General features: G+C 40.6%; 2 protein-coding genes and 2 pseudogenes across 2 annotated transcripts; 2 read left to right on the top strand and 2 right to left on the bottom strand.

The window, feature by feature from the left end:
* Positions 1 to 30,636: 30,636 nt before the first annotated feature.
* On the top strand, positions 30,637 to 31,333 carry LOC147449215 (uncharacterized; annotated as a pseudogene).
* Positions 31,334 to 72,709: 41,376 nt separating this feature from the next.
* Positions 72,710 to 85,843, top strand: LOC147449214 (laccase-4-like). The gene is made up of 8 exons (XM_086521755.1): positions 72,710 to 72,833; positions 73,290 to 73,438; positions 75,218 to 75,369; positions 80,718 to 80,962; positions 81,571 to 81,699; positions 82,464 to 83,065; positions 84,159 to 84,522; positions 85,421 to 85,843. Exons 2-8 carry the CDS (start codon positions 73,313 to 73,315, stop codon positions 85,549 to 85,551), a joined length of 1,749 nt encoding a protein of 582 aa, XP_086377881.1. The 5' UTR covers positions 72,710 to 72,833; positions 73,290 to 73,312; the 3' UTR covers positions 85,552 to 85,843.
* Positions 85,844 to 88,290: 2,447 nt separating this feature from the next.
* On the bottom strand, positions 88,291 to 96,307 carry LOC147449213 (Ssu72-like family protein). Its single transcript, XM_086521753.1, has 4 exons — positions 95,870 to 96,307; positions 89,037 to 89,182; positions 88,834 to 88,952; positions 88,291 to 88,740 (listed from the first exon to the last, which is right to left on the bottom strand). Exons 1-4 carry the CDS (start codon positions 96,094 to 96,096, stop codon positions 88,639 to 88,641), a joined length of 594 nt encoding a protein of 197 aa, XP_086377879.1. The 5' UTR covers positions 96,097 to 96,307; the 3' UTR covers positions 88,291 to 88,638.
* Positions 96,308 to 101,017: 4,710 nt separating this feature from the next.
* LOC147449212 (large ribosomal subunit protein P2-like) lies at positions 101,018 to 142,610 on the bottom strand (annotated as a pseudogene).
* Between the last annotated feature and the right edge of the window lie 1,569 nt (positions 142,611 to 144,179).

Below are 144,179 nucleotides of genomic sequence, written 5' to 3'. Positions count from 1 at the left end.
AGAATAGGACTTGGGAGGGAAATTCTCTTCTCTTTCTTCTCTCATATCTATAGTGTTCACATACTAGAGTTAACTTAGATCATAATCCACATGATGGGAATTTCTATCGCTTCCACTCTGTGAGATCCGTAAAATACACTTTCAACAATGTATAGTGTTTCTCTTTGGCATAGAAAGGCTCAATGAAATACTTCTTTCATCGGATCCCATCATACTACCTCTTATAGACTATAACTTTTCTTTTGATGTAAGTGTAGTTATCTTGCTATGAACCAAGAGGATTTGTACACACAATTAATCTCAATCAGTAGACAAAACATATATATTATGGTAAGCACAAAACTACAATTCCAAAGAACAATTCGTAGCTTGTTTGGTCGGCAAAGATTGAACGCCATTAACTCATCTATTAACCCTTTCATATTACCCATGATATGATATGGCCATAGACTTGATGTTTTCATCTATGTGTTGTTTTGATATTCTCTCTTGTGTTCTTTGTTTGTGTGTGTCAGTGCAAGAGAAAAAGAGTAGGCTTCTTTGATTGCACTTCCTTCCAAACCCTATACTTCATGGCATCTATGGTTTAACTCATCTATTAACCCTTTCATATTACTCATGATACGATATGACCATAGCCTTGATGTTTTCATCTATGTGTTGTTTTGATATTCTCTCTTGTGTTCTTTCTTTGTGTTTGTGAGTGCAAGAGAAAAAGAGTGGGCTTCTTTGATTGCACTTCCTTCCAAACCCTATACTTCATGGCATCTATGGTTTAACTCCTTCATATAGTTTTTTGGAGTTCTCTCACAAACTCTCACAGCCAAAAGCCTGGTGCTTTCCTGGCAAGACTGAAAATTGCTCGACAAATTTTTGGTGAACCCGATCCGAAGCTGCCAGGGTGAGAGTTTTTGGGTAAACATGGGTGATCATGTTGAGAAAAAGGGTATGCATTTTGACCCAGCAAAAGTGAAAATGTTTCAAGCATTTGCAATATTCATGCAACAACAACATGCCACTGAAAGAAGGGAGATTTCAGCAACCAAGTCCATACAAGCTGTTGTCAACAAAATGGATCAGTTCAATGGAAAAGATGTAACCAAGTATGTGAAGGAGATGGAGCTACATTGCATTTCAGAAGGTGAGATGATTCAAAGATTTGAGCTAGTTGTTGCTCCAAAAATTAGGGAACATGTTAGGGGAATTAAAGATGGGCTTGGGAGTAATTGGGAAGAACTCAAAGTAGCTTTAAAAGAGGAATATTTCATGGAGGAATCTGAGAGAGAAACCAAAAGGACATCTTAAAATGGGTAGTCAAGCCAAAGCAAGGACTATCAATAACATAGCTACTTACGGAATTTGAGCGGCGCTATGCACAACTCACCAGGACAAAAAGGGCCACACTAGATGCATAGAAGACAAATCTATTCTTACAAGCTGCAGGTAAAGAGTTTCAAGAAAATTTGGATCTTCTTCTTGAAGATAAAGATGCTAAGCAAGGACTAAAGAACGACTGGAATGAAGTTGAAGGTGCTGTCTCATTGCTTGCCAAATGACAAAGAAGAAGGGACAAAATGGTAGTTAACACTACAAATCCTTCCACCTCGACTTCTGACAAAATGGTAAAGCCTACGTTTATAGCTCCTAAGTTTGATGAGTCTATGCTAGATGAACTTGTGAAGGGAATGCGTGACTTGAAGGTGAAGCTTGCAAAGCTTGGAGAAAAAGGCCAACCATCAGAGCCACTTCATAGGCAAAGACAAAAGCCCAAAGAAGGGTTTGTTAATAGATGTATTTAGTGTGATAGTACATACCATGTAAGAAGGGATTGTGATGATTTTAGTGATGCTTTGACAAAAGATGTTGTCTTTTTTAAGGATGGTAAAATCCACTTAAGAGAGACAGGTCAACCCTTGAGAACTAACTTTGGGAAGGGGGGAATGCAAACCTTAGTTGAAGATATGGCAACTAACCATGCCACCTCTTCAATTGAGGCAGCTACTTATGGAGTAAAAATTGAGCATCTTAGTGATGAAGAGGTGAATGACCATCATGGTTAACTTTGGCCAAATGTCATGCAATTAGCTAAAAAGGGAAAGCTTACAAATGAGATTCTACATGAAGCAGGTGAATGTATACGTCTAGAAACATGATGGAATGATCCAGTGGACTCATTGTCAGTGCATGCCTACATTACAAAATGCCAACAAAATGTATTGTAGAGGAGAAGTGCAAACGTGAGAATGCTGATGAAGGACCATCAAAACGAGCTTCTAAAAGTGGGGGAAGAAGCGACTCAATACCTTCTCAAACACCCCCGACACAAGGAGCATCTCCACGTGAAGTACTCATGGAGGAGTCTACTAGAATAGGAAAGAAGAAAGAGCCAACAAAAGGTAGGAAAAAAGGCCCAACTTATAAACTACAATCTGATACTGAGGTTTCTACAGATTTGAAGAAATTCTTGGAGGATAGGAATTTGATAGCAAGATTGAGTTTACTCTGGGAGAAGTTCTTGGCATTGCAAAGTGTGAATTCCATGAGGAGATTATTGACATCATCAAGAGAAAGAGGCAAGTTTCTCGTCCATAGGTTGAAGGAGAAACCTTGAAGGCACAAGGAATGCAGTTGCGAGATAAGGAAGAAGATGGAGGTGTGGTAGGATGCTACCAATCTAGTGGGAGAGTGAAGCAAGTGCATTTCTCAAATGATGATGACACAGTCGAAGCTATTCCTAGGAGGTACTATTCACAAAGTCACTGGGCAAGGGCTACTACAAAAACTATGGTCAAGGTAGGTGATCTTGAAGAGCCATTCATTGCCTTGATTGACCATGGTTTGGAAATAAACATAATGTCAAAGAGTCTCTACAACAAGTGCAAATGGCGATGGACACAGATCATGGTTGGTGGCAAACAATTCATCCGATGAATTGTATGCAGCATGTCCAGGTGTGAAGGTGACAATAGGTGATGTAAAAATTGACCAAAACTTCTTTCTACATGATACATCTTTATATCATCTCATCCTTGGATAGCCCTACACTGTGGGAGTTTGAATGGAAACAAAGGTAATGGACGATGGTTCAGCATATGCTAGGATACAAAGCAAAGATAGTAAACATACTGTTCAATTTCTCACAGTTTGTGTAAACCATGAAAGAAATCGTGACAACCTCAGAGATCATCCTCTACCAAAGGTGAGCAAAGAGTTTCATGACCATAGGAAAATGATGGGTTTTGGCCAAGTACCATTGTAAAGCGGGATTGCAGTGGTACAGAAAGAAAAAGGGTCTCACCTGATTCAAAAATAGGTGAAACTTTCTCAACGGGATCTTTGGTAACAAGGAATAGATCAATATGTTTTACAAAACTTGAAGATTTGAAGAGATGTGAGAGGAAATATATACATAATGTACAAATAGGCATGAAAGAGAGTGGGTTGCTAGAGTCCAATGAAAATGTTTTGGGTTTGTGTGAGCAAGTTTCTTTTGTAGATACTATGGGTGAGCTTGATGCTATAATGGAGTCTAGTTTGTATCTTGAAAATAGTGTTGTGGAAGTATGCTCTATGAAAATGTATCAAGTCATAGAAGCCTTCAAAGAAGATCAAAAACTTGGCCCAAAAGTCCATGTTGAAACTAAATACAAGAGTATAGCAAAAAATGTGAAACTAGTAGCTTCACCCTTACCACCCAACAATAGGGAAAAGATTGAGCAGGCTTCTTTGCAACCAAGTTTGAGGAATCCTAAAAAGATTGGGCATATCTTCACAAAGGAGTCTTTTCAAGAGTTGAAAATTGGTTGCGAGGAGTTTCTAACACAGGAGGAGACAAAGTGCTTCCAAGAAATGATTTCAAAGCATGGTAAGGCTTTTGCATTTGAGCCACATGAGATAGGATGTGTTTGATCCTTCTATTGTAGCTCCTATGGTAATTTTCACAATACCTCATGTGCCTTGGGATCTGCGGCCTATTCCGGTTTCAAAGGCACATTTGCCAAAGTTAGTAGAGCTACTGAATGAGAAAATCAAAATGGGAATCTTGTAGCCTTCTTGTGCTTCATACTCAAACAGGTGGTTCACATTTCCAAAGAAGAATGGTTCTCTACGCTTCATCCAAGATATGCAACCAGTGAACAAGGTGACAATTAGAAATGTAGTTACATGTCCAATTATGGATGAGTTTGCAGAGGCGTTTGCAGGGAGAACATCCTACTCAATGGGGGATCTCTACTCAGGGTATGATCAATTTCAGCTTGCAATTGAAAGCAGAGACTTGACAACCATGAGAACTCCTTTGGGTTTGGTAAGGATGTGTACCTTGCCACAGGGAGCAACCAACTATGTTGCACATATGATGAATGGAATGAATAAGGTCTTTCGTGACTTTATTTCTCAAATCACAATGCCTTTCATTGATGATTTTCCTATCAAAGGATGTGAAGAAAGTGAGAAAGATGAAGCTTTGGATCTCAAGGGATGTCGCAGGTTTGTGATAAATCACGGAAATGATTGTGATAAAATTTTGCCTAGCTTGGAAGAAGTGAATTTTACATTGTCAGGGAAAAAGTCTATGTTTGGTGTCAATGAAGTGCTCATTGTGGGGCACATGTGCGGGCCATATGGTAGGAAACAATGTCTGCATGACTAATCTACTTGAATTCTTCTTGAAAGAGATTTTATGGAGGTGATTGGCTTCTAATTGGAAGCTATTTGAGTACTCTAGCAGAATAAGATGATTGGTCTAAACAAGAATTCAGGAGGATACGCAGGAAAGCATATGGGTACTTTTTAAGGGATGATTACTTGTGGAAGCATCCCAAACAAAAGGGTGCTACACCACAATGGGTTATGTAAAAAAGAGACTCAAGTAAAGCTCATGCAAGAGTTTCATGAGAGTCTATGGGCTGCACATGGGGGTGTGTGGGCAACCTTCTCCAAGTTGAAAGAAAAATATTGGTGGAAGGGTATGTATAAAGATGTATCTCAATTTGCAAATGTCTGACATCGTGATGGATTGCATCCTACATATCCACTAGCCATGCACTATAAATGGGTTGTGGATCTAGTCACAATGCCTTTAGGACTCTGGCAGATGAGATACTTAGTTCTTGCACGAGAGGACCTAACTAACCAGGTTGAAGGAAGAGCACTAAGAGATAAAACCACAGAATCTATGTGCAAATTCCTTCTTGATCAGGTAATTTGCCACTATGGTTGTGTGCGAAAGATCATTGGAGACAGAGGTGAATTGGATGCCGAAGAAGCAAGGGAGTTCTTTTCTAGATTAGGAGTCAATCTTTCTCATACTACAATTTACAACCCTGAAGGCAATGGAAACAGTGAAAGAGGGCATCCTCCTATCATCAAAGCTTTGGCCAAGGCTTGGGAAGGAAGAGTTGGTGAGTGGCCAAAACTATTACCATATGCTTTATGGGATGATCGTACAATACATAGCTCAGTAAATGGCTACATGCTTGCAGAGCTAATGTATGGTCAAAAGTCAGTGATGCCGAATGAAGATAAAATTCCCACATGGAATGTACTACCTTGGCAAGAGGGGCTTAGCAAGGAAGGTCTCCTTGCATTGCACATAAGGCAACTAGAGAGAAGACCTGGAGACATTAAGGCAACAAAAGAACGACTCAAAAATGCAAGGTTGAAAAACAAGGACTACTTTGATAAGGGACATCGGCTTAGGAGCAAAGCAATTGACAAAGGTGACTGGGTTTTAGTGTATGATAGTAGCCTTGATAACCAGCGCACAGTCATGCGTAAGTTCTCAAAAAGATGGTTTGGACCATATGTGTAAAGCATGTGCATGAAAATGCTACTTATAGCTTGTCTGAACTAGATGACACAGAAGTAAAGATTTACATTGCAGAAAGAAGGATCAAAATGTTTAAGAGAAGAGGAGACAATGATCCAGAAGATGTTGATTAGGAGGAAGAGCAAAACATAGGCGAAGATCAAAGTGAAGATGAAGATTTCGAATCATCCAGTGAAGAAGAAGGCAAGGAAGATGTACAAGACGAATGATCTTACAAAGAGAGAATGTGGCACATACCAGAGGATGTGCAAGTTTAGAGGGGGTGGATGTCGTGTTGTGACACGTACATAATGGGAACGCATGCGACAAGATCTATCTTGCAACTTTTTAGATACATAATTATATTACATATAATGTACATTTGCATATCTAAGTATAATAATAATAATCTTTCTATCTCATCCTATTATTTATTTCAAGGGTAACATATTCTTACTTTACCGTAAAAAAGTACTATGGAAAAAGCGTCAATACCTCCGCCTCTTTAACTTGGGGCAAAAAACATTGATTCTTTCTTTCTACTATCTCATTATTATCTCACACCCTAGCTAGATCCTATATCTAGGGTAACTTTCAATATATAAGTATTCTATGTATTTTTTATATTTTTCTTAGATTTCTTTTAAATAGCTACTAGGAAGGAATCAAATCCTAGTGGGACACTAGGTGGCTGGGACACTAGGTGGCATGATTTCCAAAGATACACCTATTTTAATGCATTATTGCAAGTATGATTACAAAACTTTGTCAAGGAGAAATTTCACACTTTCATATTGCATGAGGTGTCTATTGGAATCAAATGAAATTCTAGGCTAAGGGGACCACAAGAAGACTTTTGCTGCCAAAACTGTATCCTATTTTGATGATTTTTTAACACAAGGTTCCAATCTGAATTGGAAAAAATATATAAAACGGAAGTCGTAGCTTATAAGCTAATTTTTTTTGTCCAAATTTTTACTTTTTTATTTGGAGCCACGGTTCAGGAGATATGATCAAAATACTGGACCCCAGTCTGTCCACATCATGCAGGGACAGCTCATTTCAAACTTTTCGAGTTTCTGCTCACACTGGCTCTTCTCTTCTTGTGTAAACCCTTGGAGGTTACTTTCACCTATAAAAGGGGACCTCTTCTTCCTTGAAAACCATTAAAGTCATTCATGAGATGAATTTGTGAGGGAGTGAGACTAGTAATGCCTAATTGTACTTAGCCATAAACATAAGCCTAAGCCTACACTTACTCCTAGAGGAAGACTAGCCAATCTTGTAATCTGGAATATAAGCTCTAATCAAAGAAGGACTTGAACTTGGTGCATCAATCAAGGCTTGAAGTCTTCCCTCTTCTTCTCTCTCCATCATAATGGTGAACAACTCCCGAAGTGTTTGTCAAGTAAGATGTGTTTTACTTTGATATTTTGTTGATTTCTTATTGTTTTCTTTTTCATCTCCAATCCAACATATATCTCTAATCCAACATGTATCTCTAATTTCATCTCCATTCTCTAACCAAACTTATCTTTCCCACTCTTAGATATTCATTCTCTCTCAAAGTTCTAGGTTCTCCTTGTTACAGGTACATCTCTCCCCACAGTATCCTTATTGCTTACGGACAAGAATAGGGCTTGGGAGGGAAATTCTCTTCTCTTCTCTTCTCTCATATCTATATTTTTCACATACTAGAGTTAACCTAGATGATAATCCACATGATGATAATTCTATCGCTTCCACTTTGTGCGATCCATTAGAATTAACGTATGGATTAGCCGTAAAATACACTTTCAACAACGTATAGTGTTTCGCTTTTGGCACAGAAAGGGTCAATGAAATACTTCTTTCATCGGATCCCATCATACTACCTCTTATAGACTATAACTTTTCTTTTGATGTAAGTGTAGTTATCTTGCTATGAACCAAGAGGATTTGTACACACAATTAATCCCAATCAATAGACAAAACATATATATTATGGTAAGCACAAAAGTACAATTTGTAGCTTGTTTGGTCAGCAAAGATTGAACGCCATTAAATAATCTATTAACCCTTTCATATTACCCATGATACTATATGACCATAGCCTTGATGTTTTCATCTATGTGTTGTTTTGATATTCTCTCTTGTCTTCTTTCGTTGCGTGTGTGAGTGCAAGAGAAAAAGAGTGGGGCTTCTTTGATTGCACTTCCTTCCAAACCCTATACTTCATGGCATCTATGGTTTAACTCCTTCATATAGTTTTTTGGAGTTCTCTCACAAAATCTCACAGGTAAAAGCCCGGTGCTTTCTTGGCAAGACCGCAAATTTCTTGACAACGTGTGTCATGATCTATTACACACACTACATGTCACTCTACATGTGTGCAATAGATGTGTATCCAATTCAACTTTTTACCTCACTATATTTCTATTTTAGCATACTAAGATATATATATGGCTATGAGTGTCTCTTATTGGGATTACTATTTCAGAATAGTATGAGTGCACATCTTTAAGTTAGCTTTGATCATATCTAGGATCATGTTTGGCTACTCAAATTATAAGAAACATGCAACCATAAGTGCACAAAGTTTTAAGCAAAGGGATTTAGATTTAGCTCTTGTGCAACCATGTCTGGGCACACTGTAACATCCATAAGAGAGTGGACTGAGAAGTTGAGTAATCTTGTTAAGTTAAGCAAAGAAACTCCGTAAACGGATCTTATTTTCTTACAAAGAAAAACACCAATTTTGGTATTTAGTCTACACGTGGAGAGTAAATGTACCCGTGGATTTGGGCAGAGGGTGTCAAACTTTTTTCATGTACACACGAGTCCAAATGCTTATCACTCGCTTTTGAATGATCTACATAATTCATGCATGTCGGTAGTAAGCTTGCCAATGTATCTATACTTGCATATCACATAAGCAAGAATTTGCACACTGCACCCTTAGCTTTGGTCCTCAAAGCCCTCCCCTCACCTTGGTTAGTTAAATCCTACCTTGCAATCACATGTGTCTCATCTACCATAAACCTATAGACATGGTTGCTAAATCCACAACCCACTTGAAATGCATGGCTAAAGGGTAAGTAGGATGAAATACATCCCGATGTTTGATGTTCAAATGGATTTGACATGTTGCTCAAGCCTTGACAAATTGTACCACATACTTATAGATATCCTTCCACTAATATGGGTCCTTGATTTTTGTAAAATTAGGCCATACATTTCTATGCCTTGCCCATAATGACTTGTGGGACTCCTTAACAACTTGTAGTTGAGTCAACTTATCACAAACCCCTCATTGAGGTGTTTCTCTTCTTTGCTCTGGAGGCGTTCATAAAAGTTCATCCTTCAAGAAATATCCATAAAATTTCTTCCAAATCCATTTGAATTCACATTAACTTCATCCTACTTGATTTGTCAATGTTGTGAAATAACAACCAATTAAGAACCATTCATTCTCGCACATATCTTCAAGAAATGTTTGAAGTGCTTAAACCATTCTCCCACATTTTGCATACAAGTGCAAGGAATTAAAGAACTTCAAACCTACATCCTCATTTTTTGAAACCATCTCCTCTTCATCTTCAAACTTGGCCCCCTGGATAACACTTCAACGACTAGATTTTCTTATTTAGGATTCAAAGATATAATGTAATCAATCAAGTGGAAGTAAAGAAATTTAGGATTCAAAGATACAATGTAATCAATCTAGTGGAAGTAAAGAACGTCAAACCTACATCCTCATGTTTTGAAATCATCTCCTCTTTATATTCAAACCTGGCCCTGGATAACATGTCAACGACTAGATTTTCTTTTCCTACAATATGGTGAAATTTAGGATTCAAAGATATAATGTAATCAATCGAGTGTAGAATAATAATATAACGAGTAGAAAAATTGGTTATCATCTCAAGCAAAGGTAAGCAATCCATCTTGCCTACAAAAGTAGCACCTATAAAGCACACTTTATCACAGTTTAGGGTGGTTGCAACACCTCAAAGCACTTTCTTTACCTATGGATATTCTCTTTACCAAGCACTTAACACCTTTACACCAAAATTTATTGCATGCCTCCTCCATACTTGCCCCACGCTCATCACAATGTCCAATTGCCCACCCAATACCTGTAAGGTTTCTATTAATAATCACAATGATTGGCCTCCCACACTTGTAATCTGCTTTCATCAATGTACCTGCCCTATGTAGAATCTTCTTTAACTTTTGTAAAGCTTTTGTATGCTCTTCCCTCCACACAAACTTCCACCCTTTCCACAAAAAATTAATACAAAATCTTTTCAACATGGAAAAAATGAGGTAATCAAATCAAATACAAAACACATGCACCTAAGAACCTTCAAAGTTTTGTAACCAAAGTGCGTGACTCTTTCATATGTTAAATAGCATGGGTTTTAATTTGGATTGTTCTTCTACTCATTGGTCCATACAAGTGGCCCACAATCAAAATTTCTTTCACCTCAAGCATATTTTCCCTAAAAGAGTAAGGTTGACCTCTTCAAGTCTGAATAATATTTTGTCACACTCAACAATATGATCAACAAAAAAATTTCTACACTCCCTCTTATACATTGCCATATCCTTTTCTCCCTCTTCACACCTTTTAATTGGCATGTTGTCAATAAATGGCATGGTCATTTGAGGAACATAATCCATAGCACCTTGCTCATACCATTCACATCACGTGAGCAACCAAGTTGGTTGCACCTTGCGGTAAAGGACACAATCTTACCAAACCCAACTAAGTATGTATATTAGTCAAATCCCTAATCCCCATATAGAACTGGAATGAATAATAACTTGAATATAGATCTCCCATATAATAGATGGCTTTACCCAAAGAGCTTTTGCAAACTCATCAATAATTAGACCTTTACCCACATGTCTAATGGCTACCTTATTCTCTAGCTACATATTCTATATGAACCTCAATGTCCCATTCTTTTTAAGGACTGTAAGCCACCCGTTGGAATATGTAGCACATGAAGGTTCCAAAATACCAATATTAATCTCTTCATTAAGTAAGTCAATTGATTTAGGAAGATGAGCCTTTGAATAACCGTGGAGCCACAACATTTTGATCAACACAACTGATCTTTGTTAGCTCAAAATAAAACACTTTTCCATGTCTCTGCAACATTTCTTGAGAGCAACCATCTCTTCTTGATTCAGGAAACCTCCATCACCAATCCTACTTGGATCTTTGAAGTAGGCTATTGCAAAACCTTCTCCATAATCACATCACTTTCCTTTGGCAAAGGTAGATCTACAGGTCTCACCTTCTTTGCTACCACCTTGTACTTTGTCTGACTTACACCTACACCTACACCTCCTCCGCATCCAATTCTTCTTTAAAGTCCATATTAAGAAATTCATAAATATCTATCAAATTTACCTTCACAAAATTAATTTTAGCTTGAGCATTGGATTGTACTTTGTCTGACTTACACCTACACCTCCTCCGCATCCAATTCTTCTTTAAAGTCCATGTTAAGAAATTCATAAATATCTATCAGATTTACCTTCACAAAATTAATTTTAGCTTGAGCATTGGATTGAATAACCGCATCCAATTCTTCCACCGTATCCACAAAAGGAAACTCTTCAAAACCCACGAAACAACTTTATCTAGATCTGGCACTTCACATCCCCAAAAAGCTTCTTGAGCATTGCAAACATATTCATTTTCTCTAAATAATTACTATGATACTAAATCCTTTGAAGTCAATCCCTAGAATCTTCAAGAAAAACCTGTCATCAACAATTAGCAAGAGGTTTTCCTTCTATGCACCAGTTGATAGTCTCGCTTTATAAAGGCACTCAAAAAATATTAAATATCCCTATATTCCTTCAACAAATTCATCAATTATGGAAAAGGATGATCTAGAAACTATCCCTATCTCTTGCATGATCCACCTTATCGGTTAAAAATTGTACATCTTTCTTACCATTTGTGCTTTGAATCTGGACATAAGCTAATCCAATATTCAAAACTTTAGTTTCCATTTTCACAACATTATTGAAAGGTTGACCCAATATAAGAGGTTAAGTAGAATACTCTTAAACAAAGAAGTTATGCTCATCATTCACATCCCCTATGGTAACCTTGATGTTTGGGCATGCTCCATAAAGATCTCTTGGTAGAGCATTGGCATCCATCCATGATCAGTTTCCCTCTTAGATACAAACTCTTTGATATGAAGTTTATCTCTGAACCATGATCAACTAAAGCAATAAAGGGCTCATCAAAATTCCCTACCTTGACAAAAGTCTCCATATTAGCCGTAGCCCAATGATTCCTTATGAAGTGACTCCTCCATACGGTATCCGTATGATCTTCTCCATGATATCTTGCACCCTTTACATGTAGAGGATAATGAATATTGTCTAGAATGCTTCTCAACTCTTCATCTCTAAATTTTTTCTCATTATATCATTCAACATGGCTTCAATCCAATGTTGAATGGCCCATAGGGTATCTATTGCTTCCTCTTAATTTTGCAAATATCTCACCATGAAACTCTTGCTTTGCAATACCCAAAATCTCACCCAAAGTGCACTCCACCTTATAGTGAAGAATTTTATCCTCCAACAATTTCCTGAAGTATGTAGTCAACTCAATATTAGACTCTAATTTGTATGATGAACCTCGTGGCTTACCTTGCCTTTCCTCTTTTTGACCTCCCCTGTTGGTCTCTTCGACAAAACTAGAGGCACACTCCTTTCGTTTGATTTCTCGACTCATTGCTTTTTTGAAAGCACTCACAACATTCTCTTTTGCTTCTCTTGAAAAAGTCCCATTTTCCTACCATGGAGGTCATTGGTTTAGCCATGCCGTGAATCTCTTCTCATTAAACCTAACAGGTTTTAAATTGAGGTTCGTTCTTGTATGGCCTCGATAAGTTCATCTGAAGTTGGTTCATCCACTTTTAGTCCTTTATCTTTTGGTCTCATAGATACATCTTCATCATCTGCATCAACTCTGGTACTAGCCACAATTAATTTATTAACTCTTCATTGAAGCTACTAATATGAGTGGCCTACTTATGATAATTTTCCAACGTAGTTTTTTGATTAAAATTGAAGTTTCATGAATTATTTGGTAGCTTTAATGAAATTTATAGGCATTTTTGAGTCTGTAGGTGGATTTCGTAACCTATATCTATTCTTCCTGGAGTTCTAGGGCACATAATACCACATATAACTAACAATACAATGATGGGAAAGTTTTTTAATTCAACTTGGATTAGAGTCATTTTGAGTCAGCAACAATAGTCCCGTCGACATTGCTAATTTGATAGGAAAAATATGTAACATTGGAGCATAAATTATTATCTAATCATACCTTTCAAATCTACTACATATGAATATTGTTCCAAGGGAGTAAAAGTTATAATGTGGAACCCAATTTTCTCATGTTTTCTATTCGTGTATTTCTTTATTGTGCAATATATTATCATAAGAGGGAGATTTTTCATGCTTTTGATATGTATGATGGCTATCTATATGTCTCTAAGTCCGAATTGAAATAAAATTAAAAATAGTAAGTGATAGTGATGAACATGGTTAGGTGAGTCAAATGAAGACTTTTTTGAACCTAATTCTCTATTTAAGAAACAAAAAATGGGGCTGAGAGAACCATACCATGTGATCAAAAACCCATTGAATTGAATGAATAAAAAAATAAGTTTTATGATCCAAAATTTTCCTAGCACTTTTACCATGTGATTGATCCCAAGAAGTAGCTAAGCACTACAAGAGGTTGTGTGTTCTTGTGACGCTGTTAGCGACGGAAATACACTGGGTTTTTATAACCCCCGGCATCGCTAAAACCGTCGCTAAGAGCGTCGCTACGAGAGCGTCGCTATAACCGTCGCTATAGGCGTCGCTATATGCGTCGCTATATAGCGACGCTCATAGAGACGCTCATAGCGACGATTATAGCGACGTTTACACAGAAGACTATAGCGACGCTCATAGCGACGCTTATAGCGACGCCCGAGAGAATTTTTTTTTGGTGGCAGGGCATTTCAATGCCCTGCCAATCATCAACCATATTGTACTTGATTCACTTTTTAAAAAAAGTGCAAAGGTAGATAATAGACCCAAAATAGTCACCCACAAGACGCATTGTTTGCAAAATTGACAAATGTACACATCCTAGGCAAAATGAATTGATTGGCAAATGTAATAATGACAATTGTACAACATCATAGGCATAAAGAATTGATTGGCAAAAGGAACTGCGGTGACAAATGTAATAATATACATGGTTCAAAAAGACGTATAAAATCCATCTCATGATACATAAGCTATGAGAAACCCTAAACTAATGCTATCTAGCTACGGCTAAACTGACGTCGTCTAGTTAGACGTCTCATCGCGTCCAAGCGGCGTATCTGTCGGATTCTGCAAAAAAAGACAATAAGACAGCTTTCAGTAAGTATAAACATTAACGACATTTATAAAACAATACAAAAAATAAAAAAGAGTAAACCCTAATACTAACCATGCCGCCGCGAGAACTGAGAATGTCCATCAGGGCGTTTAAGCCCTTCCTGCCTGCGTACTCGCGCTCGTACAGTGTGGAATCACGTCCTGTCATCGACCACTGTCAAAACATACAAAGATTTCATTATGTTAGAATTAAAAACTCATAAACCCTAAACTATCGAACATAAAGAGCAATGTGAAAACACTTACAAAATCGGCCTCAAATGATGCCCATCCACCGCTCCCCAAGTGGTGCGAGCTCCCTGCCTCTACTCGCGCTCTGGCTGCATCCTTTTGTTGCTTCCACTTGTGAGGATTCTCGCGCGCTGCTTTCTTCACATTCTTCCAATCTTCTTTGGCCAGCCAATCTGGCCTGTTCCACCCATTCTTGATTGCTTTTTGCACTTCGGAACGCTTGTGTTTGCAGTATTCGCGCATTCGAATCTTCATCAGGTCTTCATTGAAGCGCTGATCCCGTGTTGGAACGGGAAACTCATCATGAAGTATGCTGATGACTCTGTTTTTTAAATCACTTGGTACTTCACTCCATTTGTTTAGTATGTAGTGTCTAAACAGCTGAGAGCAAAGACCACGCATGCGCGAGATCACCTTCTTGCCGTCATCATCCATGATGATGCCGCCACTGATGTCGACAGAGTAAGGCAAGCCCTCTGGCCGGTGACGCGTGAACCTGGGTGTCCCGGCAGGGGTCTCTAGCGGCGTGTCGATGGGGGTACGGATGTCAGGTGTCTCCACCGGCGTCTGGGCCCCGAAGCGAGGAGTGTCGAGTGGGGTGGCTCCTAGCGGAGTAGGTAGAGGTGTGTAGCTTCTAGGAACAGTCAGCCGTGCAAAACCTGGCGTAGATGGCGATGCTGTGGCTGGTGTGGGGGCGGGAAAAGAAGGGGAGGGTAAAGAGCCTCGTCGAACACGAGGCGGTGTGGAGGCATCGGTGGCGGAATCCCCACAACAACCGCCACCGCCACCACTAGAGCGCCGGTGTCTAGACGAGTGTGAAGCTCGTCTCGTCGACGCCGAAGCTTCAGAGCGCGCCGAATGCTCCGAAAGAGAGGGAGATGCGGATGGAGTAGGAATGCGCGATGATGCGCCAGAGCGATGACGCTCCACGTACCACTGTCTCTCCTGCGGTGACAAAGAAGAAAGAAACTCCTCATCATCCATACCTGCATTAAACACACGAATATTTAAACTTAATATTGAATGAATAGAGTAGACAATGACGCAAAGACCATTAAATACAATGACGTAATGACGTATATAAATACAATGACGCAATGAATTGAGTGATAGAAGAGGCAAGTCGAAAACTCAGAATTTTCAATCAAAAGATGTGAGCGCGAGTAGAAAAGAGCGTTATACACCATGGAAGGTACTTAGAGAGCCAGAGCTTTTACAACACGGAGCAAAATTGTTCAAATACAATATTTGTGGCTTTAAGAGATCTCTCTCTCATCCTCGCATAACTCAGCATAACTTCCTATATCTATATAGAGCTCTCCGTTTAAACACATATCCTCTGTTTCATTTTGTAGCTCCTCTACATGCACCCCATATAGAGTAGTAGCATCTTGATGCTCGTCTGGCACCACCGCAGCGGCTTCTGATTGAGCATCTTCTCTGATCTCCTCCATTGACGTCGTTGTGATTGGCACATGGTAGCCTTCATACGTCCTTGCACTACGAGGGGCTACCTTTATGACGTACCACTAGTTTGATGTAGACTTTGTAGGATGAAATATTACCTGCCAGAGCCACATAACTTACATGAGAGCTTTCAAGCACATAACTTGTAAAAGGGGGATGTTAACTATTTACATACTTACTTGGTCACAATGCTCGGGTAGTACGAAAGTGTCTCTTAGGTCAGTCCATTTCTTAGTAGAATCCACCTCAAGAAAACCAGACTCTCCTCTACGCACAGTAGCGTTGCGACCCTCCATGATTATCTTGAACCATTGCACGTCGAACAAGTCGACAAAAAATCCTCTGTAATCGATCCTCAAAATCTCTTGCAGCGTGCCGAAGTAAGTGAGTTCCGCCACCACAGGATCTGCATCAGAGGAACGTCGTCGACTAAACTGTTCAAATTTTGCCATGATTCCACAATCTTGAGTAAAACGCTTTTTGTCGATTCGTTCCACCCTAAAATGTCGACCTTTACACCATGCTGCTGTGTATGACTTATACTACAACGAACAAAGATTATGAGTGGCCGTTCAAACGTTTATAAATAAAGTCACTTGCTAGTCGTACATTGCAAACTTACCTTGGTCGCGCAACCCCGAGAGTACTCCCACTCTTCTTCAGTCACTTCGTCACCGCATTGTTGTGCGCTTTTCAATTGGTTGTGCAACCATCTTAAGCTCATGAAGGTTGGTAGGCTCTCCAGAACCGCTGGATAGTGCATCGGTGGTCGTCTTCCCCGTCTCCACTCGATTCGTGCCCTTTGTCGCTCTTGCTTTGCATCCTCATATTGTGAAATCCACTTTTGCATCACTGGATTGTGAAGCATGCAAAATCGGTTGATTTTAGCCTCTAGATCTTCCGTCATCTTCTTCTCAACACCGAGATTGCACATGACAATCCCAGATATGCACTCATCATCTATGGTTCGCCATAGCGTGTCCCGGGATTTATGAAATCCGTCTAGCCACTCTCCAATGTACACTAGGGACTCTGATACCAACCAACCTTCTGCCATGCTACCCTCCGGACGTGCCTTTTGACGCACATATCCCTTAAGCGTTTTCATGAAACGCTCTAAGAAGAACATCCATCTGGAATGAACTGTGCCAGCTATTTCCACCTCATCAACTATGTGAACAAGAAGATGCACCTGAATGGTTAGCATTGTAGTAGGAAAATGTTTCTCAAACATGCACACAAGCTCCGCAGCATTTAGTTTGGCAAATGGTATGGAGGCTACGTTGATCTCCTTTTGTGAGATCCATTGCACCAGCTTTGCAAGTTTGTAGATTGTGTTACGGATGTCGAGAGACAAACATCCCTCAATGGCAACCGGTAAAATAAACTGTAAAGTATGTGCAGCAATGATATTAAAGTCCACATTTTATGCAATGATATTAAAGTCCACTATGAACGTACTTGACACATTTTATGCCAATCGTGTGACTTCAAACCGGTAAGCTTTCCTTCTTTAGTAAAACACGTTCGGAGCGAGTGCATTACGCCAGTGGGGGTTCGCAAAGATCGAATGGTCTCTTTTACTTTGCGTTCTTGGGCTCCTGTGAAAATCCATGGTGCTTTAGGGAGTTTTATCGATCCATCAGACGCTGTTTGCGGCCAATATTGCTCCATACGATCCACATTTCTAAGGTCAACTCTGGCTCCCAAAGTATCTTTCTTGCCGGTCAGATGGTCCCATAGTAGATTACCCACATTCTTGAATATGTGCATTGGATCGAGCAAGTGATTGATCATGAGTCGGGGCCAGTATGGTAACTCGTACCATAGAGATAGTCTCTTCATCCCTGGAGGCAATCCGTCATCGCACATCTCCTTCTGCTCTAACCATGCTTGTGCAGACATCCTTGGTGGCTCTCTTCCCAAAAAGCCGTCGCGTAACACATGATTCTCTGGAAGATACGCTTGATGACCTTCGTAGATTTGCTTCTTCAGTGAGGGTGCCCTACGTGCATTCATTCTAGGTCCACATGTGACACATGCTCTGTATCCGCTTGTTTGAAGCCCTGCATGTATACACATGATAATAGATCAACTATGGGAAAAAACAAGATTTACAGTGTCTGAGTGAGGAGTGTCAATAGATCACCTGAGCATTCTGTTAGCCCGGGATAGTCATGCATGGTCCACATTAGAATGCCTCTGATCAAAGCATTCCGTCGTCCTGTGTGTCGGCTCATATCCACCACCTCTATGCCAATCCACAATTGTTGTAGCTCTTCCAATAGTGGACGAAGATACACATCCATATTCCCCACTTTATATCGCCCTGGCACAATCAAGCTTAGCCATAGGTGCCCTTCTTCGTAGTCAACCACGGGGGAATGTTGTAGTTGACGATGACAACGGGCCATACACTGTAAGATGTTGATCTTTGACCAAATGGATTTACGCCATCCATAGCCAGGCCTAAGCGCAAATTTCGAGCTTCCCTGGCAAAATCCGACCATGTTCCATCTATATGTTTCCACGCTATGCAATCTGCAGGAATTCGTAGCACACCATCCGAAGATTTATTCTGCTCATGCCATGATGCTAGGGCGGCCATGGACTTACATTCGAAGAAATGCTTGATGCGAGGAAGTAGAGGGAAATGTCGCAAAACCTTTTGTGGAATTTTTGTCCCGTGGAGATCTACTCGATATCTTTCGGAATCACATTTCGGACACTTCTCCATGTCTATGTATTCCCCTCTGAAAAGAATGCAGTCATTAGGACAAGCGTGGATAGAATTGTAATCCATCCCCAAGTTTCGCAAAATCTTTCTTGCTTCATCTTGGGAATCTGGCATCACATTGTCAGCTGGTAGTATGTGCTCTTTCAGCAATCTACACAACATAAAAATATGATACAGTCGTGTAAAAATCTATCAGATCATTATACATTTAGAGTTTTATTAAAGTAAACTAATTGTAATAGATCACCTGAAAAGCGCTGTGACGCTAGTGTCACTCCATCCAAACTTTGCCTGCATGTTGAGAAGAACCAGGAGTGCTTTCAATCTAGACATACGTGCTCCATTATACAATGGCGTATCGGCTTCACTTTTCATATCATCATAGATAAGCCTTTCTGAATCCATGATCGTCTCGATCATTTCATCAATCTCGGGCTCAAACATTGCCTCGTTGGGAATGTGCTCTGCATGATCATCCCCCGAGCTGTCAGAGGCTACATCTTGTGGCCTCACATATGCTGCTTGACCAAAGCGCCTGCGAACACGTCTATTGGGCTGCAAGATTGCTGCTTGTTGGCCAGCGTCAGAGTCCGACGAGTTATAATTGGCAACAACTCGATCTATAATAGATGGATCGAACTCGCCAAATTCACGAACGTGCTGCAAAGAAACACGTCTTGTCCGTCGCACAGCATGCTTGCATTGATTACAAGGACATAAGACCCTTGTTGAGAGATAGGTGTTTCGGTTGGACGGTCCCACATCCTCGTCGCTACTCATAATGAGGATAAAAAACTTATAACCCGGACAAAAAATTTAATATTCTATTGGCATTCTTCGTCTTATCTCTCTCTCTCTCTCTCTCTCTCTCTCTCTCTCTCTCTCTCTCTCTCTTTACCTCACATTCTCTAGTCATGTCCAATCCCCGCACACCTCGGTCTAGAGGTGCACGGAGATCAGAACCACCGGGTTATAATCTCGTCTTTATTGGTCAATACCTATATTTGTGGGTACAAGAAATCTACACACCCACGTCTACATGATACTGCATGTAGTGGACAAAACCCCTTTGCCTCTTCTCTAGCTGTAGCACTTCACAGCATCTTAACATCTTTTCACAGTAGATCTTTTCACTGTTCGTCTAACTCTAAACCCTAACCGTAAGTAATTCTTGCGTGGACTCGATCTAACGTAAATAAGCGTAAATCTAAATAAACGTAAAACTAACTAAAAATAAACCTAAATCTAATTTAACGTAAGTCTACATCTAACCTAATCTTTAATGTCTTTTGGGATAGTTTCCTACGACGTTAAAACTCTCTTCTTGTGTGTGTGTGTGTGTGTGTGTGTGTGTGGGTAAACCTAAATAAACCTAAGTCTAATCTAATATAACATAAATCTAAATCTAACGTAAATTATGTTATATTAAAAACAAAGAACTAAACTAACAGAGATTATAAGAACCTTAAAACTGATTTAACACATAATTTTTCACATAACTCGGCAAGAGTTGGCATTCTCATCACTAAAGATGTGAGAGTTAACTTCCGGCGGTGACGCTGCCTCATCTCCATCCACATCTGACGACAGCAATTGGCCCTTTAGACCGTTCTTGCTCTTGTTACTAACTTTGAAGTTGCTGTTGAATGACTAGAGGTTGTCTAGATGGTCATTGTGTCGGGGATGTAGTGACTCTTGCCGCCCTGAAGATCCACCTTCTTCCCTATCTTCTGAAGACATTTCACCAGTACTTTTGGATCGACGGAGCCCACCATGAGTGAAGGCAGCAATACCCTATATTCCATTGAGGGCTTTCTTCACCCGCTTCATGCAGGCATCGCAGTCTATGGAGACCTAAATCTAATCTAATATAACGTAAATCTAAATCTAGCGTAAATAAACGTAAATCTAGTTAAAAATAAACCTAAATCTAATTTAATGTAAGTCTACATATAACCTAATCTTTAACGTCTTTTAAGATAGTTTCCTACGACGTTATAACTCTCTTCTTCTTGTGTGTGTGCGCATGTGTGGATGTGTGTGCCAATAAAAAGAGATAAATGGTATAACCTTTCTATCACCCATGCCAAGTATGATAGATTGATTATGCCATTTCCCTCTTGAATAATAGGTCTTGAGTTCAACTCCTCGTCGGCTAGATCTTTAGTTCTTTTAATTTTAATTAGTTTCCTACGACGTTAAATTAGTTTCTTTCTCTTTCTCTCTCAATGTGTGTGCGTTTTTTTGGATCGTATGCATGTTTTCTCTCTCTTTTCCTCTCTCAATGTGTTCGTTTTTTGTTTATGCATGTTCTCTCTCTCTTTTCCTCTCTCAATGCGTGCGTTTTTTGTTTATGCATGCTCTCTCTCTCTTTTTCTCTCTCAATGTGTGTGTGCATTCTTTGTTTATGTATGTGTGTGTGCGTTTTTGTTTTTGTTTGTACTCTCTCTCTCTCTCTCTCTCTCTCTCTCAAAAACACTATGTGTGTGTGTATGTGTGTGTGTGTGAGAGAGAGAGAGGGAGAGAGAAAGAGGGGAAGGGAACATGAGAATGAGGAGAGGGAAGGAGCATACCTGGCTCTCCTTCCTCTCCTCGTGTGTGTGTGTGTGTGTGTGGAGAAGAAAAAGAGAGAGAGGGAGAGAGAAAGAGGGGAAGGGAACATGAGAATGAGAAGAGGGAAGGAGCATACCTGGCTCTCCTTCCTCTCCTCGTGTGTGTGTGTGTGTGTGTGTGTGTGTGGAGAAGAAAAAGAGAGAGAGAGAGAGAGAGAGAGAGAGAGAGAGAGTGAGGGAGAGCATTACCTGCTCCTTGCTTGAGGGCGCCGAAAAACTCAGATCTGAGATCTGAGTTTTTGGGCGCGCTCGGTTATTTTTTTAGCCCAGCCGACGTCGCTATGAGCGTCGCAAATGTCTTTGTAAATTTGTAGCGACGCCGGGAATTTTTTTTTTGAGCGTTGCTGTGTGAGCGTCGCTAATATGAATAGCCTCTTGTAGTGAAGCATTACATCACTGTTGGAGACTCACCATGACCAAATGGTGAGGAGTTTTGAAGATTAATCATTTTTTCCATAGGTGGTGGTCTCTTGCCTTAAAAAAATAAAAGGTATTTCTAATGGCTTAAAAACAATAAAAGATATTCGTAATTCAAATATTCCCTTAAAAACAACGAAAATGATGTGCTAGTCTATAGCATGTAGCAATGGGCACTAACGAAGCACATAGATTTGCAATAGTATTAGCTGGGAAGGACTGGTACAACATTGAGAGAGAGAGAGAGAGAGAGAGAGAGAGAGAGAGAGAGGATAATTTGAAGAGAAGAAAAAGATAAAGGGAAAATCAAGGAGAAGAGAAACACCTCTTTATATGGACCAAAAAAAGTCTTTTGACTTTCCACATTTATATGTCTTTTGACTTTTCACTTTCATATGTCTTTTCATTTCCTAAACTCACCCTTCACTTATGTACTTAATATGTTTTGAAAGAACTTTTGTTTTTCTGAGATTGGGGAGACCTAACTCACCCTTCACTTATGCAGTTAATATGTTTTGAATTTTTTGTTTTGTTTTTTTGAGATTGGGGAGACGTAAATGACTTCAAGCTCAATAAAAGATTTTAGAAGAAGAGCATGTCTACTAGAAGAATTCTAGTTTTTTTTCAAAACCCTGAGAGCACTTTTATGTTCTATTAGCTTACCAACCTAGTATTAAAGTAGTGATATTTTTCAATTGTGGACAATTGATCAAACCTCTTCAAATTCCCTTGGCAATTCTAGTGTAGAAAGACTCTTCTTCTATCATTGAACCCATTTCATCATTTCATATATATATATATATATATATATATATATATATATATTTGTAACCCGCTCCTTATTGTCAAAACAATACTCCTCTTTTGGACTATTTGAAATCCATCCAATTATTTCCATGTGCGGCTCGAATTTCATCGCCATAGTTCTGGCACCAAGATCAAGGAAAAATCCCTGACTACCATTTTGTTCTTCTATTCCTTTATTCTTCATGGCCTTCTCACAAACTTTAAAAAGTTTACAGACATCTCGCCCTTCAAATAAACATAATATATTTGTTACCACTTGTCGTGCATGCTTTTCCAATCTTTGTCTCCATCTCGCACACTAATTCGATGATGGTGCATACGTTAAAAATGTCAAATTGTAGTAAATTGCTACATAATCTACTACAATTCATTATACTAGCCGCTAGTCATCATATCAAATTTTTCTCACTCCAATCTATTTTGTGTGGGGTTTACCAAAAAATGTCAGAGAAGCTTGTTCTCCAGGAGAGACCAGGAAGGTGTTGGGTCTCTAGTTGTGAGTAGTGTTTAGCTTACGATTAAATAGAGTATATAGATTGAGGACTTAGTTACTTAATCACTAATTATAGATGAAAACATAGCTTTAAGATAGATTTGAAAGATATAGAAAAGATTTTGGGTCAACAATAAATAATTAAATCCAATTGATGAATTCCATATATCCAATTGACACAAATCAACCATATACTTGGTAAATCCAATTGATAAATTCCATACATCCAATCAACACAAATCAATCACATACATGGTAATGGTTGGTATACACCCTAATTGTGCAATCTCAATCATAAACCACCAATGAGTCAATTGGTTAGCTCCAAATCCAAACCAAAATCACTCCAACATGACCCTATTTTGCTTGCATAGTAAGATGTTCAAATTCTTGCTTTCAGCAATAGCAAAAGCTTCTCCGTTTGGTGTAAACAGGAGAAAGTGCCAGAGAGAGAGAGAGAGAGAGAGAGAGAGAGAGAGAGAGAGAGAGAGAGAGAGAGAGAGAGAAGAAGAAGAAGAAGAAGAAGAAGAAGAAGAAGAAGATGATGATGAAGAAGAAGAGATAGAATTTGGCTTCTCTTTCTTCTCTTCATCTTCCTCAAGCTCCTGGTCTTTTCCATCTTCTTTTGTTGCCCAAAAATGCTTCAAAAAGCTCAAAAATGCCAAATTCTTCCCTTTCCACTTCTTTTTGCTATTTGCCAAAAGAGTCCAAAAGTTGTTTTCTTTTTCTAGTTTTGGAGAACTTCCTTCTTGGCATCACATGAATCCCCTTATCTTGCCTCAAAGGAATAGTCATGCCGTCTGTCACCAAAATGGACATCCATAGCATAACCTTCTGGTTCTAATATACTCTTGTCAATACTCAAGGAAGTGACTCGGATGGGGCACGAAGACTCCCTGAGGGTGTCAATCTTAAGAAGTGAACCTAATAAGCAAGGATGTCAAGTCTCTATAAGCTAATCAACAACTCAAACACCAAAAAATCTATCTATGTCCTATCTCATTGGCCTCGGTCAGCACGCTATTTCAATGACTAAAAGGATTGGGATAGCCATGAAACTTTAGGAGAAGCTATAATAGGTCTAAGGGGACAACTCTACAACATCTGGCAGCATTTTGACGAGGTGCAAAAGTCACAATCCATCATGAAGTAGGTCATCAAAATTACAACGGATGTATCCAAACAGGTTGCTCTAAGGTCCTAATAACAATCTCCTATAGTCAAAATGACATAAAACAAAGTATATATTTAAGCACTAAAAACTAAAGATTTGACTCAGAAACACTTAGTCACAAACCACCACAACACTTGAAAGAAAGAGCAAGAGAAGAGAAACAAAATGCATGTTTTAGAATTTGAAATATATTAACCAAGCAAGAGTTATGCTGATTACAAAGTAGAGGTGAGAAATAGTTTGACAATACCTACAACAAAAGCGCTTTTGTTATCCCAACAAACTATCCTTTCAAACTAGAGCTATTGTCTTATATACCTAGGGCTTTGAAGAATAGCCAGAGGCCGTCCACTTTGGCCCTACATACATAATAAGACATTTACAATTCAGGAATCTATAGCTCTAGAATCAAAATTAGATAAGCTCATGTACATGGCTCTTGGAAAAAGTAAAGTACAATGTATCAAAATGTGGCTGTAAAATCTATGTCCGGCTAGGAGGATGCCCATAAGCTATAATAGCCAAACACTTGCCCCTTCCTAGCCAATGCACGTTCTCATGCATGCTAATCTATTTGTATAATTTTTGAAGTTCTGCTTCGCAAGGGACTTTAATAATTTATTGAATTTGTTGCAATATATCCACCTTATAGGAGAGCTCTCAAAGACCATTTGAGTTAGCGAGGCTAGGCATTTGTCAGTCAAGGAGTATTCAACCCACTACGGAGTTTGGTGGTCATACAATGTGAATAGGGTACTTTGATACGCCACATGTCTTGCTTGAAGCTCCTTTGTCAATGGATTAAATACGTTTAAATCCATTTTAAAGAACCTTGTCATAAAAACCTCTAAAAAGTTTTCATGTAGTGCGATGGAAAAAACATTTTGCGGGCATACATGCCATACTAATATTTTTGGAAGGAGCCTCCTAGAGCTCCTAGCTGATGTTGTTTGTGCCCTCAAAAAAAATCCTCCCAAGGGTGCTTCACCTTGTCGATGTTTTCAAAAGCCTCTATACATGTGATAATCATCTTTGCTATCTCACATGTCATTTGACATGTAAGATATGGAACATCTCTCAATAATGCTACTATTGCCCGGAGGGCGTGGAGCATGTAGGCAAGGAATGGATAGTATAACACCATGTTCATTCTGCTTCTCCACGCTACAAAGCTATTCTAGGATTGCATTCTAGGAATAGGGCAGTAGGTCGGGTCAATCCTTAGGTGTTGTGGTGCATTCCTATATATTGTTTCATCGTGAGGCTGCTTTTTTCAAACCATTTCTTTCTCCACAGTTGGTTCTCAAGGATGAGTAAAACCTGTTTCTTTGTTACTGCCACTCCCTCATATTCTCCATGGACATTTGGCTCTAAAGAAGGAAGTAGTTTTTGTTTCCACAAGACAAATTCATGCTTCATTAGTGGCAATGGTAGCATGTCGTGGCCAAAATTCTTGGTATGCTCATCTGGTTGGATAATCAGTAATGCCACAGACTCTAAAACTTTGAGCTCAAACTTCATATTTTCCTTGGCCATGATGTCTAGTATTTCTACTATCCACTACTTTAGCTCTTCTTGAGCATTTGCATCTCGTCTATCCTCATCCAAGTTCTGAATACCCCCCACAATTGATGTACTGGGTAGGTCTATTAGTGGCATTGACTCAACACCTCAAACTCAATATGTGTGGCTTAGGCTATCAACATAGGTTCAAGTATTTGAGAGGTGCTACCCAAGTAGATAGCTTTTGCTTTCAGCTCCCAAGCATGCATCTCTACTTGTGCTCTACCAAATCTACTATCACCCTTGCAAGGTGTTCTTACAGATCTTTAACCTATTGCTCATGGTGGGCATTTGTAGTGAGAATCAGTTGTCCCTGCAACTTCTCTTGTTCTAGCTCTACTTTGAGTGCTTTGATCTCATTTGAATTTGTAGTAGAAGGAGTAGTAGAGGCAAGAGGAGACAGTGCCGGTGGTGCACCCACTGTTGGAGCCACATCCTGGTTTGCAAGTAGAGTGGAGAGAGTATGCTTTAAAGCATCATATGAATTACATAATTTTGAGTATTTCTCCCTTTCCTTTTCTAGACTCTCTTCCAAATTGTCAGGTGCTCCATTTGAAAATGAACATTGGCATCTATCTCCTTTTCAAGATCTGGTATAGGTGTCTTTGACATTCTTTTTTGCTTTCTCGAGCTTTGTCTAAAACTCTTGATATTCCTTTTGTAGCCATTGCACCAATTGCTTGAGCTCTACTACTTCATCATTGGCTTTAGCTATGGCTACCTTGGCCACTTTTGTCTCTCTAATCTGAGACCTAGTCATGATTTTATGACATTTGAATTGAAGTTCAAGCACATCAAGGGTCTCTTGAAAATCAAACTTCTCAACTATTCTCATTGCTACTTTTTCATCTTTGGGCTGCAATGGAGGGATATCCCTCTTCCATATGTCGTCATTATTGTGTGATGGATCAGCATGCCAATCATGATGTGGAGGTGACAGTGGTATGTTAGTAGCTGCTTGTTCTGTGTGATCGATGTGTTGCTCTTCAGTATGTGGTGGTTCCACAATTGGTTAGACATAACTTCTTCATGTTATTTAATTGGCTTGTGGTTCCAAAATTTTCTTGTCTGGCATAATCTCTTGTGTAGCATAAATGGTATTTGTAGTAGCTTCAGGAAGAGGCAATGATGAAGTCTCTACTCCTTCATTTACAATAGTAGGCAGTGGAGAAGGTGGCATGAGAGGTGTGGTCTCCATAGGTCCCTTTGAAATGGATGCAGTAGCAACAATATTTGGAGTAGCATCCTCATGAGGTGCAACTAGCCTAGGAGGAGAATCCAAGGTAGAGTCAAGCTTGATAGTCCTTTGCCTTTTGGACTCTACCTCTCTCTGTTTAACTTATGCAATAGCCCCTTTTTGATTCATTGTCTTTGTTCTTCAGCAAGCTTGAGACAGTCTCTATCTTTTTTTCATCTTTCCTCCTTGAGCTTTTGCAATCTTGCATCCAATCTTGAATCATCTGTATCCAAGGAAGACAAAACTTGCTAGGCCTCAACAACCTTTTTTTTGTTATTCAGTCCTCTTGGCTAATTTTTTGTCTCTAAGCCTTTGAGCCTCTTCCTGATGAGGGGTACTTCAATCTCTTCCTCTTCCTCAATCATTTGATACTTTGATCATCTTTTTAGATCTTGCCTTGGGGCTCCATATCTGATTCTATGGCTTCACTATCCATGGTAGGTGCCTTGGACCTTGAGCCTTGTGCCTTTCTTTTGGTGGGAGTCATTAAAGCACTCCTTATAGCTTGTATTTTGGTTTGGACACTAGTGGAGTGAAGACTCCTCATGAAAGAGATTACTCAAAAAATGAATTGGTGATGACCAATATGGTTTATGCTTGTAGACGATTCATACATCACTTGTTGCAAAAGTTGTTCACTTTTCTTACCAATTATTCATTGCTTCTGCAGCTGTTTAATAATTTGAATATATAAAAAATAGTGATGAAATGGGTTATTGAACTTCAGGAGTTTCAGTTCACTTTTTTGGTAGAAAAGAGTCCTCGGGCTACCCTGGCACATTTACTGACTTATAAAGAAACTCCTGTTTTGGTTAAGGAAGAGGTGGTGTGAAGGAAGAAAGTCGAGACTCTTCCCATATCTGATGCTTCACTGTTATATTTTGATGGCTCTTTTTGAAGAAGTCATGATGCTGCTTTGGGAGGCACTCTTAAGCTAGTGAAAAAATTGATTTGCACCAAATGTTTCAAAACTTGCGTAATGTGCCCTAGAATCTTTCCCTGTCTTACCATGAAGACATATTTCTCTGGATTTAAGCAAATATGATATGTTATACACTTTTCAAAGATTTTTTTCAAGTGTTCTATATGCTCATTTTTCAATAGAGAATGCACATATAAGTCATCCATGAAAATATATAAGAATAGTCTTATTGATACTCCTTAATTAGCCTTTGGAATGTGGCAGGTACATTTGTTAAGCCAAATGGCATTACTCTGTAAGCAAATATGTCCCATTCTATAACAAAACTTATTTTATGCTCATCTTCTGGCTTTATGGCAAGTTGGTTATAGCTTGAAAAGCTGTCAAGAAAGCTATAAGCTTCCTTTCCTTCAACTCGTTCTATCACATGATCTATAAAAGGCAGGGGATAAGTGTCTCTTATCATGAATGCGTTTACTTGCTTGAGATTCACACATACTTGTAACTTCCTATTTTTCTTGGCTACTACCACAATTGGTGAAACCCAATCTGCGTGCTCAATCTCATAGATGAACTGGTTCTTTAATATTGTCTATCTCCTCCTTGATCTTCTTTGCAAAAATTTCATTATACGTTGATAGGAGTTTTTTGGTTGAAGTTTACCAGCCCATGTATATATATGGTGTGCTCGGCTTTTCCATTTTTGAGTGTGCTATGCTTGCTTGTACAGTGCTGGGCACTGCCAATTTTTGATGTGTGCTCTTGGCTATGGTCTACAGCTCGCCATTTGACCAAATTTGCAAAGAATTGATGCACTTTAACCTTGGCAAGGGCCTTTAGTCTCTATAGAAGGCATCAATGGAGGATGTTTACCTCAATGTCATTATCCGTTGTTGTGTCCGGATAGAGGTGATTGAGAGTCGAGCGTCATTTAGGTTATGCTAAATGGGAGCTACGTCAGCACGCTTCATCGGCATTGTCAATGCGTTCGGTGGGGCTAATAAAGTGAACTTGATGAGATTGTTAAGTTAGGGCCAAGGTTGGTGAGATCAAAGCTCAATGGCTATGATGTACGGGAAACTCGGGTGTCGGATGGGTTGATAGCAATGTTTTGATGGGAGGGGAGTCCTCACCTTTAAGTGCCACGGGGGTCCTCACCTTTAGTGCCCCTGTTTGGAAAATCAAAGGAAATGAAAATGTTTTTTTTTGAGCCTTTTGCAATCATGGCGAGCATGGGTGTGCTCGTGAAGCCGCCGCCATTGAGAAGGGGCACCAGATGAGAGAAGAAAAGGGGAGCATATGCCGTCCTGTCGGGGAAAAGTCTCGAGGCCACACAGGGCAAGAAGGAGAAGGGGAGAACGCGGGGCTGGGGATCATGCAATTGCAGAGGAGAGCACCGTTAAGAGCGCTACAGAAGTCAAGGGAGAACCTGCAGGGGAGGGAGTTGGGCAGGGAGCTCTGAAACATAAAAGGGAAGGGGAAAAGTTTGTACTTGGCACACAAGGGGAGGCTCTCATCTCGGGCTGCAGGGGCCGACTAAGAGATGGAGGGCGCCGTCCATAACAGGGTTGCAGGGTGCCCCATGAGCGGATAGGGCTGGCCAGTAGCTTGTGAGGAGGATGCCATTCAGCAGGGTCTTTTGAGAGCACTGCACCGCTCAGAGCCTAGAGAAGAGGAGTGTCATACGGAAAAAGGAAGATAGAGAAGGATCCCGGGCTACAGGCAAGGCTGACGAGGGGATGCAGCTAGAGAAGAACGCTGAAGGGCAGCCCATCTGAAGGGAGATCGAGGGAAGCACGTATCCCCATGCCGGTGGCTATCCAGAGACTGAGGTCGAAGCCAAATTAAGGTGCCATTCAAAAGGGGGGCGCCACCCAGAGAAGCCGAGGAGAGGGGAGGGAGACAGAGAGCATCCAGAAAGCCCCAGTAGCTGAAAGAAAGAGAGAGCTCGTTATGGGCATCAAGCAGGAGCCATGCTCAAGGGCGCCTGCAGAGTCGAGAGCTACACAAGGGTGCGACAAGAGGGCAGCAATTCGACCTGAGGGGTGCTGATTCGAGGGGAGGGTGAGGAGCACCATTTCATTAAGATAGCCAAGAAGCCACCAGCTCGCCATATTGAGAAGGAGACGAAGCTCAAAGAAATGCCGATCAGTTCTCTACAGGTGGGGTTGAACTTGGAGAGAGAGGCCGAGCTGTATGAAAGAAGGCGGGGTAATTAGCTGCACGACATCGAGAAAGAGAGGAAGCGAGGGTGGCCATACTAAGCAGGGGCTGCTGCTCGTCATCCTTGTCACCCGGTTATCAAGGCCGTCTGAGGCATCCAATATAATACTGGCAAGGAAGAGAAGAAGTAGAGTAAGAGGAAGGGCCAGTCGAGTGCTGGGCTTAGGGTGTCTTTGTCCTTGCATGCAGGTTGCAGGTGATTTGGTACTTAGGGGGTTATGTTTCCTTGTTGAGCTTGAGGTTGGCGTCTGCTGTAAATTCCTCATGGCGGAGGGTAATCATTGATATTTTGGAAGGAGTCTGCAAGTAACAAGTGCAGGTGTTTAGAGACATAGATTTAGTTTTCTCAAACTGCAAGGGAGGCATAGCTATAGAGGTGTTTTGTCTTAGCTTCACTTTGTCAGTTTTTGGTGCCCACCACTGAGGGACAAACTCAAGACGTTCAGTTCACAATGGTCTTATGTACAGGTGATCCAATATGGATATGGCTACAAGCAGGTTCTTCACAGGTGCCCAACATGAAGATATTGTGGCATGGTTTTGCGGTGTGGAGTATGAGTTTGCTCAATTGGAGCTTTATGATGATGAGTTGCAAGCCGATTATGCATGGCAAGGGCTTCTTTATGGTGCATGCTACCTTTATTCCATGTTGTCCAAGGAAGAACAATGGAGTTTGCAAATCATGAAAAGGGCTCTTTTTCTAGCTTTTTATGATCCTCCAAAGTTGTTTTGTACCATCGAGAATGTTACCATTGAGAATGGTTCTCAACTCATCGAGTCCTGGAGATGACTTCAAGCATGGTATTGGGAGAGCTTGGAGACCGTGGCATCTCAGATATGCTTGCTCCATGATGGGTTTGGTTTTGATATGCATAGTGGAATGGTTATACTTGACAGCGAGGGTTATGAGAGCAACGAAGAAACATCTTCATGTAGTGATGGTGGGGAGAGCTTTGATGACGAGTTAAGGTCTTTTGTCCTTGCCGAGCTTAAAGACAAGGAGGCAATTCATCAACGTTTAAGAGCCCTAGAAGTCAAAGCCGAGTTTGAAGTGAGTGACAATGAGCACTTGTGATTTATCATCAGGTGGAAATGACATGGAAGTTATGCATAAGGAGGCAAATGGTTTAACTGCTTCAGAAAATATGTCTCATGTGCTCAAATGTCATTTCTGACACTTGAAAAAAATCAAGCATAAGATAAACAACCTATTTTAGGTCAGTTGGTTCTAGCGTTCGACGCAGTCTGTGGCTTCCTTTGGACATGCTCTATCTATTCCTACAGTCAAAAACCAAATTTGGCACGTGTACTGTGCATAGGGAGTGAAAACAATTTGTATACGGGCACGACTAAAAACACATTTCCATCGCAAGAAACTTACGTTAAATGGAAGCGCTTTCACCTGTGAACATGTTGGTATGCTTGAAATTGCAACGTAGCAACGTACAAGAGAGAGACAAAAATTGAAGAAAATAGTAGGCTCACAGTAAGCTTTTGCAACATACGACCACTTTCATTATCCAAAAACTTAGGTTCAAAATTTCAAAAAGTTGGATTTTATACCTTAGCTAATGTTTAAAGAATGGATTCTAGCTATTTGGGCTCAATGAGAAGGCTTAAGAACTGCATAAAGTTATAAATTTGGAAGCCCTTGGTCCCTTTACACTCACTGGAAATCAATAATATTACAATGGCTTTCGATATTGTGGGATTCTCATTAATACAAAGGGTTTTAATACAATCCAATGGGATAAAAAATGAGAGTGGTGTCCCCTTGATGCTCTTTTTCTGGCTTTGTTAGCTGAGCATCTAACATCATGGTAGATACGAATCTTAAGAAAGAAATCATCTTAGGAGTTTCATGGCAGTAACAGATTAGCAGGATGACACTCTAAAGTACAACCTCAAGGGTACATCATATGTTACATCCTTGGCATAAACATATTGCATTTGGAATGTACAACAAAAATTTGAACAATGGGAGCAAGAAGAGCAAAAGTCAGCTATCCAATCAAAAAAATTGACAAGTATAATTGGAAGAAAGATTAAGCAAGTTTGGTCAAAGTCAAACATGGAAACCAAACCGTAGCAAATATGGATACCCAAGGCCATGGTTTGCAATCCATCTTTAAACTTGATCGTGTCAAAGAAGTCAAACATGAAAACCAAACCGTAGCAAATATGGAGACCCAAGGCCACGATTTCCAATCCATCTTTAAACTCGATTGAACCAAGCTTCCAAGTCATGCCAGCACCCCTCAACATAAGCCACAAAGGTGGAGCAAATCCAAAAAGAAACTCAGTGCTTCATCAAGGTCAACCAAATACAAATGGATTCCCAAATTCCAATTGGAAAAGTTCACAACCACCAAAAAACCGACATGGCAAAGAGTCCAAAACAATCAAACGACCCACCATCTCCAAAGTCTCCAAACCAATCTTCAAGTGGATACCTAAAGCTAGGCCAAGCCCAATAAAAAATCAGCCCATTGTACTCACCGAATCAACCATGCATAAAAGAACGGGCGATTTTCCTTCAACAGTTTTTGTTTGGAAAACGCACTACAAATGAAACCTTGCTAGCAGAAACCATTGAAAAATTTGTTTAGTACCCACATCTTGCACAACATCATGCTACCCAATGCTTATCTTTCATACCCATAATAGGGCCACATTCCACGGCCTTGCATAGACACATTGTTTGTGCCATGCACATTGCACAAACCTTCGGCCGGGATGATTCAGAATGGGAAGGGGGGAGTAATCATAGCCAGAGTAGTATGTTGCAACATCTTAAGCTACAAGATGATGAGATGTTATGTCTACAATGTATAAAGTGTGTTTTGACGCTTTCATTTTTGCTTTTTATCGACCTTTTAGTAGAGTATTGCTCTTATCAGGCATAGTATTGACCCATATTGATAAATTTTGTTGAGAGAGATGCCTAAAGTGAGGGTATGTACATATGAGCATGAGGAATGATTTTGCTAAAACTTTTGACCAATTAATAATAATTTTTAATAATTTTCTTTCCTATTTATCCTTATAATGATAAAAAATTAATAATAGAGCCAAGCAATTTGGATTCAAGTTTTGAAAGCAAAGGCCAAACCTACAAAGCAAGAGCTTCAAGCATGTCAAATCGGGAAGGATTTGGCACATGCCAAAATTTGGGCCAACTTACCGCGGTCCAAAACTATAAAATCAAGCGAAATTAATGAGTAGATATCCAATTGATGAGCCCACTGAGCCACAGGTGGTATGACATGAGAAATGTGGGCAAGTAAGGTAAGAATGTATAGTGCACTTGGGACAATCCAGACACATATAAGCAAATAGGGCAGGGTAAACCTCATTTGAAGTTAGTCACACTCTCACACACACACACACACACACTCTCTCTCTCTCTCTCTCTCTCTCTCTCACACACACACACACACACACACACACACAGAGAGAGAGAGAGAGAGAGAGAGAGAGAGCTTTTGACCTAGATCTCCCATGTAGATTTTTACTTGCTACAGCCACACCAGACACCCATACAATCACAACAATAGAATCAAATAGGCACAAAAACAATCACAACAATAAAATCAATCAAATCCGGGATGAGATTTTTAGGAATTGTCAGAGTACATTTAGGAGGGCTAACAAAGTCCAAATTCAAAAACAAGTCCATAGGAATGCTCCAAATTTCTAGCAGAATTAGGCCATGCCAATACAGTTTGGGAATAGGGTGGTACATGGATCGTGATCCATGACCCCCCACCTCAATTTGCAAAAGTAGGTGGTGCAGAATGATGTTGGAGAAAGCACCTCTACACTACTACAATCACATATAAAAATTGATGCAAAACATGGATTGCGATCCATGACCCCCAACATGTCAAGAAAAGATTATTGGGTCCAGTTAGTTTGTACATGCCTTGGGGAGTGTCCCTTGCAAATTTGGTGTAAAATGGACAGTGGAACCACCAAAAACTAAGTAATGGTCACTTTGACCCACATATAGAAAATTTTCTATATGTGGGTCACTTTGACCCACATATAGAAAATTTGACCCGAATCCAAGAAAAAATAAACCAATAGCTTAGGGGACATGCTTGGAAGCTACCCCAAATGTTTTGTCAAATTTGGTTCAGAACATGGATCACGATCCATGACCCCTAGATGTAGATTTGTCAAAAATTGGATGCAAAGTGTTTGTAAGAATTAATGATTATACATGGTGGCAAAACTTCAATCTTTGGTCACATAAATTGCTTCATTTGTCAAAGTTTAGCATTGTCAAAGTGTTAGTAACTTGAATTGTGCTTTTGGTCAAAATGGAAAGTCTAGAGAAGTAGTGAATTTGTATTAACTCAAGGCATGCCAGAAAATGCCTAGAAAGTGGACCAAGCTTGCTAGGGAGACTAAAGGGCTCAAAGAGACTCCAATTGGGACAAAAATCAATAGACAGGTGGGAATTGGACACTTCTTCAATCCCAAATCATCAGGATGGAAAAATAACAAACAGATGGATGACCATCAAAGATCAAAGGTGCCAACCAAGACCAAAGATAGCAAAGTTGGACCAAATTGGGCCATAACTAGGGAAATGGCATAAAATTGAGAAAAATGGTGTCTAAATTTGAAAATATCTTCACCGGTGTGTTAGGATATGCTATAGGAATAGGCACCCCAAGTTTCACCCAAAAAGGATGCAAAACATGGATCGTGATCCATGACCTCCTGTGAGCTTTCCTGACCTAAGTCATGCCATCACGTCCCAAATGCCAAGAATAGCATGACCTTAGAGTTTCTAGTCATTTGAACTTCAAAACCCTAATCAAATTTCTAGAGTTCTCTAAGTCTGAGAAAATATCTAAAAAGTGGCTTAAATTGTCAACTAGTGATCCAAATTTAGAAAGAAGTGAAGCATAGCATCCCCAAAGCATGCTTTATCAGATGGTACCACCCATATTCTCAAATTTGTTCCAACATGGATTGTGATCCATGACCCCCTAAGCCAAATTTGACTTGCAACCATATGAGCTAGAGCTTGTAGTTGTCTTAGATGCACTGGTAAAGTTTGGTTAAGTTTGGACTAGTTTTGATCAAGTTATGCTCATTTTTCATTTTATGGTCAAGTTTACATTTTTTTTGACTTTCTCGACAAATTTTTGGCCAACTTCAAGAGCTGATTGAATGACTTTCTGATGCTAGAATGCCTCGCCGAAGACCAAGAAAGTAGTGGGAGGCTCCCCCCTACCTAGTAGTGGAAATGGCATCAATAGAGAAGGCTCATATTTCAAAAGAGGCCAAGATTCCAACCATCAGTTTTTTTGGAATATTTCAAGTGGATGATGGCACAAAAGTCAAGACAACCATATTTCCCAAGGAGCTATGGACTTTGCATCAACAACAACAAGTCCTCAAGGGATCTAGGTGCTTACAAATGGACACCTTTTTAAAACTGCCACCATGGGGCACACACTTCTAGAGAGCCCAAGAGGTGATGAGCTCTAACTAGTACGATGAGCAAGATTACTCTGGTAGATAAAAACAAATCAATGGTGAAGGTAAGGATCACCATGGATCTTATGAACGAGTCCCTGCACCTACTTGGTGGCAAACATAACCTACTATTCAAAACAAAAGCAATTGACAACAATAAAGCATTCGTCAAGCATCAGGGGCACAAGTTCACTTATAAATACATGGTGTATTCAGAGACAGAGATGCCATTACGGCTAATTTCTCAACACCTCAAAGTACAAAAGTTGCCAAGATATACAAAACCCAGCTTGCACATTGCGGTTATCATGGCAATGGGGCTTTCTAAGCAAAGGGTAGTCCGCTGCAATTTAGGCAGCTACATACTTGAAAATTCGGTCAAAGCAAAGCTCAAAAGCAATGAAAGAACCAAGACATATGTGAATGCAGGCCCCTGCATTTGAGCTCAAATCGACCTACTGCACAAGTCTAAGCATGCGGTACGGGCGGTAGGAGGCCCTTCATTGGCACCTGGCTCAAGAAAGACAAGAGCAAAAGGATCTAAGAAGAAAGCATTAGACAGCGAGGAAACAGAAACAGGCAAACACGAAGTGCAAATAAAGCCCAAAAACAATGATCAACCAACTACCACCGATCAATTCTCAAATTGACCTATTGCACAAGTCTAAGCATGTGGTCCGAGCGGTAGGAGGCCCTTCCTTGGCACCTCGTTCAAGAAACACAAGAGGAAAAGGATCTAAGAAGAAAGCATCAGACAGTGAGGAAACAAAAACAGACAAAAATGTAGTGGCAAAATAAAGCTAAAAAACAATGAGACACCATTTGAGTTCAGATTTCACGTTAATTATCACCATAGAACAAAATGATTAGGGTTAGCTAATGTAAATCCCTCAAGCTCGGTTGTCAAGCATCATTAGAAACCATATTTCCAAAAAAGCCATAATGGAATTCCTCCAAGGCTCAACATGTTTGATCAAAACTGTGAAGCCAAAAGATGATTGCAAGCCAGCATAGGAAAACATTTTACTGTGTGTCAAGAGCTAGCATAAGCATGAGTTAGGACCCTTACACATGAAGCAAGCAAGTTTCAAATAAATTCAACTACATAAAGGAAAGTATTATATCTAGCTGGTGTAAGCATCTATAAAGAATTCACCTAATTCAACTAAATAAGGGAAAAAATTGTATCCAACTAGTGTATGCATCAATAAATAATTTCCCTTAGAATCCAAGTAAGAGCTAAAATATTCTCCATAGAGAAAGTAGGCCCCAATCTAGTGAGCCATTCTGCTTAGACCAGCTTAGTGAAATGGGAAAATGAGACAACAAATTCTACTTAGTACAATAATACAGAGAGGACATTATTTTACCCTCATCGAGTGGGTAATGAAGCCAGCAAGCCTAAGCAAGCTTGGATAATTCTATGAAGAAATCAGACCAGACCAGAAAACAAAGGCTATGCATGACCAAATGTCCCAACTAAACAGATCACACCTGAATCATCTACCATTACTCAGGCACGGTCTAGAAATTTGAGAAAAAGCCAAAGTTAAACCAATCAAGGGAGCCATTGTTAGGACGTATTAAACTCATGAAGTCATTTAATACAAAAAAGAAGAAGAAATATGAACCTGTATATATAAAAGATTAAGCCAAAGAGCTGATTGTGGTGTAAAAAGCCAGGCCAGTATAATAGTGACCAAAACCAGCAAATTATTAGCAAAATCATCACACCCATAGTGAAAGATTCAGTGCCAGCATGACAGTGAAAGAAGCTAGGATCATTGAGTATTATCACTAGTGAAAACCCAAGTCCATTTCAAAAGTACCAGAATAAGCACTTCCATATAGTAGTTCTATCTTGCCAAAATTCTTCAATAAAGAAATGAATAAACTCATTCCTTAAAAGTCAAGAACCAGCTTAATCTCCTTTATCCGGGTATATAGTCTTCTCATTTATACCCTTGTATGGATGTTCAACAATCATCAAGAGACCAACAAGTGTAACTCAATCTTATTTGTGATAGAGATTTAGACCAGTACATCAATAGCCCAATTCTCCCAAAAAGTTTTAAGCTCAGTAAAGTGAAGAGGCCACGTGTTTAGTAACAAATAGCATCCTTATTAGTCAAAAGACCAACAATAACCTGAGAACAATCTTATCCAATTTTGTGTCCTTAGTTATAAAAATGAATAAGGAATAAGTGTTAGTGTAGCTAGATGCTTTGATTATAATTAGATTAAGCTAATCAAGTGTGTGTGTAAATCTTGATGAAGCAACCTAAGTCAAATGCAGTGACCAAGTGTGTGTGTGTGTGTAGCTGTTTTACCATAAATAATATGACATAATTGAACTTTTAAATTCAAAAGACAGCTGGCTTTGGAAGAAATGAAATGATAAGTACAAAAACAATTCAGTCTTAGAATTATTTTGTACAGTGTTTGTAAGAATGAAACCTCATTCCAGTTATATAAAGTGCTAGAAGAACTTCCCAAGCAGTAAGAAAAAGTGTAATCCAGTGTAGGACAGCTTGCCAAAGCTAAAAAAACCTTCCAAAATAAGATAGAGTCCTTACTTGCATCCATCCAAACAAGACAACAATTTAGTTAGCCTTGGATGTGTATTATAGGTATCAATGGACCATACCAGTTGTTATCCATGTCCATCTTACAAGATTTTTTTAAAACCTTACCAAGCTAAGTCCAAAAAATGTTAATTTCTATCCCCCATTTAAAAAAAACCAGAAATTTTTATTAAAAATATCATTTTGATTAAAAGGTAATCACCCCTGCAAAGTGTCTGATTTCACTATCATATTGAAGTAATATAGTTCCTAAAAACCTAATCAAGTGTAATATAAATGAGAAGTTTTTCTCAATTTTATTCCAAGTTCTCAAACTTTAGTAGTGAAGAAAATTGGTCAGTAGTCCATTAAGGTAGAATGATCTCTAAAAGAAACCAAAACCATATCACCATCTTCTCTTATTCATTTGAAAAATACACCCCATATGTAATTCACCATGTCTATACTTACCTTGGTACTTAAAGTTTATGAGATGAGCATCATTAACCTAAGTATATATAGTCCTTAGTGCGGCCAAGGTAAAATTCCATTTATAGTTTTTCAAAGCATCAAGCTTGTTTTAGTATTAGATCCGATACAGTTTAAGCTCATCATGGTACATGGCCTCAAATCATCCCTCAATATGTATATCACTTACCTTATGTCTCTCTTTAGCAAATTAAGTGGGAATATATGAGCCATTAGCAAACCTCGAGTCCAACCAAAGTTATTTAAAGGAAAAAACCCTTGCACTTTAGGTTTCCAATTTCATCTATCATAAGTGGATGTAAACAAATTACAGTGATATCTTAACAAGAAGACCAGTAATATACCAAATACATGTAAGTAATCGGGCCAGACAACACCATCTAATAACCGTATGTAGAAGCGCCAAGCCCCCATTTACCAAAAGCCAAAAACCACATTTGCCTAGCGATTTGTAACAACTCATGCCAAAATTCTAGGTATTGAACCAGTAACGTAATGATAAACAGTCGGGGCAAGCTTCCCAGTAATTGTACACAACAAGTCCACCCCATTACTTTCACATAGCAACCCCAAGCGGTGGGCTTTTTCCATACAATATACCATGCTTAAGTGCTAATAACAAGTCAATATCCAAAGCTACAAAAAGGAACTACAACCGCCAGTGAGAATGCAGACAAAGTACTGCATAACCCTATCCTAATCAATATAGACATGAACAAGTATAGCAACAGTGTGCAGCCGGGCCCAACATCCCTATGAGCCTCCCCCCTTTTTAAGAAACAATTGATATCAGTGCACAGAAGGTTAGAGAGCCCCACCCACCTTCTTTATATTCCAATATCCAACCAATACACAGGGCCTAACCACACTTCAATATCAATAACCAATGAAAAAAACGACAATACTAAGCAAATCTCAAAGTTTTAATGGTATCTCCATTTACTCTAGTGACAGAAAAAGACAGTTCTTATGACCCGTAGCAAAAAAACAGTGATAGTTTTGATTAATTCATGCAGTATATTGATGCCTATTTAGTCCATTATGGTATGCTCAATACCCCATAACCAAGTGAAGTCAGGTTCAGTAGAGCCGCAAAAAAGAGCCCCCATAAAAAACAGCTAGAATAACTTCATGTATTAGGACGTCAGTAAACACCTTTATCATTAGCAGTGCCCGCAACCTACCATAGTCACCATGTCATTGCATGATTAGCCATATATGCTTCTTATCAAGGAGTATCACAACCTGGTATTAGAGCAAGAGCAACATGCTTTAAAAAACCCAAACCACCCTCAACAGTAGTTACTTCAATATAATGCTCCCTTTTTCATTTTGTAAAAAACCTGCAACAAAAAATATATGGCCAAGGAAGGAGACCTGGGTGTTAGAAGCGGTGAGCTCCATGCCAAAACACAACGCAGACTTTCTAGGCACGACAACAACCAAACAAAGCTAAGTGAGGGCAAGAGAAGTGCCCTCACCTCTTTATATAGAGGAACGAGGAAGGCGGCCCGCCAGATCGTAGTCATGAGTAGAATCACCATGAGTGTATCAATTGCATTACACGATAGTGAGGCCATCTATGGTTGCAAAGAGAAAGCCCTTGCGGTGCCTTCACAGCAAGTAATGGTAATAGGGTAGTAAACCACTAAGTAAAAACCTCCTTGCAGGTATTATATATACGACACCAGTCCCATGGTGAGGAGGTGAAGTTAAAAAGCCAAAAACTATATTTAAGTACCACATTGTGTGTGTGTGTGTGTGTGTGTGTACTCGCCCTATCCCAGGCGCTATACACAATTGGTTGGCAGTAGTCCCATTGTTCATGGGTCTACTACCTTATCAAGTAGATGAGAGTGACAAAGGTGAGTATGAAGCTTTAGTAGAGATTTGCTACGTCAAAGTGTCCCTGAAGAGAGTAAAGTCAGTCCTATCAACACAATATCTGATAATGTCTTCAAGGAAGATAGTACTCCTATAGGAGTTTTAATGCTTTGAAAACCAGTTTGGAAAAAGTATGGTTGTCATTCATAGTCTTCAAATGATATATTTCATGCTTTTTCTCTTGATCATAGAAAAACCTCATACGTGCAGTTTGTTTAAAAGTAACATGTTCCTAAAATCATCAGAATAAAGTTCATTAACCATAGGTGAGTAGATTTGGATTAACTCGCATCCTAAAACCGGATGAGCCAAAAGACTACATCAGCCGTGAGCAGGAATCCAGTCTATAGTGAAGGAGAGACCACCTAACACCTATCAACCTGCTATGATTTATAGATAGTGGGTCAATCAAAGCCTATAGACAAGGGACTAATAAAAAGCCAGCATCTTGGTCCACCCACTTGTCTGGGAGGGCCTAGTGTTTTAGGACATGTGTGTTGTAGTATTAAATTAAATACATACACCAAAGAAAATGACGTTCAGAAGATGGCTGGCTTTAGATGACTAGGCAAGGATTTGCACACAAATGACCCAGTCTTTGATCCATTACTGTAAAACATAATAAGAATGAGGTATCATTGTAAAGCCCATGGTGGGACTGCCTGAAATGAGTCTCCCAACCTCCCATTAAATAGTCTTACCCCAAATTGTACTCATATAGGCACTCTTAGTGCTAATAGGAGCTCCACCAAAATTGGACACCCAAAAATCCATAATCGTGTTTTTTGTGAATAGCCGTGCTATCAAAATGGTGGCTTCATCCATACACCTTGGTAGAGATAAGCCCTTACGAGTTTAAGACAGAAAAAAACTCAACTGGACTGTCACACGTAAAGTGTGTAGTGCTAAAATAATGCCCAAAAAATCTGTAATGGCAAGACCCTTGCTTGTCCATTATAAGTGATGGGTACTCTATTCAATAGAGTTGGTCGACCTAGAAAGCAATCACTGATGGATTGAAAAAAGATGGCTCTTAGCCATTCCAAAATAAGTTTCAATAAATTGCGCTTAGCCCTTACTGTTATTGTATTGACATAAAAAGATTTTAACAAAATCATGCCTAGTTTCACTTTTCCTAGAGAGAGAGAGAGAGAGAGAGAGAGAGGGAGGGAGAGAGCATGCTGGGTTGAGGAATATTCCTTAAGTTACTAAAGTGTGTACCCAATCTGTGTGCTCTTACACATCTTATGCCTGACTTGCTGCTTATCCTATAAGCAGTTCACAGTTTTTTGGTATGATTCTCTCTCATCGAGAGAGGTAACAAAAAAACACAAAACACATCCTGACCCACCTACTGTGCAGGGGTCGTGATTGTATGAGGATGATTTAGCATTGGCACTTTGCCTATGAGTCAAGTCTGAGTTTTAGGTTCTTTTTAGTGTTGTTGTGCGCTAACAACAACCAAAAATCATGTTAAACCATCCACAACATATTGGGTCCTTGATTGAGTGTCTGGTGCTATAGCGGAAGCATATTTCATGAGGCGGTAGAATTGAATCCACCTAGCTAGCATGCCTTGCATGGAGAATTGTAAGCCCTTGTCGAGAGTGATGGCCTCCAACGTGAGAGCCAAAACAAAATTTCCTTCTACAGTAGCCTGTACTGCTAGGGAGACATCCTAACTTGATGTTGCCACACATGAAATGGGAGCAGATATCCATATTTTACCAGTTCCATAAACGTGTATATCAATGCCCTTGATTTGAAGTCAGTGGACTGTATTGATGTACACGATAGAAGCCTTGCTTCATGTGAAACTATAAAAGCACTTTGCTTTGCATAATATACAATATTTTCCAAAATAAAGGAGAAAACAAACAAAACTTAGAAGTGTCTATCTTGGGCATCCTGCTGTAACCAGTTATCATGAAATTTCGGAGGACAACTTGTTGGAAGATGGCTCATAGCCATAGCTTCTGCGCGAGAGAGAGTTTTTGCGTATATCATAGACACCCTCTTTGCATGTAATGAAATAACATGCATACAAAAAATCTCAATGCAAGATGCCGAACTGGAAGCCTTGCTTCCCTTAACAGCTTATGGAGGTCCTGAGAGTTCATAGCTAAAGCATATTTATGCTAACGAAAGGATGGCATAGCAAAAGAAAGTCAATAGTGTCGATCATTCACAATAAATAGACATTGTCTACTTGTAGATCTACTGCACAAACAGAATTATATGTGCAAAGTATGTGCATCTCGTACATACTTGAGACTATGAATGATATCCATGATCAACCGTAGACGCCCATTGCAGACCATAGTTATCAAGCATAGGTGCAATAAACAAATATCAACTACGTACCTCATTAAGTACACCTGCTGATGAAGCTTGCCGCCATTGTTGAGAATCAAATGAGTTGCCAACAAGAAGAAAATCAAGAAATGATTTTGTAGATATTGATGTTTGCTTCAAAAGACATGGCCAACAGTGGATTAAACTTCACCATTTCAGATTGCCTGCTTCTTAGAATTCAATTGATGATCGATCTTGCCAATCACCATTGCCTTATTAGGCACATGCCATGCTTGAGATGCCTCTACTACTAGACAACCATGCCTTGCAAAAACCCGTGCAGAGGTTATCTCTATCGGAGCCATGCTCCTTAGTCCAAATCATGGTAATGACTACCAAAATTGGACATAATATGTTGACCTTGGTCATACTACCCGTAGGTAATCTCTCAAGGCACCATGGCCAAGATTAAAATAATTACACGCTCGTGCAATACAATTATATACATAAAGCTATGAAAATTAGAAGAACATGAAAGCGCAAACCTTATAATCCACCCTGGTTTCTGTCGCGGTTGGAAAAGATCGCACATTTGTGAGAAAAATCTATCTTTGCAATGCCGGCATGCATCCGGTTTTCCTTGAAAGGTTGGCCATGCCAAAGCTTTTCACCTTTTGTGTTTGTTTACATGCCAAAGCTTTTAACCTTTTGTGTTTGTTTACATGCCGATTAAGGCATCCCTTGCAACACTCTTCCTGCTTGCAGCTTGCACACTTCGCATGGCCCATATATGCTGGATGTACTTCTCCCCGTGTGCTCTTTGATTTCATATCCAAGGTTGGGATCGGCTTAGGGGGAATTGCCCGTAGGCACCTTTCCTGAAACCCTTTGTGAATAAAACACCCTATAACTGGCTATGGCGTGCTCGGCACCTGTTCTGCAGGGAGCACGAGAGAGAGAATGCTAACTGCGTTGCCTTGGCGCCCATGGGCAAGTGACGAGTGTTCCTCAGCGTCTCAGGGCGATTCCACGGAGCTCAACGCCATGCGTTTTGGAGGAAGTAGTCCCCCAAACACCCTCCCCTTATTAGGGTTGATGCCCGCGGCCCCTGCACCCCTCGTTAGGGTTGATGCCCGCCCGTTCACCTTCACGGCTTTGACATCCTTGCCTCTCCGGATAAGGGTTCTTGCCCGCGCCCTCTGATTGGATGGTCCCTTCTCCTCGAACCAAGAGGGTATGCCCGCCATGGGAACGAGAGAGAGAGAGAGAGAGAGAGAGAGAGAGAGAGAGAGAGAGAGAGAGAGAGAGAGAGAGAGAGAGAGAGAGAGAGAGAGAGAGAGAGAGAGAGAGAGAGAGAGAGAGAGAGAGAGAGAGAGAGAGAGAGAGAGAGAGAGAGAGAGAGAGAGAGAGAGAGAGAGAGAGAGAGATCACACACGCAACAACTTGCATCGAACATGCAATACCTTCCCCCTTCCTCCATAGCTCCCTCCTCCACCGAGCTCTGATACCAATATTATGATGGTAGACAATAATGGCCAATGTTAGAGCTTTCTGTAAGACTTGTGATATTTTCCAGAGGATGGGAAGGCTAACAATAGTTGATATGACACCATTAGCTCTAGTAAACCACTAGGAATATTTATGAAATGGGGTTTAGATTCCATGGGGCCATTTAAGAAAGTCACCGCTCGAAAGAACAAATACATTGGTATAGCCACATGTTATCTCAGCAAGTGGGTTGAAGCCAAGGCCTTACCAGACAACACTGCCAAATCCACAGCCACATTTTTGTATTATATGCAGATATGGATGCCCATTCAAGATTGTCTCAAATCAAGGAACTCATTTCATCAATGAAAACATTTAGATACTACTAAAATTTTATCAATAAAGCACCAAAACTTAACTCCTTACTATCCTAAGTGCAATGGCCAGACTGAAAGCAATAATGAAACTATCAAGAAAATTCTCACAAAGATAGTTCAGAAGGAACCACACCAATGAGATTCCAAACTCCAGACAACATTATGGGTCTACAGAACTTCCTATAATGTTACAACTAGAATGACACCTTTTGAGAATTGTGTATGGCACAGAGGTAGTAGTACCAATAGAGTTTGTTGTTCCCAGTCTCACACTAGCAATAGAACATGGCATGGATTTCAGCCAGAAGTAGAAAGCAGGTTAGATGAGTTACTGAAGCTGGATGAGGCCAGAAAAATAGCAATGTTGGAACAAGAAGTTGTTTAGTAGAGGAGAACACATTGGCATGATAGCAAGATCAAGGTGAGAGAGTTCAAGAAGGGTGATTTGGTACTACTTTACCGGTCTAAGTCGGGACCAAAGAAACCAAATTTGAAGATAGGTTTGTCAGGACCCTAGAGCTAGATTGGGTGTTCTCCAATGGTATGGTGAGACTCATAGATTTTTCAATATTTTTATTATCAAGAGTATACACTAGGGCCAAGATCAAGTTATACTATGCCAAGATAGAAGAAATCCTAGTAGAAGCACTAGATGTACACCCTAAATCAAAAGATGACCCTCTCGACCTATTTTTCATCAGACTAGTAGGACCATATCCAGTTATCCTTGAGACAAATTTGGGCCAAATTTAGTAACTAACAGCACCAGCATAGTATTATTTGTCCAATACTTATAGACAATGCTCTTCTCAGGTTTAGCCATGCCACAAACGAGTTAGACGAGATCAGATCCAGTGGGCAATATCAATACCATCAGTTCCCTATAACGGTCATCAAAAGGAAATAAATGCACAATCATAAAAAGGATCTTGTCAGTAATAACAAAATTTTACAACAGACCACTACATGAGTGACACATCACAAATGGTGTGCATAGTTTTGAGACAACCAAAGAGTGGTGCATTCATGGTGCATATGTGTATAACTATACAAAGGGTGCACCCATCCTCAGTTTACTTGCATCCTTCTATGTCGCTTGCATTGCAACTTGAAAAATCTCCTCGAGCTTGCAACGAAAAGCTTCTTTGTTACACACACACACACACACACTACTCCTTTGACAGTTATAAAATCTCTACCCCAAACCCCTCGGTGCTCTCTTGACAAGTCCTTTACTATTACAAGTGAGTATTCTTCTTCTACACAAATTGGCTCACCTTAGTCATGTATGGACAGAGAGAAAACGTGGAAAGAATGCAAGAGACACTGAATACTGTGTCTGCACAAATAGAGATTTTGAAGGTTTCAGTAGCTGAAGCACTTGGAGTGGTTCAATATAGCAAGATATCTAAGTATGTATTTCAAGAGAGGGAACAAGCTTTGTTACAACTGTGGTGATTAGAAGTTGTGGTGGAAGCAACCATGATACCTTTTGATGCAGGTATCATACATCAGGTACTAACTACATACTAAGAAATAAAGGAAAGGTAGTGATTAATGGAAGACCATTGGAATTAACATTTGGTGAATTGGCCTACAATCTTAAGATCCTAGATACAACAAAACCCACACCTACCATTGTTGAGCAGGTCAATAAATTTCTAAAGGAAGATGAGCAAGCCAAAAAGCAGTGTAAGGATGGATCCTAGGGCATTCCAATAGCAACACTAGAATGTACCATGGCATGTAGGTTCATTGTGGAAACCATCAAGTTAAAGAACAATGGACTTATTTATGTGAGAATTTGTTTGCCATGCTACTGGCAAAAATTCAAGACCCGAAGGCCAATATTGATATCAACCAACTCTTGTATGCTAGTGTAGTACAAAAAACAACCAAGGCTAAATCCAAAATTCTCTTTAAAGTAGTGCAAAAAACAACCAAGGCTAAATGCAAAAGTCTCTTTAAAGCACATACATTTGGCTTAGGAGTGCATAGCTTAAAAGAAGAGATTCAAGTGACTAAAGATGAGTTAGAAAGGATCAGGAAAGGATAAGATGAGTGGACATAACAAGTTTTACACTGACAATTGTAACAACCATAACACAATAGATAAGTGGACATTATTCAAAAGAAGACTAAAAAACTAACCAATGTAAACACTATTATGGATGAAGAGAAAGGATTGCTTACCAAGCATCTAAATGCATGGAGAAGGAGAAAGGAGTTTCTCAAAAAACAGCTGAACGATTCAAATCAATGTTGAACGCAAAATGGGTAGATTATAAGAAGCACCACCAAAAGTATCATGTAATGAAAGAAGCCATCCTGGAGAAATATATTTATCATTCTTTAGTACAGATAATGGACAAGGATGGCAATTTGACAATGAATCTGAGTGATTTGGAAAATGTGATTGAATCCATCCAGTTTGATTTACAAGACAAGGCTATTGAGTTCATCATAGCACTGGTCAATGAAGATCTAATAGAGTATTTGGATAATCAAAACATAAGGATGATGATGATCGTGAAAAGGATGACCAGGATGAGGAACCAAGGAACCAACATCCACCCACAAGTGACGGCAATGATGATGACGATGATGACACCCGAGGGTGAGCTGGAGGTGGGTCAGCACCACCTACTAGGATGCATGTTCTAGATTAGGCCAAGGATGGGAATCATGATGATCAAGCACCAAAGCTGAAGAATCTCAACATAAAAACTTTCCAACTGACCAAAAAACCAAGCAATAGGCAAACCAGAGTCAGCAAAAGATTAGTAAGGGTAAGACCATCACAATTGAATTGACTTTGAGTCTGATCACAACCATTCCACTGCATTGCTCATGCTCAATAAGTCCCTAGAAGAGCAAAAGCATCTCTAGATTTACAAGTATTTAGATGATGAGACATTTTACTTGGATCTAAAGAGATTTAAATGCTATATGCTGGGGCCAAACGGGTGGTGTTGGACTGGAAAGCTATCAATTATCACAATCAAACAATCTACAAACTACCTCCACATTCAACTTGTGTACAAGTGCTATAGATGGTCCTAGAATGGTGTCTAACCACTAATGACAAAGCAGTAAAGCCAGCTATAAAGGGTCAAGTAGAGAGGTTAATTATTGGACACAAAACCGACCTACTAGTGTATGAAAGACATCCACATTCAAATCAAACACGTGCTGATTTAGATGTAGAGTTCCAAAGGAAATCTGGACCATAGAGTCAAATATTACTGGAAAATAATGTGACTAGTAGTTGAGGACCAAAGATTCAAATGACTTTCAAGGAGTAAGAGCTCAATCTCAAGAGTCTATTTCATCTAGTTTGTCTTACAAGGAAGATGATGCAACAAGAGAACTAGATGATTAAATTTTTTCGAAATTTGTTCTAGATTCCTCAGCACTGCTCTATGCCATTTTTGCAAAAGAAGTGAATCTGCCTTGCTTCTTTCTAGTGCTCTATCCCCCACACACTGAGCCAACAAATCAGCAACACTATATCCATATAGTGGATGAGCTCAGAGAATGGTATGAGGAAGCCACTACTGAATGGATGGCATGCAACCAAGTCCTACAAGAAGATGCTCTGAAGAAGAACCATGTCAATTAGCTAATCGAAGACCTTCAAAACTTTTAGCTAAGGATGGGTTAGTGGAAGGTACAACTCAGGCACCTCATCAAAATAACAAATAAACTCCTTCAACTTACAGAAGAAGCCTCAAAGATTCCTAAGAAGGACCTGGCTAACAAAGCATCCTTTGAACCTCAGTTTAGAAAGATGGTTGAAATATTGTTTGAAGTCAGCATTAAGTGCAATCAGCCATTTCCTCATGGGTGGATACATACTGCATCATATTCCCATAAGCTAGCAAGGGCAAGGCTTACCTGAGGCAAACACACATTGTATGACCCCGATACCAAAACTTGGACTTTACTAACACCATACAAAGTGGAGATGAAGACGTCCAAGAAAGAACAACTGGAGAAAGAAGCCATATATAGGATAATTCAAAAGGATAATGCCAGTTCCAGTGCTCTAGAGTCGTTCAATGTACTGCACAAACCTCCTAAGAAGAAGGCACCAAATAGCAAGAAGGTCAGATGGGGATAAAATCAACTAACTTCTAGAGATTTTGGTTATATACCAAATTTCAAGAAAGGGGAGGATAGTTACCATGGTAACTAATACAGTGCATAGCCATTCAAGACCTAGTCAAGAAGACTATAAATAGGACCCATTACTTCATTTTGAGGGTCTGTTATATTCTATTCCATTTATAATGTATCATTTTGGAGCCCAACTCTTGTACTCAAAGCTGTTATACTTTCATAATTCAACTCTCACTGAGTTTACTCTCATTGTACTAGTTTATTGTTCTTAATATACAATTCCAATTCCAGTCTCTAAGTTCAGTATCCAATTTTAGTTTTAGTATCTTTTCTAGTTCCAATCTTGTTTCCAATCCCAATCGTGTCTATGTCTAATCTAGTCTAAAGTCTACTGTGTGATGTGAACTAATTCTAATCGCCAACCCAAAATAGCTAATTAAGAGTGACCAACTCTTTCCATTGGCAAACCTAAACCTACTATGCAAAGAGAAAGGGGGAAAGTTAGGGTATCATATTCTAATGAGCCAGCAAGCAAGGGAGGGTATCATATTCTCATGTGCCAACAAGCAATGGATATAAGAGGGGTTGTTGATAAGGGTTGTGGATTAGTGTCGTGATCCTGTAACTGATATATCAATAGCCTTAAGTACTTGGTTGTGCCAATGTTATGTATAGAGCTCTAGCCAATTGAGGGTAAGAATATAATGTCTCTTGTCTAGATAAGTGCATGTGTGTGTGTGTGTGTGTGTGTGTGTGTGTGTGTGTGTATGTGTGTGTGTGAAGACTGCTTCTTTAGTTGCCCTTGCTTAATACTCCAAGCTCCTCACACACCACCAAGCTTGAATACCAGTTGCCCTTGCTTGCTACTCCAAGCTCCTCACACACCACCAAGCTTGAATACCATGTTGATAGATAGTTAAGAAGAGAGCTTGAGCTCTTGCAAGCGCGTGTGTGCGCGCGCGCACACACACACACACAGAGGTACCTATACATTAGTTTGATTATATATATAGAACAGAAAAAAATATAGTTTTTTCATACACAGATCACTTGTGGAAATATGTTTTCAATCTGAAAAAGAAGTAAGCTAGTGTGGTTTTTTTTTTTTAATGGAGGGTTACCCTCCTCCTCCCAAACACCCCATGGGAACCCACCCCTTGGGGGATTTTTTGAGGTAGTTTCTTTCATTACCTTAAACCTCACGCCAATTGGCTTTGTCTGTCTCACTTAACGACACTGTAATGCGTCTGATACCCCCTACACGGGGTCTCTCTCCCTCTCAACTCCCCGTATATAAGCAGGAGTGGCCATAGAGGCGGCTTGGGAGGCAATAGCTACTGAGTACTTGATCATGGGCGTCTTCACCTTGAACATGCCAGGAGTCTCTATATAAGGTGAGGGTGCTCTGGCCCCTCACTTAGTTTATGGGTTTATTTTCCTCTGCATGTGTATTTCAAGGAGAGGTGTGAGGGATTTTTTGATACTAAGCAGCTATGCAAGTTGTTGAGCTACCATCTTAGGTCGATACTAAACTTGATACCTTGATGACATACATTAATGGTTTTTCCTGCTAAAACGTGTAGTTACCAACTGATAGTACCTGGTTTTTTTCTTTGATTTTTTTTTCTATGACTACATAATTAGGCAATTGAAGATGGGTTGTAGTACATAATTTTTCAATGATCATATTGATTACTCTTGGGGTTTTTTTGGCTATTTTAGGGTAATTAGTTTCTGGTTTTTTAGCTTATACAGCGCCTAAAAAATCATTTTTGATAAAGGTATTTTGATAACCAATACACAAACAAGGAAGTGGTGCTTGATGTGGCAATATTCAAACAGAAAAATGGGGGATCTTATATGTGATATTGTCGTTTGTCTCTCACCTAGTGTTAGGGCTATTTTACACTATATCAAACGCATGTAATTATCTACATACTACTGTATAGTGTAAAGGGGTTCAGTTTCTTGTGAACAAAAGGGTGGTTTTTTTTAGCTTGTACAACGCTTGTAATACATTTTGGATGTTTTGGTAACCAATGCACAACCAATATAGTGGTGCTTAAATGTGGCAATACTCGGACAATGAAAAATGGGAAACCTTATATTTGATACTGTCTTTTTTTTTGCCTATACAAAGTCGGGGCTATTGGGACTCTGTATCAAACGCATGGAAATATCCGCATACTATTGCATAGTGTTAAGGGGTTTTATCCTCCCTTATGCCACTTTTAGATTGTTGCATTTACAAAGGATCACGCGTATTAGGTTATATTGCATGACGTTGACAGAACTGGTAACATATATGGGTTTTTTCTCTTTATTAATCTTCTTAACTTGGGCTCTTTTAGTGTTTCTTCTCATTAAACTTACAAACTCTAGTAGGTTGATATTCGTAAGCCCAAATGAATATGAGATTGTTGATTTGGCTTGACAAAAGACAAGAGTTTTTTTCAAAAAAATGGAAGGTGTCTATTGTTGGTATTGAGGACACTTTATGGCTCTTGGTACTTAGTAAAGCTAGTGAAGACGGAGCTTGACAAAATTAACAAAGTTGTTCTGGTATTGGTTCATATCTCAAGCTGATAATTAGGTTACTTTATGCTTTATGGTACTTAGAAATTTGGGCTGACAAATTGGCAAAACAATATCTGAAAAACTAACCTATGGGTTAAAATAGGACACTTGGATCAAAAGGGGTAATGGAATTTTGATCAAATTGATATTTAAAGGTATTTCAAAACATTGGGCTATAAAAAAAACCATACAATTACTAAAATTAAATGAGATAAATACATTGTTTTTTCACTAAAAAGAACTAAAAGACATGAACATTTTGGATAGTGGTTTTAAGTTAAAAAGGGTTGTAAGTTGGACATGGATAATAACTATTATAGTCCATCGACATTTGTAATACACATCCAAGGCTAATGAATTTGTTGTCTTGTTTGGATGAATGCAGGTCAGGACTCTATCCATTCTTGGAAATTTTTTGGGCATAAAGCTATTGTCTATCAGATCGTATACGTCCTCTTACCACTTGGGAAGTAATTCTTTATTTGATCCCTATCATTGTATACTAGAATGAAGCTTCATTCTCATATGCCATGTACAAAGATAATTTTAAGAATGAGTTGTTTTTGTACTAATTTTTGACTTCTCTCTGAAGCCAGCTGTCTTTTGAATGTAAAAGTTAAAACAGCTACCCACACGTCCTATACATAAGGTTTTTTCATTTTTTGAAAAAATCAAGACGCTGGCTTTAGAGACTATCTTGAATCTTGGTTCTATGCTTGGACCCCTTTAATTTCTTGATTGGTTGGCTAGTATTAGGTGGTCCTACGTAGGCTAAGATTCTAGTTTCCTGCTCATGCGGCTATCATGGTCTCTGACCTTGCTGGTTTAAGGATTGCAGTCCCAAACTACTAGACTAATCTTATATACACTTTCTTTCGAGATCACAAACATTTTAAGTTGATAGCTCGCATGAGGGTAAACCACAACCCGAAGAAACATACAAGGAATTTAGAACAAATTAGATTTTACCTAAAGGACCAGACTCCTTAAAATTGTAAGACCTAGGGTAACTAAACATAGGATCCTCCTCCCTACCGCCCCTTATATATGCCTAGCTCCTAGCTCTTGCCCCAAGCGGATCCTCAGTCCGCACTGGTCCAGTCCAGGCCCTTGGTCTAGGTCCCTGACCCCCTAGGTTGGGCCTTGCCCCGTAGGACCCTTGTCCTGACATTATTCCGCCCTTAAGGAAGAGTTTTCGTCTCGAAAACACAAGTAATAATATCTTCTTAAGAATACCGATGTTTTCTTTATTGACATTCCATACGTGAGCCAGTTGTCTGTATGATCGATAATTGGTCCAGTGAGGAGGTTCAATGAAACCAAGAGCAACATCTTGATTTTCAACATTGTTGTCCTTTTGCAACCACTTGGGTCTAAATGGTAACTCCATTTATAACTCACTTGAGTACTGTAAAGGAGGAAATATAAATAAGAGTTGTCCAAAGGCATAACCAGTGTTCAGATCTTCTGAAGGTACTGGAATAATGCAAGAAAATCTTGGCACAATTGTCCATGAAGTTGAGAGCCAGATTTCCAACTCGCGTGAGTATCTTAAAAAGCTTCATAGCTACGAAGAAGTATAGTAGGGTGTGTCCTTATGTCAGACTTTTGACATATTGGAACACATAGAACTACAGGTTCATCCCTAATGAAGGCTACTTGCCAACATACTTTGTCAGCACACCTGGTAAGTCCTTGACGTATGAAACTATTGAACAATCTCCAACCCCACCACAACAGATGTTCAAAGTTGAAAACCGTACGTAAGCAAATTCTAGAATAGGGAGAAAATCATCTATTCAGAAATGCGTTGTGCTAACGTATGCTCTTAGCAGATCCTTTAGCAAAAGAAATATTTGTAAGTTGCCCATCCAACATGAGATGAATAGCGGCAGTAAGAGTGAGGTGTTGTTTCCCAACCACTTACAGACAGTCTTCCCTGACTGTTGATAAACTAGGACTCAATCATTGAGTATCCAACCATATATTTTATATGGAGTGAAGACAACCAAGTAGGTTGAAAGCGGGTGGACTGGAGTAATCTCCTAGAGTTTAGACCATCCAACTGTAGACACCCATCCTGAGCCAGTGCCTTGTATGGCAGGGTGTAAACTCATAATAAATCTGCAGGAGAGATTGCACATGCAGTGCAAAAAGGTGCATGAATTTGCATACCTCTCCAAATAAATTAGTGTTAAACACTAGGGCCCATAACACCTAGTGTGCATGCATTTAACACAAACTTATCCAAACCACAATTCCATGACGAGACTTTCCACGGTACGTACATGAAAGCCTTTCAACAAGAGTTGGACCATAACAGAATGTGAAAGCTTAGTCACACCTAGGTACCAACCATGAGACATTCTCAATACCTTAGCATACTTGTCTATATGTAGAAACGAACCTCCATTAAGGTGGTTTCACAGCACTTGTCCATCGCAACAAATCTGTATTGAGTACCCGCCAATTTCTAGCCACTGAAATTGTTCATGATACGGTGTGTTCCAAATGGTCTAATTAACGGATGCGACCAGCACGTAGGGACTTAGTCGCGACACATCATTAAGAATTAGGAGCCAGTGTCAGTCCCAGAGACTCATATTCACCACATGTGGAATATGTCTCAAATAAGGATGGCCAAAAAAGCGACATCCATCAAGTACAAGATGTACTTGTGTGTGGAGGAACTGCAAAAACACTCCACGATTAGAGTGAGAGGGACCCTCATTATTTTGCTCCACACTGGCTAAACCAAACTCCTTGAGTTCCTAGACCATGTTGTATCCCATGTGACAACATGTGCCAAAATGAACCCTACAAGTAGGTTCGTAACAGCATAAGACAGAAAGATAGATTGGACACTTGGCCAAAAATACTTTGTGCCGACATGCCCATGGCATGACTCTGTAACATTCAAGCGTACTTAGACGTCTTGAAAAACCAAGCAAAGCAAACTAAAAATGTAATAACACCAAATCAATAGATGCGTACCTGGAGATTTGAACGTAATGTACTCTTACCTATATTCAAATGGAGAGGAGCACGTCCCCTACCTGAAAAAAAAAGCATCATTGAACTGGGAACCCTGGTTGTTGCCTTTGCAATCAAAGCCCTTGGATTAGAATCTACGTAGTCAAACCCCTTGGTAAAACTCTTTGTAGAAACTGCTCAACTAGCAGATAACGGTAACCAACATAGTCAACCGTGTACAAAATGATTGGAATCAACTTGAAAAGTGTCTCCGTCTGCTACCGCGTGTGGTAGATTGCGGAATTATTTCCTTGAAAGTATAACTAGGAGAGATCAACTGTGATCCTCAATGCAGATCAAACTGTGATCCTTAATGCCTATGGGGTGAGGTAGCAATCACCCGCCGGGTCTTACCCCAAAACAGTATTTCCATAGACACGCCGTAGTGCTATAGAGAGAGCAAGAAATCCACAAAAGTGAACTGCCGAGCTCTTATGGACAGCCATGCTATCGCAACTGATTGTTGCATCGATACTGCCTTGTAGAGCTCACTTGTTCTGAGTTGAAGAGTATAAAAACTCAACTGGGGTGTCTCACTAAAAACATGTAGTGAAAAAATGACACCCTAGACATCCGTAATGACCAGACTCTTGCTTGTCCAGTAATGTCGATGTGTACTTCCCTAGGTAGATCTGGTTGATCTTGAAAAGAATTATCTGAAGAATGCCAATAGTTAGGTCTTTGCTTGTCCTAACAATGGCTCTTAGCCGGTGTGGCTCATAGCCATTATGCAAATTAGTGTTCAACGAACGAACCGATGAAGACTAATTTGAGTAGCATTTTAGCCACGTGTTAGTTGAGAGTTAGAGCACCTTGGCTCAGGCTGACTTTCGAGCAAAACATGTATCAAAAGATTCTGAAAAAGTTTTCATTTTTCTTGAGAGAAATAAGAAAAAGAAAGAGAAGAAGAGCATATGTTCCTTAAATTTCTAGAGTGTGCACCCACAATGTGTGCTCTTAGGCATCGTATGGCTGATTTGCAGCATATCCTATAAGCATGCAACAATCTGACTGTATGATGCTCGCCTTGCGAGAGATAACACAAGTCACATCTTGACCATCTACCGTGTATGGCTTGTGATTGTATGGGGATGACTTGAATAGGGCACCTTGTCATTGAATCCAATAGAAATTTTAGGTTCTTTTTAGTGGTGTATGCCTTGATAGCAACCATAAATAAAATTATAGGAAACAATTCATAACTAATATTGTCCTTGACAAGGTGACTGTGTGAAAGCGTACTTTATACCAGCTGGATAGCATGCCTTGCATACAAAAATGGAAGCCCATGGCTACCGTGACAATCGTAAAAGTCCACACCATAAGTGCCTTGCACTGGCTAGACTGGTAGGGATTCGATGAGATGATATCCTTATTAATGTAGGTGCCCCAAACTTGGCTGCCAACTGATCTTGACACCGAGTTAATCGGAGTACGAATTAGAAGCCTTGTTTGATGTGAAATGGGCCAAGCATTTGGCTTTGCACAACAAACAATACTGTCCAAAGTAAATGCGAAACGTAAAATTGTAGGACACGTGTAGTATCATATACAACCCAATGCAGTGATCTTGCATGCATCTCATAATGTTTTCGGCGGATCGTATAAGCCGAGATGATGTGACTGGTCGTACAAAAATGACTATATCAAAAAAGCAATTGGGGCATAACAGTACCCAATTCCAAAAACTTACAATACGTTGAAAATCCATATTCAAGTATGAGAAAATGGCTAAGCATAACATGTTCAAAAGCCATATAACTATTGTGTCGTGCACCAAAACTGGAGTTTATGTTGAAGCACGAACTCATGCATCATGCTTATGTTGTCGGACATGTGAACCTGCTTTTTTGATGCGTTCCTAAGAAATAAAAGCATATTTTTTTATGCTTTGCCCGTTGAAAGTCTGATTGTGAGAGTCGCTTCCTGACCACGTTCATCACGACCAAATCTGTATCGACAACCGATTTCTCTTGTACCTGCTGGACCTCTTTGGTCATAACTGTTGGGCAGACAACCCCTTGGGTTGCTGGCGAGTGAGAAGCTGATTCTGGTAACATATGGTAAATTAATCATGTGAGGTTGTCCACTTGCATAGCCAATATTTGGACCCGTACAGCTAGCTTGCGAAATCGTGTCTCAAAAGTTTGGCAGTCCTGTCGAGTGATGAACTCCCTGGCCTCCGGCAAGTTACTATCATCCTCCAGAATGTCAAACACGCTCCGAGGAGGAGGTGTAGATACTCTCGGAGAGAAAGATATACTGCCTAGGTATGCATCATCCATCCTGGTTGCCACGTGGGTACCCATCGTGAGAGTATCAGGCCACACGATATCCACAGGTGAAGCAGACGCCAAGTATTCGAAGTCAAACATGTGTTGATCATCAATTTCCGCACTCATGGCAAATCTTTGTTGTGTGAACAAAAGAGAAAACAGTACCTTGGAGTGCAAAAAAGTTCGTAGTCGTATCAAACACAGAGGCCGGCGGTGAGCCGTGCTAACTTCGTCGGCGGTCGTAAAGAAGGTGAATTTCAAGCCACGGGAGAAGTCGTGAAGAGTTGAAATCGCCGAGGAATTTCAAATTGCCAATGACATTGAAGGTGTCTCAAAAGTCGAGCTTTCATATAAACTCCCTGGCATCGGATGCAGTCCTGCAAGTTGCAAGTCACCGTATGCGGACTTGATGAAGGATCTTGCAAATGTTGGTTGCCAAATTTTGGTCCACAATTTCCGGTCTTCAGGACCCGTGGAGCGTCGAAAAAATAGCAGAAGAACAAGCGTCCAAATGCTGTAGATGATTGTAAATTCTACAATTCTAGAAACTTTGCCGAAAATAGAGGCCTTGCCGCCGACAAAATTTTCGGACCTTGTCGGTATGCCGAGCCTTGCCCGAGCTTCACAAGAGGGAGGGGGGGGGGGGGTACCACGCTGTGGGTACCGTCCCTTGGATGGTAAAACATTTGTGGCCCCTGAGCCCAAATAAGTTGGGTGCCCATGGGGTGTGAAAAAAAAACTTCACACATGCGATGGCAGCCCGCAGAGTGGCGTGAGAAGGAAGCGGAGGTGAGGGAGAGCGCTACGATGCGAACGGGGCGCCGCCCCTGTGTTGAAACTTGCTCAGAAACCTGGGGCGCTCGTGTTGAGCCGGCCCGCAGTCGATATGCAGCAGCTTCACTCGGCGGCTCTCCTTGCCAAGGGCGCTTGCCCACGCAGTCCCGCCTTCTTCGTCCCCTTCACAGGAGATGGTCTCCATGGCCTCAGTGACCCCGACATGCAAAAAGCATGCAAGACCACGACTGTGCCTTCCCAAATTTAGAAACCCTTGCTCTGATACCAATGTAAGACCTAGGGTAACTGAACACATAGGATCCTCCTCCTTACCGCCCTTTATATAGGTCTAGTTCCTAGCTCTTGCCCTAAGCGGATCCCCAGTCCGCACTGGTCCAGTCCAGGCGCTTGGCCTAGGTCCCTGACCCCCTAGGTTGGGCCTTGCCCCGTAGGACCCTTGTCCTGACAAAAATGCCCTAGCACTTAGAACTAGACCATTTTTTTTGCTAGACGGGCCAAACTTTGTATTAAGTACTACCATAAGTAGTCCATGACTTACTAACTAATTTTGTCTATTGCAGACCCTTGCTCTCTTGAAAGGCTTGGAACTATCCTTTGAACCCCTTTCTGTAGCTACCTCTCTTGTCCTCATATTTATTGGTAGTCAGGATGCTTCTCAATTAATATATGATTCGGCTCTATCTTCTGCCAAAAAGTTGTCTATTTTACACATGATGTCCTTTAATGATTGAGTTAAAATTCTAGCTAACTTGGACAAGGACTCCAAAGATGGGGTGAATATGATTTCTCAGCACATAGCCTAATTGCCTATTCTTTCTTTACAGTTCAGCAAGAGCTTGCCTTATTTTCTTCTTCTGGAGCAGATCTATCTAACTTTTTGAAAAAATTATGTGGGCTCAATCCATATTTTATTAGTGCCCCTTCTATTCCTCAAATCGGTGGAATATTTTGTAGAGATAGCGCAACACTTGAGGTTGTCAAGGAATTCCAAAACAATCTTTGCTCCCTAAGTAGCTCTAACCTTTTGGAAAGGATCATCAGCTTTGGGTTCTTCCTAACAAAGCATTTTTGGCACCTATTCTTAGCAAAACTTGGGTATATCTGGCTATCCTTCCAACTGCCACTATTAAGTACTGTAGACTCAAAATTTTGAAAGGAGGCCAGTTCTTAGACAAAGAAGAACTCATAAAAGCCCCCTTCAACCTCAACCTGATAGACCACTCCAAGTGCTCATCTAATACAGGTCTACACATACGGACAAAAGGGAACATGGAGTTTGCTAAAAGTAATCCTAATTTCTACACAAAATCCATTTGGAATATCTTTTGACCTTATATTAAACGTGCTTTGTAAATTTTTAGATCCTAAAGCCCCATGTGAATGCAACATTATGTGGTTTGACCATGCTATCTAGTTTATCTTCAATCATTTGGACCAGATCTTTCTCGAAAAATCGGTGGACTTTCATTTGTCTCTCATCTGCTCTTGGCTAGATGGCCAGGCCAAATAATTGGCTATTGCTCAAATTTCTTTCAACATTTTTTATGGGCTTATGCTTGATATCCTCAAAGAATTGAAAGTTGATGAACCTGGGACCTGTCTAACTACCTATGCAAATTACAAGGGTGTTAAGATTATCACCAGTCTTCTTAAACCTTGCACTGATGATGATGATTCCCCCTCACTGAAGAGACCCAACTCTCTTGCCACTCCCAATTCTTTCACTTCATTCCTGACTCTCAACTCCTCATCTAATTTTTCTAGAGGAAAATCTCGTAGCTTCACTAGGGGAAGAGGAAGGAATACCCCCATCAGGCACCTTCTTGACTTATGATCGATCACTTATGATTGTGCAGGTTGTTGTTGGCCCTTGTGAAAGTTTATCCCTCACCAAAAAGGCGTCTAACAAAAAGTTTATCTACGAACATTGTCTTTTTCAAAATGTACTTCTGGATTAGGTACACCCTAAAACACTTTTTTGTGAATGTTTTGACTGATTATTTTGAAACTATGAGATACTTGATAACTTTCTTATTGGTTGGAGGTATCAACAACCCATTAAGAAAGTGGTCTATAGTAATGATTTCTTAAGACACAACACTATGCATGTTTGTGATTGTGATAAATTTATCTCATAGTGCAAAGATTTTGACACTTATGGCTTACATGTCTGCACTTGTAATCTGGATTTCATTGAAAATACTGCAATCAGGAAAATCCTTGCTAAAGGACTTAATCACATACCCACTTTTCCTAAAAACCCATATCTTGCTCTAACAGCTTTAGTTAGGTGTTTAATTGACCTTGTCAGTACTCTCCAACTTGAGAAGATAGTCCTACTAGACCTCATAAATTAACTGGTTGAAAAATGCCTCCTTTCAAAAGATCTCACATATACCTTTTTGATGGCTATCTACTAACAGCTCTTGGATCACACCACAACTAGTTGAGGATTTTCAAAGACTTTCACATAACTGGTTTATTGTTGGACTTGATAAACGCTCCAATTGTCCCACTCTTATATGCAAAAACACGGCCTGAAATGCAGTACACTCTAGGATTTTTGGGAAGGAATTCACACCACTTAAAGCTTCCCCCTATGAAGGCACTTGTGATATTTCAAAACATTATGAAGAGAAGGGAGTCTAGGAGGGCCTCTTTATTTGGCAATTTAAGGGAGTCAAACCTTTAGTATTAAGAAAACAATCAAAGGACGGGTTTTTAATTAAAAAATAGGCACAATAGCTACTTTATTTGAATTAAAAATTTCCCCCCAAAATAAAATGTAAAATCTAGTGGGCAAAAGTATATCATGTAACATATCTATGGAAAGAGCTCGTCGTGTAGATGCTTACTAAAGCCATTGAGTGGCTGCTTTCCCGTGGACGTAGCCCACATTGGGTGAACCACGTATATCGTGTGTACTCTCTCTCTCTCTCTACTCTATAATCTCGTGTATATAAATCTGTCTCTCTCCATTAAGTAATCTACTCAATTATCTATTTAGCTACGTCTTATTTTCTAACAACTGGTATCAGAGCAAGGTTTGCTCGTAGCTAAATTATCTCAAGGAAAGGATTCCTTGAATTGAGTGGGAGTTATGGCGGAGGAAGGGAAGCTCAAGATTGAGAAGTTCAACGGCAAAAACTACCAACATTGGAAGATGCAGATTGAAGACTATCTCTACCAGAAGGACCTCTATTTGCCACTAGGCGGTCTTGCGAAGAAGCCCGCAACAATGGCAGATGAAGCATGGATTGTCCTTGATCGAAAGGCACTGAGAACAATCCGGTTAAGCTTGGCGTCAACGGTGGCCTTCAATGTTTCGGAGATGAAGACCACGGAGGACTTGATGAAGTCACTTGACGACTTCTACGAGAAACCATCGGCATCCAATAAGGTATTTCTTATGAAGCGCTTGTTCAATCTAAAGATGGCAGAGAATGGTTCAGTTGCAGAACACCTAAATGACTTTAACACAAACATAAGTCAACTTCGATCAGTGAAAATCAATTTCGATGACGAAGTGCGAGCTCTCCTTATACTATCATCTCTACCGGATAGTTGGGACAGCCTTGTGATGGCTGTAAGTAATTCTATCTCTGGCACAAGTACTCTTAAGTTTGATGATGTTGTGGGTGTTCTCCTAAGCGAGGAAATGTGAAGGAGAAGCACAGGAGAATCATCAAGTGCTGCACTATCAGTGGAAACAAGAGGAAGGCCTAAGGAGAGGTTCAAAAACCAAAAGGGTCGTGATCGCTCAAGGCGGAGCAAGTCACGCACAAAGTCAGTTCTTGAATGTTGGAACTGCGGCAAGAAGGGCCACGTCAAGAAGGATTGCTGGTCCAAGAAGAAGAAGGAGACAGATTCTCAAGACAACAAGCCAACATCGGAGGCCAATGTGGCAGGTAAAGTAGAGCAAGATGCTCTAATTCTCTCATTAGACAATGTGTCTAATTCCTGGATAGTAGATTCCGGGGCTTCATTCCATGCGACACCACACAAGCAACATTTCCAAGACTACACCAAAGGTAATTTTGGGTATGTATACTTGGGAGATGATGAAGTTTGTGAGATTGTCGGCAAAGGTATAGTTTCTGTCAAAATTGCTAACGGAAATGAATGGAAGCTTAAAGATGTTAGACATGTTCCTTCTCTTCGCAAAAATTTGATCTCTACAGGACAATTGGACGATGAAGGTCACAACATTGCATTCGGAAACAAACGGTGGAAGATCTCAAAGGGATCTTTGGTGGTTGCCAAGGGTGAGAAAGTCGGTACACTTTACTTGTGTACTGTTAGCATGCAACCTTCAGCTTGTACAACAACTACAGAAGTTGACAGTGCGGTGTGGCACTACCGACTTGGGCATATGAGTGCCAAAGGAATGAAAATCCTTCAAACAAAGAAGCTTCTACCAGGTTTGAAAGAAGTGGACTTAGAGTTCTGTGAAGATTGTGTTTATGGTAAACAAAAGAGGGTAAAATTTCAAAAATCAGGAAATGAAAGAAAAAATAAAAAACTTGAGTTGGTTCATTCTGATGTTTGGGGTCCTGCAAGTACACCATCACTTGGTGGCTCATTGTACTATGTAACATTCATAGACGATGCGACTAGAAAAACATGGGTTTATGTCATGAAGAATAAATCCGATGTATTTTCCATATTTCAAAGGTGGAAAGCCTTTGTGGAGAATGAAACAGGTACCAAGCTTAAATGCCTCAGATCCGGCAATGGAGGCGAATATTGCAGCCAAGCTTTTGAAAGCTTTTGTGCTAGCAATGGCATTCGGAGGCAAAGGACAACCCCAAGGACACCTCAACAAAATGGGATTTCGGAAAGGATGAACAGGACAATCATGGAACGAGCACAAAGCATGCGGCTACATGCAGGCCTACCGCTTGAGCTTTGGGCGGAAGCTATAAGTACGTTTGTGTACTTAACCAATCGTTCACCCTCAACGGCATTGGATGGGGGAGTTCCAGAAGAGGCATGGACAGGTAAACCGGTGAATTATGCATTTCTCAAAGTGTTTGGGTGTGAGGCTTTCATGCACATAGATAGAAGCCTAAGATCAAAGCTAGATGCAAAGTCCAAAAAGTGTTTCTTCATTGGCTATGGAGAAGGAGACTTTGGGTATCGCCTATGGAATCCTGAAGATGGTAAAATCTTAAGGAGTAGGGATGTAATTTTTAACGAACAAAATATGTATAAAGATTACTTGGAAAGAAAACAAACAAAAGAAACAGGTGATGAGTACATGGAGCTTGAGGACGGTAAGGACTCAAGGACTGCAAACGGTGACAATGTGCAACAACGTCAACCAAATGAGGAGCCTCAACCTATTCCCCGAAGATCTACAAGAGCAAGTAGACCTCCAGAAAGGTTTGTTCCTTCCTTCAACCATCTCTTGATCTCAGATTCTAGAGATCCAGAATCATATGAAGAAGCTATGCAACATGAATCCAAAGAAGAATGGACGAAGAGCATGCAAGTGGAGATGGACTCACTACATCGCAACCAAACATGGGAGTTGGTTGAGTTGCCTAAAGGTAAGCTAGTGGGCACTTCAAAACAAATGGGTGTACAAGCTAAAGGAAGAAGAAGGTGGGAAGAAAAGGTACAAGTCTAGGCTTGTGGTAAAAGGTTTTTCTCAAAAGAAAGGTATTGACTTCAATGAAATATTTTCTCCTGTTGTAAAAATGAACTCAATTAGGCTTGTCTTAAGCCTTGTGGCTGCTCATGATCTAAATCTCGAGCAAATGGATGTAAATACGGCATTCCCTCACGGTGACTTAGAGGAGGAAATCTACATGCTTCAACCAAAGGGGTATGAAGTAAAAGGTAAGGAGAAAATGGTTTGCAGATTAAAGAAGAGCTTGTATGGTTTAAAGCAAGCATCAAGACAATGGTACTTGAAGTTTGATCGATGGATGTTGGATCATGGATTTACAAGATGCAACTTGGATCACTGCGTCTACACGGAGAATTTGGGAGATGGGAAATTTGAATTCATCATCCTAATGTTGTATGTTGATGACATGTTGATTGCAAGTGCTAACATGCTGGACATCAAAGACCTAAAAGAAGAGCTATCCAAATCTTTTTCAATGAAAGATTTAGGTGCTGCAAAGAGGATACTTGGTATGAAAATATCAAGGGACAGGACGAAGAAGACAATAAAGCTATCTCAAGAAGATTACATCAAGAAGGTACTAGAAAGGCTTGCAATGCAAAATGCAAAACCAGTTTCTACACCTTTGGCTGGTCATTTTAAACTAACGAAGGATATGTGTCCAAAGACACAAGAGGAGATAGCCTATATGTCTAAAGTTCCATATGCTGCAGTGGTAGGTTCTCTAATGTATGCTATGGTCTGGACAAGGCCAGACATTGCACATGCAGTGGGAGTTGTGAGTAGGTTCATAGACAACCCAGGTAAAGAGCATTGGCAAGCTGTGAAGTGGATACTTAGGTATCTAAAAGGGACAACAACAAATGCTTTGTATTTTGGAGGAACTGATATTTTTCTAGAAGGGTATGCTGATGCAGATATGGTAGGTGACAAAGATACTCGAAGGAGCACTACTGGCTATGTGTTCACGGTTGGAGGCACAGCAGTAAGCTGGGCTTCAAAGCTGCAGAAAGTGGTTTCACTTTCTACCACGGAAGCAGAGTATGTAGCAATGACAGAGGCAAGCAAAGAAATTCTGTGGCTTCACAGATTCTTAGAAGAGCTTGGATTCAAACAAGACAATTGTGTCTTGTACAATGATAGCCAAAGCGCTATCCATCTTGCGAAGAACTCAGCCTTTCATTCAAGGACAAAGCACATTGAAGTGAGATATCACTTCATACGCACTCTTTTGGAAGAGGGACAACTAAAGCTAGGAAAGGTGCATACAAGTGAAAATCCTGCAGACATGTTTACAAAGGTGGTCAACAAGGAGAAGTTGAGCTTTTTCTCATCTTCAATCGGCATTCAAGGATAAGAAGCCAGAATGGAAAGCAGTCACAGGTTTGGTTTGGAGATCAGTCTCCAAGTGGGAGATTGTTAAGTATGGAGCCTGATTTACCCTTGTAATTTTCTGTGGTAAAAGCGCACATTTGTAAGGCCCCCATTATGAGGAGAAGCCATCATGCGTGAAGGAAAATCACTCACCGGAAACCAAAATTTTCACGGACAAGAATCAGGGGCAACTTTAAAGGCCTCGGGGGCGGAGGCCCCTGAGACTTTTTTTTTTGCCGGAATATTATGGCCGGACGGCGGCCGGAAAGTGGTCGGAAAACAACCGGTCGGTTGGCCGGTGGCCGGTAGTCAATGCCCGATGGCCGGTGGTCGGAAGTCAATGGCCGGTGGCCGATGGTCGAAAGTCAATGGCCGGTGGCCGGTGGCCGAATTCAATGGCCGGTGGCCGAAATCAAAAGCGGACTTGTCTTCTCAAGGGCGGCCACACATGGGCGGATTGGAGGGTCCGATTTGGACTTATTCGCACAAGGGCGGCTACACATGGCTGCCTCTCATAAGAGAGGGCAGCCCTTTTGGCCTATAAAAGGAGGCCATTTCTGCACACATTTCATAGTGTGAAGTTGATGCAACAAGGTGAGTGTGAGGTGGTGAGAGTGAAGCAAGGCGGGAGCTCCATTAAGGGTATAATCCCTTTGTAAACTACTTCTTGTTTTGAAGTACTAAAGCCATTGAGTGGCTGCTTTCCCGTGGACGTAGCCCACATTGGGTGAACCACGTATATCGTGTGTACTCTCTCTCTCTCTCTCTCTCTCTCTACTCTATAATCTCGTGTATATAAATCTGTCTCTCTCCATTAAGTAATCTACTCAATTATCTATTTAGCTGCGTCTTATTTTCTAACATAACCCTCCTCCTCCCAAACACCCCATGGGAACCCACCCCTTGGGGGATTTTTTCGGGTAGTTGCTTTCATTGCCTTAAACCTCACGTCCGTTGGCTCTGTCTCTCTCAGTTAACTACACTGCAATGTGTATGATACCCCCTACACGGGTCTCTCTCCCTCTCAACTCCCCATATGTAAGCAGGAGTGGCCATAGAGACGGCTTGGGAGGCAATAGCTACTGAGTACTTGATCATAGGTGTCTTCACCTTGAACATGCCAGGAGGCACTATATAAGGTGAGGGTGCTCTGGCCCCTCACTTAGTCTATGGGTTTATTTTCCTCTACGTGTGTATTTCAAGGAGAGGTGTGAGGGCTTTTACAATACCCAATTGCTAGATAGATTCATTCGGGGATTACAACATGAGGGTATGTACAATGGCCTAGTCATTAGAGGTATCACTACTTGGGAAGTAGTAACCACCAATGCCATCCAATTGAAGGATAATTTAATGATTCAAGGAGAAAGAGTGTCTGTTGAGCCTAAATCTATTAGCTCGCAAGCATCAGGGCATCAGCCAATGACCCTAAAGCCTATTGCTAAAGAGCCAAATATATCTGAGATGACTTTAGCAGATTTCACCAAGGCTATTCAAGAGAGTCTTAGAGACAATCGTGCTCCGCAAAACAATCATATGTATCCAAGAAGGGAGCAGCAATGGTGCCTAGTATGCTATGGACCGCATAGTACCAGTGAATACCCTACTTTTAGAGTAAAATGCAATGGGAACTGCAATGCCTGTGGAAGGTATGGTCATCAAGCTAAGGATTGCATAGTATTTAAGCGCACGATGGCCAATAGACCAACCTTATCATGGACAGACACACCTCGAGTGCCCCACCTCTTGAACAAACAGCACAACACATGGTCCCTAGGGCCCAAAATGTTGTCCAAACAACACCCTTACCACCTCCAGTGCTAGGACCGCAACCACCACATCCGAGAATCACTTCTATGAATAAGTGGGTTGTGAGTCATCTATTGCTTGTTTGGAAGGCTGTGAGGAAGATATAGATCCTAATATTGCCTATGCGATGGATGTGCTTGAAGAAAGTCCACAATACTACATGGAGGACTATTGGGGACAAGTCAAACCTGTATATCAAGTAGCTGCTCTTGCGAGAGGCCAAAATATCAATTACACTGCTAAGAGACCACCTCTTCAATGTTATGAGTGTGGAGGTCCACATCGTGTAGCCGAGTGTCCTATTAGGCTACAAAAGAATGCCACACTAATGCAAACCAATCAAGCGAGCACGTCTACAATGCCGATACTCATGTGTAATCGATGTGGCATAGATCATTTGATTGCCCAATGTCCAAATAATCCACATGCACCGAAGATCACGCCATTAAATTTGATTGAAGTTACCGAGGAGCCATCACAAAGTACACTTGTGGTACCAGTAAACGTACTCACACGATCAATGCTCCAAAAACAAAATTATATTCTTGAGGAAAGAGACACGGCATCAATTGTCCAATCTCAAAAAAAGAAGAAAACACGAAGAAAGAGATCGTAAAAAGTTGCGAAGTCAGACCCCAGTTCAAAGACCAACATAGGGACTGGCGACGACCCCGTATATATGAACGACGCTGAAGAAGATTCTGATTCAGGTGAAACCATGGAGACCAAAATAACCACTAAGATAGAAACCAACAAGGAAGATCTTCATGAGCCACAATGGCAGGGATCCAAGAAGAAGATAGGAACTTATCCAAACCCTACAGAGGAGATTGAAAATCAAGCAGTTCGACTAAGCTAGTTTGGCCAAGCTAGGTGTTAGAGATCTTCTCTTAATACCATGGGGAATGCCTTCCTAATAATTAATGGTTACTTAGGTTCTTAATCCGATTTAGGCAGCATTGTGTGAAATGTACTAGGGCTTTATAGTGGGCTTAGTCCCTATTACCTTTAGCTTAAGTATTATAAAGGGAGTTTACTAGTGTGATGAGCCTGGGGAGGTGTAACAGAGTTATATGACCCCCCAAAGTTACAAAATTAAAATGCTGAAAACGAACAAACAAGAAATCAAAGTGCCACACTGTAAAATCTTAAGCTGGAAGAGAAATCTCATCTTGATTGGGTACTTCACTCACATGTATCGCCTATGGTACTAGAGCCCTAGATGTTTTCAGTGTGGGCGCTTTTCCTTGAAAAGCAAAAAACCCAAGGCATACAAAATAAGCACACATATCAAAATTGAATCACTATGAAAAGACTTTGGGGGGTCAAAGAAAAGGTAATCAGTTAGGCAATGATTTCATGAGAAATTCCTTTTATCGTAGCTTAACTACAAGGTCTTCTAGGTATAGCCTCTAGTCAGCCCTCGAACATGAAATACTTGGCTCTCGCAATTAAACAACTTAATTGACCAGAGAAAATTAAGAAGCTTACCCATGGTATTAATAGTCGATCTTTAGTGCCTTTCGACCGTTGAATTAGCGACCCCGAACTTGTTTAGTTTTTTACCTTCCCAACTGTTTATGCGTTTGATTATATTGCAATTTAATGTTTATTGCTAAAAAATGGTTTAGATTTATGCTACCAATCAATTTGTCTCCCTACAACTGCATATGCTTTTTAAGTGTATATGAGAATGCAATTATTGTGCCAATGTTGTTTGATTTTGTAGTGACTGAAGAAGGCTAAGGACATTCATCTCAAATGCTCTTCCACCTCGATGAACGAGCTTCAACTCAATAGCTTCTGAGGACGGAATCTACATCAGGAAGGTGGACATGTTAACCCTCACGGCTCACGGACACCCTATCACCTACGACGAACTCTGTATTATTTAGAGTCACGTACCGGGCTTGTCGGTCCAATAGGAAAAGGGTAAGAGTGATTGCCGATGAGAGGCGCAATCTAACTAGAACATTCAAGGGATTAGTTGGCTAAGCAGGGGCGCCCAAGTGTGAATGGGGCGAGCTCATATAAAAGTCAACTAAACCTAAAATTCACTCATTCTCTCATTTGTGCAATTGAAGAGTACTCTTGCTCCATCTCCATCTTCTTCTTCTTCATCTCCTTGTGTGTGTGTGAATGCGTGAGAGAGAGAGAGAGAGAGAGAGAGAGAGAGAGAGAGAGAGAGAGAGAGAGAGAGAGAGTGCGATCGAGCATTGCGGCAGCACGACGGCGGCGAAGCGGTTGAGCACAGCGTAGCGCGTCTCCCTCTTCTTCGCGGCGAGGAATCCTCCACAAAAGCAAGCGTAGAGCGGTGAGTGACACACCATCACCATCTTTGAGCTTACTAGTTTAAGCTTGTTGTGTGCTTGGAGCCATTTGTGGCTCGCACACAGTGTATTAGCAAGTTCCTTGCATTGACACGTGCGACATACGCGCACAGGAGCTTAATATACCTAAGGTTCGGCTCCATTAAAACTTCCATAGGCTAAAGTTCCAAAAACTAATTAAAAAGTCCAATGGCCAAAGGTGGGGGGAAATTGGACGGTTATGGGAAGACTAAAAAGCCTTCCCACATCCCTAGGAAAGAGGGGGTGAGCCCTAATGATAGGGAATGAGAGAGAAACACACACACACACACACACTCCCAAGCTCTCCCCAAAGGGAAGAATGGACACATGGTAGGCTCCTAGCCCAGTTGTCTATGCCAAACTAGCATATCTATTTCTCTCTCTTTTCAAGTATTGTCTATGCCAAACTAGCTAGGTGTAAATTGCTACGTTGCTTCCTCCAATGAAGTACTCTTTCTATGTTCATTAGGAACTTATTCTTAATGGAATGCTCACTATGTTATCATTTTCCGCTACACACAAGTTACTAGTGCATTAAATGTTACTCTCTCTCTCTCTCTCACTCTATATATATATATATATATATATATTTATTTATTTATATTTATATTTGTTACTTTGCAACGGTTCTTTCTTGTTGAGAGACGTGGAGGATGCATATGTATGTGAGGGAGAGGAGGCCAGGTGGCAAGTGGGATTGCGCGGGGATCATCTGCATCCTCGCTACATTATTGGGATTGATCAATGCGGGGCATGATCAGGAGCTCTTAAGACCGAAAACATGTGTGTGCGGTTATATGTGTGCATTGTGCATGCGTATGCAAGATGTAATTAATCAAGAGAGACCATTTGAACAAAGAGAATGATTATGTGTATCTGTAGAGAGAGAGAGAGAGAGAGAATATACAGATCGTGACCACTACAAAGATAAAGAGAGAAATAGCAATGGGATGTATACACGCAAGATGAGAGAGAGAGAGAGAGAGAGAGAGAGATTGAAATTCTATGTATATTGTAATCAGGGAAGAGGGCCAAAAAGAGAGTGTGATAAGTAGCTAGTCGTAGCCTGCAAAGATAGACATCAAAAAAGCAGATGCATTAAGCACAAGAAGTTTTGGATAAATTCTCACAATAATTCCCACATTGTGACTTACGTCAACATCATGAGCTTCTATGAGGGAGGCACCGTATACCTAGCTAGGTACGATTGGGGGCAAGGGACCGCTGGCCCGGTGGGGGGGTCGGCGGTCCCTTGCCCCCAATTGTACCTAGCTAGGTATGCGGTGCCTCTCGAGCAGAAGCTCAAGATGTTATGCATTGTATGAAAAACACTGAAAAAGACTATTTTCCTACATGAGAAAATTTCTAAATCTTCTTGTGAAGCTATAGCAGGTTTGTAAGCTGCATTTAGGACATGCCTGCATCCTTTGTTACTTTACGAGTTCAGATTGGAAAGTTAATGCATTCAGATCATTGAGCAACTAAAGATGTCCACCTTCCATACTTAGCTAACAAAATCAAAGTGATTATACTCTACTATGGCCGATGATACTAGCATTTTCTAGCTCTTTTTGCAATCAAGAACTGAAGGGTGTCACATGTTAATGCGGTGGTTGATGGTAGGGCGGCATGCACAAGCTACAGACTAGAGCTTTGCATCAAAGGGTTTTGATGTGCTCTACTTCATTGGTGGTGTCACTAAGCACATCACATCAAGCATGTATGTTTATTTCTCTGTATTGGCTCCTACAAAATGCAAAAAAGAAGTCCCTACATGATAGTTAACTTGTTAGATAGTATCACATCCTCCACAAAAAAATTTCCCTTCTCTATAGGTACCATGGGTAATTATAGTCATCAAAATTGTATCTTAGCAAAGCAACTAAGGTGATTGTGATTTTGTGAAAATACCAAATCATCGACCCTACCAATTTGCTTACATATACATTTGTAAAGCATAGCACCCATGTTCAAACAAAGAGCAAGTTAATTTGTGAGGATGTTGAAAATCCTTATTTTACACATTATCTACATATAAAAGCGTGCAAAATAAGCACCCATTCAGAAGGTCAAATAAAAGAAGATGTGTCTATTTCATCAAAACTACAGATAATGAGTTTGTAAAAGAGGCTCTACGTACAATTAAATGGCCAATTTACAAGTAATAAACCACCCAATGTATTACAATTAAATAGCCAATTTACAAGTAATAAACCACTCAATGCTTAATTTTGATGCATTATTTGCTTTTATCAATCAAGACATGTACTCCACTCTTCCCCCTTGTTGGCTTGATCCTACAAGGACTCATTGGTACTTGAACTCTCAACCTTGAGGACACTATCCAAGCACCTTACAACTAAGTTCTCACACAATGCGGTATGTCCAAGTGTTCTACAAAAGTAGCATTAAAAATATAATGTGTATGGTGCCTTGGTGTAGGGAGTAGAGGGACTTTAGCCCTTAGAAAAAGTTGATGACTACACGGACAAGTGGGAGTGATCTACTTTTGCCAAAAAAAGGATATTGAAAAAGAAAGTTTTTTTCCATGTGGCACTAATCAGTAAACTTTATCCAATGGTCCGCAATTGCACCAAAAAACCAATGCTTTACTAAGGACTCCTTATGTAGTCCAACAAATGATTATAGAGATTATAGACAAAAGCGTATGCCTTCGATTTCTTGGTGCCTAGTCCTGGTCGTTCTTCTTTTATACTTTTTTGGTGTATGAGGGGAGCGGCCGAGCGTGCCCTACTCGACTTCGAAAACAAAATTATAGAGATTTAGTGGCATCAATTTGGGTTTGTTCACACTCTTTTGGATGCTTTGCAACTTCATTAAAAGTTATGGTGATTTGAAATTATAAATTTTGATATCCCATAGGCAATCCAAAGGTATGTTATCATGTTCTTGACCCACGACCCCACTAACAACCTAAGCTTGAAGTGTGTTTTCTTACTCACCAATTATGCCACACGGGAGTATTCTTTGGTAGATTAGATATCTTTTCACACACACCTAGTTCCTCCATATGCCTTTTTGAGTCCCTTGTTTTGTTGGCCTCCTTGGCAATGACCACTTATTCCTCATTGTGGGGCCAATTTTGTCTGAAAACACCACGTGCAAATCAAGCCATAAGATTAGTATCAAGTTAGTGTAAAGCCTTATCTTTTGCCACTTCTTCGGTTATTACTTTTGTGAGGGCGTTCCCATGTAGCTCTTTGCAAAATATGGGATAATATTAAATGTGCGTGCATGGGAGCAGAGAGGTGTAGTGTTCAAGTCCAGCTTTGATCCCCTTGACACCTCAAATTTACTATAGTGACTAGTTCTATATCTCCCTCGACTTTTGATGTACAAAAATTATAGAGCTCCCATGTTGATATGCTAAGACACTTGCATGATCGTAATAATCACCATCGACAACTTAGACGTTTATGATCTAGACGATGAGACCCTCATTCGAAAAGATGCATAACATTTAAAGCGATAAAGACCATGAAACTTGCAAGCTTGTACAACATAACAAAGGCGTTATTGATACCTTGGGGGATTCACTACTAATAATCAGGGAACATCCCCAGTGTGTGCCAAATATCCCCTTTTTACTTATATATGTGGGATCATTCTTCGTGAAACGATTTTTTTCTCCCTTGTATAAACCAGGTCGCGCTCACGATACAATAACTCTTAGTGAGTCCCATCTGATTGTAATAAAAACACATTTTTGCCAGGATGATAGTAGGGGGATGACTTTTAGGAATGGAAGTAGTAATGAGCTCCTAAGTTGTAGACATAAGATGGATTGGCAATATTAAATAGCCTTCATGTTGCAATCATAATGGGGTTTAGAGTGTTGTGGTGGATGAGGATGGGAGGGAGGGAGAGGTGTCATTGACTAGTTAAAGTTGCCATAAAGCAAATGGTACACTTGTTAAAATTGTGCAAAGCGAAAGGAGAACTCATTTTTACTACTTGTCTTTAAGGGCACTAGGGAATCAAAGTGTGATGATTGGCTACTATGCATACATTAGTGTAAAAGAGAAGAAAAAGGGGAGAGTAGAGGAGAGGTGGCTAGGCTTTTCACCATTTGAATTGTAGGATGACTTGGTAAGCAAGAAGCACATTCCTTGTGTGTATCAATAAAGTCATGTAGCCTATGTAGATAGACTTCCATTCAAGTGCTTTTTATGTTGATAGTCCAAACCATTGACACATTGGACATTTTGTGGTTGAATGTTGTGCAATGTTTTGCACTGTTGTTGTCTGTAATCATATTGACCACTTTGTGGGTGTTTGCGCATAGCAACATCGCAGTGTCGTAACTCGATTTTCATCTACTATAGTAATAAGTATATGATTATGTTAGCCACAAATATATTACAATTCCTTGTTATTAAAAGGATGCAATTAGCTTAAATAGCTTGACAACCTTTGACTATACCTAGTTTTTAGCTTGATATTCATGGAATACGCAAGTTTTGCTTAGTTGATGAGCTTGATTACAAAGGGACAAGTGCGGCAATTGTAGATGGTTTGATTCTTGGGTGCCTCTATTGTGGGCAGAGAAAGCTAGTAATTGAAAGGGAATGGTCGCGATCATGAGGACGCAGTCTGCAAGACAAGGGCGGGCTGTGATAAGCCAAGCGCTGCTGATTTGGATGGCGCTGCAGTTCTCTGCAACGATGGCAGACCATCAACGCGTCAATTTTGTTGTAAGGGCCCTCTCTACTTCTTGCTGTCGCTTGTTCTCATTATTATGAAGTCTGAAGAAGGCCCATTAGTACGATCATTTGCAGCTGCATTAGGGTGCAAGTAAAGCAGAGCACGTTGCCTTCTTTGAGTGTGTGTGTGTGTGTGTGTGTGTGTGTGTGTGTGAGAGAGAGAGAGAGAGAGAGAGAGAGAGAGAGAGAGAGAGAGAGAGAGAGACGCCCTTTGTACCCGGTAGAATGCTTGAGCAGGGTGTGTGTGTGTGTGTGTGTGTGTGTGTGTGTGTGTGTGAGAGAGAGAGAGAGAGAGAGAGAGAGAGACGCCCTTTGTATCCGGTAGAATGCTTGAGTAGGTGTGTATAGGCCCAGGCCCATGTGGGTGCTTCTAGGCCAACCAGGCTCTATTTCAAGCATTAGTCTAGCTTGATATCAACACTGCACAACGGTGCTGGAAGAGAAGAAGAGAGAAGACAACTTTTTACTGTTGTAGGAACAACCCCAAGCCTGACATCAAAGATCTATCCCACCAGTCTTGACCTGTGAATTATAACCATTTGCGTGGGTCATAGACTCAAGCTCGATTTCTACATACTTGGTTTGATATTAGATGGACATACAATCTACAACAAGTTCTCCATAAGAACACAATGAAGTAGTCCTTTTGCACCAACCACTATCTCGATCATTATGTATCGTCAACATGCACATCCTCACCATACAAAATCGTCACCATTGGCAATTGATATCGCAATCACACTACCCCTATCATACCTTGGGGATTCACTAGTAGTACTAGGGAGATGTTACCTGTGCACCTTATTTACCTCTATATGCTGGTCTCCACTATATAAAATCTATCCATTTTGCCTAGCAAAACCCCCATATTGTACATTCACAAGGTAACCCTTAGTGAATACCTCGGGCTATCATATTGTCTATGCAACAATCAACGGCACTTCAATCACAAAACTAGCAATATCGCACTACCTCTATCACATTGCTTCTTCAACAAGAGGTGGCACCATTATCCATGTATATTCCTAGCACATTGTCTCTTGAGCAACATGCCACCACCATCACTTAGTCTATGTCATTCCATCACATCACCGCCTTATCTTGCCATGCTCACTATCTAGAGGGTCTCACAAGCTGCAAATAGACTTTTTGACTACAAACAAAGATCATGTGCTTAGATTTTCCCATGACTGAGGTTGAAATCTAGGCATCACAAATTGAGTTGAGTATCTCAAAGAGGCTCCCCGCAGCAGAGGACTGAATAAACAGAGGGACGAGAACACCAACAACCTAATCTGGAAGCTTGCCAAAAAGCATGAAAAATATCCTCTCATTATCTGTTGGACTCTTAAACACACAATGTCACCACCTGATTATGGATAAAGAATATTTGCATCTTAAGTTTTGATAGCTTGTTCAATTTTTGTTCTTCATTACAGGTCTTGGGTAAGAGAGAGAGAGAGAGAGAGAGAGAGAGAGAGAGAGAGAGAGAGAGAGAGAAGGGTGCATACACTAGTTACATTTACAATATTTTCATTTTTGTTAAAGATTTGGGAATAGATTTGGTTTTCTACTATTTGAATAGAGTCTTCTCTTTCTATGTCTCTAGAGCTATGTCTCTATATCACAAATATTAAACATATATGCTATATTTCCATGTAGTAATTATATATAGACTTTTTAGTAATATGTAAAACATTCACACTAGATGAAAAAATGTGTCCTTTATTTGCTAAACTCTAAATAATGTGCTTGCTTTGTTTGCATCAGATCGACTACCTAAATGTGTCACGCCTTTGCCACAACAAATCATTAATAGCAGTAAATGGCATGTTTCCCGGCCCAACCGTGCGAGTGAGAGAAGGAGACCACCTCATTGTGAATATTACCAACCTAGTATCTCACAATGTGACAATCCATTGGTAATTACTAACTAAGCTGCCATTTTCTTAGGATTCTATTGCTAAATTTATCTTCATCTAAAGAGTAAAAATTAAGGTTCTATGTTCATGTTTTATCCATGAAGACCTATTGTCATGCTACATCTTCTTTTAATTGAGCATACTATTTGCGTACTAGCCTCAAAGAATGTAATGGAATTGGCGTATTAACTTGAAGACCTATTGCCATGCTACATCTTGTTTTAATTGAGCATACTATTTGCGTACTAGCCTCAAAGAATGTAATGGAATTGGTGTATTAACTTGAGAGTAGCGAAAATTAATGAGAGTACTTTTGAGAAATTACTTTGTGAGCATAGCGGGTGAACATAATTGAAGATAACAACGTAGGCATAGCAATTAGTTAACTTGGCATGAACAATACTTTTGCAAGAGAGAGAATTTAGAGAACATGACAACAATTGACCGGATTTATGTGGAGCCAGTCCCCCCTCCCATAGGCATTTGTATTATGATTTCTCCCATTAATGGAGACTTGTTACAATACAATCTTTGTGTTCCTTGTGACCTAGGTGATGCAATGAAGATGGAAAGCTTCATGCATCACAAACATAACATAAACTTTGAAGAAAGATTTAACTATCCCAAGCCTCGGTTCAAAGACCTCAAACACCTTCGAAGGTAGAGAGAGCTAGCGGAGAATGAGGGTAGGGACGAGGAAGAAGAAACATTTCATAGGAGAAAGAATTAGTTCCTCACTTATCATAACTCTTCTTGCTAGCATACATAATAGCATAGTAATGAAGAAGGAGAAGATGGCAAGCTTAAGCATTGCAGCATTGCTCTTGGTTGGATTTGCACTCCATAGCCAAGAGTGTTGGTGTAGGCTCTCAACCTCTACTTACTTGGAGAACGAGAGGGAGCTCTTGCACTTTGCACATTGCATAATGAGAGTGTGTGTGAATGTGTGTGGGAGTGTATACCCCCTAAGAAACCCCCTAGCTTGCTTTGGTCGACCCCCCCCTTGTAGCTCATGCTTGAAGCTCATTGGACCCCTCCAGGCCTAGCCAATCACAAGGAGGCATTACAAGCAACAAGGGTAGCCTTGGGGACAAGTGTCCCCCTTTCCCTTTTGAGAGAGAGGACTTGATAAATGCAAAGACAATTAATTACTCCTAAGCTATCATTGGACCCTTGGGTGGCCAACCAATAGGCTTCAGGCACACCATGAGGGCAACATGAGGAGGAACTTGACAAGTGTCCCCTTTGCTTTCTTTGTACCAAGTAGGCCTTGTGTGAGTGTGTGGGTGTTCTCTCTCATCCCCCCTCATGTAGGGCTCGCCCCCTCCTTGTAGGGATTAGATCTTTAATTTTTAACACCTCAAGCCCCTCAAACTTAGGTCTAGTTCCCACCACAAGCTTGGCCCTTAAGCACTTCAAGCTTGAGCCGGGTTCTCACCTCAAGTACATCCCTAACATCTCAAGCATGTCAAGCACCTCAATCATCAAGCACCTCAAGAACCTTAGTCATCAAGCATGACAAGTACCTCAAGCACCTTAAGCTTGGGCCGGGTTCCCACTTCAAGCACAACCCTAGCTTACCTAAGGTCAAAGGACTTTTACACTCATTATTGGAATTCTTCAATAAAGTTAACCCTAAGGTCTTATGCTCCATTGGCTAGCCTTGCTCTTTGATAGACCATCTCTTATTTGAGCCCCTTTACCATTGGCCCCGTGTTGAGATAGATCTATAAGCACATGTCTATATCTTAACCCTTGTTTCCATTTATTCTCCCACATTAAATGATCAGTTTAATATGAGAAAATCATTTGGGTTGTTTAGATATTAGATTTTATGACAAAGAATACCGATAAGCTCAATGTGGTACATAATAGTGCTCGCCATCTAAACAATAGTGTGAGGTTCCTGATGATTTCTAAATGTTGAGCTTGCCCTTGACTCCAACAATGGGTAGCACCAAGTCCTTGAATGGACATTATTAGACTCCACAAATTCTATTGTAACACCATTGCTTGATCATGATATCTTCTCTATATTCATTTATTGAGAGGGTTACTTTGGACATATCTGCTTCGGCTTGGTGTCCATGATGGATTTCTTTACCCAAACCTGTCGTACTTGCTTTTATTATTCTAACTCATCAATTCTTAGTGTCTACTATGTCCACTCAACGAGCAATGCTACCCTACCGAACCAACTCCCCGCCCACCCCTCCAAACCCCCCCACATAATTTCCTTAATAGGCCATCTCAAAGAAGAGAGAGGTAAGCATTGGGGTAAGCCCAACTCGTGACCTATAAGCAGTGCGTAACTATAAAGGATTTCATAGATTGGCTATATCTGGTGTTTCAAACGTGGGAAATTTCTCCCCCATGTAACTTCAATTGGTATCCAACCATGGTGTTGTTATTGTTTTCCTACATGCTATGGGAATACTTTCTAGAGATGATGCCATGAAGAAAAGAGGCTTACTACCTTGTGTACGTTCTTTGTAAAGGGGAGGATCCCTTCTCAATGGGAGTATGGTTCTGAATTCTTTCAGAGACCGCTAGACCTTAGGAGGAGGATAATAAAAACAAAAGATAGCAGAAGTCTCAAGTTTGGATCAAGGTAGTGGTTGATAGATCAAGCCCAACCTTTGACCTATGCGGTGGAGGGGCCAATACTATGGCATGATACTGAAAGCGATCGGATCCTTTTCCAACGGGCCAAGCTGTATGCGTTTCCACCTTTGCTCCTATGTGATAAACCACCCACAAAATGATCTCCTCTTACCTTTGCTGCGAGTGCACACCTGTTGTGCAAAAGTAGAACAATAAAATAGTGTGGCACGCGAGGCTAGTGGAAACACATTTTTGAACTCACGATCAAGTGGCGTACCAATTGGCCTACTATAACCGCACGATATTGTTCTGGAATGTGTTATTATTAGGGGTGATACGCACTACAGTTGGGAGCCGCTCTAATATTGGCCCCCTTACCTTATGTGGTGTCTATCTATTAAGGATTGCATAAATTGGCTAGGTCCTAACAACTTAGGTTTTGGGGTCCCCATCATGCACATGCATAAGAACAATAAGGGGATGAAACTACAAGTGCTTCTAATTTGTACACAAATTGTCATATTTTTTTATTTCAAGCAAATTTGGAAGACTTGATCCTTGGCAGTAGGGGAATGAAAAGCCAAGTGTTGCCGATTTGTACACAAATTGTCAAATTCTCATATTTCAAGCAAATTTTGGAAGGCTAGGAATGGTCGGGTCTTTGAGAACTATCTCTCTTGTGCCTGCTTCTTGGAGATCATGCAAGAAAGTAAAGAACTGGTCGCTTCATTTGGTAAAAGCAAGGGCCCGGGTGAATGAAATTGGGTCGTCAATGTGATGTCAGTAAGCAAGGGATAGCTTAGGTCCTTTGTGTGAATTTTGGAACCCCCCTCCCCCCTCGTATCCTCCTGATCCTATGGATGCCCTGGCTCGGATTGTGAGCAGAGCCAATCTTGTAATTGTTTGAGTTACTTAATATAGCATCACTCACTCATGTGAGTCTCTCTCTCTCTCTCACTCACACACACACACACAAAACAATAAAGGTATGGGTGACCTCCCAAGAAGTTGCACCTCCATTTAAGTTCATTATAGACGGGAAACAGGGATGGCAATTATGTGTTAAACCCCCTCCCATCCCTTGGAAAAAAATTGTGGAGAAGTAAATTGACGTGAATTTGATTATTGTCTTTAATATGTAGTGGGCTTGCAAAGGCACGAAAAGCATTGAAAGATTCCTTTGTTTTAAGACGCACTTGATTCCTCACCTTTCAGGGATAAGTTCAACTTGCTATAGCCTTCTACCCTACATTATACCCTAGCCTTGAACAAGAAAGGAGAGAATAGATAAAGTTAATTAGAAATTTGAATGGCCTACCATTTATGTTATTTAAAATGCATCTAAAGAAATAGGGTTATAAATATATATGCAAATTGAAAATCAGTGTATAAAGCAAATAACCTCTCTCTCTCTCTCTCTCTCTCTCTCTCTCTCTCTCTCTCTCTCTCTCACACACACACACACACACACACACACACTCTCTCTCTCTCTCTCTCTCTCTCTCTCTCTCCACACAAGAGGTCTCATAAGATTACAGAGAACTAATATGGCCGGCTCTCTCTCTCTCTCTCTCTCTCTCTCTCTCTCTCTCTCTTGCAGTGCTCAATGTCGTCATGGCCACAGGGCACACTGGCCATAGCAAGCAACGAGCGAAAATGACTGATGAGAGAAAATTGATACAAACTTGGTGGAGCTTAACCGTCTTCAAAAGGCCAAAACGGCCGATGAGGATACAATCTTAGTGGATCTAATACAATGTCTGGTTACAAAATAAACTAAAGTAAATTGGCCTTGGGTAGATCAGGTGTTTGCCAATTCATTTTCACTTTACAACAATTATATGGTATTATGGTACCTTCGCATCAACTCTCTCTATCGACATATGGCGATTGAACTTCTGTAGGCACCAATTGTGCGGGGGCGGACTGTATGTAGCTGCAGAGTTATATAATTAGGTTTATAATTTCATTTACCTTAATTTTTCGAGTCAAAATATCAACATCATAGTTATATACCCCAATACATAGCCTCAACTTTTTTGTAAATCCCAACTGGGCAATTAGGTTGCTTGGAAAATAAATGGTAAAAAAGGGTTTTTTTATAGCAATGCAGGTTTCTTTGAGCTATCATCTTCGACATTAAAAATTAGAAGACATGCATAACACTTGAGATGAAGAAGATCTATTAACTTGCCTCACCATTCTCAATCTAGGATATTCAGCCCAAGAAAATGGCAATCGTATTGAAGAGCGAGATCCACTTCAAGCCCATGAAGAATGCCACTCGAACAATGTATATGATACACAATTAATATCTATGGTTGAAGCTGAGGGAAAAAGAATTATAACCATATTTGTGGCTGAAGTTGAGGGAAAAATCCCGGGCAATTACAACCATACCTGTAGCTAGAGCCGAGGGAAAGACACTGGCTTCCGCCGCCCACTGTGAACCCGGCCTAAATAACTTCTCTTCACATGCATATTTTCATGAAATAAATGGCTCTTCTTCTTTTAAAACCTGCAGATTTTTTTTCAAATGTGATTTTTAAAATAACTCCTACTGATGTAAACCTATAACTTTCTTGAAATTAAAAAACTCACTTAATGAATTCACGTGCTACAATTACATATTTTAATGTGGATCCCCACAGGTTTGATCACTTCATAAGATTGATTAGCAAATTGATCATCTCTTGTTAAAGCATGGCCTAATTTTGACTTTTGTTACATTCTGTTTATTGAAGGCATGGTGTTCGCCAAGTTCTAAGTGCTTGGGCAGATGGAGTGGCCCAGATAACACAGTGCCCCATTCAAACCGGTCAATCTTTCATCTCTGAATTTCAAATTGTGGATCAAAGAGGAACCCTATTTTGGCATGCGCACATTAGTTGGCTACGTGCCACTCTACACGGTGCCATCATCATTCGTCCTCGCCATAAGACCCGTTATCCTTTTGTTAAGCCCTCTCATGAGTACACAGTGATTCTAGGTAATTTCTAGATTCTTATACACATTTTTTATCCTTATATGAGTTTATATCTACAAAAAAGATGTTCAATCCGTGAAAGATTACTTCTTCCCTTTATGTGTCCATTGTCATCATGCATATATGTATTCAGATATGGTAATTTCCTCTATAGATTATGTTTATAAGTATGCCATGCATCGAGCTATGGTCTACGTGTGTGCGCATGCATGCGTATACTCGTTTGTCACATGTGTGTGTGTGTGTGTGTGTGTGTGTGTGTGTGTGTGTGTGTGTGTGTGAGAGAGAGAGAGAGAGAGAGAGAGAGAGAGATTCACTCATGTGCATTACCCTAAGTGCAAACTCACGGTGGCAATGACAAGAGTCAAAAGTTATGTTTGTGTTTTTTGTTGTTGGGCTTTTTGCATGAGTGAAGAAGTCTCTTTCTTGTCTCAACACAACAAAGGCTTGGCTGTTACTGGGATTGGCTTATTTTTAATGTTGAAATTAATCATGTAATTAAGTGTATTTTTACAACATCCACATTAGTGATTGTGATGATCTAAGGTAACCGCAAAAAGTAGGCTTTCCATATTTTTCAAAGCTAGCTAATGGTCCTTTTTGCTTTGTAGGCGAGTGGTGGAATGAAGACGTCGAAGATGTACTTGCTCAAGCTTTGCAAGGAGGTAGAGGATATAGCATTCCCGATGCACTGACAATCAATGGCTACCCGGGGGCACTTTATAATTGCTCACAACATTGTAAGTTGAGGATCAATAAAGTTCTTGTCCACCTTCTTCAGCTCTAACTTTAATTTCTTGTACTTTTCTTTCCTTCTTAATGCAATTCTATGAAGATAGCTTAACTACTATATATTGATTATCACTTCACAAGAAATTGCTAAATTATTAGTTAAAAACAATTATAAAGAAAAAAAGTATGTGTGTGTGTGTGTGTGTGTCTCTGGGGAGGTTTACCTTTCAAAAATATACATAGCACTTGCTTTCCAGAGGCATTTATAAAACCCCTCTTTACACACACTTTACCATGAATTAAAAGACACCTTTTCTTTCATAAACATGTAACTTTTTTTTCATTTTTTAATTAACCCTGTGTTATATTTAAAATTTATATCTCTGCAATTTAAAAACCACTCCATTTGAACTCATAGGTGACACTTACATCTTTTGAGGTGGGTATGCGTGCACACAGATGTATGTGATATAGAGAGTATCAGCATTGTTGCATATTGACATTGTTTGGCAATTCCACATCACAAGCAAGTCTACCTGACTCAAGGATATTACAATTACTTGCTTGCCCAAAGGACATCTATGGTGCAAAATGCTATATGACACTAAGACCTAGACAAAGAATGATTCAACAGTTCTAGACTACTATGAGCTAAAAAGCATTTCCAATAATGACATTGTGCTAAATGCACTTTAAAGCATCTACATATTGTTGCCAACTGTTTCTTTTCCATATGTTACATAATTTTGTATATTTTGTATGCTTTGTGTAGTGACCCAAGTGTTTCCAGTGAACAAGGGGGAGACATACATGCTTAGATTAGTGAATGCGGCCCTCAATTTTCAACTTTACTTCGCGGTTGCAAATCATACCCTAACCGTAGTGGAGGCAGATGCAGAATATTTGCAACCATTGGAGAGGGATGTGGTGGTGCTTTCTCCAGGACAAACAACCAATGTATTAATAAAAGCAAATCAACCAGTAGGGAATTATTATATGGCTTGCTCAGTCTTTTCTCCAAATAGTAACACAAGAAATGTACCATTCCCAGAAACCGCGGCAACAGCAATCCTCACTTACAATTCATCCCTACCTGCTAATATCTCATTTCCTGAACTAGTGCTACCTTCTTTCCCATCTTTTGATGACGTCGTCTTTGTTGCCAACTTCACCAAATCTCTTAAAGGCCAATCTTATTCCAAAGGATACTACTATTATAGCATCCCCACCAAAATTGACTATGACCTTTTCTACACTGTTAGCTATGCTTTGCAACCTTGTGCTACCTGCTTGGCGCAACCATTCCCCAACCAACGCCTTTCTGCTAGCATCAACAATCAAACCCTTGTTCTTCCTCAGATTTCTTTGTTGCAGGTATTAAATCTCAACATGCTCACACGCTTTGCTTTATCTTATGTAGGGTTTTATCTTGATATAATATGCCTTAAAATGGAAAACGAATGTGTCATTAGAAATTTTTTGAAAGCCAATTGTAATCCCATGTGAAATGTTGGTAATAGTGCATGTAGCTTGTTATCTTTTATATAAATTTGTAGAATGATATTATTTACGCATTTTTTTATAAACTCCATATTCTCATGCAATAGCCTACCCTAAGCTACTACCGGCTCTTTGGTGTAAATGTTGGTTTTGTCACCATCTCATGTTAGATACCCAAAACCCCTAAAATTTTGGTTATATAGAAGAAAAGTTACTCTATTTGAATTGTTTCAAATCAAAAGCAACCATTTTTTGAGACCCTTATAAACCAATTACCAAGAATTTTTCTGACATAGTGTTACTAATACACCAAAAAATCACACACACATATGTGTGTGTGTGTGTGTGTGTGTGTGTGTGTAGAATTCTGACTAGGAATACCCTAAGAAGAAAAAATGGGAACCAGGAGTGCTCATACACGGGTAATAACATGAAGCTTCATACATAGACTCATCCTTCTAGAGCCTATAGAAAACAAGAGAGATAGTTTTTTGGCTTTCTAAAAGATGCCTTACAGTGAGAGGAGAGTTGAGTTAGGCATACTTTCAATGTTTTTAATGATGATAGGGGCTTACCTTGAATGTTCTTCTGGTTTTAATACATCGAATGGGTCTTTTTATTTCACCTTTCATTTCACAACCTGAAATGGCTTGACCTTTCTTGCATTCTATTCTTTTAGAATATCAAAATGAACCTTCATCAATCACCTTGCATTTATATATATATTATTGTGTGTGTGTGTGTGTGTGTTTTTTTGTTTGTTTTTATTTCACCTTTCATTTCACAGCCTCACATGGCTTGACCTTTCTTGCATTCTATTATATTAGAATGCCATCACTTTATATAAGTCCACTTAAACTCAACCTCATGATTTTTTCACTCTCTTTTTGTTTTAGGAAGCCATCTTGCTTGTGTGGAATGTGAACTCCCAAGTTAATGAAATGCTAAGAAAGTGAATAAAATGCAGGCATATTACAATCATCTAAATAATACATATGAGGAAGACTTCCCGGATTTTCCGCCTTATGTATTCAACTATACGGGCATAGCAGCAAGCGAGATTGCGGTGTCCACATTGGGCACCAAGGTGAAGGTGCTAGAATTTGGAAAAAGTGTGCAAATTGTATTCCAAGATACACACTCCTTGGGATATGAAAGCCATCCTATTCATTTGCATGGCCAAAACTTCTTTATAGTGGGTGAAGGCTTTGGCAACTACAATGCTTCTTTGCACCCCTCCACCTTCAACCTCCAAAATCCCCCTTCTCGCAACACTGTTGCTGTCCCTTCTGGAGGTTGGGCTGCAGTTCGATTCACTACCACCAACCCAGGTCTCTCTCTCTCTCTCTCTCTCTCTCTCTCTCTCTCTCTCTCTCTCTCTCTCTCTCACATACACACACACACACAATGATGATAGTTCTACATAAATATGAATGTGCATGTGTCTTTCATCAACATCACTCCATAAGTCCTTGTGTGTGTACATTAGTGTGTGCATGTGTGTGCACTCGTGTGCCATGATACTATTTGACACCTCCTTTTTGGAGGGGATCTACGGTCCGAGATTGTCATTGAGCTTAGACCGTCTGATCGTCTGGGAGGAAAGGTTGGGCAAGGTTTGACCTCACAATGCCCTAATCTCGCCGTCAATGCTTTACCACTACGCTAGCGCAAGCAATTTGTTGAGGATGGGAGATGATAGCATTATATTGAGTAGCTTTCGCATGCCCTGATCCTAGTTCACATCGAGCTCACTTCAAGTCTACACCGAGTTCACATTCAATTCACACCACCAAAATGCATTGCACATAATTTGCAGAGTTCACTTATTTACATTACTTCACAAGCAAGTTCTCAACAAGCTCACATTCACCGGAGGTTACACCTACTAGTTCACTTCAAGTTCACATTGTGATCACGGTTGTAATCTTTGCCGACACACAATTTGCAATTTTCATCCATAGATCCTGTGTGTGTGTGTGTGTGTGTGTGTGTGTGTGTGTGTGTGTGTGTGTGTGTGTGTGTGTGTGTGTTTATATGTTCACATATGCACACACAAATGCAATGAGCCAAAACATGCACATATTACATGTCATTTGTTTGTTCTTCCTTGAATAGACTATTCTATGAAGCTAGCATGATACATTTTGTATAATTTGATTTTTTGATTGACATATTTAAATGTTCAAAACAGAAAGACTGAGTGAGCTTACTGTGTTTGAAAATCAGGTGTATGGTTTATGCATTGCCACCTTGACTTGCATACAGCTTGGGGAATGAGTATGGCATTCATAGTGAGGAATGGCAAAGGAAAGAATGAAACGCTACCGCCGCCTCCGTCAAATATGCCACCTTGCTAAGCATCATCGAATGGAAATTTATGCAACATCAAACAGATGTTGATTTGTCAAAGTTTGAAGGTTTGAAAGGATAGCTTATAAGTAGAGAAAAAAGGTGATTGGGACCTTCTCTAGACAATATGGATCATCAAGTGGAATATTATTTGCCACAAGTTTTCAATTAATCAATTCAATTGTCACATTTGGATTTTTTGTTCAAAAGAGTTTATCAAGAAGACAAGTGGGCCAGCTATTCTTGATGATGTAAAGCTGTTCAACTTTTATATATATGTAAATAAATATGCTTAAACTTGTCCTCGCCTTATTATAAGGTTTTTGCTCCTAATAAGAAGATTGTGCCTTGAAGTTTCTAATCTCTTTCCAATAATGTTATATAGTAATTTTTATACTAGTAAAGATTTTGTCTGCATTGAAACAAGGTGAATTCTCATGATGTCTTGCTAACATACGGTTGAGAGGTCGTGTGCGCGTGCGGGAGAGAGAGAGAGAGAGAGAGAGAGAGAGAGCAACCAACGGTGTTTGAGAAAAGTGTACCTCAACTTACAATCATGCTACTTTAAAATTTAAGAAGGCCGCTTAAGCGCAAGAAAAAGGACAAATTCCCGCCTAAATTTTGACAAAAATAATACAAAGTACTAAAAAATTAGCTCAAAATTTTGAAATTCCCTCTTGCAAACTCTTGAAAAGGAATTGTGTAAGGTTTTGAAAATGATTTTTCAAGTGCGCACCCTAAAAACCATGTGAAGGGCCTATGAAAACAAAACAAATGGACCCAACCACCATTCCGATGACCTTTGGTCAAGCAATCGTAGAGCTTGTTAACAAGCCAAAATAAAGGTGAGGTGTCTCCATGGTTTGCTAGTCTAAGAGCAAATAATGAATTTAAAAGCAAAACCTAGGGAGCAAAGAGAATTGAGAGGGGGAAAGAGGGGCCCACTAGCAAGGCTTGGAAAAAATGATTTTATGGAGCTAACTTTGAAGGTGAAAACCATACTTGAGGAGTATTCTACAAAAAATTGAACTTTGAATGATTTTATGGAGCTGGCTTTGAAGGTGAAGATCCTACAAAAAAGCGTTGGGTAGATGGACGGCGTCTTAGGGCCCATTGCAAGTCGATTAGGCCTACGACATTACTCAAGTACTTCAACCCAGAAGCACTAAAGACTAAAGTAGGCATTCTAAAACAAGACAGCATCAAATGGCACAATAAATGTTCAGGGAGTCCTTTGCACTCTAAAAACAAATAAAGCAAAGAAAATTTCAGCGCTTCGCATATAAAGGTAGGTCCATTTGATATAAACAATGATAAAATATATGCCTCTCACTTCTTCAATAAGTGAGATATATGCCTATCTCACTTCTTCAATGAGGCTTGCGTTGGAAAACCAAAAACATTCCGCAATCCAAAATTGCAAAATTACCTAGCAATCGGCTAAAGCACAAATTAAAGGGTAAACGGAATGATGCCTTAATGCTTCAATAAGGTAATGGTGATGTCACTATCCATATTTAGTAACCATCATGCTTAGAAGTGCAAGCAAGCAATACAACTAAAATCAAAGTATTACCCAACAAAGCCCAATAACAATGGACTACAATACAACCTAATTAGCCCCGATATGTATGAGGAGAAACCACATGAGAATTTAGCCATTCGTTCACCATCTAATGTGGTTTACTTGATAGTCGAACTGATACAGATGTTGTCTTTGTGTATAAGACTATGCAAATAGCCATACTCTCTCTATAAAATGGAGCCATGATGAAGCTTGACCACGGGTATGCGCACGCATGCACACGCACTTTTGTACTAATTGATTGTGATTTTCAACCAAAAATGAACAAGGTGGCAGGTCACCGTGGCCTGCCTACATAAGACTCAGAGAGATTCTCTAACCCCCCTGTTTAGTTCCGTTACCAACACTACACCCACAGAAGGTATGTAAACACCCCCCCCTCCCCTTCCCCGCCCCCAAAAAAGAGAAACAAAAAAATGCCTCTGTAAAACTACTCTCGAAAAGCAATCTTCAAAATTTCATCCAATAGTGATACATATCAACTATGTAAACCCATTCAATCCAAATGTCACATACCCGTTTTTTCTTTTTACTTTCTGACTTCAGTGCCAAATTTCTTTTTACTTTCTAATTCAGTGCCATCCAAGAAATGAGACACCCTCAAACTCAAAGACAAAATATTTCGAAGTCCATTACATCCCAATAAACTCTCACCTAAGGAGAGTTGCTACCAAAAAAAGACCCTTAACCAGCAATGAAACACAACACGAGGAAAACAGCTTAACTAGCGAATGTAAACAACGAATCATCGATATTAATGTCCTTGTCATGGGACCTTGAGCCCTGATTTTGAACACTGCAACCTTACGACCAAACATTCCACAATGCACAACATGCAAAGAAACAATAAAACCCATTGAGAGCATAGAATCCTTGATCTGAGAACAACCTTCTATACTAGACAGTTGGACTTGAATAGCACTATCATGATGCTTTGTCTACCATCGCATGATGCTTTTTCAAAATACATCATTGATCTGTATTTTCAGACACGACTCTTGAAGAGAAACTAAACAACAAAATTGACATGTTAACATTAGCCTTGACATGTTGCACTACATTCGATTCACACCATGCTAACTGTAGGCTAGCACTGTGCCAAATGCAAGACCGTGACATTCCCATACATAAACTCAACCTTGAAATCCATACAAAAGACGTATCATTTCAAATGCTCTGTATTCATTTCTTCAAAAAATCCACCGGATACCATCGAAAATATACATGCAGCAACAACAGAACATAATATATGTTGGCAAATGGACTACCAACATTCAGCATTCATTCACAACATAACAGAGAGAAGACAGCTTCGACTCACAAACTCATTCAACTTCCTCCAATAAATAACCTGTATTTACCAGCTAAGCATGCTTTAATCTTCGCCATACTAGAGCCATCTAGGCAAATGGCAATCTTGTAGCTACCAGCCATCTCCAACCCTCTGTGCTGTATGTTCACGGTGTAGCATCATTTCCCCTGGCTGCTAGCAGAATGGAAGAAGCCCACTTCAATAGAAGCCAACTGAATAAATGGGTCTTCGTCTGTGCTGTTTCTCAAATTTCTGTACAACATTGTCAATCTCATCTTCCCAAGTATCCACTGTTTCTAGCTGAGCCCAAAAAAACAAAATACAACCACTTCAGCTCCAGCCAAAAATAGTGATAAATTAGGTATGCATTGCAAATTGCAATCATATGCTCACCAGTCTGCAGAATTCAAGAGCTAATCTTGCTCCTATTGCTGCCCCTTCATGGTTGTCCTTCACGTCAATGTTTACAACCAAAACACTCTTCATCAAACCAAGGTCACGATTCTGTAGATCTGCAAAAGCACAATAAGTATGTGCTTGAATGGTAGCCCTGCATGCATTCATTAGACCGTCTTTTGCAGAAAGGCCGAGAGTACCTTCAATGACAATGTCAAAAACCCTCGCTTCAAATGTAAAGATGACATCAAAAACCCCATCGGCTGCGTTCTCTTGCCATCGCTGAGGTGCTTCCTTGACAGCTACATTTCGCTTCAGCATTTGAAGAAGACCATTTCTCTTGTATCTGTGTTGATTAAGGCCTCACAAAGTGGTCTAATTCCATAAGAGGAACACCGGAAACCAACCACATTACTCCAAAAGCTACAAAAACAGTTAATGATCCAGCATCATCACCTACTCAAAAGTGAAAATGTCCAGCTAAGGGGGTGAATACACTAGTCAAAAGTTAATGATCCAGCAACATCACCTAGTGAAAAGTGAAAGTGTCCAGCTAAGGGGGTGAATACCAGTAACACATTGTGCAAAAGGTACTAATATCCAACTCCCAAGCTCGATTCTCCCAAAACTCGTGGGGCAAAAATTGCCTTACATTGTACTTGGTCACTAGAGCATAACAGCCTCCTTGATCTGTGTCTTTGGCAAGATCGTTAGGGTAGGAGCCTACATCTTATGAATTTCAACCTTTTGAATCAATCGCTCAACACCCCAGCATAAAGCTGGAGCTCTGAGACACATAAAAGTAGAGAACATAAAGGAATTTGTGCTATCCCTGAACAACCTACTGCACTATTTAATGCTTCAAAAACAAGGAATCGGAAGAAAATCCCTCACAATGAAGCAACAAAATGTGAAAGTCGAGCAATGGAGAGAATGCACGAGAGAGAAAAACGGAAAGAGCTTCTGAACCAACCAACTTGGCAATGAATTAGGTATTTATTTTACTTATTTGACAAGATTCTAGGTAGGGATGTGATCCCTTTTCCTAGGCATGACATATTGTATGTTGAACACGTTTCTCTCATGGATGAGCACGAATGTATGCGGATTGTTCATAAAAAGCTGAAAAGTTTGTATGTAAGGAAGTCACATTCCATGTCTCTTCCTTGGCATGACACAGTTTCCGAAAGAGCACATGATAGTATGAGCACCAAGCATGGGCATTTCCATTATGATTTGCCACAGTTGAATGATTTTGATCAAACAGAAAATATTCGACCTCATTGTTTGCATGTGTTTGATGAACGGGTTGTCACTCCGTCTATTTGTTCATCTACATTGCATGCACAGTCTTTAGAGAAGACAAGATTTTTTTCCTTCACTTTACATGGAATGGGTATGTTCATGGTTTTGTGCTGGAGATGGTTTCAGGAATTTTCAGCCATGGAGATTCTTGAAGACGAAAGAAGCAGGACTCTAGACGAAGTTGGAGCATCGAAGGAGCCACAGAAGACTTTGTGTCGCTTTCAGCGTGGCCCAAAGAAGCAAGCGTTGTAGACCTTTATGAAGTTTAAGTACCGCACGACCCACACCTCAGCGTCGGCCAGCAAAGAGTCCCTTCCAGGATTCCCGATGCTGTTGGCGATCTCCCTCGACGCCATGCAGTTCGGTACCAGTACCTCACTTTGAAAAGGAGGGGATGTCACGTGACACATCCCAACCCTATGTGTCCGTGGACAAGCTACACCATAGCAGGGTTTCCGTCAGTCAAGTCAGTTTAGATTAGCAGTGATCTGGTACTTTTGTGAGTCTATTTGTAGACCGTGCATGCCCAGTCACTTAGCATAGATGCATATCCTCCAGTTACACACAGCATGATCATCGGAATTCCAATCAGAATCCATTAGCATCAGTTAGGGGAATTTTCCAGTGCATTTAGCATATTTTCCTATTTTTGGTTATTTTCACTTATTATTTTTAAGTGACTTTCCAACAAAAGTAGGTAGGGCAATTTTGCTAAGTTAATATAGAAGCAAACCCAAGTTAGCACTTTCAAGCAGAAGAGGCAGCAGGAGCTTCCCGCTCAACAGGCAACTTCTCAGCAGTAACCCTCCCCCAACAGTAGACCATCGCCATCCTTCCCTCATCCGTGGCGTTTCCCTCTCCAGTAGCCATCGCCATCATCATCCAATGCTTGGCGTTTTTACCCTTTACCAGAGCAGCAGCAAGCTTCTACTAACGCTAGCTACCCCTTCAAATTCCTCAGCGATATCAGCCACAAAGCCCAGCGTTTTTGGTTTTCTGACCCCAAAACTGCCCAGCGTTTTTAATTCTCAGCCCAAACCAGCATCATTTGCAGATTCCAGCGTTTTTTCAGCCTTGACAAAAACGCAGATTTCAGCCATTGACAAACGCAGATTCTCAGCAGAGGAACAGTAGCAGATCAGCCCCCAGTCAGTTGCAGAAGTCCCCCCAACTTTAGCCCAAGAAAACGCAGCCAAAACAGTCATTTTCAGCCACCAAAACAGTCCCCGAATTCAGCGATTAGAAGATCACAGATTTCAGCCATCAAAGTCGTCGTCGTCATCGACATAGTCCCATTGCATCAGTCCATTGCATACGCATTGTACACCTTTGTGCAACAAAGTAGACCACTCTCGCCAACGAGAGTGGGGCCTTCGGAGGAGGGTTTTACAAACTCTCGGGTGTAGCATCTCTTCTCTCTCCTTCTCTCGGTCTCATTCACTTGCACGCACAATATCCACTCACTTTGTTCGTGATCACAGCACTCTCCATAAGACGGAAAGCTCTCTCTTTCCCTAAGAACTAAAAGGAACCTTGAGCACTAAAGATCACTAATCTTGAGAAAATACAACATTCATTCCGCTGCACCTTACAAAATATGACTTTGATAGTAATGAGATTTAGTAGGTCAAGACATCTGTAAAAACATCAGTGCGGTCTAGATGTGATTGCTAAATGGTTACAATGATCATGATTTATATATGAGACCCTCAACACAAATGTCATTGATCATTGAAGAAAGTTTCTGTCCTTTGGCTGTTTTGCGAGTGTAATCACCTAAGGCATGCCCAACTCGAAAGAGAGAACTAGCCAAGAGGACAAGAGAAACTCAACCCAGAAGATGGACCAAGAGGCCTAAGGGCCAATAAGGGATTGATAATTAAAATACAAACCCCTACCAGCTTATGGAGCACCAGCCGAGAGGCCTATAACCTAAAATATCAAAAGATTGACATCTGGGGCTGATTTCCGTAAATTGCGTTGATCGATGATGTGGCAGGCTGTATGGATTTTCGCAATTTGCGCTGGCTGTTTTGGGCAGCTTTTCACGCGAGCTTTTGAGCACAAATGCTTTTGGGAGTTAAAGCTTTTGGATCTGATGTTTTTAGGGCTTTGCTTTTGGGCATCCCTTATAAGTTTGTAAGTACCCAAAGGGCCACTCCTCAGAGAGCGTCTGGACGCGGAGTCTCGAAGAAAGTTGGACCCTCGAGAGTTGTATCTTTGCGAAGAAATAATAAAGAAATACCAAAAGGGGCCCAGTCTTTGGGGCCAGTGCGTCTTGGCTCGGAAGACCGCCGTGCCATGTCGACTCTCCTTTCTCTCTATTTGCAATTATCGTTTGTGTGTTGCTATTGATCTCTCGTTTGGAGTGTCCAAGCCTGTAACACGAGGCCTCGTATTGTAACTACTTGGAGCAAAAAGCAGCCGTTACAAAACTAGCACCGAGGCCTCGTATTTGAGCTACTTAGTGCAAAAAGGCACCTCTTCTAAAAACGACCTCCCGGGAAGTTTTGACTTCGAGCAAAAAGGATAATCCTTGACCTTAAGTCCCACCTCTTCGAACCCGCATCACTCCAAGACAACGAGACACTCTTTAACAAGAGCGCAGACTTGACCTCATAAAATGGACAAGTGAGTCCCGGACTCCTGCCAAGAAGGCAAAAACAACGGCGGGATGGTTCCGTCCAATCTATGCCCTCACCATGCTAGATGCATCCAACGAAATGAACGAATTATGCCTAGCTTATGAAAAAATTCAAGGCACCAAAGCCCTTATCTTCTTCAACCCCAGTGCAACTGAGAATTTTGTTTCATACAACTTTCTTAAAAGTTTGGACATTGATTACGATCAAATTAGTTGCAAGATTCAACCATAATTAGCTACTGGTGATACAAGCAATGTTGCACCACTTATTCGCTCCCTTCCGATCAACAGTCAAGGATATCATGGCAAAGTAGACTTTCACATCATGAAACTGGGACATTGTGATGCAATTTTAGGAATACCTTGGCATTAGCAGAATGATGCTAACATCACTATTTGAGAGCAAATCGTTACTTGTAATCAGAGCGAAAAGCTAATTACTCTCCAAGTAAGACTAGCGGAGGGCAACTCTAAATGATTTGCTTCAAAATCTGCCACTTTGAGAAGATAGTTTGAATATTTTCTGAAAATATTTGGAACTTCTCACCAGAGAAAAGTCGACTTGTGCTTTGATACCACTCAAACTTGTTGGGGCCGCTTCAACAGGCGATGAATTAGCACAACACTTCCAAAACTAAAACGGAAAGAACAAACAAAATTTATCATAAGTGATTCATAACACCTAAATCAAGACACGCAAGGAGGGAGTTCCCCTCTCGGAAACACTAGCCCCTCAGCAGTTGCCCCTTGCAGTACTTCTTTTATATTAGTGAACAATCATGGTTATAATCGTTCTATAAGCCCACACGCATAATCCCATTTAGAATTAGCGCCCTGGCCATTTTCTTTTAGGTCAAGGAGCCAACAACTACCAAAAGCACCCTCCTCCTTACAACATGGCCCCGAAAGCAGTAGGCCCAGTAATCCACATGAGGATCCGACAGTGAAAGCCAACATAGAAAATAAGCTATCTCAGCAGCCTGTACGATTATTTGTACAGCTCTCCACATCAGTTGTCTGTAGAGCTTGCCCCAGCACTTTCTGTACCACACACCATGTCAGCAATCCATATGACGTGCCAAATCAGCAATCCGCGCAATCTCTCTCCTGCTCTCTACAAGGTCTCATCCTATCTCCAATCTGTGACATTTGCAAGCCAGAAAATACTTGCCATATCCTTCAAGTACATGCTAGCATCTACGACTTTTCGATCTTGATGTTAATGCTCTCCTAAAATCTATCCCACACACATGCCATGAAAAAAGCCAAACAACACATAAGACAACATAAGAGTAGACATCTGACGCCTCTTAGCCATAGAGCCTAGCTGGCTCACCCTCGAGCGTGGACACCTACAACTAATACGTCCTAGTGACACAACTCGAGGACTCGTATCCCTTACCACAAAGCCCATACCAGAAGCTTGCGTGTTCAGCCATGCATTGCCAAGGTTTGATAGTCAAAATGTCATGATCACACAAATGAGCTCGAGGTCCTATTGATAGGATTCCGTAACCACCCTTTGTAACCTCACTTCAACTAAGGGTTCACACGCAGGGCCCTTCGGACAATATGCAGGTACCCATCCTGATGTCTAGGGACGTACCACCTCCCTCCTCATGTTTAATTGGAGTCTTCAACAATTTTCTGGGTAAGAAAACTGGGGAACAACTAATAACACCCTTATGAACTCCCAAGTTGCAATTAACTGATCAGACACTATTGCCACATGATCAGGTACTCTTAGTAAGAAGTTGGTCAAGACCACTTCACCTGCCGGTCAAGGACCCACTTGATTTCAAGTGGAGTATAGCGAGTTGTGTCCTTCAAGTTGGGAATCAAAACAGCCTGTCCCTTCCCATGAGGCACCTCCGGTGCTGATTTAGTAAGATTTATGGGCTGAGTGGCATTCGTTGGGGCCATGACCTACAATTGGCTTGATTACTGTACAAAATCAGATGAAAAAGAATAACTTGGGATCTTTTTGGCTGCCTCTGGCTAATAATTAGACTTCCAGCAGAAGAGAAAATGACACACTACGAACTTCCCCTTCCAATTTCCTGTTAAGATAAGAAGTAAGGGCAGTTTGTTGACTTGCCTCACTTGTGGGTCACACCAAAAAGCATCTGCAATGCCGCCATGCCAGCAGTCTAGCGTTCATACATTGATGCCAATTCGTACAGTTGCCACATCAGTCAGGACAACTTGATAACCTGACAGGACCTTGACTGAACCTAAAGAGTGATAATAGAGTTGACCCAAAGACTCTGGTTGTGAACAAGCTGAGAATCAGAGATTACACAGAGAATACAGAACGAAATTGATCAGATAAATCCCATCAAAGAAACCTGAAAGAGGACGGCCCCAGTCATGCCTCCTTGGCACCTTCCAAAAGTATTCATTCAATAACCAGCAATCAGCTCATCTGCACAATCATTTACAGCTCATACAGAGTCAAATCCCTCTTTATCACACGTGAGCAATAGTGAGCACCTAGCCCTCTCCTTGACACATACTCAAACGAAAAACAAGAGCAATAAACGACTAAAAGTGCAGCTTTACAAGCGGTAATCTACTGGTACTGATCTACAGTAGGCCAAGCTGATCTACAATCAGCTTGTTCCCTGCAGCATAAAGATAGCACAAATCGCACCTAAATGGCAACATACAAAGATATGTATGTATGTATTTGAAACAAGTAAAGAGCAAAACTAAATGATGCCAGACTCGAAAGTCAATGAGGAAAAACGATAGGCTCACAAAGAAGCCTATCGTTTTCCCTCTCTAAATGGATATACTGCACACACTTCCTCAAAATCTGAACTCAAACTCTAACACAACATACCAACTACACTTATAATCAATGCCTAACCTCTATAACACCGCCTGCCAATTATGCTACTTGCTATTGTCTTTCGTCCAGGAAATATATTTAGTCAGTGTCCATGAATCCATCATTGCCTCTTACAAGCCAAACAAAAAACATGAAAAATACCAGGATATGTGACGTATCTATGAGCAAACTTGGAAATCAGCAGAAATTACAACACCCACAAGCCGCAATACTCGTTTGAGGAAGGATACAATTCAGGATCTTTGCGCTTGAGATCTTCAAACATACTGCGGTAAGGCGTGCCAAACTTGTAAATGTTGGGTTCTCTAATCGACGGTCCCGGCAATTTGACATGAGCTCCCGTTCCATAAGAGCTCACATTGAAGCCTCTCTTCTGTAGGAGGGCATGTGCCTCCATACTGCGGTTCTGATTGGAAGCGCACACCATGGCATACCGTAGCTTCATCTTTCCTTGCATGTCTACACTGTTACCATCTTTTCAGCTAAGCTTGCATTTTCACCGAGAGAAAAATAAAGCATGTGCACCCGCAAAGGTCTGCTACAGCCCGATAAGCGACTTTCCTCTGCGCAAAATTAGGTCAGCATGTCCTTCCCAGGGACTGAAGGGTCCTGTTTACGAGCGGAGACCAAGAGTCGAGCCTACGACGACATGACGCCCAGTTGTTTTTTTTTTTTGAAGTGAACTAGAAATTGTATTAAAAAAAAGAGGAAAACATACAGCTGTGCCTCACACCCCATAAAAGAAAACGAAGGACAGCATTACAAATTCAGGCAGGAGGAGGCCATAAAGAGAAGATCCTTAAAATAGAACTTCAAAATAGAATCTTTCCATTATTACCATCTGTGACACTTTTAGACGAGACACTCTCATCTGATTGAGGCTAAGGGTTGAGATCCTTCTACGGTCAAGGATAAAAGGGATTGTGTTGTCTACAATCTTGATTCATTTCTTTGAGTCCAGCATGACCGTAAGTAGGAGAACCTCCACAAGTTCCACAAAGGGATTTCCAACCTTAAGCACTATCCCAACAAAAATTCTTTGATAGTAAAGTGTTGAGGATGAAGATCTTTACAACAGAACTACAAGACCATAAGCTTATTATGCTTACAGCTCATAAATATATGCTTCAAATCTTCATTGATATTGCATCTTTTACATTTGCCATCACCCGCTGCAGCTTGGAGAGCTCTTTCACCTGTCCAAATTCCTTGGTGGAGTATGAGCCAAGTTAGAAAACTGTGTTTGATATGGATGGAAAAACTCAATACATGTTTGAATCGATAGATCCATTTTCAGCTGCAGTCAACCCCGCATTTCCTATTAAGTCTTGACATCAAAATTGGGGATTTTGCTGAAGCTATTGTAAGTTTTCCAGGTCCTGTCCTGAAGAGACAATTGTTTGCTCCAGTCCTAAAGAGACGGTTGTTTGCTATGAACAATGCCACCCTCCAGCATCAGAGACTTCACTTCTTCCAAGTTGCACACTAGCTCATAAATACAACCAGGAGAAAAGGTTATAAGAGCTAGTAAGTTGAATGGGGGTCATCCATTCTCCATTTGATTGTAAGTCCTTCCATGTTTTCAACCTTGGTTTAAAGGATTTGTGTGCTTTAATAGACAGAGATCTTCTAGTCAACTTTGGGATGCATCCTATCCATATGGTTTTGCATCAAAAACATGTTTCTCGCAGAGGGTGGTGCTACTTTGGGAATTGCCTGCAAATGGGCCAACCTCATCACAAGCATGCAGTCTTTAGAAAAAGGTCACTTGGAGTAATAATCAGCTAGGTGATTGCTTCAAATCTGCTAGATTTAAAAGAATCTATATGTCAATAAATGTCCTACAAAATCATTGGTTGGTTAAATGTAAGTCTGATGAATCTTTGCTACTTTCTGATCATAAACATGTGCTCTTTAATCTATTGAGGGTTGAGATTGCTTATAAGTTGATTGGTCCCATCTTGACCAATCTTTGTTTGACATTAAGGTGATAAGAGAAAAAGTAAAGTGCATTCTGCATGATTCCTTTACTTTATTTCCTTCACCTGCTAGCTTGGGAAATTTTTATAAAAGATTCACAGTACCCTCACATAGTACAAAAGATTAGCTGAGGAAATTAGAGCAAAAAAAAGGATGATGATATTTGGGGAGATTATTCAGATTGAAAAATCTCTCTCCATTGCTTATCATCGCCCTGCTAGGCTCATTGAGCTTAGAAACTCTCTTAGACATGAAGAGCTCCCGAAAGCTAACAGTGCCCTTGCTTTTACTAGAAAAATTTGGGTTGTAAAATTTGATAGACCTACCAGAAATATGTTTTAATTGTTGAAAAAGAAAAAGGCCAAGACTTTATTCCCCCCCTTAAAGATAAAGTTGGTATTGTGACTAAAACCAAAAATATAACCTTATCGTAGCCAGAGAGTTCTTAACAATATATTCTCTGGTGCACCCAAAAGAGATAGGAATATTCAAGAAGCAAGGGCTATTATTTCCCAGATCGAAGGGAAAATTGTGTCTCCAAAAGTAGCACACTCCCTTGAACAACCTATCTCTGAGGATGACCTCAAACAATCTATTGGTAGCCTCAAGGCTAGTAAATCTCTTGGAATTGATGGAATTCCCGATGGATTTCATATTCAATACAAAGGCTGTATGACCCCATACCTCATGCTTGTGTGGCAAGAAGTTGTTGGGAAAGGAGCTCTTCTTGCCTGTATCAATATTGGGATGGTTAAAATCCTTCACAGAAAAGGTTGCAAAGAGGATCTCAACAATTGGCGACCCATAACATGTATGACTTAAATATATAAATGTTTTGCTCTTTCTTTAGCTAGGAGACTTAGTCCTCTCATGGATAGCATTATTTGAAAGAACAAAAAGGTTTTGTTAAAGGTGGATTCATTGTTGATCTCCGTGAGAAGGCATGGAGCATGCAATAGAGACGAGACATGATTTCTTATATTCCAAGGTTGACTTTGACAATGTAACGGAATTGGATTTGTAACATGGAAAGTAGCGGAATTAAAATAACTATAGTGATCATTCTTAAGAGAATTCTTCAAGAGCATAAAGAGAAGACTTGATGATAGATAGCAACATATTCATTATACCTAATTAGTTTGGCATGAACAATACTTTGCAAGAGAGAGAATTAGCGAAGTTGACAACAGTTGAGGACCCGATTTACTTGGAGCCAGTCCCCCCTCCAAAAAGGCTAAGCTTTGTGTTCCTTAAGACCTAATCGATGCAATGAACATGGAAAGATTCATACATCAAAATTATACCCTTAATAAACCTAATGAAAGCATTAACTTGTCCCCGGCCTCAGTCCCAAGACCTCAAACACCTTCAAAGGTGGAGAGAGCTAGCAGGGAATGAGGGTAGGGAAGAGGAAGAAGAAGTAACCTACGAGAAAGAAGTACCTTCCTCACCATAGATTACTCGGGGGTTTCCAATCAACGAGCTAAGAAAACCGAGCAAAGCTAATTTTCGAGCAAATATGAGAAACACCCTTGATAGATTGATGCAAGCGCAAGCTATATTGAAGAAAATAATCATGGCTTGTTGGATTCCACCACCCAACACCTCAACTCAAAAGGAAATTATCCAACACCTATTAAAGCGTACCACACCTTTAAATAAGTCACTGTGCAAGTCACATATTTTGTCCAAGAGTTCCCATCAAATTGTTGTTCCTTACCATACATGCTTAAGTTGTCACATTGTGGTGGCATCTCAAAAGTAATATATCCATCATATTGTAATGGAAGCTCACGGACATGCTTTATTTCTTGAGCTTGACTAAGCGCAATGGTAATGTTGGTATGCATGGTAGGAATCTAATGATATCAACTAGATTTATCTAGTGATGGATGTTGCCTTAGAGATCCTCTTTGATAGATACTAGTGAGATCTTGGAACAAACATTGTTCTATATTGGACAAGTAGATAGAACAACCTTGTAGAACTAAGAAACCTCATGATAAATAGCATAAACATGCTCTCCCATATTAATTTCTATGTGCCAAAGCTTTACATGCTCTCCTGACAAAGTGAGAGGACCTCGCAAAAATGTGTCTCTAAGCTTTGGCCCAAAAGGATAATAATGCCATAGATAGCTAAGGTCTCCTGCCCTCTCATTTCAAATTCCTTTCCTCATCAACCGAAGCTTGGCTACTCTTGAAATTCTTTCCTTGCATTAACTGGGAATAAAATGTTCATACCGACCAACAAAAAGAATTGCATGTTAGAACCTTATAGAAGTGCAAAGTCTTTAGGGGTTGACTTGAAGGACCTTCTTATGAGGCTAATAGGCATGTTCTTTTTTGCTACAACATATGGGCTTCTGTGAGCTCTCATGCTTTCTCGTTGAATTTTTTTATGATAGCATAGATAAGTCATCCCAATAGTCATGTTACCTTTCTACTAACAAGCTACCAAAGAAAGGAGATCTTGAAGTCCAACTAATTGCATGATTTACTCTAGTATCCAATCTTCCACATCCTTTTCAATATTTTGACTTGCCTGAACCACCACTTTTTTTTTGACAAAATTGTCAATATGAACTGGTGCACCATCAAATGGATGGCCGAGGACTCTTTGAGGAATTCCGGTTGGTATTCCTACAATGGGAATCAAGAGAGATAGGTTTTTCTCTATTTTCCTAGATTTGCTTCTGGAGTTGAGCCAACATAGCGACAAAGATGAGCACAATGAACACTCCAATGCAGATATCAATCATAACCCAAAGCTTGACCTGATAACTATGTCTCCAGTAGAAAACCGTTGCTCATGCAATTGATCATTGTGCAAAGAATACAAAATGCTAGTGACGAGGGTGGAAGCAGAATGCATTGGGTAGCTGGAGATGGGGAGATGGAGCTCAAGCATGATCTATACATGACATGGATGATGCATTGTGAAGGAGAGTTACTTCCATGGAACGGCAAAACCAAAATTTTGGACACAAAAAGAGCATATACCATATGCTTTTTGGAGCAGATGGTCAAGAAAAGTGAGCAACTAGATGGAACCGAAATGGAGTAAACATAAGTGATCAATACTTGAATGTGAAGTAATGAGACATCACATGCTACTTGACTACAAAGTAATGAGAGACACGCGATATTATTGCTTCCAAGTTATCCTCTAATGTGTCGCATGGGATGTGGCCACCCCCCTTCCCATGTCTCCACCATTGTGAAACGTGCCAAAAATGGCATATCGTGGGTATAGTCTCTCTCTCTCTCTCTCTCTCTCTCTCTCTCTCTCTCTCTCTCTCTCTCTCTCTCTCTCTCTCTCTCTCTCTCTTTTGGCCATCTGAAAATATACTTCTATTACATCTAAAGAAAGAGCATTACAAAATCGGTTCACTGCCTCTAGTCAAACAGATTGAATTCCATATCATCATCGGGCTCCTTCTTTTCCTCTTTCTCCTCAACTGCTACGGCAGGCCCTGCACCACCACCACCTCCTGCATTGACAACAACGCCACCACCTCCACCTGCACGGACAGAAGCAAGCTTCTCCTTTCCGGCAGCAATGAGCTACAAAGCAAGTCTATCTTGTCATCATCAGCTTCAGAACCAGCTGAGCCAAGAATATTCTTGATGTCGAGAGCGGAAGGCGAGCAGTTCCCCCCCAACAACGCCAGCTGGTAAGCCGTGACTACCCCTCGCACAACTCGGAGGCGATCAGCTCTCTCTCTCTCTCTCTCTTGGTAGAGAGAGAGAGAGAGAGAGAGTCGGCTCGTAAGCCGCGACTACCCCTCGCACAACTCGGAGATACCAAAAACTTTAAAGAGAGAGAGAGAGAGAGAGAGAGAGAGAGAGAGAGAGAGAGAGAGAGAGAGAGAGAGAGAGAGAGAGAGAGAGAGAGAGAGAGAGTCGGCTGGTAAGCCGCGACTACCCCTCGCACAACTCGGAGAGAGAGAGAGAGAGAGAGAGAGAGAGAGAGAGAGAGAGAGAGAGAGAGAGAGAGAGAGAGAGAGAGAGAGAGAGAGAGAGCTGATCGCCTCCGAGTTGTGCGAGGGGTAGTCGCGGCTTACCAGCCAACTCTCTCTCTCTCTCTCTCTCTCTTTTTAAAGTTTTTGGTAGAGAGAGAGAGAGAGAGAGAGAGAGAGAGAGAGAGAGAGAGAGTCGGCGTGGTAGCGGCATCAAACCTCCAAAAACAAAAACAAAAATCCCAAAAACTCAAATAAATTATTTTGTGACTACAATATTGATAGAATGCCACATGAGATGTTGCTTATAAAACAAAGCTCAATGTTTATGAGAAAGTAGCACGGTTTTTTCTTTGCTCGAGAATGTTCGCTCGCCATTTGGTAAAACTCGATTACTCTTGTAGCTTAGCTTAGCATAGTAATATAGATGGTAGAGAAGATGAGCATGCCATTGAAGCCTGGCTCTTGGTTGGATTTGCAATCCATAGCCAAGAGTTGTTGGTTGGATTTGCATTCCATAGCCAAGAGTTGTTGGTGTATGCTCTCAACTTCTCAAGCTTGGAGAAGGAGATAGAGTTCCTTGCTTCATACCATCAAAGTGTGTGTGTGTGTGTGGGAGAGAGAGAGAATGAGAATAAGGATGCCCAAATCAGTCTCCCCTCTCATGCTTGATTGACCACTCTCTCTCTCGTATTGTTTAATTATATCATTTGGCCAAGTGCCCTCTTTTCCCTCTTTGAGGAAAGAGCTTAATTATTTATTTAAATGCATCTAAATTCTCATTGGACCCCTTTAAAGCCTATCCAATAGGATTCAAGCACATTATGAGGGCAAAATGGGGAGGATCTTGACATTTTCTTTTATGCTTCTTAGGAGATCATGTTTGAATTGCACACACTTCGATCACCTTAGTCATTTAAGCATGACAATCTTTTACGGCTCTTGAGAGATCATGTTTGAATTGAACACTTCAAGCACCTTAGTCATTTAAGCATGACAAGCACCTCAAGCTTGGGCAAGGTTCCCACAAACACCTTAAGCACTTTAGTCAGTAAGCACGACAAACACCTCAAGCTTGGGTAGAGTTTCCACCTCAAGGTCAGTCCCAGCTTGCTTAATGCCCTAGGTCTAAAGACTTTTAACACTAACCTTTGGAGGTCTTTAATGAAGCTAACCCTAAGGTCTTCTAAGTTGCATTATATGCACATGTCTATATTCTACCTCTTGTTCCCATTCATCTCCCCCATATTAAATGATCAGTTGAATATGAGAAAGTCTTTGTGGAATAGGTAGATATTAGATTCTATGACATTAACTCTCTCTTTTAACCATAGTTGCCCTCGACTATGAGGTAGAAGAGATAAAGTCTTAGTCATTAGTCTATGTTTCTTAGCGGGTAGAGGATCCCTTTTTACTCTACAACATCATTCCAGAATGGATGACTAGTCCATTTGGTGCTTGGGAGACTTAGTTGTTGCAAGCATGTCTTCTCTTTAGTGCATATCATACTCCCAAAGTGGAGTGACAAATTCTACTTGGTGTTTGAGTGACGTCGCCATCACAAACATGATTCTAAGCATGCATACTATTTAAATTTGTGCACAAAAGAGGGTTAGTCTTAAAAGACAAAAACATTGTTCATTTAGAAAGCATTTACATTTGCTTACTCTAGTGTAGCATTGTAAGCATTGGCAAGGTTCATACTATCCTTATGTTGTGTTCCTTGCATCCATCTAGCATCTTCAAAAGGATAGTATTTAAATTTAATAAGATATCATCGGATAATCTTACCATGTCTTAGTACCTTGTCTTCGTGTCAAAGAATCGATTCGGGTTGCAGCACCTCTTCTTGATCTTCGATCTCTGGCGGGTCCTCAATTATTGGTTCTTTTGGTGGCTCGCCTTTGTAAGACTTGAGTAGGCTCCCATGAAAATAATTGTGAATGAGCCAATGGTTGGGTAACTTGAGGTGATAGGCCATCTCGTTGATTGGTTTTAAGATTTGGAAAGGACCATAGTATCTCTTTGTTAACTTAGCGTAATACTTTTGGTGGCCCATAGGATTTTTGCACATAGTTTGCCTCAATCGAGCCTTGGAAAACTTGAGTAGGACCCAATCATTTTCCTTGAAGGCTAAGGCCTGTTTGTGCTTGTCAGGAGCAACTTTTTGCCTTCGTTGGAAGATGGATCTAGCCTCCTTAATCTGGACTCTTATAGGTTTCGGTTATACTCATCAGCGATGAGGATCTTCCCATGTACCTTTATTAGCAAGAGACTTTTAGAACCTCCCTCAATGATTTCAAAAGGAGCCTTTCCTGTAGTGGTATGGACAGTGTTATTGTACGCATACTCTACAAGAGGTAAGTACTTCTCCCATTGGGCACATTGATATACTTATGTAACATAAGTCCTGAGTAGATCGAGAATCATAAGGTTGGCTATTTCACTTTGGCTATCCGTTTGTGGGTGATAGGCTGAAGATATATTTAGCAATGTACCTAGATTCTCAAAGAGACCCTTCTAGAAATTACTAGTCGTTCAAGGATCTCTATCTGACACTATTGATGTTGGCAAGCCATGGTGTTTAAAAGTTTGGGATATGAAGAGGGTTGTCATTTGGTGTGCCTCGATAGTCTTTTTGACAGATATGAAACGTGCTTTTTGGCTAAACTTGTCAACTATCGTCCATATTCTCGTATTCCCATGGATTGACTTGGGCAATCCAAAGATAAAATCCATGGATATGCTCTCCCATGGTGAATTAGGAATTGGCAATGGGTGGAGTAATCCAGGTTGCTTCCCCTATCATACTTTGGTCTTTTGGTATACCACACATTTGGAAACATACTCTTGTATGTCCACTTTCATGGTAGGCCAATAGAAATATGTCTCTACTCCTCGAAGAGTAGGTTGAATCCCTCTATGTCCTGCATAGGGAGGAGCATGGGACTCATACTTTACTTTCTCATGAAGAGAGTGAGTAACACATAGCCGAGGCAAGGGCTAAAATTACATCTTTAAAATCAGGGTCAGTAGCATACTCATCTATCATGGAAGATAGAGCATTGTGAGTTGCTATGGACACTGCATTGGCCCTTGGCCGTCCTGATAGTGAATTAGCTACTTGATTGTGCTTGCCAGCAATGTGAGCAACATGAAAATTGAATTGCAAAAGAAAATTTTCCCACCTTATTTTTTTGTCGGAGAGCTTGCTTTGTGTCATGAAGTACTTAAGACTTTGATGACCCATTTGTAGGATGAATGGAGTCCCCAAAAGGTAGTGCTTCCATGTATCAAGGGCATGTAGGACAGCTAGTGCTCCTTTTCATAGATGCCCAAGACACGCTCATCGCAATTGAGTCTTCGACTCTCATATGCTATGACATGCCCTTTTTAAGCAAGACTGCTCCAAGGCAATCTCCACAAGCATCACATTGGACCTCAAATGGTTTTGAGAGGTCCGAAAGTGTAAGCACAGGTTAAGAGGTAAGCTTTTCTTTAAGCTTATCAAAAGCATTTTTCTCCTTGGCAGACCATGCATACTTAACATTCTTCTTTGTCAAGTCATGTAATGGTCCCGCTATTTTCGGGAGAACTTAGCTATGAAGCGTCTATAGTATGCACACATACCAATAAAGCTTCATAGCTCATGTAGATTCCTTGGGTTAGGCCATCCGTTTATTACCTCTAGCTTTGTTGGATCCGTACGGATACCATCTTGAAAGATAATGTGACCTAAGTATTAAATCTCTTGAAGGAAAAATTCACTCTTCTTTGGATTAATGAAAAGTTTATTCTCCCTGAAATTTGAACATTTACCTGGAGGTGTTGCTTATGCTCCTCAATGGATTTGGAGTAGATGATGATATCATTGAAGAACACTCCAGTAAACATACGGTAGGGTCGGAAGGTTTTCTCCATTAGGCAGTTGAATGTGGCTGGAGCATTTGTCAAGCCAAAAGGCATGACAAGATATTCATAAAGACCAAACGTTGTGCGAAACGCGGTCTTTATGATATCTTCATTCACTATCCTTATTTGATGATAGCCACTTTTAAGGTCAATCTGACTAAAGTAGGTCAATCCTTGTAGTTTATCAAACAGATATTCTACCATGGTACATGAAATCTGTTTTTGATAGTGATACGGTTTAGTGCTTGATAGTCCACACACATGCGGTATGTGCCATCTTTCTTTTGCACTAGAAGGACATGTGAACAAAAGGGAGAGGAACTAGGCCTCACCATCCCTTTATCTACTAGTTCATGCACTTGCATCATAATCTCCTCTTGTTTAGCTTGAGAAACTCTATAAGGAGGCTTATTAGGCTGTGAGCTCCCAGGTAGAAGCTATATCTTATGGTCATCATCCCCTCGTTTTGGAGGTAGCTTCCCAGGGATGTCTTCGATAATAACATCTTGAATCCATTTAAGAAATTAGACAACTCTAATTCCTCTTGATTCCTATCATCTTTACCTAAAACATTAGGGTCATTAGTGGATTCTTTGCCAAAAATCATGTACGCAAAAATTGAGCTTTTCATTGACTTAACAAAAGCAGGTGAATTTACAAGTGGTATAGTACGACCAAACCCATTAGCATTCCCTGTAGGTGAAGTAGATTCTCCTTTTAGGGAACTTTATGTTGGCATCCATGAAGGAGTACGAGCGGAAGTGCGACGCGAGAGAGAGTGCAAGAAGAAGAGCACGACGATATGGTGAACTCGCTCTACTGTAATGTGTAGAGCATAGTGAGTTCTTATTAGGTTTTACAAAAGAATATGTGTACATACCTGGCGGCCCGCCCACTTACCTGGGCGACCACATTGGGCTTTATACCCCAACAACCTCCCACTTAAAGTCCAATGTGGTACTTTAAGTGTGAGAGAAGCTACTATACAAGCTAATATACAAGAGATGTAGAGAAGTGATGTACTACCCTACACCTATCTGCATGCAAAAATGCGCAAAGCTCTCTGAGGGAAGTCCTTTTGTAAGTAGATCAGCAGGATTTTCTGTGGTGTGAACTTTGACAAGCTGAAGTTGCTTATCCTCGAGCATTTCCCTGATGAAATGATACTTCACATCCACATGCTTTTTCTTTGAGTGATAAACAGGATTGCGAGCCAATTGTATAGCACTTTGAATATCACAATATAACACAGGCATCTCTTCTTTGATTCCCAAATCTGTTACTAGTCGATTAAGCCAAATTGATTCTTTGCATGCCTCTGATGCTGCAACATATTCAGCCTCTGTAGTAGACAAAGTAACACAATCTTGTAATCTAGAACGCCATGATACTGCTCCACCAGCCAATGTAAAGACATACCCTGACGTAGACCTTCGGTTGTCTAAGTCACCTGCATAATCTGAGTCTGTAAAACCCTTTACACTTAGCTCCTGACTCCCATAGCATATACGCATACTCTTTGTAGCTTTCAGGTATCTCAATATTCCTTTCACTGCCTCCCAATGTTTCTTGCCTGGGTTTGACATGTATCGACTTACTACTCCCACTGCAAATGCAATGTCTGGGCGAGTAGCAATCATTGCATACATCAAACTACCCACTGCAGACGCATATGGAATCTTATCCATTTCAGCCTGTTCTTCCTCAGACACAGGACAATCTTGTTTGCTAAGTTTCACATATGGTGGCAATGGAACACTCAATGCCTTTCCCTTCTCCATATTGAAACGTTGCAAAACCTTATCAATATACTCTGTTTGAGATAACCAAATCAACTTCTTTGATCTGTCTCTCTCAATGCGCATACCAAGTATATGACTTGCCTCACCCATGTCTTTCATGTCAAACGATTTTGCCATCTTTGACTTCAAAGCTGAAATTTCTTCCAAGTGCTTGCCAGCAATCAACATGTCATCCACATACAAAATAAGGATCAGCCAACTGCCATCCTTAGCCTTCTTTGTATATAGACAGTGATCGAACTCACTACGTTTGTAGCCTTGAGAAAGCATAAACTTGTGGAATTTATGGTACCATGCCCTCGGTGATTGTTTTAAGCCATAAAGACTCTTTAACAACTGGCATACCCAATCTTCCTTGCCTTTCTCAACAAACCCTTCTGGCTGCTGCATGTAAATTTCCACATCTAAATCACCATGCAAGAACGCTATCTTGACATCCATTTGGTGCAACACCAAATCTAATATGGCAACCAATGCAAGAAAGCATCTCAATGTAGTCATCTTGACCACCGGAGAGAAGACTTCATCAAAGTCAATGCCTTGTTCTTGCTTAAAGCCCTTGGCAACAAGCCTTGCTTTGTACTTTGGCTGACTATCATGAGCGGTGATCTTATACCTGTAAACCCATTTACAAGGTAGAGCCTTTTTGCCCTGTGGTAATTTAACTAGCTTCCATGTCTTGTTTTTATGCAGAGCTATCATCTCTGACTGCATGGCCAATTGCCAATTCCCGGAGTCCTTCATTTGCACTGCTTCCTTGTAACATGAAGGCTCATTGCAATCAGTCAACATGACATAGTTCATAGATGGAACAAACCTATCAAGAGGTCGCGTGACACGTCCAGATCTACGCACAATAGGTGGCTCAGGCTCAGCCACAACCTGTGGTTCCACTCTATCCTGTCCTTGCTCCTCTTGAGCCCTGACATTTTGTCTTGCACGTGCAGGTCCATCTTCTTGGAAGACAACTCTTCTAATCTCCTCAACCCTCTCTAGTTTAGAATGATATTTGGATTCATTAAAGTGAACATCATTGCTGCAGACAACCTTTCTGGATTCGGGATCCCAAAGTCTGTACCCCATCTCACCAGAATTACCATAGCCTAGAAAGATGCACTTTCTACTCTTTGGCTCAAGTTTGTTCCTAAATTACTTTGGAACGTGAGTATATGCCTCATAGCCAAAGACTCTGAGATGCTTGTATGAGGGCACCTTGCCTGACCATACCATCTCTGGCACTGAATCCTTCTACAAAACCTTGCTAGGAGATCTATTTACAAGATGAACAGCTGTTGATACAGCTTCAGCCCAAAACCCATTTGGCAGCTATGCATTAGACAACATACTTCTGACCTTCTCTTGTATGGTCCTATTCATCCTCTTAGCAACACCATTTTGAGGAGGATTGTAAGGAGCAATAAGTTCACGTTTTATACCTTTTGACTCACAAAAGTCCTGAAAGGCCTTTGAAACATACTCTCCACCATTGTCAGTGCGTAAGCATTTAAGCTTCTTGCCACTCTGATTCTCCACAAGTGTCACAAACATTTTGAAAACACTACACGCTTCATCCTTGTGCTTGAGAAAGTAAACCCATACTTTCCTCGAGTAATCATCTATAAATGTCATAAAGTAAGAAGCTCCCCCTAGAGATAGGTTAGGCATAGGTCCACACAAATCACTATGAACAAGTGCCAACTGTGTATCTCTTCTACTGCTTCTATGCTTATGTGGCTGCTGTGTTTGCTTACCATACAGACAATGTTCACAGAATTCAAAATCATTAAATGAAAAGCCAGGCAAATAACCAGAACGAGACAAGATTTCCATTCCCTTCTTGGACATATGTCCTAACCGGCTATGCCACAAAGAAACGTTCGGCTGCTCGGTTACATTGATTACATTTTTAGAGACATTTGATACATAAATCATGTAAAGTCCTCCAGACTTTACTCCATGTGCTACTATCATAGAACCCTTGGATATCTTCCACATGTTCTGTCCAAAAGTGGTGACGTAGCCAGCATCATCAAGTAAACCTGTGCTGATCAAGCTCTTTGTAATTGCGGGAACATGTCTCACATTCTTCAGCGTGAAAGAAGAGCCATTCTGAAACTTCAATTGAACATCTCCAACACCTAAGATCTCACATGTTTGCCCATTGCCTAGCCGAACATGATCTTTAGTGGTCACATAAGAAGTAAACCACTCCTTGTTTGGAGACACATGAAGTGATGCCCCTGAGTCTATAATCCAGTCACTCAGTGCATTTCCATCAGATGCTGTAAGAAGAGCCGAGTCCATTGTATTCTTCAAGAAGTAGATGTCTCCTGACACTAGACTGTCATCCTCTGCAACAGTGTTTGTCACATTTATTTCTTGAATCTTCACTAAGGACTTGTTCTTCTCACCATGGTCTTCAGCTTTCTCTTTGCCTTTTTCTGCTTTCCATTCTCTGCAGTCTCTTTTCATGTGACCCTTCTTGCCACAATGGTAGCATTCTATGTCACTCTTGCCTTTAGCACTGCGGGACTTGCTATGAGACTGATTCCTCTTTCCACCTTTGTACTTTTCTTTGGTCCTTCCCCTGACAACTAAGGCTGTTCCTTTGCCTTTGTCCATTGTCTTTCTATTGGTTTCTTCAGTAAGCAGACTTCCTTCTACACCTGCTATGTTCAAACCATCTGGAGGTGCAGAATTACTCAAAGCTGTGCGAAAAGTGTCCCAACTTTCCGGCAATGTGATCAATAGGAACATAGCTCTAACAGGTTCATCAAACTTGACACCTTGAGCTGACAACTGACTGTAGATTGTGTTGAATTCATTCAGATGATTGGACATAGGTGTCCCTTCTTTCATCTTCAAGTCAACAAGCTTCTTAAGCCAGTATACCTGTGAAGCTACACTCTGCTTCTCATAAAGATCACTCAGCTTTAACCATGCTTGATAAGCCGACATCTCGTCTGCTACATTGAAGTAAACGCTTTCTGCCAAAGTCAGCATAATGGTAGAAAGTGCCAATTCATCCATTTCGCTCCATTCATCTTCGTCCATATCTTCTGGTTTTATCCCCTTGAGCTTTATAGGTTTTATTTGCTTCTTTTGTACCAACACATGCCAAATCTGCTTCTTCCACAATGGGAAATTGGTTCCATCCAGCTTCTTGATATTGTAAAGAGCAGTGTCCTGTGATCCAGCCATAGCTACGCTTTTCAGTGGTTTACTTTCCTGGGAAAAATTCGGCAGAGTTTCCCCTGTAAACTGACCTCTGAACCAATATCAACCTGTCAAATGAACCAAAAAAGCTTCAGATTCTGCATAAATTTCGGCAGAGTCTCCTTTGTAAAATGGCTTTGGTGTACTCAAAAAACAGACCAAAAAACAGCTCAAAAAACCACTGTCTCTCTAACACTGTAAGCTGTGGGTAAACCTGTCCTGCACCTGTACTGTCTCTGACTATCCTGTCACTGTCCTGTAAGCATAGACTATGACAATGCCCCAACGGTAGTAATGCAAAGATGCAATCCCAATTGTCTAACTCACAGTCAATACATCCTAGCTGCCTATCTAAGGGTGCTCGAGGGATCGCTCCAAGACCTGTATCACCGAAAGGATCTCAACATTCGAGAATCCCCCAGCTCAATAAAACCTCACTCGACGCTCAACAAAGGCTGCAGTAAATCTGATAGTACATAGACTTCCCACAAAGTCATACATCCACAAATTTCCCACTATATGCTGTAACCGCTGCGGCGGTTGTTTGCTGCGTGACTCACAGCCAGCAAACCCTCAACAGACATACATCATTTCTGACAATACATCCCATGTGGAATTACCTGAAATGTCAGGATGAAATCTGGAATATCAAGCAGCAAACACAAGCTACCTGATGAACTAGTGGATGTCGCCTACAGTCTGTGTGTAGATGCGCCTGTGTCGTATGTGACACGCCTCCAAGAACTGTGAGCCGTCCTTCGATGTGTAGACATCCACAAATCAACACTCTTGGAGTGTCGATATCCTCAGCACCTGCAGTCGTAGGCCGAAAAACCTAAATTTGCAGAGTCGGATCTGCACCCGCCGAGACCACGTAGTCGAAAATGGCCTGCGCAGACCTTTGTCGAAGCCGAACGGTGACCTAGATGACCTCAGAATGAAATTCTAAGAACACCAAGCCCTTCGAGCTTACCCACAGGATTTGGGGCCGTGTCTTCGCCTATCGAATTTCACTCCAATCTGAGCTGGTGACTCTAGCCTCCTGCAGTGATGCCCCGAGCCTCGATCTGAGCTCTGATACCAGTTGAAGGAGTACGAGTGGAAGTGCGACGCGAGAGAGAGTGCGAGAAGAAGTGCACGACGATATGGTGAACTCGCTCTACTGTAATGTGTAGAGCATAGTGAGTTCTTATTAGGTTTTACAAAAGAATATGTGTACATACCTGGCGGCCCGCCCACTTACCTGGGCGACCACATTGGGCTTTATACCCCAACAATCCATGCGTTTGAACCATGGTACCCCTAGGATAGCATCCTCATGTTGGAGAGGAGAGATGAAGAAATCTTCTTTGTTGACATAGCTTTGGACATGAAGCCTCAACTTCCCAATTAAGGGCATGATGGAGGCTTGTTGTCCCTTGAAAGCTCCATCAGCAATTACCATATCTCCCATCTCGAAAGCTTGTATGCCCAGCTTGGTGGCCAACTCCTTTGATATAAAGTTGTGAGTAGAGCAAGGGTCAAAGAGAATAGGGGCGTCATGCTCCCTCACCTTTCCCCAAGCATAGGAAAGGGATGAGCCTTTGCAATGAGTATACTCTTTTGGAGCTTCAACCATGGAAGATCTAGGAGTGTCATTGCGTACATTTCTTTTGGGGCAAGAATGATAACCATGTCCTTGCTCCCCACACTTAAAGCATTTATGGTCTTTACAAAAGGCCTCTAATTCTTTGGGAGATCTACCTATTCCAAAAAGACTTTCTCATATTGAACTGATCATTTAATATGGGAAAGATGAATGGGAACAAGAGGTAGAATATAGACATGTTCATATAATGGAGCTTAGAAGACCGTAGGGTTAGCTTCATTAAAGACCTCCAAAGGTTAGTGTTAAAAGTCCTAGACCTAGGACCTTAAGCAAGCTGGGGCTGACCTTGAGGTGGTAACCCTACCCAAGCTTGAGGAGCTTGTTGTGCTTGCTGACTAAGGTGTTTGTGGGAACCTTGCCGAATCTTCAGGTGCTTTGTCATGCTTAAATGACAAAGGCGCTTGAAGTGTTCAATTCAAACACGATCTCTCAAGAGGCATAAAAAATTGTCATGCTTAAATGACTAAGGTGCTTGAAGTGTTCAATTCAAACATGATCTCTTAAGAAGCATAGAAGACATCTAGGGTGAGGAGGTACTTCTTTCTCGTACATTACTTCTTCTTCCTCTTCCCTACCCTCATTCCTTGCTAGCTCTCTCCACCTTTGAAGGTGTTTGATGTCTTGGGACTAAGGCTGGGGACAAGTTAATTCTTTCATTAAGTTGATTAAGGGCATAATTTTGATGCATGAAGCTTTCCATCTTCATTGCATTGATTAGTCTTAAGGAACACAAAGCTTGTATTGTACCAAGTCTCTCATTATGGGAGATTCTATAATACAAAAGAATTTTTGGAGGGGGGATAGGCTCCAAGTAAATCCGGTCCTCAACTGTTGTCAGCTTCTCTAATTCTCTCTCTTGCAAAGTATTGTTCCTGCCAAGCTAATTAGGTATAATGAATATGTTGCTATCTATCATCAAGTCTTCTCTTTATGCTCTAGACGAATTCTCTTAAAAATGATCAGTATAGTTATTTTAATTCAGCTACTTTCAATGTTACAAGTCCAATTCCGTTACATTGGTATCAGAGCTATTGGTTTCTCCTTTCTTGCTTAAGAAGAGAGGTTGTTAGGTTATCCACCAAAGGTTGGACTTGTTGATTGCAAGAGGGTAAGTGGGATAGGGATCTATTTTCTCGGTGGGAAGAACTTAGTTCAAGGTACACCGTTGAGAACTATAGACTTAATAATGGAGTCTTTCGGGACTTGCCTTTGGCTTAACCATCATTGAGCTAATAACAAACTCGACAGGAACCATAATCCATCGGGCATTATTAGACCCTCTCCACTACTCTCTGCAATCAACAATCTCTAAACCACGAGTGTGGTTGATTGAGAGCCGATTTTCAAGAGTCAAGAAGGGTAGCAACTACGATTTTGAGGTTACCAAAGCACAAAGTACTAGCTACATAAGTTTAATTAGATGGCTGACAATAATAAAAAGAGTAGAATGAATGTTGATAACCTTGATTTTGCACATGAAGATGCCCCCATGCTTGCGAACTACCTTGTCACTAGGCTGCAACAAGCTATGGGCAACCCTGCCCTACAAGCTGAAGTTACCCAACAGCTTCGCTATGGCCTCCTTCAAACTCTCTAAGACAAGAGAGAACTTAGGAAGCCTCTTAATGAGACTTCCAAAAGAAGACTCTCTCCGCTGCGGGAAGACGAAGAGGAGACCACAAAGTGATTTGGAGGGTGTGGCTCCACAAAGGCGGCGGTCTCAATGATTACCAACTTCTCCTAAGAGGAAACGATTGTCGCATAGTTCTTCTCCTCGTCATTTTGACAAGGAAAGGAGGAACCAAAGGAAAAAAAAAAACGAGAAAGAGGTCACCCTCTTCTCCATCTTCATTATCTTCCTCCTCTCTCGATAAAAGCATCGGATATTCTCCTAAAGAATACAAGAGGAGAGGACATTGCAAGTCCCATGTTGCTTGAAAAGGTCTTACAAGCTAAAGAAGTTCAAGGACAGAGGAAAGAGCATCTCTTATCTCACCTATGATGGCACCTTTGGTGCTACAGAAAAAGTTTTGGCCTTCATCCAACAGCTCGATGCGGCCTTTAGAGACGAGGACTTTAGAGAGTCCTCCAAGCTACGCCATGTAGCTACGCACTTCCAAAAGTCTGCTCGTCAATGGTGGGCTAGTCTCGGTGGGAATGGTGAAGCCCCATGGAAAACTTTACGAGTTTCCATAATGAAGCAATTCCTTGAAAGTGATGCCAAGGACAAAGTGCTCACCGAATGGCGAAGTTTGAAGCTACTCTTCAACGAGTCTATCCACAAATGTGTAGATAATTTTTGGGATTTACATCTCAAAGCTATAGTCTTTTAAAGGATAGACTTCGCCGAACAAAAGCAACAATTTTGTGTGAGATTACTGAAGAAATGTCCGAGTATGTCAACTCACAACGGCCTAGCACTATCACCGAAGTCATCCACCACACTATGGTTGCTTCAAGGATCAATTTCCAACACTGGGAAAATAGAAATTTCAAGCCCATGGAAAACAAGGATTGAAATGAAGCTAAACGGAAGAGCAATACTCAAAACTCTTCCCAAGGCAACATCAACACCAACAATAACAAGGCGAAGGAGAAAGGAGCTTACAAAGGTAAAAATAAGCGTGTCATTTCTTGCTTCAACTCCTCTAACCTTTCAATTATGCATGGCTTGTTTATTAAATTTGAGACCTCTCTCTCTCTCTCTCTCTCTCTCTCTCTCTCTCTCTCTCTCTCTTCTTGCGGCCCCGACTGCATGCAGTATCAAAAGATCAAGCACTAAAGTTTCACTACAAGTGCTAGTCGACTTGACTTAGTTCCCAATAACTGGAAAATAAGCTGTGTGTGACCATGCCCTAAGAAGCTCATTTACAGTGGATTTATCTACATGCCGACGTGCGGTTCTTGCTGTAGGAAATAACGCACGGCATCATGTGAAACCATCCTTGCTTCAAAGTTTCAATACAAGTAGTTTTATGGCTCAAGTTTCACAGCTTTGTTTTGCTCATGGCATAAGATGCTACTCTTGTTGAGGGTCGATGTGTGGTCCTTGCTGTAGGAAATGATGCAAGGCCAAGTTTGATGCTCATCCTTTCTGCAGAGTACTTGGTGCACAGTTTGACACTGACAAGCTCCTTCATCCTCACTATGGAACTACGCGGTGGAGTGTTTGATGCCCATCCTCACTGTAAAATTTGTCCCTCTCTCCTTACTAAGCATAGATGATGAGCTCACACCGGGGTGCATAGAAATCTCTATTCTACAAATAGTAACTCAAGATGAGTCAAAGTGCCCACAATCTAGAATTATCTCAAGAAGGTACGAATCATAATGTTCATTGACTACAATTTTTCTCTGGTGCTACTCCATTAGCAATAATAAACCGTTAATGGCCAGTTATTCAGATTAGCAGTAGCAGTTATGGAGAGAACATCGAGCTGGATGAGTTGGGGCAAAGTGGATGGACTATTGGCAATAAGCAATCATGGCCAAGAGGGGTGGACAAGCCCATGTCAATGATAGGGGGCCACAACATGATGATGATTCAAGGGAGCAACCAATCCTTAGGGCCTGCCAGCTCCAATCATCATTCTCCTCTCTCTCATCAGTACTGTCATCAATATACTCTCTCTACTAAGCCCACAACTCATGATTTTTACTGACCAAAATTAGCTACTAGTTATTTTGGCAATCTCATGGGTTGCAACCCCACGTGGTAATTACTATGGAGCATTACTCCAAATCACATGCCGGAAGAATTACTCTTAATCACATTACTTTGTGTTATACCAAAGCACAAACAATTCTGGGATAAATAAACTCCCTGCATAAGGTGTCTGCATCTGCTCCCCAAATGCACCACCTGCAAGGCCCTGCACGAGCACAAGGAAATATGGGGAGGTTCTATTTTGATTATATGCAATATACCACATCAAGGCCTTCCAAGAACATTTTGTTATAAAAGAAGGAAATAAAGTCAGAGGATGGACAATTTTAATCATTCTTCCATTTCATAGGTCAAATTTAAAACATTTGTTGGTACTAAAATTTTTAAAATTTGACTATTTTTCTTCAAGAAAAGCGCAAAATGTAGTCAAGATTTTGCAATTTTAGCTAGGTAAAGATATGCTAAACAACAGTTTTTTGCACACACTTCCTTTTACTGGCCATTTGTGGACCTCGTGTAATGGAAGCTAGGAGATAGTTCACAAGGGTATCAAGTGGCAACATCGCAATTTAAGTTTGTTTGGTGTAAAAAACAACGAGAACATGAAAATATGATTTTTGAGACTATTAAAAAAGACTATCTTTAACCAAAGGAGAGCATGTAGGCGAGGACATATTTATTGTTTTTGTGATTTCTCTCCCCTCAAAGGTTGAGCGGAAAGGGAACTAGTTCTCAACTAACAACCGGAAATAGGACACGGAACCAAGCATGGAAGCATTTAAAGTTTGTAACAAGTTGCCAACACATTGGTAGAGAGGCATTCATGTGGGCAAGGTTGTGAAGATGTTTCATTGACATGCTATGCACTCGCTATGCCACAATTTGATTCTATTTTGATTCATTATCATAGCAACTCCTTGCATAGTTATTGCTAGGAAGATATTTTCTTTTGTCCAACTTGTGGAGACTCTTATGCATTTTCTATTCTCTTTGCATGATTATCGATGCATGAATATTTGTGGGGACTGCATTACTATAAATGGTTGACTTTACAATGGGTGTGCCCCATTTAGCTTGGATCCCAATTTATGAGCAAATGACTCAAGAACTCTTTGATGGATCTTTGCACATTCACAGTAGTAGGAACATTCTACAGGTTAGTCATCTCATCTTTTTGAATTTTCCCTTTGATAGATAACACTTCTTCCACCAATGTGCCTCATTGGACCTTTGCGTAGAAGATGGAAGCATACAACATTGGTAGATGACATTTAGATATTTGCTCAGGTTTTAGTTCACTCGGGAAATCTTGCTCGACCTATGGTAAGACTCCTTTCAACCTAATTTGTCTGCAAGAACTTTTGTGATTAATCACTATCTATTGCCCTCTTTAATATAATTCATGGCATGTTGGAAATCAACAAAGGTCCATCTCAATTAGGCTATCTCTCTAGCAAGGAGATTGTTAGCAGCAAGCTAACTCGGACATCATTTTTTGAAGCTCTCATTGTAAAAACACTTATTATTTTGATAAATCGGGAATATTGTAACTCCTATTTTACGGATAAACCTTGTAATTGATGAGCCAGGGCTACAAACTTCCGGATTGTATCAACCTGTCATTATCTATCTTTAGTTAGAGCTCCCAGATTATTAGTTTTGACCACCAAAAACATTGGCTAAGGTATAAAAGCCAATTTTTGTAAGTTATTTTTAAGTTTGGATACTGAAATACACAGCATGAGCTAACGAGGCTCACTTCTCTCCTTCTCGCACTTCCTACTCCCTCCCCGTTTGTCACATTGCAGTCGCGTTTGTTGCATTGCAACCGCAGGTAAGAGCTCTACGCATTGACGTAAGCATTTCACAATATTTCGTAATTGTTGGCATCGTTGACCCGCGGCCTAATTTCATCATAAGAAGGAATTTACACTTCAAATCAAAAACTAAGCATAGGTGAGGTATTGGCGTATTATTGCTAAGCATTTAGATGCATTCTGGGTCGAAAACAACTAGGTAAAAAATCTACTGCTGTTAATAATCGTGATTTTTGTACTTGACTTAAAATGGGATTTGAGACCATAAGCATGTGTGCTTAGGTCTTATAAACTTGTCCTAGAAGTTTCGTTACATTTGGATGTCATTTGATACTATAGTGGATGTGATTTGTTTGCCGATGAGTAATTGCTTTTGGTGATTTTAGTCACTTGAGTGAAGCTTGAGTTAGATGCGAGTTGTTTGTTATTTTTTGAGAGTTGACAACCTCTTGTAGCCTCTATGCACTAGTCGATTCAGCTTTGTCCCATGGATTGACAATTTAATCGTGGTTCTCACTAAATCTGCAATAAGATAGGAGTGAGGTTAGACACCCGTCCCTCATTTGGCGTCGTTTCCGGGGATCGAAGAGACCTAAACTAGGGAAAAATACGAGCATCTTGTGAAGTTATTCTTTAACTTCCTCTAGGACCTCCTAGAGTAAAAACTTTCTAGGTAGAACCCGCATAGCTTAAGATTGTGTAGAGGTACCTTGGAGGTAAGTCCTACTTGCTGGGTGCCTTTAGGATTGTAGGATTGTAGAACTAGATTAGGATTTTGAGGATAATTGATAGACGAGACAAGTCTTAAGATCAATGCTCAAAAAACCATAAAAACAAGAAAGCGAGTGTTTGTGGACACTTTCCACAACCCCATTGCATGAAAGCCTAGGAGTAGGGTAAGTAGGATCCGAAGTGGATTTCAAAACATTGCTCTCTCCGAAAGAATCATTGTGAGTTGTTATTTGAAGTTGCAAAATTTCAGGTCTACGACTAGAAATAGCATGAAAAGACTCCAAACCACTCAATCCGACTGGAGGGTATGCTTAAAAGTTGTATGAACCAGTGGGTAAGCTCAAGGACATATTGAGGTAAAAATTTCAAGAGTTTACAAAAACTCGGATTATTTACTTTTTCTTGACATTTCAGGCTAAATTAAGTTTTGACTTGATTCATAAGCTTAAAATAGCTCATGACAAGACTGTCCATTGAAAAAGTGCAAAGTACATGCTCACTTGACCAAAAAGATGCAAAAAGTTGGCAGAAGTAAATAATCGCGATTATTTATATATGTTCCATTTTTCAACTTTTTTGACTAATTAGCATATCTCTAGTTTTACCATGTTGTAATAAGCCCACAAACCAAATTTGGTAAGATTTGGATCATTGGATTGAAAATTGTGACCAAATTTGCAAAGTCAGTCTGCGGATAGAAAACTAATGACCATTTGACCAAAAATAGTCTAAACTTGATGAAACTTGGCTAGAGACCTTAAGTTGAAGTGCTTAACAAATTTGTGTCAAGGTTGGAACAAAAACTTGTAAAAAATTAGCTGGAGTAAATAATCGTGATTATTTACGTCTGCTTCAAAAATTGACAATCTTGCACATTTGAGTCTACCACAAGGTCAAGCATATCAATTAGACCACACAAATCAATTTTGATGAAATTTGGATCACAAAAGTGAGACTTAAGCCAGATTCTTAAAAACCGAGTTTACGGACACGAAACAGTTGATAAACTTGAACAAATTTTGTCCAAACTTAGTGAAACTTGTCCAGGGACCTTAACAGGTTGTACACTTGGCAAACCAAGCCAAAAAGTGTAAAAAATTGACAAAAGTAAATAATCGCAATTATTTACTACTGCTACACAGAGACACCAATTTTGACTTTTGAACTTGTATAGTGTTATACCAACATAATACAAGGCCACAATAAATTTTGGGTTCAATCGGATCCGAATTGGTACATGTTCACTCAGTTTTTAGGTTGCAGATTAATCCTTTGACTTTTTATCAAAGTCAAATCTGAAAATCTCAACTGCTTACTAAATTAGCTCGATTTGAAGTGATCCACATAGACCAATCACAATAGTTAGCAAAAACTATACAATCTTTGCAAAAGAATAGCTAACTTGATCAAAATTGATACAGAAATTAGGTTGCAGACAAAGAATCGGCAGTTTGACAGAAGTTGCAATCAAGTCAAGCGGAAGAAATTGACAACAAGTCGATCCAAAGGTAAGTACTCTTTCCAGGGCTTTACAAGTCTATATAAACCTTAGATCTGGTCGTGTACTAGGAAACCAAGGCATATTTGGAGAAACCTCCAGTAGAGTATCCACCGAAGAAAGCGTGAATCAAGGCAACCCCTTGCACACTATCCTTGAAGAAGTCTCAGACACTTTTTTAGATTCAACATCTGAAATGTCTTCCTACTCGACTCACTCAGAAATCGGAACGACAATACGCTACAAGCATATACTCTCATTTCATAAGACTAATTGCCATGGATCTCAGGTTTACTTGGATCCTAACGAAGAGTATGCTATTCGCATTGATGACCATGGTATTGAGTTTGAGTAGGAGATTAGGGCAAACAAACAAGAAAAAATGTACATGGACAGAAATGAAACTCAATATTTACAAGTCGAAAACCCTGACATGATGGACAAATGGGGGTTAGAAGTAAATACCATAATTCTAGATATGGCAGCAAAAGAAGGACCACCAACTTTAGAATTTGACGGATACGATCAAGTTGATTTGAAGCCTTTGAAACGGCTTAGTACAGACAATCATAGGATCGAAGTCTATTGTTGGGAGGATAGAAATATCAAGGATCTTCTATGGACTTCGCATGCCAAATCGGGACAACTAACACCCATGAAGATTATCTATATCTCAAGATGAAGGATAAGGGATCAACAGATCTACCAACCTACCTGTTATGGGATTGTTATAACAACAACTTTGTTATGATGACTCCTGAGGAGGTGGAACAACCAAATACCAAGGGTATTCCATAAAGGGATTGGATATTGGGCCAAGGACTAGAAACTATTCCAAGAGATGAACACCGTGAGAGATCTTCTGAGAGTAATGTTAAGAAACCAAAAATCACCTCATCACAAAGAAAACTTGGTGACACTAAATCCAGTCCAGGGCTACATGAGTCACTATTTCCAACAGACTGGTTTGAAGGACTCAGAACATGACCAACTGCCAAGAGACTGGGAGTTGAACCAAATAGACGTGTCAGATCAGTTGATTTTCAGAAATGGGTCAGAAAATACAGTGGATCAGGGGATCCTTATGACCAATTAGCAAGCTTTACGCAAGTGCTAAGAGCAAAACGCATATTCGATTTCCATACTCAATTTGAGGGGTTTGGAATGATATTAGAAGGAAAAGCATTGACATGGTTCCAAAACATTCCACCAAGGTCAATCATGGACTTGAACACATTAGCTCAAGGATTTGTAGCTGCTTGTCCCAAAACGGGGATCAAACATAAGATGGTAGCTCAAACCTACAGCTTTAAACAGAAAGAAGGTGAGACTGTTAGGGATTGTGCAACTCGAATGAAACAATACATTGCCAGATGCCTAGAGCTAGAGATACCTGCAGAAGAACGATTAGTATCATTGTTTCTAGAGGGACTTCTAAACAAAGAACTTCATGCTATACTGTATAGCAAGAAGCATACAACCCTAGAAGAGTGTGTGTCAGATGCTATTGACTTAGGAGACAATTGTGATATTTTCAATGAAGAAGATGTCCCTAAGGATAACCAAAGTGAGAAAACAACATCCACTAAATCAACACAAGTGGGAACAGCTGCTGCAACACCACTTTCAGCTATAGTAGACATGCTCAAAAGGATGAATGATATGATGAATAACATGCAAAAAACACCTATGAGAGGACCAGGACAAGGGATACCTCAACAGGGACAACCAATTAGGCCGCAGAAATGGTATGCAATCGAGGGTAAATGGACCAACCATGAGACCAATGAGTGCTATTACCGACCAAAGTATGATGGGAATGTTCAATATGTGCCTATGAGGCCACTAGGACACCCATGTACAAATATGTGCCTATGAGGCCACAAGGACAACCCATGTACAGATATCAGCCTAACATGGCCCCAACTCAAAGACCACCTATGGGTATGGAAAGACCTCAATCCGTGTTGGGTCAACAACCTCCATATCCAAGACATAATGCAGTGCATGTAAAGTACATGCATCCAGAGGGAGTCATAGATGAACAAGCACTAGTGCTTGTTACACCCTATGCTGAGCCTAGTCCGTCTACAATCATGATAGGAGGAGATTGGTACAATTCACACCCACCACCAATGGAAGAATCGGTGACTTATACTCCACCAGAGCTTGCAATGTATGATGTGGCTAATCAAGGTGTTAGACCTCCTATAGTAAGACCCATGATTAAGCCCAGAATGAGAAACTGTCATAACTGTGGTGTAGATGATCATTGGAAAAATGAATGCCCAGAGCGTGACAAGAACCTCAAGCCAATTGAAGCTTATTGCATACAATGTTGCAAAAAGGGACGATACTTTCCAGAAGATTGTCCTAAAAATCCTTTAAACAAGGGTAAAATAGTAGAGAACGTAGTCCAAGTGATACCTAGTAGCTCATCTGAGAGTAAACTGATTGTTCCAATCAAGGTAATCAACAGAGCCCAGGCTAAGAAAAAGAAACATAACTCCTCTAATGATTCGGAGAATACAAAAATTGCCTCTCAAAAGACCAAAAGAAGAAAAAGCAAAAGATATGAGATGAGAAAACAGAAACAACGGACTGACATCAAGGAGAAAGCAAAAAAACTATTACAAGAAAAGGTGAAAGAAATTGAAAGCGAAATCAAAGAAACCACCGTGAAATCTAGAGGATCAATTTCGGTTGACAAAATTTTTGAGCCTATTAATGCAGCCTTGGAAGCCTACCAAGTGGGACTTAAAGCAAGCCAATACATGAAAAACAAATGGAAAAACTATCCTTCTCCAGACATGGAAGCAGCTAAGCTTGAAGCTTATCAAAATTTGGTAAGAATCATGCAAGAGATGCTGGAATAACAAAAACCCAAGCTCGAAAGTATGGCAAAACCTAAATAGCTTGTGGTAAGAAACAATACAAAAAATCTGAAGTGGTGGTAGAACCCCACATTGAAACAAAAGAGTTAGAACTTATAGTGCCGGACAGCGAAGATGCCTCAGACGAGATTCCATTCGTAGAAGAAGACTGGCCAGGACACTTACGCAAAAAAGTTAGAGAGATCAATGATAAGAGCTTAACTCTAAAGTCAGCTCCTATAGAGGAAGTTTGGTTAGACAACCCACCTCCTGATATGGACATGGATGTACAAACTTTATATGGGGATTGTGGATTTAAAGCTTCAGGAATGTCGAAACCATTGACCTTGAAAACACTACCCTCTTACTTGGAAGATAACGAAGAGGAATCCATAGTGTGTAAGACCACTCAGGTAAAAAGAGCAAAACAGACCCTAGAAGAAGACAACATCCATTCAATCATGTCTACACCCATCCAATGCACTCTTACTTTGAGAGAACTATTGAAAATCAGAGCATATTTATGGAATGATTTACAAAAAACTCTAGAGAAGGTGGGAATAACGGGGCTCATGGCACAAAATTTGGGAAAATTGAAACTCTAAATGGACAACAAAGAGATTTGATATGTTCCAATGAACAAGGTTGGAGAATACTACCCAATACTACGAAGGGGAAGAAGGAAACGCGACCCTTCCAGTGAAATATAATGACATACAAACCATGGCAATACTGGATAGTGGGGCAGGCATAGCCATAGCCTCGAAAGCAGTATGGGAATCCTGGGGACAACCAACCATTAGACAAACTCGAATGAAATTGCAATTGGCTGATGGACACATTGAAAGACCCTTAGGGCTGCTTGAAAAAGTGATAGTTAGGTCTTGTGGGATTGAATATCAACACACTTTTGCCATAGTAGACTTTGGGAAGAAACTCAATTACGAAATCATATTGGGAAGACCTTTCATGCGACAAGTACAGCTCATCCAAGATTGGAGAAACAAAAATCTGTACTTGAAGCAAGTGGGATCTATAACAAGGGTTAATCTAAAAGATCACACTTATAGAGATGTCATGAAAACGCCCATACAAGAGTTTGATCAGTCTCTTCGGTTGAAACTAAGCTTTCACCATCTTGGTTGAACAAAGACACTCCTATTTGGATATGTGGAGCTTAAAAAGAGAAGAATGTATCTTAGAAAGGGATTGCACAGATGAAACATTTGTACCTGAAACCTTTCTAGAGCATCTGTTTGAGCCATTTGAATGGACTCAAATTTTAGCGACAATGGATGTATGTGTGAATACGTCTATGCCTACTCAATTTTGCAATGAGGACCGCTACGACATAATTCCCATCCAAATGATTTCAATCCTCCACATTGAAGATGAAATTGAGGAACCCAAGGACTTGATGAAAGCTCAGCAAGTCTTTTCAAACCTCTACTACAATGCAACAAATGAGTTAGAAGAACACTCAACTACCTCAAATGATTCGGGGTCGGAAAAAGAATATGTGAGAGCTAAGCTACTCATGAAAGGAGGAGAGGATTTTTTTTTTGACTTTCCTAACCAGAATTCGAGAAGACAGAAATGGTATAGACAAAAAAGAGACACCAGAAACGTGAAAGCTAGACCTATTCCATCAGTCTCGAGTAGAACACAGTTCCTGACGCAGATAGATGCACATGATTGTGTCAAGGACAAAATCAGTGGTAGATATCCTTTAAATGAAGAACATGAAACGACAAAAATGCTGAGAAAAATGAGAAAGGAAATGTTAAGTATGGAGCCTGATTTACCCTTGTAATTTTCTGTGGTAAAAGCGCACATTTGTAAGGCCCCCATTATGAGGAGAAGCCATTGTGCGTGAAGGAAAATCACTCACCGGAAACCAAAAATTTCACGGACAAGAATCAGGGGCAACTTTAAAGGCCTCGGGGGCGAAGGCCCCCGAGACTTTTCTTTCGCCGGAATATTCTTTTTCACCGGAATTTTATGACTGGACGGCGGCCGGAAAGTGGTCGGAAAACAACCGGTCGGTTGGCCGGTGGCCGGTAGTCAATGGTCGATGGCCGGTGGTCGGAAGTCAATGGCCGGTGGCCGGTGGTCGGAAGTCAATGGCCGATGGCCGGTGGCCGAATTCAATGGCCGGTGCCCGAATTCAAAAGCGGACTTGTCTTCTCAAGGGCGGCCACACATGGGTGGATTGGATGGTCCGATTTGGACTTATTCGCACAAGGGCGGCTACACATGGCTGTCTCTCATAAGAGAGGGCAGCCCTTTTGGCCTATAAAAGGAGGCCATTTCTACACACATTTCATGGTGTGAAGTTGATGCAACAAGGTGAGTGTGAGGTGGTGAGAGTGAAGCAAGGCGGGAGCTCCATTAAGGGTATAATCCCTTTGTAAACTACTTCTTGTTTTGAAGTACTAAAGCCATTGAGTGGCTGCTTTCCCGTGGACGTAGCCCACATTGGGTGAACCACGTATATCGTGTGTACTCTCTCTCTCTCTCTCTCTCTACTCTATAATCTCGTGTATATAAATCTGTCTCTCTCCATTAAGTAATCTACTCAATTATCTATTTAGCTACGTCTTATTTCCTAACAACTGGTATCAGAGCAAGGTTTGCTCGTAGCTAAATTATCTCAAGGAAAGGATTCCTTGAATTGAGTGGGAGTTATGGCGGAGGAAGGGAAGCTCAAGATTGAGAAGTTCAACGGCAAAAACTACCAACATTGGAAGATGCAGATTGAAGACTATCTCTACCAGAAGGACCTCTATTTGCCACTAGGCGGTCTTGCGAAGAAGCCCGCAACAATGGCAGATGAAGCATGGATTGTCCTTGATCGAAAGACACTGGGAACAATCCGGTTAAGCTTGGCGTCAACGGTGGCCTTCAATGTTTCGGAGATGAAGACCACGAAGGACTTGATGAAGTCACTTGACGACTTCTACTAGAAACCATCGGCATCCAATAAGGTATTTCTTATGAAGCGCTTGTTCAATCTAAAGATGGCAGAGAATGGTTCAGTTGCAGAACACCTAAATGACTTTAACACAAACATAAGTCAACTTCGATCAGTGAAAATCAATTTCGATGACGAAGTGCGAGCTCTCCTTATACTATCATCTCTACCGGATAGTTGAGACAGCCTTGTGATGGCTGTAAGTAATTCTATCTCTGGCACAAATACTCTTAAGTTTGATGATGTTGTGGGTGTTCTCCTAAGCGAGGAAATGCGAAGGAGAAGCACAGGAGAATCATCAAGTGCTGCACTATCAGTGGAAACAAGAGGAAGGCTTAAGGAGAGGTTCAAAAACCAAAAGGGTCGTGATCGCTCAAGGCGGAGCAAGTCACGCACAAAGTCAGTTCTTGAATGTTGGAACTGCGGCAAGAAGGGCCACGTCAAGAAGGATTGCTGGTCCAAGAAGAAGAAGGAGACAGAGTCTCAAGACAACAAGCCAACATCGGAGGCCAATGTGGCAGGTAAAGTAGAGCAAGATGCTCTAATTCTCTCATTAGACAATGTGTCTAATTCCTGGATAGTAGATTCCGGGGCTTCATTCCATGCGACACCACACAAGCAACATTTCCAAGACTACACCAAAGGTAATTTTGGGTATGTATACTTGGGAGATGATGAAGCTTGTGAGATTGTCGGCAAAGGTACAGTTTCTGTCAAAACTGCTAACGGAAATGAATGGAAGCTTAAAGATGTTAGGCATGTTCCTTCTCTTCGCAAAAATTTGATCTCTACAGGACAATTGGACGATGAAGGTCACAACATTGCATTCGGAAACAAACGGTGGAAGATCTCAAAGGGATCTTTGGTGGTTGCCAAGGGTGAAAAAGTCGGTACACTTTACTTGTGTACTGTTATCACGCAACCTTCAGCTTGTGCAACAACTACATAAGTTGACAGTGCGGTGTGGCACTACCGACTTGGGCATATGAGTGCCAAAGGAATGCAAATCCTTCAAACAAAGAAGCTTCTACCAGGTTTGAAAGAAGTGGACTTAGAGTTCTGTGAAGATTGTGTTTATGGTAAACAAAAGAGGGTAAAATTTCAAAAATCAGGAAATGAAAGAAAAAATAAAAAACTTGAGTTGGTTCATTCGGATGTTTGGGGTCCTGCAAGTACAGCATCACTTGGTGGCTCATTGTACTATGTAACATTCATAGACGATGCGACTAGAAAAACATGGGTTTATGTCATGAAGAATAAATCCGATGTATTTTCCATATTTTGAAGGTGGAAAGCCTTTGTGGAGAATGAAACAGGTACCAAGGTTAAATGCCTCAGATCCGACAATGGAGGCGAATATTGCAGCCAAGCTTTTGAAAGCTTTTGTGCTAGCAATGGCATTCGGAGGCAAAGGACAACCCCAAGGACACCTCAAAAAAATGGGATTTCGGAAAGGATGAACAGGACAATCATGGAACGAGCACGAAGCATGCGGCTACATGCAGGCCTACCGCTTGAGCTTTGGGCGGAAGCTGTAAGTACGTCTGTGTACTTAATCAATCGGTCACCCTCAACGGCATTGGATGGGGGAGTTCCAGAAGAGGCATGGACAGGTAAACCGGTGAATTATGCATTTCTCAAAGTGTTTGGGTGTGAGGCTTTCATGCACATAGATAGAAGCCTAAGATCAAAGTTAGATGCAAAGTCCAAAAAGTGTTTCTTCATTGGCGATGGAGAAGGAGACTTTGGGTATCGCCTATGGAATCCTGAAGATGGTAAAATCTTAAGGAGTAGGGATGTAATTTTTAACGAACAAAATATGTACAAAGATTACTTGGAAAGAAAACAAACAAAAGAAACAAGTGATGAGTACATGGAGCTTGAGGACGGTGAAGACTCAAGGACTGCAAACGGTGACAATGTGCAACAACGTCAACCAAATGAGGAGCCTCAACCTATTCCCCGAAGATCTACAAGAGCAAGTAGACCTCCAGAAAGGTTTGTTCCTTCCTTCAACCATCTCTTGATCTCAGATTCTGGAGAGCTGGAATCATATGAAGAAGCTATGCAACATGAATACAAAGAAGAATGGACGAAGAGCATGCAAGTGGAGATGGACTCACTACATCGCAACCAAACATGGGAGTTGGTTGAGTTGCCTAAAGGTAAGCGGGCACTTCAAAACAAATGGGTGTACAAGATAAAGGAACAAGAAGGTGGGAAGAAAAGGTACAAGTCTAGGCTTGTGGTAAAAGGTTTTTCTCAAAAGAAAGGTATTGACTTCAATAAAATATTTTCTCCTGTTGTAAAAATAAACTCAATTAGGCTTGTCTTAAGCCTTGTGGCTGCTCATGATCTAAATCTCGAGCAAATGGATGTAAATACGGCATTCCCTCACGGTGACTTAGAGGAGGAAATCTACATGCTTCAACCAAAGGGGTATGAAGTAAAAGGTAAGGAGAAAATGGTTTGCAGACTAAAGAAGAGCTTGTATGGTTTAAAGCAAGCATCAAGACAATGGTACTTGAAGTTTGATCGATGGATGTTGGATCATGGATTCACAAGATGCAACTCGGATCACTGCGTCTACACGGAGAATTTGGGAGATGGGAAATTCATCATCCTAATGTTGTATGTTGATGACATGTTGATTGCAAGTGCTAACATGCAGGACATCAAAGACCTAAAAGAGGAGTTGTCCAAATCTTTTTCAATGAAAGATTTAGGTGCTGCAAAGAGGATACTTGGTATGAAAATATCAAGGGACAGGACGAAGAAGACAATAAAGCTATCTCAAGAAGATTACATCAAGAAGGTACTAGAAAGGTTTGCAATGCAAAATGCAAAACCAGTTTCTACACCTTTGGCTGGTCATTTTAAACTAACGAAGGATATGTGTCCAAAGACACAAGAGGAGATAGCCTATATGTCTAAAGTTCCATATGCTGCAGCAGTAGGTTCTCTAATGTATGCTATGGTCTGAACAAGGCCAGACATTGCACATGCAGTGGGAGTTGTGAGTAGGTTCATGGACAACCCAGGTAAAGAGCATTGGCAAGCTGTGAAGTGGATACTTAGGTATCTAAAAGGGACAACAACAAATGCTTTGTATTTTGGAGGAACTGATATTTTTCTAGAAGGGTATGCTGATGCAGATATGGCAGGTGACAAAAATACTCGAAGGAGCACTACTGGCTATGTGTTCATGGTTGGAGGCACAGCAGTAAGCTGGGTTTCAAAGCTGCAGAAAGTGGTTTCACTTTCTACCACGGAAGAAGAGTATGTAGCAATGATGGAGGCAAGCAAAGAAATTCTGTGGCTTCACAGATTCTTAGAAGAGCTTGGATTCAAACAAGACAATTGTGTCTTGTACAGTGATAGCCAAAGCGCTATCCATCTTGCGAAGAACTCAGCCTTTCATTCAAGGACAAAGCACATTGAGGTGAGATATCACTTCATACGCACTCTTTTGGAAGAGGGACAACTAAAGCTAGGAAAGGTGCATACAAGTGAAAATCCTGCAGACATGTTTACAAAGGTGGTCAACAAGGAGAAGTTGAGCTTTTGCTCATCTTCAATCGGCATTCAAGGATAAGAAGCCAGAATGGAAAGCAGTCACAGGTTTGGTTTGGAGATCAGTCTCCAAGTGGGAGATTGTTAAGTATGGAGCCTGATTTACCCTTGTAATTTTCTGTGGTAGAAGTGCACATTTGTAAGGCCCCCATTATGAGGAGAAGCCATTGTGCGTGAAGGAAAATCACTCACCGGAAACCAAAAATTTCACGGACAAGAATCAGGGGCAACTTTAAAGGCCTCGGGGGAGGAGGCCCCCGAGACTTTTTTTTCGCCGGAATATTCTTTTTCACCCGAATATTATGGCCGGACGGCGGCCGGAAAGTGGTCGAAAAACAACCGGTCGGTTGGCCGGTGGCCGGTAGTCAATGGCCATGGTCGGTGGTCGGAAGTCAATGGCCGGTGGCCGGTGGTCGGAACTCAATGGCCGGTGGCCGGTGGCCGAATTCAATGGCCGGTGCCGGAATTCAAAAGCGGACTTGTCTTCTCAAGGGTGGCCACACATGGGTGGATTGGAGGGTCCGATTTGGACTTATTCGCACAAGGGCGGCTACACATGGCTGTCTCTCATAAGAGAGGGCAGCCCTTTTGGCCTATAAAAGGAGGCCATTTCTACACACATTTCATAGTGTGAAGTTGATGCAACAAGGTGAGTGTGAGGTGGTGAGAGTGAAGCAAGGCGGGAGCTCCATTAAGGGTATAATCCCTTTGTAAACTACTTCTTGTTTTGAAGTACTAAAGCCATTGAGTGGCTGCTTTCAAGTGGACGTAGCCCACATTGGGTGAACCACGCATATCGTGTGTACTCTCTCTCTCTCTCTCTCTCTACTCTATAATCTCGTGTATATAAATCTGTCTCTCTCCATTAAGTAATCTACTCAATTATCTATTTAGCTACGTGTTATTTCCTAACAGGAAACTCAAGTGAAGCCAAAAAAACAGGACAAGGAGTCAACCATGGCACGAGTCTAGCGGAAAAAGAGATATCAAGAGTTGAAAAATGCTCTAAAGGAGATATATACGACTGAAATGGAAACCACAAAAGAGGATGGTAAAGATGTAATGAGTGTTCCATCCCATTACAAGAAATATACTCTCCAAGATAAAAAAATCATAGTCGAACAACCTGTTAGAGAATACAAAAAAAGGGGGAGTCCAACGAAGGGTCTGAAAACGCAAAAAAGATAGACTTGGTGAAACCATGGGAAGAGCCTAGGCCTGCCTACATTGCAAATGACCTAACAAAAGAAGAAGAAGAGATTTTGTTAAGCTTACTTAAAGAATACCGAGATATCTTTGCTTGGTCTTATAAAGATCTCAAGGGTGTTGATCCAGAAATCTGTCAATATACCATACCCATGAGAGATGATGCAAAACCAAGTAGACAAAGGCCATACACATACAATGAAATGTTTGCCAGGAAGATCAAAGAAGAGATTGGAAATCTAAATGAGGCTGAATTCATTTATGAAATTGAACACACAGATTGGGTGTCTCCAACTGTGGTAGTACCCAAGAAAAATGGAAAATTACGAGTGTGTGTCAACCTTAAGAAAGTGAATGCAGCTACCATTAGAGACAACTTTCCTCTTCCAATCACTGAGCATGTTTTAGAACGAGTTGCAGGAAAAGAATCTTACAGCTTCTTAGATGGCTTTTCGGGATACAATTAACTTTTGGTTGACCCAAAAGATCAGCATAAGACAACTTTTGCAACAACGGAGTGGGGTATTTTTGCCTATAGGGTTATGTCTTTTGGGTTAACTAATGCTCCTGCTACTTTTCAAAGATTGATGAGCCATGATATTAAAGAATATCTAAGGAAATTCTTGGAGGTATATATGGACGATCTATGCGTACATTCATCAATCCGAGGTGATCATTTTGAACACCTCAAAAAGGTATTCGAAAAATGTAGACTTTATAAGATTTGCTTAAATCCTGAAAAGTGCACATTCATGGGTAGACAAGGAAAAATTCTTGGACATATAGTGTCTAAAAATGGTATAGCTATTGATATGGATAAAATCATGTTATTGCTGATTTGCCTAGACCGAAAACGGTCAAGGGAGTTCAAGCCTCCATGGGGCATTGTGGATATTATAGACGGTTTATTTACATTTACGCTATAATTGCAAAACCCATGTATAGCTTGATTACACACTTTGAGTGGACTTAGGCATGTGAAGAATCCTTCATGAAGCTTAATCAAGCTCTCACTTCAGCTCCAATATTGAAAGCACCAGATTGGAATAAGATATTCCACATACATGTAGATGCTTCCAATTTTGCCATCGGGTGTATACTAGCTCAACCAAGAGACGGGAAAATTGATTTCCTATTTCTTATGCTAGCCGACAGTTGAACATGGCAGAAAAAATTATACCACCACCAAAAGGGAAGAATTAGGAATGATCTATGCCGTAAAAAAGTATAGACATTACCTATTAGCCAACAAATTTGTGTTCTTTGTGGACCACCAAGCCTTATTGTACCTGGTCAACAAGCCATGCAACACAGGAAGAATAGTGAGATGGTTCATCATTCTTTTGGGATTTGATTTCACTGTAGTTGTAAAAAAGGGCACTACTCACCAAAGAGCAGATCATTTGGCAAGGATTGTTTCAGGGGAATCACCTAAAGGGGTAGATGATGATCTACCAGATGCCTATCTGTTCTCCGTGGAAATGATACCTCGATGGTCAGAAAATATGGTATCATTGATGACCATAGCTCAAGTGGATTTGCAAATACCACTTCCTATTACAATCGGATTAATTAAGCAATTGGGTATGTATCAATTACTAGCTGGAAGGCTCTACAAAAGAAATCGAGATGGAATCTTGCTCTTATGCATTCATCCTGAAGAGAAAACCCAATACCTAAGCTAAGCACATATTACCATAGTAGGACTTCACTTTGCGGAAGATCAAACTATGCAATGAATCTTGAGACTTGGAGTATTTTGGCCAACTATGAGGAGTGATGTTTGCTCTTTTGTAAGGGATCGTCCCCAATGTAAAAACCAAACACCCATACCTCATGTAACATTGTTCCAAATGTCGCATGTTCCTAAGTGGAGTAACTATCTAGTTGCTTACTTATCGAGTTGTACATTTCCTGAGGATATGAGTAAACGTCGTCAAGAGCAATTGAAACTGAAGCAAGAGATTATGCTCTTATTGGAAACCAATTGTATCGGAGAGGTAATGAGCAACATCTGCGTCTTTGTGCAAATGAAGACGAGTATATTCCAATAATAGAACAAGCACATGCTGGATTAGCTGGAGGTCACTTTTGTAGTGAGCCCACAAGAGCAATCTTAATGGCAGGCATATGGTGGCCAACACTTTTTGTAGATGCCAAAGAATATGTTCGGAGATGTGATGCTTGTCAACGAGCAAAAATGCCAACACGTGTAGATAGCATGCCCTAAGGACCAATGATGGGAGCTAGAGCTTTCTCAAAATGGGGTATAGACTTTGTTGGGCCAATACAACCACCTACTTATAGAACCCAAGCTCAATATATCATTGTAGCTACGGACTATTTGACCAAGTGGACCGAGGCTAAAGCAACTCAAAAGAATGATGCCATAACCACTGCCGCATTTTTATATGAGTATGCGTTCACAAGATATGGACTGCCAATAGAAATTATCAGTGATAGAGGAACTCATTTCCTCAATGAGGTAATTGAGTATCGTCTTAATGAATTTATGGTCATCCATAACAAATCGGCTCCCTATCACCCACAAGCAAACGGACAAGCTGAGCATACAAATAAGATTCTTAGCTCGGTATTGGCTAAAGTGGTCAGTTCAGGAAGGATAGACTGGGAAATGAATCTCCATGGAGCTCTATGGGCTTATCGAGTTTCATTCAAAATAGCTTTAAATGCTACATCCTTTAACCTTGTTTATGATCTTGATGCCATATTGCCAATAGAATTTCTATTGCCGATACTAAGGGTAGCTAAAGATCTTGAGTGGACTGGACATGAATTGTCAGAGAGACTTGAAGATTTAGAAAAGCTAGATGAGCAAAGGCTAACTATTGTAGCTCACATTTATGCACAAAAGCAAAAGCAAAAATAGTTTTTTTGATTCCCATTTAATCACAAAAATCTTCAAAACAGGGGACTTAGTTTTACTCTATTTCCTTAAGCAACACATTCCCAAGTTTAAGAAAAGGGGAAACGGATTGTTTATCATTGAAGATGTATCTCCAAGTGGAGCAGTTAAGTTGTCCACCCTAGATGGTGAACCAATGGCTAATTCGATTAGTGGATGTCATTTAAAGAAGTATAATGTGTCACTAACCAATAAATTGCTAGAAAGAATGCATGCAGTCAAGCAAAGGAAGATAAAACGACAGCAGGTTATTGATGAAGCCCAAGAAGAAGCTCGGCTTTGGGTACTCAAAAGGAAAGCTGCTCTCAAGAATCAACAAACACCTACTCCCATCAACACTCTGGAAATAGATGACCGACAATGGGAATTGGAGAAAGATGCAGGGTCAACATATGATGAATGATTAGATGGATTGGACCTTCGCATCAAAGTACAACTCAACAATCATAGCACAAATACATTGGTCGACACATGAGCTCGAGTAAATGAATTCAATTATTTCATGTACAAGAAAGCCATAAGTCAGTCTTTGACAGTAGCAGGAATAGCGACTATCAAAGGATGCAACAAGAACCCAACACCAGCATTGTGAGTAGTCAACTTAAATGTGATAGTACATGGATGTTCATGTCCTCATCAGTTTGTATGCTTACCAGATGAACACATGAATGAGACAATGATTCTTGGAATCTCATGGATGTGGACGTACAAGGCAGTACCAGATTGTAATACGAATCAGCTCAAGCTATCACTTAAAGGTGGACAACTCATTGTTCTAATTGCACCAAGCACAGAGGAATGGACAGGCAATTACCAACAGAACAAACCAGGAAGCAATCAATCTTCTCCATCCTATGGACAAGTAAATGCTACAAGTAGCATGCGAGGAGTCATGCAAATTTGGGTACTGAAAGCATAGCTTAAGGACAAGCCGATTCAAATCTGGGTGCCCAAAAAATCATCGACAATACCAAAGACGATTCCAAAGATCAAAACACAGAGACGAGCATTTCCGAGTAAGGAACCTAACATGGTATGGATTTGGAAGAAAAAAGAGCACTTTTCTTCTCCGCAAACCGTAAAGCCAATCAAACAATGGAGAGTTAAGTCTCCAAACACTCAACCACACCATTCTACACCAACAAAACCAAGGTATCAATGGCGAGTAAAAGCTCGACAGCAGTCAAAAGTATACCAACAACTCAGGCAATCAACGTACTAAAGCATCCTGATGGTGTAATCAAGCAAAGAGCACACAATCTACAATATTTTCTCTTTGGAAGACATCATCAGAAAGCCTCGACATTAGAAACCCTTGAGTTAATTACTGAAAACCCAACTCTTGCACAACATACTGGTTTGAACTGCATTGATCTTCAAAGCATTGTAGAGCCAACCAAGGCTATGCATAGACACGATTTTTCAACCCATGGACACAGTCGTCCCGGAGTACGCTATCTAGGAGGGGTGGAAAGGCACTAAGTAATTAAGGGCAATGTTTGAAGAGGGAGGAAAAAGTTTGATGTTAGCATGTGATTTCTTGTAAAATTACCTATTAATGACCTTATAAATCATCAACAGGGGAATTTAAATGATGATATCTCCCCGATAAGTGTAAATAGTGTACATACTATCAAAAAATCATCAAAAAATAGTCCTTTTTGATTCTTTTTAATCATTTTTCTTGATATCGAGACCTAAAAATGGAGAAATCCAACAAAAAACAATAAAGCTGTGTTTTTCAATGGATTTTCTTAATTATTGGATTTTCACTTTTCTTTTTTAGCGCATTTCGTTATTTTCTTTGATTTTTTTTAATAAATAGGTCAAAAATCAATAATAAATAGCAAAGGAGCTCAGATGGAAAAACTGAAGATACATTGATGATCAAAAAGACAAGGTGGACATGCACAAAAAATTTCAATCAAATCGACAGATGGAAGCGGGAAGCCTAAATTAGGCAGCTGGACCTACTTTTGCAGAATTCTCACAGAATGAGCTATAGGAATCCGATTGGGAAAATTTTTGAGTCTAACATTTATTTCATGGCTTAGTAGGAATAACAGGGGAGTTTGGGAAAAATGATTCGAGAAGTCCGAGTATAGATACCCAAGGTAGGCTAAAATCACCTCATTTCCACTTGTTGCCTTGGGAGAGAGAGCTCTTCGACCTTCTTCGCACGCATTTTTTGGAGTCTACAGTTGCCTATTTTCAGCGCCGTCTCACACAAGACATAAGGGGTAAGTTCTATACTTATCAATGATCCATTTTGTACAGCCGGTGAACACATTAGGACCGTCCGGGCATTTTTTCCCTCTTTAGGAGGTTTTTCCCCTCGTGCATTGTATATACGCCCATCACTCTAGGGCTATCTATCTTTCCATTGCACACTAACTAACACACTTTCTATTGTGTGTTTTGAGCTTCCTTCGTCTTCTCCAAGCTGTGTGCGTTTCTCTGCAACCCTAATTCCAACAATTGGTATCAGAGCAGGTTGCATCCTCCCGGGCTTAGTCGCCAGTAGCTCCAGCACATGCTTGGTCATTTTATCATATTTCGGTGAGGTTTGGTGAGCGTTCGCACGTCGACAAAAATTTTGAGCTCATTTCGGCCTCCGTTTCCACTACAGGTAGGTCTGCATAGGCAATTTCGTCATTTTGTGCAGAATTTCTGTCAGTTCCGTTTTCTGCATAACAGGTCCTATACAGTCCATTGTGGGTTGTGCTATATAGCACGTGCAGGTCTCACTCAGTTTCTCCTCATTTCGGGCAGTTTTCACATCAGGTGCAGACATTTACCATGGCTGACAACAACACATATATGTTCAAGATGTTTGCTGCCGAGGACAGATTGGATGGGGACAATTACCCTATGTGGGCTTACATGATGTAACATGTTCTTGTGTTAAAGGGCGTCTAAAATATTGTGCAGGGCATTGATGTACGTCCTGTTCTGAGGATGCAGGCGATGTTGAGGATGTTGCAAGTCTTGCTGCAAGGATTACTGCTATTAGAGTTGTTTTGCCTACGGCAGAACAAGCTCGTTGGGATATAAAGGATGCACATACTCATGCATTGATTGCATTGTTTGTGAAGCGCACCATTGTTCCTCACATTCGTTCAACAAAATCTGCAAAACAGGCTTGGGATATTCTAGCAGGTCTTTATGCAAGCCGCAATGAGGCTAAAATTGCTTTGCTGCATAAAGAGTTGGAATCGAAGATTATGCATGAGGAAAATGATATGGACACTTTCCATGCTGGTGTCAAGGATATCAATGAGCAACTTATTTTTGCAGATGAAGTCATTTTACACAGTTCCCTTGTGCAGACTATTCTTGATGCCTTACCAGATTCTTACCAGACTTTTGCTAGTACTTGGAGACTTATGACCCAAGGAAATCCTGAAGTTGTCAAGTTTGATGCATTATGCACATTGCTGTTGCAAGAGTCACTTTCCCGAAAAAACAGGACTAGGCAGCGTGCAACTGAACTGGCTTTTATTGCTTCTCAAAGAAAGGGTGGTAACAGCAATGCAGCCACTTCTTATGGTTCTGCTGCGAGTGGCAAAACTTCTGTTCCTAATGCTTCTGCTAGCAGCAATTCGTCTGGAAATTCTGGTGATAAGGGCAAAAAGAAGATGCGTTGCCATTATTGTAAAGCTAATGATCACTTGATCGAGCAATGTCCTAAGTTGAAGGCCAAAGAGGCCAAGAAGAAAGAGGGTGGTTCCACTGCAAATGCTGGTTCCACTACAAATGCATCCATTGTTTAGTCTTCTCTGAAAGGAGACTGTGATGCTGATGTTGATGTAGAATGGGCTTTTAGTGCAGAGTGCACTGACAATCCTGTTGTCCATGATGCATGTCTGTCAATTGCTGCAGATTCACATGTGTGGTATTTTGATAGTTGTGCTACAAAGCACATTACCTCACATCACACCTCTCTCGAGTCTGTCCCTCATGGGAATTCAGTCACTTGTGCCAACAATGCCTCTTTTCCGGTTTAGGGAGTTGGAAGATTGTGCTCACTGCTGAAAATGGTAGTTCTTTCACACTTGTTGATGCACTTTATGTACCTGGGATCAAGAAGAATCTTTTATCTGTATCCGCACTTGCTGGACTTGGACTTGTAGTCAAATTTGTGGATGACAGATGTACAATTCATGATCTCAGTTTTGGTGATGAAATTGTTGTGTCTGGCCTTTTGTGCCGTGGGCTATATAAGCTCACTTTGTATGACAAGTGTGGACAAAATTTTGCAAATTCATGCAGTTGCTGATTCAAGGGCTATTTCAAATGAAAAAATTTAGCATGCATGTTTTGGGCATCTGAATTTTGCCAGTTTGCTGCGTTTGCAAAATCCTAATATGGTTGCTTCTTTGCCACCTCTTCAAGCACCTGTCAAACATGTTTGTGAAGGCTGTATTTTGGGTAAAATGCAACATTCTATGTTTCCAAAGGATGGTTCAGTTAGGGCCACATGCAGGTTGCAGCTTGTGCATAGTGATGTTTGTGGGCCCATGCAAACTCCGTCCTTGGGCAATTACCTATACTTCGTGATTTTCATTGATGATTACTCTAGGCATGCATGGGTATTTCCGCCTAAAGCGAAGTCCGAAGTTTTTATGTGCTTTAAACAATTTCTGGCTATGGCTGAAAATGTATCGAAATGTACTATGGGCACCGTCCGTTCCGATTGAGGGGGGAGTATATGTCTCATAAATTCAATGCATTTCTGGCTAGTCGTGGGATAAAACACCAATATATAGTGCCTTATACACCTCAGCAAAATGGTGTTGCTGATAGCAAAAACAAGTCTCTTACGAAAATGGCAATATGTATGGTCAAGAGTCAAGCTTTACCACATTCGTTTTGGCTCGGGTCTGTCATGTGTGCCACTTATGTACGCAATAGGTGTCCTACAAAAGCGTTGCAGTCTATGACTCCATATGAAGCATGGCATGATAGAAAGCCATCTATTGAGCATGCGTGTTTTTGGCTGTTTGGCTTATGGTTTAGTGCCACAAGTGTAGCTTATAAAATTGGATGATAAGGCTATCAAATATATTTTTGTTGGTTATAGTGCTGAAAGCAAAGGTTACAGGTTGTATCATCCACAAACAAAGCGTATTTTGGTTTCACGAGATGTAGTGTTTGTGGAAGATTTTGTTCAGCCCTTGCTGTCATGTACTAGAGAAAGTAATGTAAGTTCACATGACATTTATGACACTTTGTTGCCTCTTTTCAGTGGTGGAAGTTCGAATGTAAATTCCAATGAGGCAAATGTACAGCCTATGGGGGTTTTCAAAAATGTTATAGATCAGCCTATTACTGATGTAGATGTACATGATGTACTTGATGAGGAAAGGGCTGAAAATGAGCAGGCCAAAGGTATGCCAAAATGGCTGGTGCACACTTTGCGTGATAGTAAATTGGATGCACGTTTGTCTAGTCGTACTTGTTCAGGCTCTCGCCATGCATCTTATGCATTAGATTGTTATGCTTTGGCTGTGTCTAGGTTACATGATATTGAGGAACCTCTGTCTTTTGATGAAGCACAAAATTTAGAAAATTGGATGGCTGCCATGCAATCAGAATATGATGCACTTATAGAAAATGACACATAGACTTTGTGTGATTTTCCTCCTGGAAAAAAGGCCATTGGTACGAAGTGGGTGTACAAGTTGAAACGCAAGCCAGATGGTGAGATCGATCGCCATAAGGCTCGACTTGTTGCAAAGGGTTATGCACAACAAAAAGACATAGATTATGAAGAGACCTTTGCTCCCACTTGTTGTATGACTACTGTACGTTTTCTATGTGCATTGGCTCATTTTGGTTGGGATGTACATCAATCATATATTGTTACTGCTTTCTTGAATTGTGACATATTTGAGGAAGTTAATTTAACGCAGCCTCGCGGTTTTGTCAAGAAAGGACAAGAGGACAAAGTGTGCAAATGTAACAAGGCTTTGTATGGGTTGAAGCAATATCATTGTGCTTGGTATGAGAAAGCTAACACTCATTTGGTGAAACAAGGCTTTCGTAACAGTCCAACAGAAAGCACATTGTATGTAAAGCGTGAGGGTGATGTACTTCTCATTGTGGTTCTTTATGTCAATGATTTGCTGATCACTGGACCAAATGAGAGACATATTGCTGAATTTAAGGCTGATTTGAATTCTACTTTCAAGATGAAAGATTTGTGGCTGTTGCATCATTACTAGGGCATAAAGTTTAAGCAGTGTGATGGTAGTATTGTCTTGTGTCAAAAAAGTTACATAGAGACATTGCTATGTAAGTTTGGACTTGAGGATTGCAAACCTATTGCCACTCCCATGGAAACAGGTTTGAAATTGAGTCTACATGATGCTGGTGATCCTACAGATGTCACTCTTTACCAAAATGTTGTTGGATGCCTCATTTATGTGTGTAACACGAGGCTAGATATTCAGTTTGGAGTCTCACAGCTCAACAGATTCATGCATAGCCCAGGGTCTAAGCATTGGCAGGCTGTCAAGAGGATTTTTCGCTACCTTAGTGGCACTTTACATCTTGGCTTGTTTTATCCCAAGGGGGGATCATTACTACCAGACTTACATGCTTTTTTGGACTTAGATTGGGTTGGTTGTTTTGACATGCGAGTGTCCTCAAGTGGTTTTTGTTTCATGCTTGGCAGTTCATGTATATCATGGTTGAGCAAGAAGAAACCTACTATGGCCACTTTGAGTTGTGAGGCTGAGTACAGGGCAGTCTTCACAGCTACGGTTGAGTGTGTATGGCTCCAACGCCTTATGGCTGATTTGGGTGTTGGACAGGACACTACCAACACTATCTACACTGACAGTCAGAGCGCATTGGTAGTTGCGAGGAACCCAGCTTTTCATGCTCGCACAAAGCACATTGAGGTGCATTACCACTATGTCAGGGATAGGCTCTATGAGAGATTAGCTTGGCTTATGTGCCAACACAGGACAACCTTGGAGATCTTTTCACAAAGGTATTGTCTCGTGAGAAGCTCGAAGCTTTCCGCAAAGCTCTGGGCTTACTCCCCTTTGTGGACTGATCATGTCCTCAGTGCATGGCACTTTCCTTTACTCATGTGCCAGCTCTCGTTCACCGCGTCACTCCAAGGGGGGATTTGTTACCATATACATGTGGTAGTGATGTGTGTGAACACAGCAGGACTGTCGGGGCATTTTTTCCCTCTTTAGGAGGTTTTTTCCCCGTGCATTGTATATACGCCCAGGCTATCTATCTTTCCATTGCACACTAAGTAACACACTCTCTATTGTGTGCCTTGAGCTTCCTTCGTCTTCTCCAAGCTTTGTGCATTTCTCTGCAACCCTAATTCCAACATAAACCCCTGAAAAAACCCTAGAATGCGAGTAGTACACGAAGACCTACGACCAAAAATCGACTATAGCGACGTGTCAGCTCAACCAAATCAGATGAGATTTGAACTGTAGCATGCCCCAACATAATAGAACACTTCTATATCAACAGTTGACCATTCGGCAAGGGTCAATGGGGTCCCAAGTAGAAAAGCTATGTTTTTGGCAGATGACAGAATTGGATTCTGACTCCACAGACAGCTTGTATATGAGGTCTATACACAACATATGATTGATTTCATAAAATCAATCAAACCAAGCCCTCGAAAATTAAAAAACGGCTCAAAGCCTACAAAGCGTCAAATCGACATAAGAGGTCAAATTGACTCCAAATGGGCCAAAACTGGATGGGTTGCTTCAGGACTATGTTGCGGACAAGTCCATAGCCTTAAAAGTGACTAACCAACTCTACAGGCCATGTAGTCACAAAAATCAGTGATTTCAGAGTCGACAAAGCACGAAGTGATGCCGACAAGACCAAACTGACTTGTAGGTGTATAGAATATGTTTAGGACAAAATTTCCAAGTTTTGCAAGAAAATGTTGACTGCTGTAAATAATCGCGATTATTTACTTTTGTAATATTTTGGCTTGAAAATTGTATCATCACCTCACCTATCACTTGTACACACCTATTACATGCCAAATTTCAAGTATGAGACAAAATGGTCAATGATAACTTGGAAAATTGCCAAAAAAACACAGAGAAGTCCTTGCAAACCAATTTCTGAGTTATGAGAACATTTTTTGATCCAAATCACCTCATATCACATACACAGGGTCTACATCATGCGTAGAACCAAGTTGTACCAAAAAATGTTCATTTCGATGAAAAAGTTAATAATCATGATTATTTACTTTTTGGCCAAGATGGGAAAAATTTGCAACTTTGCCATCATGGGACCGAAGTACATGATGTCATAATCCCACTAACCAAGTTTGAACAAATTTGGAGCTCAAAATCTCAAAATTTCTTCACATCTACTGTTTTAGAGACCTAAAGCCTAAATCTGGCAACGTTTTTATCCTGTGCCCCCAAATAAGCCCATATTTCACTTAGAGTAATCTAATTGATGTATACTTCAAGCCTATAATGCTAAATTTGCAAAAAGTTGAAAAGATTACTCAGCTGTAAAAAATTGCGATTATTTACTTTTCTTGCAATTTTTTGTTTTGACTTCATAAATTTGACCTTTACATGTTTTTATGCATCTATGCATGTTCAAAAACTGATTTGAAGCAAATTGGACTCAATTTGTCAGCAATTCAGACTGAAGGACATTTTAGAGCAGAATCTGCAAAATTTGCTAACTTTGACACTCTATTCACGTAAACAGGAGCCATGCAAGCTGCAGAGAAAACCAAGAAGAGGGTCTCGCAAAAGTAAAAGCTGCAAGAGCTACCACCATACCAACTGGACCCCAATTCAACAAAGACGGCTAAAGCTACCTACGTGTCGGAAGAACAACTTGAAAAGAATAACACGATAGTTTTCACAGGTAGATTCAAAACGGAAGAAGGACATCAGGTAGAACAGCAACTTCTACCAAAAGAAGTCTATGATGTCGCTGCAAAGCCCGAGACAAAAGAAGCCAACAGAAGGCTGGGCCTCAGAGAGTTTTATGAACAAGAGCCATGTGGAGTGGATTTCCAAAAAGCTTATGAGCTCTTGTCCACAATCAAGGAAGATGGAACTGCCAAGATCTCTCACCAACAAGGAAACAAGGTAGAAGTGGTATCACAAAAGAGATAGTAGCTGAAGCTCTCAAGCTGCCGACAGAAGGAATGACCATGAGGGCAAGAGACAGATTCACTACATTTGCTAATCTTATCCAAAAGCAAGTGGAGGGACCAACAAGGTTATACCACCAACACTTCCACTTCCCCGCAAAGAGACCGCCAAGGTACACGACACCCAATCATGCGGTGGTGACCACATTTACACAAGTTTTAAAGTCGACAACTAGGCAACCCATCGATCATGTGCAGTACGTGTTGTCCACACTGAAGGGGACAAAGAAAGAGGGTAAGATAACATATCTGGGAGCCCCTGAGGTTCTCACAAGAATTGCCTACCATGCTATCGGCATGGCAGATAACTTGCCACCACCCCAAATCAAAACACATGGATCATGTCCGCACAACCATCCCCTCGAGCCACAAGATCTACCAAGAGACCTTAAAAATCCGATGAAGAATCTGTTGAGAGCTCTCCAGAAAGACATAGTAGCGAAAGCTCTGACAATGAGGAAAAAAGAGTCCGAAGGGAAGAGATCAAAAGAAAAGCTGTGGCAGCACAGTAGAAAGAGCCTCAACAGAAGCAGGCCAGGTTTGAGAGAGAAAAGCACTCCTATGAACGCAGCCGCCAAACTCAAGGCAAGGACCCTACAAAGTGGGTACCCATTGAAGTGAAAGGACCAAGAACAAAGCACCCTGCACGGAAACAAGCGAAAGATCCAAAGGATCTGTTAGAAAGAATGTATCAGGAGGCAGAAGCATTCAAGCTGAAAGAAGCTCAAAATGCAGAAAAGAAAGCTAAAGATGCGGCGGAGCAGCAAAAACAAGCAGAGGAAGCAACCGCACAATGAGAGGCTCAACATGAACAAGGTGACATGTCTCCCTGACCTTCCTCACCATTTACAAAACAACATGATCATCCCATGCCAAGCCCACCACCATCACCAACAGATAGGACCACACAAGATGAGCCCACTAAGGAAAAAGAGCCTGAACAGCAAGAGCAGCAAAATCTTCACAATAGTCAACCACTACTCAAGAGCAAGCAAAAGCATAAGAACCAGACCTGAAAAAGGAAGCAAGTCCTGCACAGGAGGAGTCAACAAAGTTTGAGCAGACAAAAGAAAGGGAAAAAGAGGAAACCCCTTTTACCTCCACCCAACACGAAACGGCCGAGGCATCCACGAAGCCTCAAGATGACAAAGCAGAAGAGGGCCAACCCCAGTCTCAAGGGCAAGAACAACCAGTTGCCACGACGCCGCCAAGAGAATCATAAGAGACTGCCGAAATGTCTAGGCAGCTCACAAGAAATAAAGATTGGCAATCCAATGATGAGGTAATCCTGCAAGTCAATGAATATGCAAAGCAAATGCAGGATATGATGGAAAGACTCCGATCAGTAGCACTTAGCAGCAACACAAATGCTAAAGAATTGGAGATGGTGATTGACGCTCTCCAAGGAGAGTTAGAAGACAGAGTAAATTTCATCACCAATCTAAAAAAACAAGTGCAAGAATTGAAAGATGAAGCTAAACAACACAAGCTAGCACGAGACAAACAACAAAAGGAGATGGAGGAGTTAGGTGAACTTCTCATGAAGCTGACAGATGCTTGCAAAACAAAAG

This window comes from Adiantum capillus-veneris, chromosome 10, assembly GCF_014529385.1.
Source record: "Adiantum capillus-veneris isolate H3 chromosome 10, ASM1452938v2, whole genome shotgun sequence".
Classification (NCBI taxonomy): Eukaryota; Viridiplantae; Streptophyta; class Polypodiopsida; order Polypodiales; family Pteridaceae; genus Adiantum; species Adiantum capillus-veneris.
This window is presented reverse-complemented; position numbering and strand designations above follow the sequence as displayed.

What these genes read in the sequence shown, in the direction of transcription:
- LOC147449214 (XM_086521755.1), top strand. Translation starts at nt 73,313, where the DNA reads ATGGTCGCGATCATGAGGACGCAGTCTGCAAGACAAGGGCGGGCTGTG. An exon ending in TGAGTACACAGTGATTCTAG is followed by an intron (nt 80,963 to 81,570) that starts GTAATTTCTAGA and finishes TTTGCTTTGTAG; the next exon opens with GCGAGTGGTGGAATGAAGAC. An exon ending in ATTCACTACCACCAACCCAG is followed by an intron (nt 84,523 to 85,420) that starts GTCTCTCTCTCT and finishes TTTGAAAATCAG; the next exon opens with GTGTATGGTTTATGCATTGC.
- LOC147449213 (XM_086521753.1), bottom strand. Translation starts at nt 96,096, where the DNA reads ATGCAAGGAAAGATGAAGCTACGGTATGCCATGGTGTGCGCTTCCAAT. An exon ending in TTTTGACATTGTCATTGAAG is followed by an intron (nt 88,953 to 89,036) that starts GTACTCTCGGCC and finishes GTGCTTTTGCAG; the next exon opens with ATCTACAGAATCGTGACCTT. An exon ending in CTCTTGAATTCTGCAGACTG is followed by an intron (nt 88,741 to 88,833) that starts GTGAGCATATGA and finishes TTTTGGGCTCAG; the next exon opens with CTAGAAACAGTGGATACTTG.